Below are 134,693 nucleotides of genomic sequence, written 5' to 3'. Positions count from 1 at the left end.
AAGATTTATTTATTTATTATGTATACAGTGTTCTGTCTGCATGTCTGCCTACAGGCCAGAAGAGGGCACCAGATCTCATTACAGATGGTTGAGAGCCACCATGTGGTTGCTGGGAATTGAACTCAGGACCTCTGGAAGAACAGCCAGTGTTCTTAATTGATGAGCCATCTCTCCAGCCCCTAAATAAATCTTTTTTATAAAGAATATTTTTATATCAATAAACAAACAGCCCAAGGGGCAGGACAGGCCCGTTATCTCAGCTACCTACAAGACTGAGGCAGAGAATAGATAGTTCAAGACTAGCATGGACCTCGTCTAAAAAACAATAAGGAAGTAAAAGGGCTAAGGGTATAATTCAGCAGTAGAGCACCTGCCTAGAATCCCCCAGTGAGGGGCTGGGGGTGTGGCTCAGTGGTAGAGCCTCTGCCTAGAATCCCCCAGTGAGGGGCTGGGGGTGTAGCTCAGTGGTGGAGCCCCTGCCTAGAATTCCCCAGTGAGGGGCTGGGGTGTGGCTCAGTGGTAGAGCACCTGCCTAGAATCCCCCAGTGAGGGGTTGGGGTGTAGTTCAGTGGTAGAACACCTGCCTAGGATCCCCCCAGTGATAGCTGGGGTGTAGCCCATCATGTGTAAGGCCTTAGGTTCAATCCCCAATACTATGTTAAAATAAAGAAAATTTGCATCCTGTTTTTAGGATGTCTGAGAGGCAGAAATCCCAACAGGCCTGAGGGATGCTGGGTGACTGAAAAGCAAAGAGGAAGTCTGCACTCGTATTTCAAAACCAGGCATTTGGAGTTAGCTAGTTCTGTGTGCCCAAGTCCCTGCCAGGCCACGGGAGGGCCCAGAGAACAGAAAGGTACAGAAAGGAGGGGTTCTTTCTGTGCTCTTGATAAAGCCACAGGCCAGTTCAGAAAACCAGAGCATCCTGGGAGGAGCCAGTCCATTGCCTGATAGGACAAGGAGTGAAGCAACTTGGAGAAGCTGGAACTCTTGGTAAGGTGCCTGTAGGTGGCAGGTTGGGACTGAGGCCCGGAGTGCAGGAAGGGTTTCCTTATAGCCCAGGCTTGCCCCACTTAAAAAAAGAAAAGATTTGTTTATGGTTATGTGTGTATATGTGCATGTGTGTGTAGTTGCCAGAGGAGGTCAGAAGAGGGCGTCAGATCCCCGGGAGCCAGAGTAACAGGCAGTTGTATGTGGGTGCTGGGAACGGAACTTGGATCCTCTGCAAGAGCAAGCACTCTTAACCACTAAGCCATCTCTCCAGCCCCTCCTCTTTCCCTTCACTGTATTCCCCACTGTGTGAAATGGGACCCAGTTTAATTCCTCCACGGAACCCCCAAATAAGTTCTGGATAATCCCTCCCACCCCAGCCCTTACATTTGTCATCTGTGAAATGGATCCTTCATATCCTTTCCCTCTTTTTTTTTTTAAATTTGTTTTTTGTTTTTGATTTTTGGGACAGGGTCTCTACATAGTCCTGGAACTCACTCTGTAGACCAAGCTGGCCTCCAGCTTAGAGATAGGGCTGGGATCAAAGGCACACACCACCAAAGGCGCGTACCACCACCACCACCACCACCACCACCACCACGGCCCGGCTTTGTCCTTCCCCTTATAAAGGAATGAAAAAGACCCTGCGAGATTTCTAAATCCCAGAACTGCGCAAAACCCCTTAGTGATGATGCTGTTTCTATCCCTCGTGCCCTGTGAATTCACAAGGGGAAACAGAAGCCCAAAGAGCTCAAACACACACACACATGAGTGTTCAATCGCTCTCAACAGGTCCCCGCCTGCATTAGAGTTTTGGAATAAAAGGACCATGTTCTTTGCTTTGCTGAGCCTCCTCCTCCAAGAGTGAGGGGCCCCACTGGAAGAGGGGGTATCTGCTGCCTTCTTTGGTACCTCACAAATGTTAATTGGGGGAAATTATGCAAAGACGAGAGATGCTCATTTGCATGTTAACGAGGTGGCTATATTAAAAATAGCAAGAGGAAAAAATTAAGTTTGGGATTGAAGCGAGCCTGCCAGACATTCTGTGGGAGATCCAGGCTCCTGGGAGCATAAGGTGGAGGTGTAACCTGGTTTGATTGCACAGGGACCCCCACCCCCCAGCTCTAATAGCTTGGGACCTCCGTACAGCCCTGTCCTCTCTAACTCCTGGAGGGTAACCCTTTCACACACTGGACAAAGATTTTAAAAGTCCCTCTGACTGTCTCTCCTCTGCATGTAACCTGCTGAGTCTTCCTGTTGCCCTCAGGATACCTGGTCCGCTAGCCTCCTCTCCTGACACCCCCAGGAAGAGCTACCTTCATCTGGTCACCCAGTTTCACTTTGAGTGTGAGCCTTTCCCTAGAGGCATTCCAGCTGCTGGGACAGCGAGGGGCAGCTGGAATGGTAGGTGTTTTCCACTGAGCCAGCTATATACAGTCTCCCAAGTACCAGGGCATGGGTGCTTTCTTGGGACTCTGGGACTAGCTGAGCTACTCTATCTATCTATCTATCTATCTATCTATCTATCTATCTATCTATCTATCTACATGTCTGTCTATCTATCTATCTACCTGTCTGTCTGTCTATTGTTTTTTTCGAGACAGGATTTCTCTGTGCAGCCCTGACTGTCCTGGAACTTGCTCTGTAGACCAGGCTGGCCTCGAACTCAGAGATCTGCCTGCCTCTGCCTCCCGACTGCTGAGATTAAAAGTGTGCGCCTTGCACCACCGCTGCCTGGATGGCAAGCTTATTATTATTATTATTTTCTTTTTCGAGACAGGGTTTCTCTGTATAGCTTTGGTGCCTGTCCTGGATCTCGCTTTGTAGACCAGGCTGGCCCCGAACTCACAGAGATCCGCCTGGCTCTGCTTCCCGAGTGCTGGGATTTAAAGGTGTGCACCATCACTACCTGGCTACCAAGCTTATTTTTTTTTTTAAGAAACTTATTTATTTAAAATTTATGTGAATGTGCTTGAGTGTATGCATAGAAGTGTGCAGGAGCTTTCGGAGGTCAAAAGAAGGGGTCAGATCCCTTGCAGCTGGAGTTCCAGGCAGTGGTGAGCCTCCCGATGTGGACGTTGGGAACCAAACTCAGGTCCTCTGCAAGAGCAGTGCGTGCTCTAAACTGCTGAACCATCTCTCCAGCCCTGTCAAGCTGCTCCTTTTATGGGTATGGAGACAGGGTCCTGTGTATCCAAGGCTGACCTTCAACTCACTATGTAGCTGAGGATGACCTTGAACTTCTGATCTCTCTGCCTCCACCTCCTGGATACTGGGGTTAGAGGTATGCACAACCATGCTAGGTCTATGCAGTGCTGGATACTGGGGTTCGAGGTATGCACAGCCATGCTAGGTCTATGCAGTGTTGGATACTGGGGTTAGAGGTATGCACAGCCATGCTAGGTCTATGCAGTGCTGGGTGTGGAAGCTAAGGTCTCAAGCATGCCAGCCACGTACTTTATCCAGCAAGCTCCATCCCCACCCTCTGATTATTCTGACTCGGTTTTGTCTCTAATTAACAACTCTTTGGTACTATGAGAACATTCCAGGATCTATAACAGCATACGACTCAGGCTATGACCCTGTGTTCCCATCAGGTGTCCGACCATGTGGAGACGGTCAAACCAAGCACGAGAGACGAGACTCTGGGTCCTTACTCCCATCCAGTCAGTCCTTAAGGACCGCTGAGGGAAGGAAGGAGATAGAGAGGAGGCTGATTATAAATTAGAAAGCAAAACGTATACAGGTCTTCCCTGATCCCAATAAACACCCATTGAGGGTATTAATCACTGGCGATTTACAAGGGTTTGGTTTACTCAGCCGGGCAAGAGTCTCAGTGAGGGCGTAGACTCGGGGTTGAGGATGGCTTGGGGAGGGGCTGCAGGCAGGACCATGAACCTTGGGAGGAGGAAGATGATGGCCACAAAACCACATTCCCCTCCCAGGAAGCCCCTCATTTACACTCCACGATCTATTTTTCCATGGCTTACGTCATCGGGCTCCTAATAGCCTTGTGAGAAAGGTCCTATTTTAATCCATCTTATGACCAGGAACACAGGAGCGCAGAGAGGTTTTGGGATGCTATTGGGTCATACAGGCAACGGATAGCAATCAGTTCTGGGTTGTCCGTGCTTTTTGCTTGATACTTGTTCACAGGAGAGAGTCTGGCCATCCACCTGCATCGGCCTTTACAAGTCTGGAATTAGGGGCTTGCAACACCATAGCTGGCTTTTTTAACCTCCCCTTTTTCTTTTCTTCTTTCTTTCTTTCTTTCTCTCTTTCTTTCTTTCTTTCTTTCTTTCTTTCTCTCTCTCTCTCTCTCTCTCTCTCTTCTTTCTTTCTTTCTTTCTTTCTTTCTTTCTTTCTTTCTTTCTTTCTTTCTTTCTTTGTTTTTGTTTTTCAAAACAGGTTTCTCTGTGTAGCCTCTGCTGTCCTGGAACTCACTCTGTAGACCAGGCTGGCTTCGAACTCACAGAGCTCCGCCTGCCTCTGCCTCCCGAGTGCTGGGATTAAAGGTGTGTGCCACCACCGCCTGGCTACCATGCCTGGCTTTAACCTGTATTTTTTTTTATGTTGTTTTTTTGAGACACGGTCTCATGTACCCCGGGTTGATATCAAACTTGCTGTGTAGCTGAGGATGACCTTGAACTCCTGACCTGCCTGGCTCTTCCTTCCGAGTGCTGGGATTACAGGTCTGTGCTGCCATGCCTGGTTTATAGCCTGTACTCCTTTATTTATCTATTTATTTATTTAGGTTGTTTTTAAATTGAGACAGGGTTTCGTGTAGCTCAGGCTAGTCGGAAACTTGGCTTTGTAGCTAAGGATGGCCCTGAATTTCCGGTCCTCCTGCCTTCACCTGAGTGCTAGGATTACAGGTGTGTCCCACCGTACCTGGTTTATGCCGTGCTGGGGATATAGAATGCAAGGCTTAATACATTCTAGGCAAGCGCTCTGCCGACCGGAGCCAAATTCGCAGCTCGTGACTGCTTCCTGCTTCCTCCACACCATTCTAAGGAGGGAGAGGGTAAAGGAGCCCCAGCGGGGCCAGGATTCCGGGGACCCTGTCCCTTTCCACCTCCACGTCACCTCCCTTTGCTTACTCATCTTCCCCAAAACCTCTGCAGCTCGGCTGGCCCGACATTCCTCCTCCTCCTCCTCCTCCTCCTCCTCCTCCTCCTCGTCCACCCCGAAGGCGGTCGACCTGGGTCCTCAGTAGAATTAAAATAGACCTGACCTAAATTCAAACACAATACAGGCACTGAGAAACAGCCGCTTCAGCCTGGGTAGGAGAAGAAAAGGCACTTGAAGATAAACTTTCAGAGGATCCTGGATCTCCAGGTAGGAGAACAGGCTGACCGGGACCTGGAACACTGACTGTTCCTAAGACATCCCTAAGTGGGGCAGGAACGGAACCGGAGCTCAGCTGGCAAAACGCCTGCCTGGCGTGTGTGAGGTCCCGGGGTTCCATCCCTAGCACTGTCCCAGCTCCTCAGTAAGGTTCAAATGAAGCTGAGCTTGGTAGCGCCGGCCTTTAATGGCAGCGCTCTGGAGGCAGAGGCAGGTGGATCTCTGCGAGTTCAAAGCCAGCCTGGTCTACATAGTGAGTTCCAGGAGAGCCAGGGCTGTGTAGAGAGAGCTTGTCAAAAAAACAAAAACAAAAACAAACAAACAAACAAAAAAAAAAAACGAATGTAAAGCCAGGCAAGACAGTGCACATTTGTAATTCTAGAATCTGAAAGGTTCAAGGTCACCTTTGCCTATACGGTCATTTTGAAGCCAGCCTGGGCTACCTGGTGAGATCCTAACTCAAAACACCAAGAAAATGAAACAAACTCCGGGGCCTGTCAGGGGTAGAAGCACCTGCGTAGCCTGTGAAAGGTGGTGGGTTTTCATCTCCACACCTGTAAAAAAAGAGAAGAAGAGAGGGGCTTTGCTGGGCGCTGGGCTCCCAACAACAGTCCCCGAACGGTCCCACAGCTGGTACCCACAGATGTGCCCCAGGCAGGTCTCCACCCTGACACTTGTGGCTCTGTCAGCTAAGGGAGTCTCTCTGAGCTTCGTGTCCACAAACGTAACATGAGGCTATTGCTTGGTGCGGGGGTGTATGTCTGTCTTCTCAGCCTTGGGAGGCTGATGCAGGAGGATTGCCTGGAGTTCAAGCCTGGGACTCTCCAGGCCAGCATGAGACTGTCTCAACAAACCAACCAACCAACCAACCAACAAACCAGCCCAGGGCTGGAGACACAGTGCGATGGTTAAGCGCACCCGCTGCTCTTGCTTAGAACCTGATTTTGGTTCCCATCACCTACACTGGGTGACCCACAAGCACATATAACTCCAACCTGGGGGCGGGGCGGATTTGACGCCCTGTTCTGGCCTCCAAGGGCACCTGCACTCATGGGCACAAATCCACACACAGAGACACATCATAAAATTAAACCAACCAACCAACCAACCCTGCAGCTTCTCTGGAGCTTGTAGAGAGGGTTCTGGTTGGGAGAAGGGACCGGGATACGCGCCCCATGCCCCCCTTCAGTGACACTCCCATCCCCGGCTGTCCCTCAAGCTCCGGGAAGCAGGGGCCTCACGCTTGGCTCTATCACAATATTTACCAACAGCGTCGCAATTGAGCCAGACAGCTTGGCAATTATAATCACGTTATCATTATTGCTGATAATTTTGATCATAAGCATAAATTATAAACAGGAGCAGGGCCCAGCGGGTGGGGGCCCCCCCGCACCTCTGGGAAGGAGTATGGGGCAGCTTCTCCCACCCTACTCCTCTCCTGGCCAAGGCTGTGGGTGTCTCCTTCCTGAGGCCTGACCTAGAGATGCTGGTGACCCCAGGTGGCTTTTCCAGCCAGGGTCTCCGGGCTGTCCTGACTGTCTCCTACGAAGCCCCACTCTGCCGCACACAAACTATTAAGGTGCAATTACGAAGGGAGCCCGGCGCTCCAAATTGATCTCTCAGAAACGCCACAGCTGCAGCCATGGAGACGGCCGAGTCAATTACGTGCCTGGCTCTGTTCTTCAAAGATTCCAGCGGAGAAGAGGCAACGGAGGCGGGGGAGGGGGGGGACCGGGAGTGGAGAGAGAGACGGAGCCGGGGCTGAGGCGATACCCAGGGACAGAGCTGGAGAAATCACGTAGTCCCAGAGACACCTCAAGAGAGGCAGAGATCCCGAGACAGAGAGAGATCTTGAGACGGAGAGAAGCAACCGGCTTCTCTTGCGTGGGGTGAACACGCAAGACAGTGTTCGCCGCAATCTCAGCACTGGGAAGGCAGAAGCAGGAGGATCACTAGTTTGGGGCCAGCCTGGGATGCATAGCAATTTGAATGCCAGCCTGAGCTACATAGAAATAGACCCTGTTGCAACAACAGCAACAACACAACAATAAAAATAGAGGCGCTGTGGGAGGCTATTTAAAAAGACCGAGCCGGGGGCTGGAGAAATGGTGCCGCAGTTAAAAGCCCTGATTGTTCTTGCAGAGGATCTGAGTTCGGTTCCCGGCACCCATGTTGGGCCAGCACCTACACCCACATATATACTCATTAATAAAAATAAAATTAAAAAAAAAAGATGGAACTACTCATGGTGGCACATGCCTCTGATCTCAAGGCTCTGGAGGTGGAGGCAAGAAAATCGAAAGTTTTAGATGAGGCTGGGGGTCGTGGTTTGCAACTTTAATCCCAGCGCGAAAGCAGAGGCCGGCAGATCTCTGTGAGTTTGAGGCCAGGCTGGAATACAAAAAACCCTGTCTCAAAAAACCCCAATATTTCCATACCTTGAATATTACTTCCTCTTCCCCCCTCTTTTTCTTTCTGGTTTTTTGTTTTTTTTTTTTTTTTTGGACAGGGTTTCTCTGTGTAACAGTCCTGCTTGTCCTGCAGACCAGACTGTCCTCGAACTCACAGAGATCCATCTGCCTTTGCCTCCCGAGTGCTGGGATTAAAGGTGTGTGCCACCGCCACCCAGCAAGAGTTATGTTTTTTTTTAAATTTATTTATTTTTTTTATTTTTATTTTTATTTTTTTTGTTTTTCAAGACAGGGTTTCTCTGTGTAGCTTTGCGCCTTTCCTGGGACTCACTTGGTAGTCCAGGCTGGCCTCGAACTCACAGAGATCCGCCTGGCTCTGCCTCCCGAGTGCTGGGATTAAAGGCGTGCGCCACCACCGCCCGGCTTAATTTATTTATTTTTATTTTATATGCGTTGGTGTTTTGCCTGCATGTATGTCTGTGTGAGGGTCCGATCTTGGAGTTACAGACAGCTATGAGCTGCCATGTGGGTGCTAGGAATTGAACCCGGGTCCTCTGGAAGAGCATGCCAGTGCTCTTAACCACTGAGCCATCTCTCCACCTCTCCCAGTTTGTTTTATGTGTTGTATAAAGAATGAAATCAATGTCTGTGCTGAGGATATGCCCTGCAGTGAGTATGCCCCCCAGCCTTTCACTGAGGGGGCATCTAACCAGGAGCTTTACCACTGAGCCACACCTCAGTCCTCACTGGGGTGGGGGTGGGGGACTCTAGGCAGACACTCTGCTGTTAAGTTACATTCTCAGCCCTTCACCTCATATTTATATGTATTTTATTTATAAAGTATGTTTGTGAGACAGAGTCTCGTGTATCTCAGGTTGGCTTGGGCACACTAGATAGCTAAGAATAACCCAGAATTCCTAATCCTCCTGCCTCCTCCACTCCCCAAGTGCTGGGATTTCAGAAGTGTGCCGCCAAGCATGGTTTATGTGGTGCTGAGGATGGACCCAGGACTTGTTCTTCCTGGGTAAGTCCTTCACCTACGGAACCACATCCCAACTCCTATTTTTTTTGTCTTGTTTTATTGAGATAGAGTCTTACTAGATAGCTCAGGCAGGCTTTGAACTCACAGCCATCCTCCTGTCTCACTCTCTCAACTTCCGGGATTGCAAACTTTTGGCAACAGGCTTGACTAAGCTTCTCTTTTTAATCTTAGAAACATTTGTACATGTATTATTTATTTAGGGGTCGGGGACATGTCACCCAGCACTTGTGGGGGTCAGAGGCGAACATGTGGGAACTGGTTCTCACTCTGTAGCCCAGGCTGGCCTCGAACTCTAGAGATCCTCCTACCTCTGCCTCCCGAGTGCTGGGATTAAAGGCCTGCACCATCACCGCCTGGCTCGATCATCAGTCTTACGTGACAGGTACCTTGACCTGCTGAGCCATCTCTCCGGCCCTTAAGAATATCATTGTTTCTGCTGGGCGGTGGTTTTTTTTTTTTTTTTTTGGTTTTTCAAGACAGGGTTTCTCTGTGTAGCTTTGCGCCTTTCCTGGAACTCACTCGGTAGCCCAGGCTGGTCTCGAACTCACAGAGATCCGCCTGGCTCTGCCTCCCGAGTGCTGGGATTAAAGGCGGGCGCCACCACCGCCCGGCCAATATTATTGTTTCTTAAGGAGAAACAGTAATTATCAGATGAGGTCCCGATCCTGAAGATAACAGGAAAGCCACGGTGGTGGCAGAGATCTAGAGAGTCCAGAGGTTAGCCCTCCTGCTCTCTCCCCGGCTGCTGCAGAACTGCCCCTGCTCCTGTGTCCTGTGCCTTCCAAACCTGTAAGTCCTCGGGGTCCTTGTTCTCACCTTTTGCTTACTTCGAGGTCTCATCCAAAGTCGTCTAGCCTCCGGCTTCCTCCGCAGTTCTCAGATGGGTTACCCGTTCACCTGCCTGTCCCCATTCCACCCTGGCTACTTAGCCCCAGGAAGCAGGGAACAGGGAGAGGTGGTCTAGGATGGCACAGATGGAGACCATATTGGCTTGATGGAGGGCAGAGATCCAGGTCTCAAGGAGGCTAGAGACCGAGTCCCATGGACAGCTGTCCCCGGTGACCAGCGGGGAGAGAACAGATCTTGCCACAGGAGCTCACAGGGTGACCGGGAAGCAGTGTGTCCCAGTACACTCACTTCTACAGCCAGCCAGGTGAGGGCGAGATGTGGCTCAGTTGGTACAGCGCTGGTCCGGCGTGCACAAAGCCCCGGGTACCACCCAGAAAGCCAGCAATCCCAGCACTCAAGAGGTTCATGAGGGTGCCGGGACCATAGCCCAGTGGTAGAGTCCATGCTTAGCATGGATGAGGTCCCGGGTTCAATCCTCAGCACCCACCAAAAAAAAAAAAAAAAAAAAAAAAAGAGAGAGAGAGAGAGAGGTTCGTGAAGGAGAAGCATCCTCAGGCTAGCCTGGGCTATGTGAAATCCAGTCATGAAAAACAGTCCGTTTTATATGTAATGTTCAGGAAGATAAGGGCCAGAGTCTGACTGACATGGCTTGGGGTATACAGCGTCAGTAGAACCCATTAGTAAATCTGTATTGAACCGGGGTCATGGCTCACCTCTTTAATCCCAGCACTCAGGAGGCAGAGGCAAGCGGATCTCTGAGTTCAAGGTCAGCCTGGTCTACAGAGTGAGTTCCAGGACAGCCAGGGCTACACAGAGAAACCCTGTCTCAAATATATATATTTTTTTTCTGTATCACATGCAACTGAATGGAATGTGAAACGTAGCAGGGCAAGGTTTCTGTTGTACCCACTGTTCCCTGCTCTCTGCCTGGAAATGGACAGTGTATGGTTGTTTATTTAGCCTGTCTGGGGGGGGGGGGCAGCGGGAACCCAGAGGCTGGAAGCAGGGACTTGGTACCCACCCTTACTTCTTCCCCCGCAGCCGTGGATTCTGTTGGCAAATGGCAGACAGCAGCGTTCAGCTCCAAGGGTCTTCTGCCCCAACAGGTCTCAGCTCTGTAGGACCCTAAGATCTAGGAGTTAGGGTTGGGGAACTATTTATTCCTTCTAGAAACCAACAACTGTCAGTGGCAGCAGGGATCAGACACAAGTCCATTTTGTCACCCCCAGTAGCATGCAGAATTTCTTTAATCTCCCCCCCCCCCAAGACAGGGTTTCTCTGTGTAGCCCTGCCTGTCCTGGAACTCTGTAGTCCAGGCTGGCCTCCAACTCAGAGACCCGCCTCTTCTGCCTCCAGAGTGCTGGAATTAAAGGCGTGCACCACCACCGCCCCAGCTAGTTCCTTTAATCTTTTATGGACCTCAACTCAGGTAAAACCGGATCCTTGGTTTAAGGAAGAAAAGCATTTTGCTGGTGTGAAGAAGAATTGGAGTTTATTAAAAATAGAAAGAGGCCGAGTGTAGTGATCCACTCTTTTAATCCCAGCACTCGGGAGGCAGAGGCAGGTGAATCTCTGTGAGTTTGCAGCCAGCCTGGGCTACAGAGTGAGTTCCAGGCTAGCCAGGGCTACACAGACCCTGCCAAAAACAAAGAAAGGTGTTTGCTTAGGGAAAGAATAAGTCTGGGTATGGGCTTCTCCTAGAAGGTCACACTTAAGTGTCTTAGGAGTGGACAAATATACCATTTTTTTTTCCATTTTTTTCCATTTTTTTTTTTTTAAGATTTATTTATTATGTATACAGTGCTCTGCTTGCATGAATCCCTGCAGGCCAGAAGAGGGCACCAGATCTCATTACAGATGGCTGTGAGCCACCATGTGGTTGCTGGGAATTGAACTCAGGACCTCTGGAAGAGCAGCCAGTGCTCTTAACCGCTGAGCCATCTCTCCAGTCCCAAATATGCCATTTTAATGGCTCTCAACATCTCTTAATTTTTTTTTTTTTTCCGGAGCTGAGGACGGAACCCAGGGCCTTGTGCTTGCTAGGCAAGCGCTCTACCACTGAGCTAAATCCCCAACCCCATCTCTTAATTTTTTTTAACATTTATTTAGTTATGTAGTTATTTATTTGTTTGTCTGTTTATTTATGTGGGGCCGTTTACATTTGCTGCGGCACCCTAACTCGGTAAGAGGATAAGCAGCTTGGGGGAATTGGTTTTCTCCTTGCGCTGTGTGGGGCCTGGGAATGGAACTCTGGTCAGGTGGCTTGGCGGCAAGTGTCTTTATCTACTAAGCTATCTGGCCACCCATTGCTCTCTGACAATTGGGATTATAAAATGGGGACCTTGGACAGGATGACAGTCTGATAAGGTAACACCAGGAGCCCCGTGGGGTCACACAAGGGCTTTTTCCTGAGATTGACAGGTAATTGCAGGGTTTGAGCTGGAAAGGGCGAGAAAGGCCGCAGGCAGATGTTGACTGGGTTGGATTGCAGATTCTCAGTTGGAGAGAGGCTTCGACCAGAGTCTAGAGGGCTCCTCTCTGTTCCCACACCCTCTTAGTGTGTGTGTGTGTGTGTGTGTGTGTGTGTGTGTGTGTGTGTGTGTGTGTGTTCATGAGTATGTCTACATGTATGTGCATGCAGGTATGTGTGTGTAGGCCAGAAGTCAATGTTAATTGTGTTTCTCTGTTGTTTCCCACCTAGTTAGTGTATGTGTATGCACATGTGTGCTTGTATACACTTTCATGTGTGAGAACGTGGCACACTGTGTACATACATGTGGAGGTCAGAAGACAAGCTTTACCTTCTGGCTTTTTTGTTTTTTGGTTTTTCGAGACAGGGTTTCTCTGTGTAGCTTTGCGCCTTTTCTGGAACTCACTTGGTAGCCCAGGCTGGCCTTGAACTCACAGAGATCCGCCTGGCTCTGCCTCCCGAGTGCTGGGATTAAAGGCGTGCGCCACCACCGCCCGGCTTTTTTTTTTTTTTTTTTTTAAGATGGTGTCTCCTGTGTAGTCCTGGTGGTCCTGGAACTCACTCTGTAGACCAGGCTGGCCTCGAACTCACAGAGATCCACCTGCCTCTGCCTCCCAAGGGCTGGGATCAAAGGCGTGCGCCACCACACGCAGCCCGGCTTGTTTGAGAGAGGGTCTCTCCTCCCGTCTCTTCATAGGAGTCCTGTGATTCCTGACACCTGTACTTCGTTTGGCCGATTGGTTTTGTTTTGAGGAAAGGTCTCAATATGTAGCCATAGGAAACTCCCTCTGTAGCCCAGGCTGGCCCTGAACTCACAGAGATCTGCCTGCCTGCCTTTGCCTCCCGAGTGCTGGGACTAAACTCAGGTGCCACCACCGCCCGGCCCCTTTTATTTCATGGCAATTTCTCACTATGTAGCCTAGGGTGGTTTTAAACTTTTTTTGTATGTACGTATGTATGTATGTATGTATGTATGTATTTGTGTGTGTGTGTGTGTGTGTGTGTGTGTGTGCGTGTGTGTGCGCGCGCGCGCCATGGCACATGTGTAGAGGTCAGAGGGCAACTTGATGGAATCTGTTCTCTCCTTCCACCACATGGGACCCGGGGGATCAAAGTCAGGTCATCTGGCTTGGTGGCAAGTGCCTTTACCCACTTGGCCATCTTGCCAGCCAATGAATTTTCAATCATAGGCATGCGCAAAGTGGCATAGAGATCTTACATGTAACATGACTTTCAGCTAGCAGACGATTAACAAACGATGGCCTTTCTCAGCATTATCCACTGTGGGAGCCAGGCTGTGGTTGGTTGAGAGGCTGTGGGAAGGGGGAAGTGGAAACTCAGACGGGGAACTACCTTACACACACACACACACCCCACACACCACCCCCCCCCCCCTCCCGTCACTTGGGCAGAAACTGGAAGAACCAGGATTTGAACTCACACACTCAGCTGCCAGACCCTTGATATTTGCCCTGACCTTGGTGTCAAAGCAGGGCAGGCACCAGGCAAGTGGGTCAGAGGGGCCATTTAGGTGGCCTCAAGGCATCCTTAGGTCTCCAGGGGCCCATCACCTATGGCCTCATTCCTGATCCCTGGTGCTCTGCCCAACCCCCTGGATGGGCGCAAGGGCCTCTCTGGCCCCTCCTTGGCCTGCTGAGGGGAGGAGCTCTTGGAGAGAGGTTTGTGAACTTGTCCCCAGAGATGGTCATTCAAGGTTAATCGTCACTAGGGTGATGTGTTTGTATGGGGAGGCCTGGAAGGAGACCAGGTAGGCGGTGAGGATCTGTAGATTCTTGTTTGCTTGTTTTTATGAAAGGTTCTCAGGTAGCCCAGGCTGGCCTCAAACTCACTATGTTGCTTCAGATGACCTGGAACTCCTGATCCTCTATCAGATCAGCTGGTTTTATGTGTGGAGCTGAAGGTCAACCCCAGGGCTTCAAGCATGCTAGATAACCGTCCTACTTACTAACTGAACTATATTCCTAACTCACCGTGTGTGTCTGCGTGTCCGTGTGTGTTTTGACCTTTTGAGACAGGATCTCATAGCCGGGTGGACTTCCAACTCTCAGGCCCTGGGATTAGTGAGCCACTAAGCCTAACTCTTAGAAAAAATAAAAGTGAATAGTTTTATTTTAGAATAGGGATTCTGTGTGGCCAGACTGGCCTGGAATTTCCTATGATGCCCAGTCTGATGTGAACCCACAATCCTCCTGCCTCAGCCTCCTGAGTACTGCGAATGCAGGCATGTTCATCCGCCATGTCCTGACTCTGTTAACCTTTGACTTAGAGAACCTGGGGCAGGACCTCCCTGGATGGTTTGGAGACTTGTCTGCTACATGACTCTCCCTCTGCTATACCTACCCCAACGAAGGTGTAGCCAGGGACTCAGGGGGATCACCTGGTTACTAACTCCTAGGTTGGTTGATTTAGGATATATGGCTTTAGGAAGGTTGGGGGGAATGTCCCTCCACTCCACCCCCACACATTCAGTAGCCTACAGAAGGTCGGATGGAAGGTAAAATAGAAGTCTGGGTCTAAAAATTCTGTGTGGTAATGCTCTCTTGTAATCCCAGTATTTGGGAAGTCGAGGCAGGAGAATCAGGAATTGAAGGTCATCCTCAGCTACACAGAGAGTTTGAGGCCAGTGTGGGGTGTGTGAAACTCTGTCCTAAAACAATAATAAGGGCTTTAGGACGTAGCTGTGTTAGCAGAGTGGTTGGTTGCCGGTGGCCTTGCATGCAGAAAGCTCTGGGTTCGAGTCCTCCCTGGTGTAGGTGCAAGGCTGTAATCCCAGCACTTGGGAGGTGGAGCCTGGAGGATCAGGTGTTCAAGGCTTTCCTCAGTTTCAGGTGCTGCTTGTTCAGGACCCTAATCAATTTGACCGCAGCCTGGGCTTCACGAGATCCTGAGATAACTATAAATAAATAAAAAAGGCCTGGGTCAGCCTATCCAAGATGGAAACCTGGGGTCCCTCCCTTCCCGACCTTGGACACTTCGGGATAAGAGTGACCAGCAGGGTAAGCCACCCAGGGATCCTCCAGGCGTCCTCTGGGTGACCTTGAAGTATCCTGGTCTCCCCGGGGAGGGGGTTCTAATCCGCGGCTGGGGGACTCTCAAGGCCCCAAGGTTGTGAGTCCTCCCCCACGGTGGCACGGGGCGGGCCGTGCGGGCTAATCCCGTATGTAAATGACAGCCAATGGAGGGTGGTGTTGCGCGGGGCTGGGATTAGGGCCGGGGCGAATGGCTGGCAATCTTACTGGGATTACAGAACAAAGAGAGAACCTCCCAGAGCCCGGGCTCGGCTTCGCGCTCGCTCCGCGCCCCGCCCTCCGCCGCAGCCCGCGCCGGGGGTGGGGGCCCCGCGCAGCCCCCGGCCGGCCGCCCGCACCGCGTCCGCCCTCCTTCCCTCCCTCCCTCCGCTGATCCTGTCCCCCATTCCCGGATTATTAACTCGGCAACCAGAGGCGACTGGATCCACCGAGTCCTGGCCACCGGGCCGGGGCCGGGGCGCCCGGAGCGCTTGGGGATCCTGCAAGGTAAAAAAGGAGAAAGTTTGACGAGGGGTGGGGTGGGAGTGGGGGCTGGGGTGGAGAATGATGGAGAGGGGGTGCTCAGGAGCTCGCCTTGGCCTTGAGCCCCTGTTTTGTACACCCACCCACCCCCCCCTTCCAGTGTGTTGTGTGCATGGGAGGTCCCTTCCCCTCCCCTCCCCCTCCAGGTGTCTCCGTTCTAAGGCCCGCCTTTTGGGGTGTGTGTGCACGTGATCGGGATTATAATTCGAGTTTGGAGGGGGATGGGTTGGGATGGTCAGCTTCTTCCCTCCGGATACCTGCTGGAATCGGGGAAAGCGGGCACCCCTCTTACCCTCACATTCCCTGGAGGTGGAGAGAGTGGCGCCCCACTGGCCTGGAGCCCAGCAGGCCCGGATACAGTTGGGCGAATGAGGTCAGTGGTGCTGCCCTGCCGTGGGAGGTTGGTGGAAGGGGCGTCGGGAAGAGGCTTTAAAGACCTCCTCCCCACCCCCCCCGGCTTTTTTCCCCTCTCCTGTCTCCCAAAGCGCGAGCCGAGTCCGCACACTGTGCCCCAGAGCGGGTGGTTTCTTTTTAGGGGGAGGGGGTCACCCTGGAAAGGGGCTGGCTGGCGTGGTAGGAGCCGGACCTCTTTGGTTGGTTGGGGGTGACGGTAGTGGCAGACTTAGGGTGGCAGTTAAGAGGGGGCACAGAGGGTGCCAAGGAACAAGTTGGGGGAGCCTGGGCTGTGGGTGGTCTCTGAGTTCTTCAAGAGGAGGGGGAGGGGCCAAAGGGTGCTCCGCGGCTCCCCATCCGGAGTTCAAGAAGTGATCTTGATCGTCGTGACACCCCCCGGCCTTGCCGCCAGGCAGGAGCCGAGAGTGCAACCTTTCCCTGGCCTAGGCCCCGGGGGTTGGAAAGCTGGGGGAACGAGGCTCTGAAGAGTTCTTCTGCCCTGTCGGGAGGCTAGTGGAGCTGTAGCTTTGGCATCTGGTCTGGCGACCCGGCATCCCAGGACTAGTAGACTTGAGGTGGCGGTTCCTGGGTCCCCATCCTGGGGAAGTGAAGGAACTCGGGAGCTGGGCTCACCTACGGAGTGTGTGTATCTGGAATGTGGGGTGCGATGGCCGGGCTCCCGCAGCTCTTTAGAGGAGTGGGGATTTACGAGGGGCTTCTCCTCCGGCTCGGAGTGCAGAGGCAGCGTCCGGGGTGCTCAGTGGTCAGTGCGCCGTGTGTGGTGTTCCTCTGTTGTGGTCCTCCAGTCTCTGGCCTTGGGAGGTGCCTTGATCCGTTCATTTATTTTAGCAGCGTCATTCCCAGAGGGAAAGGGCACCGGCATCGATTATTTATTCTATTTGGAGCAAGAGGAAGTGGTAGGAGACTGGTGGCTGGCAGCTGGGAGGGGCTGGGTAGTGAGTGGGGCATCAAAATGGGGTGCCCCTACCGTCCGGTATCTCGACATCGTAAGTCACCTGTTTAGGGCTTCAGGAGTGGGTGAGATTGACTTTGGTCTCTTTAGAGACGCTATTGGCAGACCTAGAAACAGGCCTAGCCTGGAGGTGAGGGGGGGCAGGGGTGTCGGAACCCCCTAGCCTGTTTCTGTGTTATGGAAAGCTCACACTGTATCTCATTCTATAGCCAGTTCTGAGGATGACCTAGAAATTGCCGGTTCCGACTCCAAGGGTCCCAGTGGATCCCAGACAGGGAAACAGGGAAAGGATTGGGTCTATGCATTGGACACAAGAGTTTGGTCTTGGGGACAGTATCTCGAGGGGCATGCCCGACTTATTAAATCATCTAGATTCGGGGGAGAAGGGTCATTTATTTACATACTAATGACATTTTTGTTATCATTTAAGGCAGGCTCCCCGGAGCCCAGCCGGCCCCAGCAGTCTAGTGCCTGGTACTTGGAAATAGTCCGAAAGGCAGACATAATAATAGAGGTCTCGGAGGCAGCTGCTCAGTTGCTGCATGTGCAAAGATCGGGGCGTGTACAGTTGGGTAATAGCTGGGTTGTTGGGGACCCGAGCTGAGCTTCCCTGGTGGGAAGGCTTGGGGTATTCATCGTGGTTTGAGTGTGACCTCGGGACCACAGACAGCATCCCCTGGTTTTCCTCACCTTGGCCCACCTGCGAGGACACCCTGGAAGGGCTCAGGGGATACTTCTGTGGGCCCGGCTAAGGGAGGGTGTGTAATCATGTAGAATTTTCCTCTTTTCTTTCAAACTTCAAGACTTGCCTGGTTACACTTTGTCCCCAGAGCCTACCACATCTGGCCTGGCTTTCTTCCGTCTCTATCTTGCTTAGCTGTTCAAGTGTGTCCCCTTGATTGCACTCGGTGTAAGTGGGGATGGGCTCTTGCTGTTCACTTGTTGAGTGGCTACATGTTGGACTGAACGACTGAAACCCCCTGTTAATTTTCTCTTTGTGTGTGTGTGTGTGTGTGTGTGTGTGTGTGTGTGTGTGTGTGTGTGTGTACTCATGCTGTGAAGCAGTAGGCTAATTAGGTAGTTACTTTATAGCTCAGGCTGACCTGTAACTCAGGACAATCCTCCTCCTTCAGTCTCCCAAATGCTGGGATCACAGGCATGTCCTAGTGTTTTTCTAGGACATCCTGGTTCCCAAGGGACACCCTGTCAAGTTATTCCAACCTATGTATTCCCCCAAACACAGACCTGGCACTGTGTTCTCCAGTCTGATCCTTTCTGCATCTCTCTCTGGGTTCAGTGTGCGTGTGTGTGTGCGCGCGCGCGCGCGTGTGTGTGTGTGTGTGTGTGTGTGTGTGTGTGTGTGTGCGCGCGCGCGCGGCAAGCGGCCAGTGACACAAGCCAGGTTCTTTGGGACAAGCCAGCTGCCTGGAGCCTGCAGAAACCTTGACAGACTCTTGAAAAGCAAGATTTGTGGGGGTTAATTCAGAAGCCCCAGGGGACAGAGCAGGATCCCCACCTCACACTGAGTTGGTTTTGTGTTTATTTTATTGATTGACTTACTATTTAAAACAGGGTCTCACTATGTAGCCCAGGTTGTCCTTGAACTCATGATCTTCCTGCTTCAGCCCTCCCAAGTATTAGGATTGCCGGCACCACGCTTGGCGTGGCTCGGGGTGCTCGAAGGCACTCCTGGATGAGGAGAGGTGGAGACATGGACCCTTCAGAGAGCAGAGAAGTCCCAGCAGAGACTTACAGTGGAGGCGAGGGGGCTGGAAGAAGATGGATTTCTGGCCTTAGGAGTGGAATAGCATAGAGGAGCGGGGGAGCCCTTGGTCAGCACGCCTGTCTGTGGTCTAACAACCCCGATGGGAGCTGGGGAAATAGGTAGAGTGCTTGGCACCTGATCCTGAGGATGTACGTCAATCCTAGCACCCATATAAAGAGCCAGACATGGTTGTGATCATTTGTTAATACAGTACTGGGGACAAGGGGACAAATGGACCCCTGGGGCTTGCTGGCCAGCCCATCTATCTAGCCTATTTGGTGAGTGTCAGGTCCCAGCGATAGGCCTGGTCTTAAAACAACACAACGAGGTAGTTGAAAGTAATGGTACAGGCATTTGGGGAGGTGGAGGCAGGTGGATGGATCTCTGTGAGTTCGAGGCCTGCCAAGTCTACATATGAGTTCCAGGCCAGCTGGGGTACGTCGTATTGAGACCCTGTCTCAAAAACAAAACAAGGTGGGCGACCCTCCAGAGGATCAGCCTACCCCCCTTCTGCGTGTGCTTGTATATACACACACACTAGAGTGTTGCAGGATATTTGATCACACTGTGAACCCCCAGAGATTGCGTGCCTTACTGGAAAAACCTGTTTCGAGTTGTGGTGTGGCTCAGCCCTAGCACACACCTGTAATCCAAGAGTTTTCTGCTTGAATGTTAACAACCAGGATTAAGTCGGCCATAGGTCGGGAGGTGGAGCCAGCAACCCGTTGACAGGAAGTGAACGTAGGATTATTAAGGAAAAAAACCATAGAGAGTAAGGGGGAGTCAGGAGGATGGACAGAGATGCGCAGGAAGTAGAAGGGAGGGCCATGGAGTTTGAGAGACATGTTTGAGATGGTAGGAGAGAGGAGAGGCTTATGGGATGTCGGAGGAGGAGGAGGAAGGTCAGCTGGGTGCTGTCTCTGCCTCTCTGAGCTAGCAGGCTCTCACCCCAGCATCTGGCTCCCGATCCTTTGTTGTTAAAATTGAACGATTGAGATTTTGTTAAAAACAACACTAAATAAAGAACAGAAAACTAATGTGACCCTGACTCTACCTCCCCATGGGCAGATCGTCGTGGCTGGCTTGAAGTCTTCCTTCTTTCTAATCTTCCTGTTTTGATGGTCACTTAGGTTCAGCGGCTTCTTGAGGGTGCACAGGGTGGTGGGAAGCTGGGCAGCCTGGGTTCTCTGGCAGTTCACCCCCCCCCCCGCCTTGCCCTCTGACCCAAGAGGGACCTTTGCAGCCGCACCTACCTTGGGTCATCTCTCTAGAAGGACCTAGCTGGCGCGGGCTGTGATTGGATGCCTTGTCAGTTTCAGACGCAGTGCCCCAGGGGATGGTTATGGACAGGAAGAGGCTCCGAGCGCCGACTCGGTGGAGACGAGCTTTCCTTCGGTGGATGGACTTTATCCATCTATGGGTGTGGGATGATCCATGGAATGTTCTGGACAGGGAGTGTGTAGGACTCTCATTCCAGACACCTTTCTTCTTGACCCTGAGTGGAGAGCCTGGGTGACCTGGAGCTATTTGCAGGCTCACCTGTCTGCCTCCTTCAGGACCACCTGCTGCTGAAGTCTAGATTTAGCTAATAGAAATAAGGGCGGCTGGTTAAATTTGGACTGCCGCAGATAAGTTAGAGATGACGCAGTTCAACCAACGACTACTGTTCATTTATAGAGCACCCTGAACCGGAGCTCTTGGGGTTTATCTGCTAGCCTTATAGTTCTGTCTTGCAGGGGACTGAGGGGATGGGGGCAGAGGAGGGAGGGCCTTGGGGTCAGGGCTCACCTTAAGGGACAGAGCAAGTTGGCCTGATGTATAGTTCTCTTAACTTTTTTTGTGTGTGGGTGATGTGTGTATACATGTGTGTATACATGTGTGTATGTATATGTGAGTGTGTGTGTTTTTTTACCTTGGTTTTGTTTGTTTAGATTTGTTTTATTTTTAATTGTGTGTGTATGTGTGTGTGTGTGTGTGTGTGTGTGTGTGCACATGCTTGTGTTGGCATATGGAAGCCAGAGGTGGCTGATCTCCTGGAGCTGGAGTTACAGGTGGCTATGAGCCTCCTGATATGGGTGCTGGGAGCCAGACTGGGGTCCTCTGCAAGGACAGTCCACGCTCTGACCCACTAAGCCATTTCTGCAACCTCTCCGCCTTGAGTTTTGAGAAAGGGTCTCTCATTGGCCTAGAGCTTGCCATGTAAGCTTGGCTGACTATCCAGAGACAACCCCCACCCCCACCCCCTGCTCAGGGATCTGCCTATATCTGCCTCTCCAGTGCTGGGATTACAGGCGCTACCACGCCCAGCTTTAATTATCGTTGTGTGTGTATCACGTGCATGTGCACCAAGGTACATAGTTCAGAGGATAGTTTTCAGGAATTGGTTCTGTCTTTCCACTACATGGGTCCTGGGGACTGAACGCAGGCCGGTCAGGTTTGGTGGTTCTCACCTTAACCACTGAGCCATCTCACTGCCGCTTTGATTTTCTCTATGGATTCTGGGGATGTTTGTGCTGCAAGCAGTTTACCAACTAAACCATCTGCCCAGCTCCCCTTCTTTTAACTTTTTTTTTTTAAGGTTTATTTTTATATGCGTTGGTGTTTTGCCTGCGTGTCTGTCTGTATGAGGGTGTCAGATCCCCTGGAACTGGAGTTACAGACAGTTGTGAGCTGCCATGTGGGTGCTGGGAATTGAACCCGGGTCCTCTGGAAGAGCAGCCAGTGCTCTGAACCCCTGAATCATCTCTCAGCCCCACTTCTTTTAACTTTAAAAAAAAATAGGATTTATTCTAAAAAATTTTTATTGTGTGTGTGTGTCTGTACGTACATGCATGTGTGCATGCCATAGCATGCATGTAGAGGTGAGAGGAGAAGGGTGTGTGTGTGTGTGTGTGTGTGTGTGTGTGTGTGTGTGTGTGTGTACCACAGCATGCATGTGGAGGACAGAGGAGAAGGATCAGTGTGTGTGTATGTGTGTGTGTGTGTGTGTGTGTGTGTGCGCACGTGCATGCATACCACAGCATGTATGTGGAGGTCAGAGGTCAGGTTCCCTCCTCCCACCATGTGGGTTATAAGATTGAATTTGGTTGGACATCAGCCTAGTGGCAAATGCTTTACCCAGAGTCATCACGCCTGGTGTCTTGAAGTTCTTTATTTGTTTGTTTTTCTAGACAGGGTTTCTCTGTGTAACAACTCTGGCTGTCCTGGAACTTGCTCTGTAGACCAGGCTGGCCTCGAACCACTGCCTGGTTTGTCTTTGACTTCTTTAGTGGAGTTTATACTTTATTTCACTGGGGCCTAAGGTCCCCTATCTGCAGAGAGGTCTGGGTGGCATGAAGACTTAGGGTTCTCAGATTCCAAGTACGAGAACCTCTTTGTTTTGGGGTCTATTTTTGGGAGGCAGAAGCAGGCAGATCTCTGTGAGTTCAAGGCCCAGACTGGTCTACGTCATGAGATCTAGGTCAGCCAGGCCTACAAAGTGAGACCCTGTCTTAATTTGTAAAGCCGTCTGGGCAGTGGTGGCACACACTTAATCCCCGCACTCGGGAGGCAGAGCCAGGCGGATCTCTGTGAGTTCGAGGCCAGCCTGGTCTACAAAGCGAGTTCCAGGACAGGCACCAAAGCTACACAGAGAAACCCTGTCTCGAAAAACCAAAAAAAAAAAAAAAAAAAAAAAATGTGAGTCGGCATTTCTTCCTATGCTGGTCACAGGCTGGGGAGAAGGGCTGCCAAAAGCGGGGGGAGGGACACGATGACGATGACACATGAAATGAACACGTGTCTCGGCCTATTTACTGTGGCTATAACTGAATGCTGCTGGCTGGGTAAGAGCTCATAGGTGGAGATTTATGGTTCTTAGGGTACAAGATTAAGGAGCCCACACCTGGTGAGGATTCATTTATTTATTTGAACTTTTTGGAGACAGGGTATGTATGTATCACTGTTTAGCTCTGTCTAGCCAGGAGCTTGCTGTGTAGACCAGGCTAGCACTGAACTCACAGAGCTCTGTCCACCTCTGTCTCCCAAGTGCTGTGATTCACCACACCCCACTGGGAGGACCACCATGACGGTGTTGAGGTGTTGAGGGTCATACGGAACACGTTGCTAGCTTGAGTCTCTCTTCATCCTTAAAAAAGTTTTTATTTATTGATTATTATTATTTTATTTTTTGTGTATGAGTGTTTTGCACTCATGTTTATCTGTGTATTAACTGCATGCCCGGTGCCCAGGGAGTTCAGAAGAGGGCATCAGATCCCCTGGAACTGGAGTTTCAGACGGTTTCAAGCCATCATGTAGGTGCCGGGAATCGAACCCTGGTCCTCTAGTGCAAGGTCTCGTGCTTACCACGGTGCCATCTTTCTAACCCCAAGATTTCATTTTTTAGTTATTATGTGTATACGTGTTTGAGTGTGGGTTTGTGCGCATGTGCGGAGGTGCCTGTGGCGGTCAGAAGAGGCATCAGAGCCCCTGGAGCTGGTGTTAAGGGAGTTGTGAGCTGCCGGACGGACGTGGGTGCTGGGAACCAAACTCAGGTCCTGTGCAAGAGCAGTGAGTGCTTTTAACCACTGCGCTCTCTGCCTTTACCAATGACGACATGGTGACTTCATCCTCGTGACCTCATCTAACTAACTCAGTGCTTCCTTTGGGTCCTATCTCCTACCCTCTTCAATGAGGGTAAATTAATCCTTGCTCTCTCTTTCTCTCTCTCTCTTTCCTTCCTTTTTCTTTCTTTGAGACAGGGTTTCTCCATGTAGCCCTGGCTGTTCTGGAACTCACTCTGTAGAACCGGCTAGCCTCGTCAACTATGTGGACAATTTGCTTCTTATAAAGTGTAGATAAGACTGGAGAGATGGCTCAGTGGTTAGACACTCTCTCTCTCTCTCTCTCTCTCTCTCTCTCTCTCTCTCTCTCTCTCTCTCTCTCTCTCTCTGTCCAAGCCTGATGACCTGAATTTAAACCTTGGGACCCACACTGTGGAAAGGAGAGAACCGACTCCTGCAAGTTGCCCTCTGACCTCCACATATGTGCCATGGTACATGCATGCCCAACACATACATTCTACACAAACACACACACACACACACACACACACACACACCAACAATAACAATAAAAACCATTTAAAATGTAGGTAGTGCTTCTGATCTTTTCGTTGGCAGAACGACCCTGAGGGGGAGTCGGGTTGCGTGCTGTGGCATTGACCTGTAATTTGGAAGACCGAGGCAGGAAGATTACGAGTTTGAGACCAAGCCTGGGCTACATATCAAAACTGTCTCCAAAACCAAACAACCCTTTGGGATTGTGGCTGGAGAGACGGCTCGGCTGTTAAAAGCGCTTGCTGCTCTTGCAGAGGACCTGGGTCTGGTTCTCCGTCAACTCACAAACACCTGAAACTCTAGTCCCGGGTCTCTGGTGCTCTTTTCTGGCCTCTTGCACACACGGGATGCACATCAACTCGTGTTAGCACATACACATTTAATAAATAAATAAATATTAAATTTTAAAAAAGGATTGAAAATAAGGGGCGTCTTCATTTTTCCATCCATCTGCTGGCCATTCCGCCAGCCAATGGGAAACGTGCAGCACACTTGCCCTTAGTTAATCTCTGGAGAGCACCTATGAGAGCCTCCCACCAACCACGGCTGTGTATATTCTGGCTGGCTGGCCGGAGGACAGCTGGTGACAAGCCTGTGCCATCACAGGTCTGTTTTGGCGCACATGCCAACGTGATCCCACCTTTACCCGAGCAAGAGACAGTCCTTCCGTCTCTGTCCCATCGTCAGCCCCCATCCCTGACAGTTCCCGATCAGTGTTCCGTCTCTAATCTTACGCTTCTAGAGTGTCACATAGATGGGATGACAGAGAATGTGGCCTTGGAGACTGGCTTCTTCCACTCAGGACTGCCCTTGGCGTAGCGCGGACCAGGAGTAACTCCTTTTGGATCTCTTCCTTCTCAACCCCATTGAGCCAATGGCCTTGCATTTGCTAGGCAGGCACTTTGCTGCTTACTCACACCCCAGTGCCTCCCTGGGGGATTCTAGGCCAGTACTCCACTGCTGAGCCAGGCCCCCTGCACCTCACTGGGGGATTCTAGGCAGGTACTCCATTGCTGAGCCATGGCTCCTGCACCTCAGAGGGAGATTCTAGATAGGCATTGTACAACACAGCTAAATCAGTAATCTCTCTATTTGAGACAGGGTTGGCCTAGGACTCATTTTGTAGAATAAGTCTCAAACTCTGAGATCCTCCTGCATCGGTCACCCAAATCCTGGGATTATGGGCATTCCACACCAGGCCTGGCTCCTGTCAGTCACTTGGATAGGACACTGTGTTGTGGTTGTGCCACAAACACACACACACATCCCTTGCTACATCTCAGGGGCAATCCAGGCATTCCCAAAAAACTCGTGTGCTCAGTTTGGAACTATCCAAAATGGGGGAGCCTGTTCCTCTTTTTACAGGAGCACCTTCCCTGCCCCCTTTGGGAGCTGACCCTGGGCCAGGAATGCACCCACCTCCAGTCTCAGGAGCTGGAATTTCATCCGGCGTTTCTGGTGACTCACACAGCGAGCCCCTGAGATGAAATTACACCTTCCTGCCGCTGCCGCCGCTGCCCTTAGGGCCTCTAGTCCTGGATCCTCCGCAGCCCAGGTGGGCTCTGGAACAATCTATGCTGTAGGGCCAGGAGAGCTAGGGTTTGGGATGGTGCCAGGCAGGGGAGCCGTCTGCTGAGTGATGTCATGTCCATCTCTTATGTTTCCCTTGCTCTGGGAGTCAGCTGGGGGTTGGAGGGTCCCCGGTTATGTGTCAACAGCTGTAGCCGCGTTGTGTGGTGTGGAAATTCCAAGTTTCTTTTGTGGGTAGGGAAGCAGGATGGGTAGGCCCTCACATGTGGCCCTCACAGCCGTGACTTATGTGAGACAGAGCAGAGCTGTATTGCTTTGGGAGGGGGTCTGTCTGTCTGTCATCTGTCTTTGTATGATGGCCTCCCCCCTTCTCTCCTCTTCCTTCCCCTTTCTTGAGACAGGATCTCAGGTTGTTCTCTAACTCAGTATTTAGCCAAGGATGACCTTGAACTTCTTACCCTCCTGCCTCCACGTCTCAAGTGCTGGGATTACAGACTTGGATCCCCATGCCTAGTTTATGACGTGCTGGGAATTGAAGGGTGTTTTGTGTGTGCCAGGCAGGCACTCTACCACTGAGCCCCGTCTCTATTTTTTTTTTGTTTTTTCGAGACAGGGTTTCTCTGTGTAGCTTTGCGCCTCTCCTGGAACTCACTTGGTAGCCCAGGCTGGCCTCGAACTCACAGAGATCCACCTGGTTCTGCCTCCCGAGTGCTGGGATTAAAGGCGTGCGCCACCACCGCCCGGCTTCTATTTTTTTTTTAACTATTTATTTATTAATAGTGTGCATGCATGTGCCATGGCGCACATTTGGAGATCTGCAATTTGCAGGACTCTGTTCTGTCTGTGTGGATTCTGGGGGTCAAACGGGTTGTCAGGTGTGGTGGCACGTGCCCTTACCCGCCATCTTGCTTGCCCTTTTGAGTTTTTTGAGATGACATCTTGCTATATAGAGCTCAGGTTGGTCTTGAACTCTTCTTGGTCCTTCGGTCTCAGCTTCCTGAGAGCTGGGGGTCACAAGCGTACACTACCACTCCTGGCTCAGATGTGGGGTTTTTTTTTTGGTGGGTTTTCTTTCTTCTCATATTCTTCCTTTTTTCCTCCCTCCCTCCCTCCCTCCCTCTCCTCCTTATTGTGGCTAAAACCCAGAACCTCATACGTGCTAGGCAAAGCTTTCTGCAATTAAGCTACCACCCCAGCCATGAGCTTGGAGGTTTAATACCTTTGTGTGTGTGTGTATGGTTATCCTAGCCTTCCCCTGACAAGTTTTGCCAACCTCAGCACCCTACCCCCACCCCATGACTTCCCTGCATCCATCCCTCCCATGTCTTCTGAAGTCCATAATGGTTGGACCCTTGGGGCCAGCACTCAGTGAGAGACTCTAGGAAACTCTGGCCCAGTCGCTGGTGCGGCTGGGACCTGGGATACTCCCAGGTGGCCCATCAGTAGAGCAGAACCCCTGCCAGCCCACCCATCTCCAGGGTGGTCCTGGCGGCTTCTGGGGGGTTCTTGTGACTGGGCCAGGTTGGTCTCTTGTGTTTATCTAGGAGCTGGTTTTTCAGGAATAACTGCTTCTAGCAACAAGGCCCAGGCTGGGGGTGAGTGAGGCCCTGCAAGGGAGGTGACTCCCCTCTTCCCTCATGCACCCCGGCTTCCAGGTGCCAACACAGCACCCGAAAGAAACGCCCGCCCTGCTCCCAGGCAGGTGGGCAAACCGCATCCTCCTCTTTGATCCAGATCCATTGCCCGCCCACCCAGGGCCAGCCACAGCCTGAGACTCTGGTCTCAGCATCTCCCAGCTGAAATGCTCTTTGGTCTTCCTGAGTGAGAGGCCATGGCACCGCCTCAGGGCATCCCTAGCTCACAGTGGAGTGCAGTGCAAACATCAGGGCCTTTGAAGCCAGGCAGGAGTGGGTTCCAGTTCCAGCTTGACCACTGACCTGCCAAGTAGCCTCAGGCACGTGACTTCGTCTCTCTGAGCATTATGGGAATAAAGAAGAACCTTAGGGGGAAATATTTCTTGTGTGTATGTATGGTGCACATGTGGAGTGGATTTGGGGGACATTTCTCTCCTACCATGTGGATCCCAGGGATTGAACTTGGGCCATCAGGCTTGGCAGCAAGCGCCTTTACCTGCTGAGCCTACCCCACCTCTCTCTCTCTCTCTCTCTCTCTCTCTTTTGAAACAGGGTTTCTCTGTGTAGCTTTGCACCTTTCCTGGATCTCGCTCTGTAGACCAGGCTGGCCTCGAACTCACAGAGATCCGCCTGCCTCTGCTTCCCGAGTGCTGGGATTAAAGGTGTGCGCCACCACCGCCCGGCTCCCACCTCTCTTTTTGAGACAGGGTCTTATGTTAGCCCCTGATGGCCTTCAACTCAATGCATAGGTGAGGATGACTTTGAATTTCTGTTTCTTTTTCTTTCTTTTTTTCTTTTTGTTTTTTCAAGACAGGCTTTCTCTGTGTAGCCATGGCTGTCCTGGAACTTGCTCTGTAGACCAGGCTGGCCTTGAACTCAGAGAACCTCCTGCCTCTGCCTTCTGAGTACTACGATTAAAGGTGTGTGCCACCACGCCCGGCTATAAAGAATGTTTTTACATTACTGGTCTGTTTCCTGGGCCCAGGAACTGCTTGCAGGTCTCAGCTTGGAAGACCTTTTTTTGTGGCGAGTGTCCTTGATCCTCTCCGCTTCTCCAAGCTTGTGTTATGAGTCCCTCCTCTGAGTCCTGCCGCTGGAGCCTTGAGGCCCAGCCACAAACGAGAGACCTGCCCTTCTGTGTTGTGTTCAGGACTGTCTTCAGTTTCCAGCAAAGTCAGTCTGGACGCAACTAGTCTAGTTTACAGTCACATCCCTGAGCACCGTACCTCATACTTAGGAGGATCCAGGACATACTTGCAAAGGGACGTAGATGCCAGCCCTGGATCACAAGTTGAAGGCAAGTCTGCACAACTCAGTGAGACCCTGGGTCAAAAAATAAAGTAAGCTGGGTATGGTGGCATGCACTTTTAGTCCTAGTACTTGGGAAGCAAAGGCAGGTGGAGCTCAGAGTTCCAGACCAGCCTGGTCTGCATAAAGAACTTCAGGGCAGCCAGGGCTTCATAGTGAGACTCTATCTCAAACAAAATACAAACAAACAAACAAAAAAAGGAAGTAAAGCTAGACATGGGTGGTGAACACCTGGAACCCTAGCAATCAGGATGTGGAAGCAGGAGAATCAGGAGTTCAAGGTCAGCCTCAGTTGTATAGCAAGTTCAAAGCCAGCCTGGGCTACTTGAGATCCTTTTCATGCCCCTGAGCCCCCTGTAGTTACTGCAGGAGGTTGGGCGACTACTTGATGGTTTTGAATCTCCTGGAAGGCTGTGGGTCTAATCCTGGCAAGCAGGATCTAGACTGGCCAGGGCATGATCTAAAACACCCACTGGAGGAAAAGAAAACAGGCAGCTGTAATGCCTGGGAGAGCTTGGTTGTGGTCCATGGTGGGGAGAGACACTGGGTTTCACTCTTCAGAACCCCTGGTCTTCCCTGGAGGAACTCTTAAGTCTCCTTATGTCCATGTGAGCCCCAGAGAACACAGTGTTTACAGTTTGATAGTTGGGGTTCTAACAACCAAGACAAGCTTCCTCCAGGAGGGACCTCAGGAGACTCTGATAATGGGGGCAGATGGGGGTCTCTCAGATGTTGCCCCATCCTGGGATGGATGCACGCAGTCTTGGACATGCAAGCTCTGGGTTTGATTCTGTTTGACCTTAAACTCAGGATCCTCCCCTACCTTGATCCCCCAAAGGAGGAATCATGGGTATGAGTCACACACCCAGCTGCCTGGGGTTTATTCTGGTGTAGGTGTTATGTCTCCAGTTGATGGGCTGGCTGCATCTATCCTCTTAAGGTTCCCAGGAGCTCTGAAGACTTCTGAGCATAGGTAGGAGGATGAAAGGTGAGCAGGGCAGCAAGTCAGAGGGCAGGGGTGTGCGTGGCTCAGCGGTAGAGCACCTGCCTAGAATCCCCCAGTGAGGGGCTGGGGTTGTAGCTCAGTGGTAGAACACCTGCCTAGAATCCCCCAGTGAGGGGCTGGGGTGTGGCTCAGTGGTAGAGCACCTGCCTAGAATCCCCCAGTGAGGGGCTGGGGTGTGGCTCAGTGGTAGAGCCCCTGCCTAGAATCCCCCAGTGAGGGGCTGGGGTGTGGTTCAACTGGGAGAGTGCTTGTATACCGTGCACGAGGTCCTGGGTTCTCTCCGCAGCATCGCATAACCTGGGCATGGTGGTGCATGCCTATAACCCCAGCGCTTGGGGAAAGGCGGCTAGAAAAATCAGAAGTTCAAGGTCAACCTCCGTTACAAAGGGAGTTTGAACTCAGTCTAGGCTACACAAGACTCTGTTTTCAGAAAATAAAAACTTAATCTCTTCTCTTCTGACCTAGGAATTGTAGCCAGCTCACAAGGCGTGGATTTCTATCCAGTTAATCAGAGTTACACAGCATTAGGTAGATGAAGGTGGGCTGGTGTGGGCCCGAGACCGGCGTCAGGGAGGGCTGCTGTGGTATCCATAAAGAGAACCTTTTCACATGATTCGGTCTAGGGGGTAGAGGGAGATTAGATGGGATAGGAGCTGGAGAGCGATCGGGTAGAGGCAGGGGCGGGGGTCAGCAGGACACGGGGTTGGGGGGGCGGGTGTGTGTGTGTCGAATGACTACAGAGATTGTTGTCAAGGGGATTTGGATCGTGGAAGAGAACAGACTGAGGGAGAAGAGGTTGTCGTCCGTCCTGCTGCGGCGGAGGAGGAGGCCACGAGAGCCCTCAGATAACTAACTCATAGTTTAAGTTCTGTTTGCAGATAGGGAAACTGAGGCCGTGGTGGGTAGGTGCCTAGACGATGCCTAGATTCCCGTGTGAAGTTGGAGTGTCCTGATTTGCCCAGAACAGCCTTTCCTGGGGCTCTGCTCTCACCCTATTGGTTCAGAGGGTAGAGGGCAGCCGGCAGTGGGAGGGGCAGCCGGCTCAGAAGGGAGAGTTCTCACCCCCCCACACCCCCTATCCCCCACCCCACACCCAGCCAGCGCCCAGGGTTAGATCATCCCGGAGCCTTTGGCTGTTTTCCATTCAGCCTTCATTTCCCGACATGAAAGGACCTGATGCTCCTTCACCTCCTCTATCTTCTCAGAAGGCGTGTTTACGTCTGGCAGTGGGGGTCTCCAGAGACACCATCCGGGGCCTCCCACCACAGCCTCGCCTCTGGGGCTGGCACTGCCCCAGCTCTGCCTTCTTCTCTGCACGGCATCCTGACATCCATCTTGTCCTGGAATAAATGCATTGGTATACTGGTGTGGAGAAGCATGCGTCTGCCGCTGGGAGCCAGGGGCCCCTGGGCTCCCAACTGAAGGATAGATAGGCTTACATGTCCCACTCCGTGTCCCCCTGTGTGTAGCAGAGGGCAGAGGCGACAGGGAGAGTTGATGTCAGAGCGATGGGGGGCGGGGCTTCCCTTGGTAATCACAGTAACCAGCGCTCAGGGTTGCCTAGCCTGATGTCAGCCGCTGTCCACGTGGCCTTCCCCAGAGCCACACCCCAGCCCCTCATTGTGGGATTTTAGACAGGTTCTCTATAGCTGAGCCATGCCCCTAGCCCCTCACTGGGGGATGCTAGGTAATTGCTGGTGTCTGCAGGAGGGTTTTATGTGCCAGTGTTGGCACCCTCGGTTTCCTAGTCTGCCAACTGTTCAGTCACCCAGATCCAACCATTTAAGTTGTGTTATGATGACCCCATAAGAGTATCTGGCCTAGGCCGGGCGGTGGTGGCGCACGCCTTTAATCCCAGCACTCGGGAGGCAGAGCCAGGCGGATCTCTGTGAGTTCGAGGCCAGCCTGGGCTACCAAGTGAGTCCCAGGAAAGGCGCAAAGCTACACAGAGAAACCCTGTCTCGAAAAACCAAAAAAAAAAAAAAAAAAAAAAAAGAGTATCTGGCCTAGAGCTGGGCCTGCAGGTCCATTGATAGGGTGCTTGTCTTACATGCAGGGAACCTGGATTCCATTCCCAGCACTACATGAGCCAGCTGTGGTATCATACACCCGTGATCCCAGCCCTGGTAAGGGGGAGGCGGGAGGATCAGGAATTCAAGGTCATCTTTAGCTGCATCAAAAGTTGGGGGAGCTAGCCGGGCAGCGGTGTTGCACGCTTTTAATCCCAGCACCCAGGAGGCGGAGCCAGGCGGATCTCTGTGAGTTCGAGGCCAGCCTGGTCTACAGAACAGGCACCAAAACAACACAGAGAAACCCTGTCTCGAAAAACAAAAAACAAACAAACAAACAAAAAGTTAGGGGGCCAACCTGGGCTCCTTAAAGCCCTGTCTCAAACAAGCAAACGAAGTTAACTGACGTAGTGCCCTCAACGTGCGTCTTAGTTTGATGATGCGTACCTTGGGTGTGCACATAACACAGGCATTGGCCAACAGTGCTTTTCTCCCAGTGTTTTGTGGTTGCTCCTGAGTGTGTGACTGCTTATAGAGCACCTGTTGTATACCAGACACTGTCGTTGGCCTCCTCTGTCAGCGGTGGACAGGACCCAAAGGGAGGTGGGTGGGGCCACCACCTCCCACTATATCAAGCTTTTGGGTCTGACCCCCACACTGGCTTCCTACCAGATGGAACATACCAGAAACTGGCCATAGGGCGGGGATCCTTTATTGTCCTTTGAGACGGTCATCTGAGTTCCTAACCAGTGTCTGGGCCCGTGGAAAGGGTGTGGAGTCTGGGTGTCCCACTGTGTGTGGATCTTCAACTCCGTGTGTATGAGGGGTTGGGAAGCATGATCCTGGAGTAGTGCGTGTGTTCATTCAATCTGCTTTCCTTCCTAAAGAAGGAAGCTAATTGGAGCCCATTCTGTGTCTCTTTCTTTTCTTTTTTTCCTGGAACTCACTCTGTAGTCCAGGCTGGCCTCAAATTTACAGAGATCTACCTCCCTCTGCCTCCTGAGTGCTGGGATTAAAGGCATGTGCCACCACTGCCCAGCCCTTTATTTTTTTTTTATTTTTTATTTTTTTGGTTTTTTCGAGACAGGGTTTCTCTGTGTAGCTTTGCACCTTTCCTGAAACTCACTTGGTAGCCCAGGCTGGCCTCGAACTCACAGAGATCCGCCTGGCTCTGCCTCCCGAGTGCTGGGATTAAAGGCGTGCGCCACCACCGCCCGACTTTATTTTTTTTTTTTTTTAATTAAAAAATTTTTTTTATATGCATTGGTGTTTGACCTGCATGTATGTCTGTTATGAGGGAGTCAGATCCACTGGAACTTGAATTACAGACAGTTGTGAGCTGCCATGTGGATGGTGCTGGGAATTGAACCCATGTCCTCTGGAAGAGCAGCTGAGCCGTCTTCCCAGCTCTCTGTGTCCCTTTCTTACCAGACTTCCCCAGCCTCCACTTTCCACTCCATCAGCTTCTCAACCCCCCGCCACCACCACCCCGCCGCCACCACCCCTCACCCCGCTTGGTGTCCTTCCTGACTTTTGACCTGCCCTCCCCCTAGGGTGTCCAATGACCAGTCTTCTTCAACCTCCCTAATTCCACCTTCCCTGTCCGTTCGTCTCTCTCCTTTGTCTCTGTGGCTTGCTCTTCCTCCTCTGGTCATCTACCTGAGGTCTTCACTGTACCCCACCTGTCTGTCTCTCGGGTCCTGAGGTCTTCACTGTACCCCACCTGTCTCTCGGGTCCTGAGGTCTTCACTGTACCCCACCTGTCTGTCTCTCGGGTCCTGAGGTCGTCTTCACTGTACCCCACCTGTCTCTCGGGTCCTGAGGTCGTCTTCACTGTACCCCACCTGTCTCTCAGGTCTTGTCTCTCCAGTCCAGGGACCCAGCCCCACAGCCCCTTAACCTACATGGGCCTTGGGCAGCCTTCACCCAGAGAGGCTCAGCTCCTTTTTTTCTTCCTTTCCCAGGGTATCGGCATCCATGTGAACATCTGAGTTGGACGTCGGGGATTAGTCTCGATGGCTCCTCCTCAGGACTCTGTGTCCCCAAATCACTGCTTTGATATTTTCCTGTCTGCTGTAGGCTGGGCATAATCCCCATTTCTCAAACTCCAGCCTTGACTCCCCCTACCCGGTGGGGGTGGGGGTGGGGGCAGCTTTACATCTGCCATAACCCTCACCCTTCGGGCACCGCACCTGCTTTGAGCCCTTCTATGTGTGTGACTCCTGTTGCCTTGAACGTCCCCGGTCCCAGGGCCTTAAGGCCCGTCGTGGTGCCTTCCCCCACCACTTCCTGCTCTCCTCTCCTCAGCCCTGCAACCCTGATCCCCACCTCACCCACTTGCCCAGCCTCCAGCCAAGGCCACTGTCCTGCTCAGCCCTGACCGCGACACGTGGGCGGCCCAGGCTGGCGGCTGGGTTTCCTGGGCATCCAGTCATTTGGCAAGCCTTCAAAGTCTGCTCGGCTCTGTGGCCCGGGAGGTGGGTACTTTGGGCTGGGGTGGGGCAGGCGTCCCCCTTGATGACTGCATTGCTGAGGTCAGCTCTGGCATCACCTCCTTTGGGGAGCCACTCCCCCCACCCCCACCCCCACCTGTTGCCTCCCGTCATTTTGTGCTGCTTGTTTGTCCCTAGTTTTACCTTTTGAGGGTACCTGTTTGTTTTGATTTTTGTTTTATTTTCGAGGTAAGGTCTTACGTAGCTCAGGCTGGCTTCAGGCAGGCCCGGTTTGTGTATTATTGCTGGTGATGGAGTCCAGGGCTTTGTGGATGCTGGGAAGTAGTCTGCCAGCTGAGCTATTATATTCCTACTCCGTATCTCTGCCTCCGATATAAGGGACAAATGTTGCTGGTGCACTCCGGTAATCCCAGGATTGGGGAAACTGAGGCAGGAAAATCAAGAGTTCAAAGTCATCCTCAGCTACATAGCAACTTTGTGGCCAGCCCGGAACGACGTGAGATGTTACAGCTGGGGTTCAGTTTGGTAGAGTGCTTGCCCCCGGTCCCATCTTTTGCACTCCATAAGTTAGTGTGGCGACACATGACTGTACTCTTGCATTTGTGGGGTTGAAGTGGGAGGGCCAGGATTCAGGGTCATCTTCAGCTACCTCTAGAATTAGAGGTCAGCCTGGGCTGATTGAGTCCCTGCCTAAAAAAAAAAAAAAAAAAAACCCAAACAAACAATTACACACAAACAAACAAAACAAAACAAAACTGGTTGTAATTCCAGTGGTCTATTTTCTTGTCATCAAATATCCCTTCCCAACTTGAAGCTAAGTATACCGGGGTGGTGTGTGTGTCATGTCCCTGTGTGTGTGACCAGTCCCATCTGTGTGTGTGTGTGTGTGTGTGTGTGTGTGTGTGTGTGTGTGTGTCTGTGTCTGTGTCTGTGTCTCTGTGTGCACTTTGGTGGGAGTTCGAAGAGACTGTGGCTGTGACAGAAGTCCTGTATCTGGGCACCTGGGCAGATGTCCCCTCTGCCAGGCTAGGGGCTTGTCCCATCCCCCAGCCGGAGGCTGCCCTGTGGGGAACTGTAACCCGCCCCAGGAGAGGCCCCTGCTGCCTGGAGATTAGTCTCCAAGGCCACGCTGCCAGTTGCCATAGGCACTCAGGTCCCAGATAGCGCTGTGATTTCTCATCCTGGTCACGCAGGCGGCTGCCAGTGTCGCCTGCCAGGAGCCAGGCTTTAAATAACCGGCGGAAACCTGACCCTCCAAAGAAACTGTCTACCCGGGCCTGGCCTACCCTCCTGGGGGCAGACTCAGGGCAGCGGCACCCGCTCCACACCCCATTGTCACCAGGGCCCCTCCCGGGGGCTTGGAGCGACATGACAGGTTTCCTCTGGGGAAGCTAAGCCTCAGTACACAGAAGGGGACTCAGGTCCCTGCCCTGAGACCCTGACCCCTTGCACTAGAGGACTGTGTAGCACACTCCTCAGGATTCTGGGCTTCTGAGGAGGAGGGACTTCTAAACATGTCCTTGTCCCCCAGCTCCACTGCCCTAGTATTACTAGAAAGTGGCATGAGTCCTGGACCGGAAACCTGGTGCCTGCTTCCTGGCCTTGGCCTTGCCTGGGGCCCCCTTTCCTGCCCTGAGACAGCTCTGCTGGATGTTTGGGTTTCCTTTGTTGTTGTTGTTGTTTTTAATTTTTAAATATTTACATTTTAAAAACTGCTTTTATCTATTTTTGTGTCTATGTATATATGTGGAGGTCAAAGGGCAGCTTTCAGGAGTGAGGTCCTCTTCCTTCTCCCATGTCGGTCCTGGGGATTGTCATCAGGCTTTGGTCATTTACAACGGGAGGATCAGGTCATCCTCATCAAGTTAGAGACCATCCCCGCTATAGGAGACCGGGGGTGGGGTGGGGTGGGGTGGGGTGGCGAGGGGTGGCGAGGGTGGAGCTCCATTGGTCAAACGCTCACCCTCACAAAGCCCCGCCTTGGGTTCCATTCCCAGCACCACGTAAACTGTGTGGTGACAAGCAATCCTAGTGCTTTGGCTCTGAAGGATGAGAGTTCAAGGCCATCCTTAGCTACATACTGAGTTTGAGGCTAGCCCCAGCTACATGGGATTCTGTCTCACAGGGGTGGGGGTGGGGGAGAAAAACCTGGGCAAGCCATGGTGGCATGTGCCTGCTACCAAGCAGGTACTTCACAAGTTCAAGGTTTGCCCGGGTGGCTTAACAAGATCCAGTCTAAAATTAAAGGAAAAGGAAAAGGAAAAACATTTATTTATTACAAGTGATGACCGTAACCATATAGTGTGTTTTGTGTTGTTGTTGTTGTTTTGTTTGTTTGTTTTTGTTTTGAGACAGGGTTTCTCTGTGTAGTCCTGACTGTCCTGTACCAGGCTGGCCGCCGCCACCACCACCACCACCCAGCAATAGCAATATTTTTTTTTTTTTACAAAGCAGACCTGTTTTACCAACTCCCTGGTTGCCTGCTGTCTCCAGCCCTCTACCCTTTAGACACCACTGTTTGACGGTTCCTTCTTTTCATGTGTGTCATGTGGTTATGTGTGTTATAGGTTTGTTCACACGTGTGGGTGTGCACGTGGGTGGAGACCCAAGTCGATGCTGGAAACCTTTCATTTCTCTTCCACCTTGTACGTTGAGGCAGAGTCTGTCAGTCAAACCCAGAGCTCGCTGACATGGCTTCGTCTTTATATAACAAGGGTGGATCCCTTGTCTCTCTTCCTTCTCTGGCTGCAATTACAGGTGGGCCACCATGCCCTTCGGCATCTACATGGGTTTTAGGGATTCCCATCTCTGGTCTTCTTGCTGGTAGAGCAAGCGCTATGACCACTGAGCCATCTCCCTAAACATTTAACTTGTAAAATACCCGATGCGCACATGTTTGTGTGTGTGCATGTGTGGGTGGAGGGAAACTACGGTGTCATCCTCGGCCACAGGCCACCTTGGTGTGTGTGTGTGTGTGTGTGTGTGTGTGTGTGTGTGTGTGTGTGTGTGTGCCTGTGCGCGCCTTGGCACCAGTGTGAAGGTCAGAGGACAGTCTCGTGGATTGGTCCTCCGTTCCGCTTTGTTTTGAAGCAGGGTCTCTTTGTTAATTTACTGCTGTGTTCTCCAGGCTAGCTGCCCTGTAGTTTCCAAGGATTCTCTTGTCTCTTCTGCCCGTCTGTCCCGTCTCTCCACCTGCGTACTGGGATTACAGGCAGGCACGTGCTACTGCGTGCGGCTTTTTCACGTCCTCCCAGGATTCGGTGTCGGGCTTGTGGGGCGAGAACTTGTCCCCATCTCCTCGTTCTCTGAGACACTAGCCCGGGGCTCCCGTTCTCACTGGCCGGGGACTCATCAGTTAGGCTAGGCTGGCCGTCCGTGCGGCGAACCCCAGGAATCCTCCTAGCTCTGCCTCCTCAACGCGGAGGCACCACCACACCTCGCTCGTGTTCGCGTGGGTGCTGGAGACGAAACGCAGATCCGCGTACGGCAAGCACTTGGTCGGCTGAGACATCTCGCCGTCTCCCTCCCTGGCTGTCTGACTCCGGAAGCCAGGCTGTGACCTGGCTTTGAACTCTGGATAGCGTGAACTTTCGCACCTGGACTCTTTCTTCATCATTTCGACATCCAGCCCTGGTGTTGCGTGAGGCGGAGGTAGGGCTGCCTATCTGATGTGTTTTCCAGTAGACAGGGCTCCAGGGAACAGACGAGGAGGAGTGCCCAAATCACAATCTCGAAGGTTTGTTTCTCTAAAAGACCTCGCCTGCTTGAATACCAAAGGATGTCGCTGTGTGTGTGTGTGTGTGTGTGTGTGTGTGTGTGTGTGTGTGTGTGTGTGCGCGCGCGCGCGCGCGGTGGGGCAAACCTGGGATCCCAGCCCTTGGGATGCTGAGGCAGGGGGATTGTAAATTCAAGGCTAAGTCTGGGCTGCATAGTGAGACCCTGTCTCAAGAATCTGTAGGCCGTGGGGTTGATTAGATGGCTCAGTCTAATAATGGTGTATGCCACTAAGCCTGATGAACTGAGTTCGACCCACATGGTGGAAGGAGAGATCAGCCCCTGAAAGTTGTCCTGTGACCTCCATGTACTTGATGTGGCACCCCCCCTCCCCCAATAGATTGATAAATGTAAAAGCAAAATTAAAAAACAGCCATAGCCTGAAGCAGAAATTGCCATAAGGCGGAGACTAGCCTGGGTTACACTGGCAGATATTGTCTCAAAAACAGCCATGTTATAGGTGTAGTGCAGTGGTAGGGTGCACGCCTAGACTCCCCAAGTGAGGGACTCAGGATGTAGCTCAGTAGTGCACACTGGCCCGTTAAGAACCGGTCCTGGATTCTTTCTCTAGTATCAGAGGAAAAAAAGAAAAAAGAAATTCCAGAATTTGCATTGCAAGTGGCATAAGAGTTATACTATAGTACCTTAAAAAAAAAAAAAAAAGGCCGGGCGGTGGTGGCGCACGCCTTTAATCCCAGCACTCGGGAGGCAGAGGCAGGTGGATCTTTGTGAGTTCGAGGCCAGCCTGGTCTACAGAGCGAGATCCAGGACAGGAACCAAAAATTACGCAAAGAAACCCTGTCTTGAAAAACAACAACAACAAAAAAAGAGTTATGCTTATGGGAGAGACTGTAGAGTCCTGGTGTGACTCTGGGTAAGGATGCAGAGGACTTGGGACATAGTCTGTCCCTGCTGGACCTTCATGGAAGTGGTTGGATAAGGGGTCCATCTGGCCCTGAGCAGAAGGACCCTGTGCGAACATACTTAGCGGTACTGGGAGATGGTTTTCTTTCTTTCTTAAATTATTTTATTATTTGTTTGTTTTATTTGAAAGAGAGAGTGTGTGTGCGTGTGTGTGTGTGACAGAGGTCAGAAGACAGCCTCCAGGAATCCATTCTCTCCTACGTGTGAGTCTCATCAGGAGTTGAACTCGGGGCATCAGGCTTCATGGCACATGCCATTTCTCACAGCCATGTCACTGGCCCCAGAGGTGGTTCTCTCCTCCTCCTCTTTTTCCTCCTTCTCCCCCGCCTTCTCCTCCTTCAGTTTTGAAATGGGGAAGACTGTAGTCCACACTGCCCTAGAATTCGCTGTGTCATGGAGGATGACCTTGAACTCCCGATCATCCTCGCTCTGTCTCCTGAAGTACCTGTGTTACCAGCTTGCAGCAGCACACTTGAATAAGAGGTGTTTTTCTAAATCGGTTGAAATATTCTTTTTGTGTCTTCTTTACCGACTTGGCTCACTAATGAGAGGAAATGTGAGCTATTGTGACCTTGGCCATGTTTTTCCTGAGCTAGGCTACATATAAATGGGGCCAGGCTCTCCTTGTGCTTATTTTAATTTTTTATATTTTAATTTTGGTGTGTGTGTGTGTGTGTGTGTGTGTATGTGTGTGCCATGCATGCACATAGAAGCCAGAGTACTACTTGGGAGAGGCAATTCTCTCCTACCATCTGGGTCCCAGAGATCAAATACAAATCGTTAGGCTTGGTAGCATGTACCTTCATCCACTGAACCATCTCACGAGCCCTGGTTGGTTGGTTTTACAAGGAATGGTCTTTCTCACTGTGTAGTTTAGGCCGGTCTGGAACTTATGATCCTTCTCCATCCTCCAGCTCCAGGGATGATAAATGTATGTGCCACCTGAGAGATCCTGTTTAGAAGGCCCCTGGTAAACGAGTCCCTCAGAAATAGAAGTGGATGTCAGTGGGGTGATCCAACACAGGCTACTTCCCCAGAACATCAGGGGTTCCTTGGACTACGGGAATGCTGCTGGCATCTCCAGTAATTCTCTCAGCGTGGTTTGTGTGAACTCGGAACCTCAGGAGCCAGAAATCCTGGACTCGGTTGGGGAGACAGTGAGTAGGTCTCTGCAGACCCAGATGTTGGCAGTGGGATGTATTTAAGAGGTATTTGCAGATAAAAGTGCACCGTAAATGTTCGAGCTCATATCTACATTGTGTTCCTCAGCTGTGGTTAGGTGACTGTCTTTATCTTGTAGAACTGAAATGCTAAAGCCAGACGTGGTGGTGCACACCTCTGATCCCTCTCCCTTGGGAAGCCGAGGCTGGTGGAATGGGAGGGAGTTCAGGGGCATTCTAGGAGACTTAGTGAGATCTTACCTCGTCCCTGGCCATACTGTACTGGACATGCCTGAAGCTAAGCAGGGTTAGACCCGGTTAATACTTGGATGGGAGACCCTATCTTCAAAGAAATCTTTGTGTACGTGCACATGCAGGTGTCCATGGAGTCCAGAAGAGGGTGTCAGATGCCATGGCCCTGGAGGTACAGGTGGCTTCGAGTCACCCAACAAAGCTTCTGGGACCCGAATCTGGGTCCACTGTAAGAACAAGTGTCTTAGCTGCCAAGCCACCTCTCCAGCCCCCCTCACCTCATTGTTTTTAGAGACAGAGTCTATTCCTAGGACCTGGGACTCACCAGTTAGTCTAGACTGGCTGGGATCGACCTATCTCAGAGCCTCCGCAGTGCTGAGATTGGCAACCACCAACCCCAGCCTTTTTTACAGGCAGGAGTGCTGTAGGATGAGCTCCAGCCTGTATACAAACGCTTTGCCGGCTAACCCATCCCCCCATCCCCTCAAAAAATACCTTAAATGATAAGCCAGACAAGGACCGGCAAGATGGCTCCGTGGGTAAAGGCGCTTGCTGCCGAACCTGACAGACAGCCTGAGTTGGATCCCTAGAATCCACCTCGTGGAAGGAGAGCATGAGTGACCTGCACGTTGTGCCCTGGACCCCTACAGGTGCGCCGTGGGTATGTTTGTGTGCACATACAAAATAAATGCAATTAAAAAAAAAAATCTCAAAACAAACCAAAACAAGCTGGGTGTGTTGGCTTTGAAGAAAAAGAAATGGTGCCGAGCACCAGCATCCACCTGTCCAGCTGTGGATGCCGTGTGACCAGCTGCCTCACGCTCCTGGTGCCATGATGGACTGTATTCCTTCAAACTCTGTGTCCAAATTACCTCTTCCTTCAGTTGCTTCTTCTATGGTATTTTAATTATTTTTGTTTGTTTGGTTGGTTTTTTTTTTTTTTTTTGAGACAGGGTTTCTCTGTGTAGTTTTGGTGCCTGTCCTGGATCTCCCTCTGTAGACCAGGCTGGCCTCGAACTCACAGTGATCCACCTGGCTCTGCCTCCCCGAAGTTCTGGGATTAAAGGCGTGCGTCACCACTGCCGGCTTTAATTAATTTTTGAAGCATGCTCTCACTATGTAGCCCTGGCTGCCCTTGAACTTCCATTCTAGACCAGGCTAGCCTTGAAGTCAGAGACCCACCTGCCCTTGCCTCCCAGTGCTGGGATTAAAGGCGTGGGCCACCTCACTCACATTATCTGGTATTTTATCAAAGCCGGAAAAGTAATAAGATATCTGAGCCACCATGGTCTAATCACCACCATTGGGTCTTTTGGAGGTTGCCTCAGATTCAAACAGTAACAGGTCTGTGTGTGTGTGTGTGTGTGTGTGTGTGTGTTGGGGGTAATGGCTATGTAGCCCAAGCTAGGCAGTAATTCTTAGTATATATTAGGCTACAGTGGGATTTGCTGCCCAAGCTGGCCTGGAGCTTGCTGCAGTCCTTCTGCCTCTGTTTCTTGAGTGTTAGGATAACCAGTGTTAGGCATCCTGCCTTGAGACATTGTCCATGTAACTCCTTTAAAAAAAAGTATTCATTTCAATTTATGTGTGTTTTGCCTACATGGATGTATACACACCATGTGTGTGCCTGGTGCCTTCAGTGGGCAAAAGAAGGTATCAGACCCCTTGGAACTGGAGTTACGGATGGTTACGAACCACCATGGGGGTGCCGGGAACCGAACCCAGGTCTTTGCAAGAGCAACAAGTGCTTTTGACCATTGAGCCATGCATGCGAAACTATCCATCCTGGTTATCTGACTTGTCCCCCCGCCCCACCTCCCTTTAGGCTCGTGTGAACAGGGCTGCAGTGGATAGAAGTGTGTAGGTCTCTTTGTGACTGTTATTAGCTTACTATAACGTAGTGTTATGAATTTGCTAATGGGGAACCCCCAGCTAGCGAGGTCAGGGTTTCCCACTCGTGAAGGAAGACATGCTGGGCAGATGCAGCAGGGACATGTGGAAAGTCACTCACAACCAGGCGCTGCATCCACATGGGGAGTTTATTATCATAGAGAGATGAAGAGAAAGATAGGAAAGAGGGAGACAGGAAGAAAGAGAAGGGAGAGCAAGCGGAGGTGTGTACACCTGTGGGAATGGAGAGAGAGCGAGAGGGAGAGAGACAGAGAAAGAGACAGAGACAGAGAAGGAAGAGGAGGAGGAGGAAAGGGAGGAGTTTTTCCTTAAAATGAGGCATTTACGTCAGGATGCAGGGCTGGCCCCAAGGGCCGGGATTTCAAGGGGTGGGTCAGAATAGCAATCAGGAAGGGTTGTAAGCCTGGTGTGGACCCAAGAAAATGCCCACCGGCCCTTTGTCTTTGTTTGGCATCTGAGCATGTTGGTGGAGGTCCACAGATAGGGATCTGTGCTTTGTGCATACTGTAGAAACCAGTACACCGGAAGACCTGCCCTCCTTCTCAGGTCTTAAATTGTCATGGGCAGCTCGCAAAACAGGGTTCAAGCGCTCTGGCTACCAACCAGAAATGGGACTACCTGTCCACTGCGAAATGAACCAGGGCACAGACTTGTGGTGCTGCGTGCGACGCACAGCAACTCAAATTCAGGAGCTCGTGAATGCTAGACAAATGTTCTACCACCAAGCCACATCTCTGCAATCTTCCTAATGTTTGAAACGGAACGATTTGAGGCATGAGCCTTGGTATGAGCCCAGGCTGATCCAGAAACTTGCTATGTAGCTGAGGATAACCATGAACTTCTTTTTTTTTTTTTTTTTTTTTTTTTTTTTTTGGTTTTTCGAGACAGGGTTTCTCTGTGTAGCTTTGCACCTTTCCTGGGACTCACTTGGTAGCCCAGGCTGGCCTCGAACTCACAGAGATCCACCTGGCTCTGCCTCCCAAGTGCTGGGATTAAAGGCATGCGCCACCACCGCCCGGCGTACCATGAACTTCTTAATCCTCCTGCCTCCACCCGTGGACGGCTAGAATTTTAGGCACGTGCCGCCACATCTGGTTTATGGGGTGCTGCTGAGGATGGAACTCGGGGTGTTGTGCATAGGCAAACACTACTCACCATGCCCTGACCTGCTCCCCCACCCCCACCCCAACCCCCGAATTGCTGATTGTAAGATACCTCAGGCAATGCAGCCTGGAGTCAGACCTGAGCAGACAGGAACGGAGGCCGGCTGTGGACAGGCTGTGGACCGCAACATTCTCCCAGCTATGGGTGGAGGAGCACAGACAGGGATCTGAAAGGCAGGGCCCTGGGCAATTCCCTCGCCTCTGGGCAGCCCATCGGACAGGAAATGGAGACTGGTGCGTTGCTGGGAGAAGACAACACTCTTCCCCCAGCCGGGGATGGTAGACGCTGCCTTTTGCTTGTTCTCTCAGGCTTCTTTTTGGAGAAACACAAGCATATGGTGGCGGCTGGTGCGGAGGCTGTGTTTGGGTGGCGTGTGTGCTTGACTTTGCCTTTTGCGTGCTCGCCTGGGAGCTCTCTTCCCCGCACTGGCTCCCACCGCCTGCTCAGCCGGTCCCCGGGACAGTGACACTGAGTCAGAGAACTTTTCTCAGGGTCCAGAAACATCTAGATCTCTCCAGGAGCTCTTGTGGGGTTTCCAATGGGGAAGAGATAAGGAATTTAGTCACAGACCCAGATCTTCGATTGGTGGAGCTCTGAGCTGCTGGGGGACCCATGTGTCTGTCCTGGGGCCTGAGCGTGTGGTGTGGTTCTGGTGAGAGGGATGGAACAGTGCCTGAACCTCTAGGATGGTCCTGAGGCTGCAGCAGGAAGGCCAAGGCAAACCCTTGGGACCACAGGCATCTCAGATTTGGAATTTCCTTGGATTTTGGAGATATTCGTGTCTAATCATGAAATACCTTGGGGATGGGAGTTGGGTCTGAACAAGAAATTGGTTCCTGTTTTGTACCTCTCTACCTTATGCACACAGCCTGAAGGTAATTCGATTTGATTTTGAATTTCATTTTTATTATTTTTTAATTATGTGTATATGCATGTGTGGGTGTGATGTGCACATGCGTGCAGGTGCCTCGGTAAACCGGAAGCTTAGAATTAAAGGTGGTTGTGAGCCACCCAGTGTGGGTCTTGGGAACTGAACTTGGGTCCTTTGAAAGACCAGTACCTGCTCTTAAATCACTGAGCTACCTCTCCAGCCCCACGATTTAAAAACAGGTTTTTTTCCCTTTATTACATTTTTACTTATTTCAGGGTGGGTGGGGGAGGGGTAAGCATGTGCCATGGACAGACAGCTTGCAGGAGGTGACTTTCGATTTCCATCATGGGGGTCCCAAGGATTGAACTCGGGTTGGCAGAAATGGTGTCGGTGGCTTTTACCTGCTGAGCTACCTCACGAGCCCGTAATTAGATTTTGTATTCTTATTTTTATTTATTTATTTAATTTCCTTCTTTTCGGTGTTACTTCTCAGACAGGGTCTTATGTAGTCTCTACTGGCCTTGAACATGCTATGACTGGTTTTGAAGTGTGTGTGTGTGTGTGTGTGTGTGTGTAGATGTGTAGAGTCCAGAGGTTGATGTTATGATGTCTTCTCCAGCTGTTTCTCCCCCTTTTTTGAGTTTTGAGACAGGGTCTCTCACTGAACCTGGAGCTTGCTGGGTTTTTGTTGTTGTTGTTTGTTTGTTTTTTCTTCATTTGGCTGGCAGTGAGCCTCCTGGGATCTGCCAGTCTCTGTCTGCCAGAACTGGGTTACAGGTGTATGCTGCCTTACCGGGCTTTTATGTGGATGCTGGGGATCAAAACTCAGATCTTATGTTTGCACAGCCTGCAATTTGCCCATTGAGCTGGTTTTGAACTCTTGATCTTCCTAAGTGCTATGGTTACAGTAGTATTCCACTCTACCCAGCTAGATTGATCGGTTGCTTGGTTGGTATTTTTGAGACAGAAATGTTACATAGCCTTGGCTAGCACTGAACTTGCTGTGTACCTAAGGCTGCCCTTGAACTCCTGATTTCCCTGTTTCTACCTCCTAAATGCTGGATATCAGGCAGGCCCAGCCATGCCTAGCAATTTTTTGTTTGTTGAGAGACAGTGTCTTGTTATATAGCCATGGATGGTCTAGAACTCACACTGTAGACCAAGCTGGCTTCATGCTTAGGGTGATCCTCAAGACTCTGCCTTCTGAATGCTAAGACATCATGGCCATCTTGAAGGTAATTTTGTATGATTCTTTTCCCATGTCTCCGTAATGTTACAACAGGTCAGGGGTGGAATTTTCCTCTTGTGGCATCCTGTCAGCACTTTGGAAAATAGAGCACTTTGGATTTCGGGTTTTCAGATTAGGGAGGTTCAACCTATAAACATGGTACCTCCAGACAACAGAATCTGTGTCACCACCCTTGAGGAGGCCAAAAGTTCAAACTCATTGCATTGGCAGGGCCGGCTCCCTCTGGTGGGTCAGGGAGACTCACTCCTTGCCCTCGCCAACCTTTGGTGGTGGTGGTGGCGTGCCTTGGCTTGGGACCATGTGTTAACCAGTTGTTCGATACTGTGACAAAGCTCTTGAGAAATTATTTAAGTTGTGGACAGATTTATTTTGACAGACAGTTTCTAAGGTTTCAGTCCATGGTCAGCTGGCTCCTTTGACTTAGACCTGAGGTGAGGCAGAGCTTTGTGCTCCTGGGAGCATGAGGTGGGGATGAGGGAGGAGGAGGCTGCTTACCTTATGGCATCCAGGAAGCAGGGAAGGGGGTGGGAGTTGCAGGGAGGAGAGAGAGAGAGGAAAAGAAAAGAAACAAGATACACCCATCAAGTCCAGTCCCCAGTGACCCATTTCCTCCAGCTAAGCCCCACCTCCTACTAGCCCGGTCAACAGTGACTCCTAATGAGTCATCCATGTACTGCCCTCATGACCCAATCATTTTTCAATAGCATCACCAGCTAGGGACCAAGCGTCCAACAGTCAAGCTTCTAGGGAGACACATCACCTCTAAGTCATAAAACCATGTCATTCTATTCCTCAAAGCTACTTCCCTCCTTTTTTTCCCCCCCTGAGGAAAGGTCTCACTGTGTAGCCCTACGTGTCCTGGAACTCACTGTGTAGACCAGGCTGGCCGCAGACTCACAAGGATCTGTCTGCTTCTGCCTCCTGAGTGCTGGGATTAAAGGCGTTGAGTGTCACTAGGCTTGGTTTGCAAAAGTTATTAGTGACCATGCGACAGGTACCTGGGTTTAGCTAATCCAGCACTTGGGAAAGAGCCGGAGGCTGAGATTTCCTCTCTCTCCCTCCCTCCCTTCTGCTGGCTAGTTCTTATGTGCTGTGCCGGCCAGTGCAGACAGAGCAGGGTGAGCCCCGGGGCCGTCTGCCAAGACTGTACTTCTCTGCCATCAACTGTCTCTGCTTTGGGCCCGTTGGGTGCCCTCTGTTCTGTGGCTCCACCCCTGATCTCTGTGCATATCCTTCTGTTCTTTTCTAGTTGGGATGTACTTTGTATTTTCATTTTACTGTATTTATTTGTGTGTGTGTGTGTGTGTGTGTGTGTGTGTGTGTGTGTGTGTGTTGCACCAGCCCAGGCATGTACTTTATATAATTTTTTGTTTGTTTTTTTTTTTGAGACAGGGTTTCTCTGTGCAGTTTTTTGGTGCCTGTCCTGGGTCTCGCTCTGTAGACCAGGCTGGCCTTGAACTCACAGAGATCCGCCTGGCTCTGCCTCCCGAGTGCTGGGATTGAAGGCGTGTGCCACTGCCACCCGGCGTACTTTATATTTTAATTTTACTGTTTTTATGTTTATTTGGTGTGTGTGTGTGTGTGTGTGTGTGTGATGCACCAGCCCAGGCACACACATGCAGAAGTCAAGCAGGGCATCAAGTGTCTTCATTAATCTTGAGACAGGGTCTCTCACCGGACCGGAAGCTAGCCATTTTGTCTAGGCATGCGGACCAGCGAGCGCTTGGAATCTGTCTCAATTTTCTAAGGCTGGCGTCACAGGCATGTGCAGCCATGCTCAGCTTTTTACGTAGGTGCTGGGGATTTGAACTCTGGGGATTTGCATCCAGGAAGCAGGGGAGGGGGTGGGAATTGCAGGGAGGAGAGAGAGAGGGAAAGAAAAGAAACAAGATACACCCACCCAGTCCAGTCCCCAGTGACCCATGCTTACAAAGTGGGCGTTCTTACTCACTGAGTCATCCCCCCAGCCCTGCAAGTTGCGATGTGGCCAAGGGTGACCATGAACTTCTGATCTTGCTGTCTTCACCTCTCAGGTTCTGGGATTACAGGCATGCTCCTTCATGCCCACTTTATGTAAGCTTAGGATCGAACCCAGAGCTCCATGCATGTTAGGAAAGCGCTCTACCAACTGAGCCACAGCTCCACCTTTTTTTTTTTTTTTTTTTTTTTTAAATTTCGACACCGACTCAAGGATGACCCTGAACTCCTGGTAATCTTCCTGTCTTAGCTTCCTGAGTGCTGTGGTTACAGGTGCAGGTTTGTACTACCACAAATCGCTTCCAAGTTGCAACGTTTATTTATTTTTTTAAATTTAATTAAAATTTATTTATATAATTTTCCCCCTTCCCTTTCCTCCCTCCAGCCCCTCTCAGGTCCTCTCCCTCCAGTGCCCCCCTCACTCCCTCTCAAATGCATAGCCACTTTTTTAAAAAATTGTTATTGTTACGTACATATATAAACCCATAAATAAAATCCACGGCAACTTTTTCCTTTGATTGTTATTGTTACAGACACATATAAACGTATAAATACGTGCGCCCAACCTCCTAAGTCCATTTCATGGTGTTTGTGTGTATATGATTTCGGGGCTGACCACTTGGTGTTGGATGATCAACTTGAGGGCTCATCCTTGGGAAAGACGAGTCCTCCCCTCCCTCAACATTCATTAATTACCTGTAGGTCTTTGTCTAGGGTGGGGGATGGTGAGATTTTCCTCTTTCAATATTGCATGTCTGTTGGTGTGGTCATTGTTTGGGTCTTGTTTAGGCAACAGATTGTTCAGGTATCATGGGTGTGGCTTCCCTGTCAATTCTAGGAGATGTGATCCCGGGAAGACTTCATGGTCCTCTGGCTCTTAGAATCTTTCCGCCCCCTCTTCCGCCATGTTTCCTGAGCCTTAGGCACAGGAGTTGTGTTGCCACTGTATCTGTTGGGGCTGGGTAGCCCAGGATCTGCTGCTGTCTCTGCATGTTGACTAGTTACGGTTTTCTGGAGCGGTTTCTAACTTTTTCTTGTAATTTAAAAAAAAAAAAAAATCCTGCCTATGTCTGTATCTGTGCCAATGTCCCACGTGTGGAGGTGCCTGCGGAGGCCAGAAGAGGGTGTTGCATCTCCTGAGTGCTAGGATTACAGGCATAAGCCACCTCACTGGGCTTCCAGAGCTCTTCTGGTGTCCTGCTGTCATTGCTTTGGGTTGGGGCCTCTCTTCTACTGGTCCCCTCCCCTCCCCTCCCCTCCCCTGGGGCCTTAACTGCTCATCAGACTTGGTGTTCCCTGTTTTCCTTCCCTTAACGTAACACTAAGTAAAAATCAATGTTTTACTCTACCTGCTTGGTGTATTGATGAAAAATCAATTTTTACTTAGTGTTCGGTTCGCGTGCTCACGCGCATGCACATCCGAGGCTCATGCATATGGAGGTCAGAGGACAACTTGGAGGAGTTGGTTGTCTCCTTCCATCATGCAAATCCAGGAGATCAAACTCGGCAGGCTTGGTGGCATGTGCCTTTACCCACTGAGCCATCCTGCCAGCCCTCCTTTTCCCTTTCAGGGCCCTGCTTGTAGTAACGAATATTACACTTACATGCTCCTAGCATCCCTGGGCCTGGGGCTTCTCTTGGCTCCTACAGAGCACAGGCACCTTCCTAAGTGCCTCACTTGGACTCTCTTGGAGACGGAGGATCCTGTAAGTCCAGCTCGCTGGGACCAGGATTTAGGATAGTCCACACCTCAGCTCCCTTCCATCTCCTTATTCCTCTGGCTCCGAGTCCCCGGTTCTCTCCTAAGTAGATTGGGACCTTGGCCAGAAGGAGTCAGGGCAGTCTGGAGCGAGCTGGAGGTCAAGAGTGCCAACTGCTGCTGCCTGCCTGGCCCTGATTTGATTTGGGTCTGGGCAGCTGAGCGGCTGACGACCCAGAGTTTTTCTGGGAATGGCCCAAGGGCTCAAAGGAGTCGCTGGCAGCATGTCTGAAGGGCTGTCTGTGCAGGAAGCCTCAGGCTCCCAGGCAGGCAGACGTCCTGGCTAGGGATTTGATAGTACAGTTATACAGTAGACCCTTCCTATACCCGCACCAGGGTGACCTAGGGCCACAGAATGGCCAAGACAAAGAGCTACCAGCAGCCTCTCTTTCAATGTATCCTGTCCATGGCCTGTCTTCCATATCCTTGAGTGACTGTTCTGATGTACACTCCATGTCTCTCTCTCTCTCTTTTTCTGTTTCTTCTACTTTTTTTCTCTCCTCTCTGTGTAACAGCTCTGGCTGTCCTGGAACTCTCTTTGTAGACCAGGCTGGAATTGAACTCACAGAGATCCGCCTACGCCTGCCTCTGCCTCCCGAGTGCTGGGATTAATGGCGTGTACCATTATACCTGGCTGTTTTTTATTTTCTTTGCTACTTGTTTTGAGATAGGGTCTCCTATAACCAGGCTGGTTCAAACTCACCATGTAGCCAGTGATGTCTTTGAATTCCCGGTCATCCTGCCTCTGTTTTCTGTATGCCTGGAATTACAGGTGTGCACCGCCTCGCTTGGTTTATTTATTATTAACTTATCTTTGTGGTTCTGGGGATGGAATTCAAGGTCTTGAACTTGCTAGGCAGACACTCTAATGTGGAAGTATGCCTCCCAGCCCCTCACTGGGGGATTCTAGGCAGGTGCTCTTCCACTGAGTCACACCCCAGCCCCTCACTGGGGGATTCTAGGCAGGTGCTCTTCCACTGAGCCACACTTCAGCCCCTCCCTGGGGGATTCTAGGCAGGGGCTCTACCACTGAGCCACATCCCCAGCCCCTCACTGGGGGGTTCTAGGCAGGTGCTCTACCACTGAACCACACTCCAGCCCCTCTCACTGGGGGATTCTAGGCAGGTGCTCTACTGCTGAGCTATATACACAGCCCTCTTATAATCATTTTTTTGTTGTTGTTAGTGGAGACAGACTTTCACTAAGTTTCCCAGGGTGGCTTGAACTCACTCTGTAGCCGAGGCTGTCCTTGAACTTGAGATGCTCCTGCTTTGGTCTTCTGAGTAGCTGAGATAACGGGGTGGGCCAGTAGGCCCTGCTCAAACCATTTGTTTTATGTTTTTTCCCCCTGCATTCTTATTTATTTTGGTATGTGTACATGTATGTCTCTGTGTGCACACGCCACCACATGCCTGTGGAGGTCAGAGGACAACTTGCAAGAGTCAGTTTTGTCCTTCTACTATGTGGGTCCCAGGGGATCCACTCAGGGCCTTAGCAAGGACCTTTACTCTCTGAACCATTTCACTGGCCCTCAGACCAGTGTTTTCCTGTAGCCCAAGAGCGGAGCTGAGCCAGTACTGGGCCCAGAGCTGGGTTCTGTTCTCTATTCTGTTTTAATGGTCTGGTGTTGGCTATTGGTGTGGCGTCTTCATACCCACCTATGACACCTGCTGCTGTTGTGAGGTTCCCATGCCATCCCACTGCAGCCAGGTTGGGGGTGTGTGTGTGTGTCTGGGATTCTGTGCCTGGTCCGTTGAACGCATCGGACAGTGAATTGGACCCCGAGGGTCAGCCATGGAGGACAGACACAGATTGACCCTTGCGGAGTTTACAGTCTGGGAGTCGGTTGTCGTGGCCGCAGACATCCTGGGCTTGGTGCCCTTTTAGGCTGTGGGCCTGGAGGCCCTGCCACCTGGCTTTTCCCCACCCCACCCAGTGAGCGTCTAGAAGCTCTGTTGACAGGTGGCAAACAGGGTGTGGAATCTGTAGATCTATCCATGGATGACACACCCAGCCAGAGAGTGTCCTGCCCCTGCTCCTGCCCCTTACCTCCTTTTGTTTGGTCTAGTGAGGGGCTGGTGCTCTCAGAGGCAGCATGTAGGGACCCCACCCCACCCCACGCACACAGCTAGGAACAGCTCTGGAAGAACAGGATGAAGCCAGCCACCAGCAATCAGCAGCCTTGTCTTTGGATTTAGGGTTGAGCAAGCCAAAGAGGCTTTTAAAGGAGGAGCCGTGTGGAGCCCCAGTAAGCTGGGACAAAGTCCTTTTCTGGGGAATCCCTAGTTTGAGGAAGTGGCCTGTGCCCTGTTGTGGCTGTCCGGACCTGCTCCAAGTCCATGTCCCAAATCCAGGAAATAGACTCCGGCTTCAAGGCAGTGGCCTTGATCTGGGAACGTGTGACCAAGCCCAGAGGTGTGTACAGAGTGTAGAGAGGGCAATGCCCAGCCTCGCCATGGATGAGGCAGTCAGGTGCTTTTCCAACAGGGTTGGTTAGAGGGATGTGGACGCAGGCCAGTAATTCCAGTCAGTACTTAATAGGTAGAAGAAAGGAAGATTAAGAGTTCAAGCAGCCCAAGCTGCAAAGTAAGGAAGGCCTTGTCAACCAACATGTGTGGGCCATCGGAAGCCACCAAGGAGGGTGTGCGAGCAGGCGAGGGATGTGACTAGAGTTACATCCATGGAAAACGCTGGTAGTTAGAACCTATCTGGTAGACTAGTATCATGGTAATGGGCTCGCTTGGGTTATGAATTGAACTCTCAGCTTTGTTGCTGTTGTGTGTCTTTTCATGGAGAGATGCCACCAAATGTCTGCCCCCGGAGGGCACTGACCACAGACTGAAGAAAGCATTCCATCCAAGGCTAGCTTGGTGAATGAGTGAGTGAGTGAGTTTTGGTTACTTAGAAGATGTCTTCGTTATTGCTATGAGGAGACACATGGCCAAGACAACTTGTAGGAAAAAAAGCATTTGAGAGAGGGCTTGCTTACCGTTTTAGAGGCTTTAGTTAGCTCACAGTCGTCATGGCAGGAAGCAGACAGGCATGGCCCTGGAACGGTAGCTGAGAGCTTTATATCCTGATCCACAGGCAGCAGGCGGAGGGAGAACTTTTGAAACATCAAAGCCCACCCCCAGCGACACACTTCCTGCAGTAAGGCCACACCTACTCCAAAGACCACACCTCCTAATCCTTCTCAAACAGTTCTCCAAGAGGGGGGAGGCTGGCTAAAGTACTCAGATGTATGAGCTGATAGGAGCCATTCTCATTCAAACCACCACAGTGGGTGAGGGGCTACTTGCTGTTATGGGGGTGACTCAAGTCAGTTGCATCACCAAAGAGCCCACCTCAACCTGGTTGATGCCACTCACAAAGAGTTGCCTCTCTGGAACTCTTCATGAGCTACAGACAGCTCTACAGAAGAGTATCCTGTATCTCTGCTCCAGCCCCTCACACACTGTTGCTCTCTGCATTTATAAACTTTGAGGGGGGCCTTGTGAATCTTACAACATTCTCAGCTTCCTAAGCTTCGTGAGCTTCTGAGTTTCCTGGGTCTTGTAAGTTTCCTGAGCTTTATGAATTTCCTGGGCTTCTTGAGCCCTTATGAGTTTCCTGAGCTTCCTGAGCCTTATAAGTTTCCCGAGCTTCCTGAGCCTTATGAGTTTCCTGAGCTTTCTGAGCCTTATAAGTTTCCCGAGCTTCCTGAGCCTCCTGAGCCTTATAAGTTTCCCGAGCTTCCTGATCCTTATGAGTTTCCTGAACTTCCTGAGTTATGTATGTTGCTTTGTCCTTGAGTTTCAAGAGCCTCCCTTTAGGAGGGAATGTTTAAATTCTCAGAAAATGTTTCAAATGGGAGAAAATAGTTGTACATTATTCACTTAGATCTCTGCAGGTTTCTGCAGTAGCTGCTGTCTCCTGTCATACCTTTGAGGTCCTTTAAGGAAGTCCAGCTGGCAGTCTTTCCCACTTGCGAAGTCCAGGTGACCCTGGGAGCCAGGTGTGCCTACCTTGTGTCTACTACCCTCTGTGTCCTCACTGTTTTCTCTAGGTGACCATGGCCTTGCTGGGGAAGCACTGTGACATCCCCACCAACGGCTGCGGGTCTGAGCGCTGGAACTCCACCTTCACACGCAAAGACGAGCTCATCAACAGCCTGGTGTCCGCCTTAGATTCCATGGTGAGTCTCTGGTCAGGTGGGAAGAGGGCCCGAGATCAAAGGTGGGAGACCTCCGAGAGGGTATGCCCATCAAAATCTCTGTATCTCTGGGGAGTGGGGAGAGAGCTCAAGTGGTAAAGCGCTTGCCTTGCAACCATAAGGTCCTGAGTTCAATCCCCCCAGAATCCAGATAAAAAAGCCAGGCCTGGGGGCACACACTTGTAATCCCAGTGTTAAGGAGGCCTGCTAGGCAGAGTTCCAAGTCAGTAAATGACCCCTTCTTAAACACAAATAAGCAAACAAACAAACAAATAAATAGAAAAGCAATTATGAATGGTGTCTGAGGAACAGCAGCTAAGTTTGTCCTCTGGCCTCCACACACATGCAAACTTGTGTGTAGACACCAAGATACATACGTATGTATGATTGTACTGAAGTATGTTTGGGCATACATGTCCCTGGAATCCCACAGCCGGGAGGTTGCAATAGGAAGATCTTGATTTTGAGACCATCCTGGGCTACAGAGTGAAACCCTGAAAGGACAAGACTGAGCTTAAACACATGGAGGAGGGCTCTGGGTTCGAATCCCAGCACCACATACACACACACACACAAAACCTGCGAAAACAAAGTGTAGAGCATCCGTTGGCATTTTCTGATGATAAAGTGGAAACTCAGAGAAGGCAGCATCTTGCTTGAGGTCACACAGTGAGGCACTGGTTTCCTGAGCATAGGGGACCTCATTTCTAGGTAGTTCTTCCTATAGGCTGCTCAAGGTCATATTTAATGCCCGAGGTGGGAGACACCCTCAGAAACTAGCTGGGTGCTAGCTCTTTCTCTACACCGGCCACCACTGTGTCTGGAACCTCATCCACCTGTCGGATGGTGGGTATGCAGTCTCCCCTTCAGCCATGCTTCGCTTCTGAGATTAGATGAGGCCAGGCACATTCAGGGGGGGTAGCCGTAGACCATATTGTTTTAGTTTTGAGACCAGATCTCACACTGGCCTGAACTCATCAAGTAAACTAGATTGGCTGGCCAGAATTGATTCTCCTGTCTCATGGATTCTCCTGTCTCAATTTCCCCAGTGCCGGAATTACAAGTGTGTGCCACCATACTTGGCTGTGTGTGAGATGTGCTTGCACCTGGAGCAGACAGCAACCGGAGCAATCTAGAAAGGAGGCTCTCTATGCTCAGAAGACCAGTGACTCTACTTGGTTGTGCTGTGTGTGGAGGCCAGAGGTTGACGTCCAGAGTCTTCCCGCCCCCAGCCTCACTCCCAGCCCTTTTCACACGAGTGCTGGGAATCGAACTCAGGTCTTTGTGCTTAGAAGACAAGCAGTTTACCCACTGAGCCATCCTGCCAGGCCTGCTTAGAGAGATCTTTTTCCTATGACGATTCTATTGAAATTCTACTGCCATGTTCTCCAGGCTGCATGGTGCCCGGTTTTCACTGTTTAGAGAAGGCTGTTAAAGTGGGCTGGAGGGCTCATCTCTCACTGATAGTCCCGTCTCTGTGGTTAGGGCTAGCCTCAAACTCTTCATTGTCCTCCCGGGTGCTGGATTACAGGCACAACATACAGCCGTGCTGGGTTCCAGGCTGGTCTTGATTTTAGCTCACACACCTTGCCCCTCCCCCACAGTGCTCGGCGCTCTCCAAGCTGAACACGGAGGTGGCCTGTGTGGCGGTGCACAATGAGAGCGTCTTCGTGATGGGCACCGAGAAGGGACGGATGTTTCTGAACACCCGGAAGGAGCTACAGTCAGACTTCCTCAGGTTCTGCCGTGAGTACCCCACGTCCTCCATGCCCAGGGCCCTGCTGTGTCTAAAGGACAAGGGTCCTGGCCCATCTCTCTGTGTCCCCTGCTTTGTCCAGTCCGCAGAGCCTGTTGGAGGGATGAACTGGACACAAGTTTGTTCCAAATGGAGCCTGTTAGAACTACCTAGCAACACCTATCACTGAAGCCTACCACTAGTCATGTCCATATGCCCATTTTTAGAGGGGAACACTGAGGCCCAGAGCGGTCACCTGATTCTACTCTATTTGTTAATGGTGCTGGGCATTGAACCTGGACCCTCATGCCTATTAAGCAAGAGCACTGTTACTGAGCCATACCCTCAGCTAGTGTTCTACCTATTTTTTTTTATTTTTATTTTTATTTTTCCTGTTTATTCTATTTATATTGTGTGCAAGTGTGTGGGCATGCACATGCTATGGCATGAATATAGACATCAGAAGACTTGCTAGAGTCAGTTTTCTTTTCCACCATGTGGGTCCTAGGATTTGAACTCAGGTCTTCAGGCATGGGCGAAAGCTTCTTGACCTGCTGGGCCCTCTTGCTGACTCCCTGCTGTGTTAAGACAGGTTCTCCTGTAGCCCAGGCTGGCCTTGAATTCCTGGTTCTCTGGCCTTCACCTGCCCAGGAGGGGAAGGCACTCACCACCCCTTCTGGTGTCTAGGGTGCTGGTGTGGAACTCAGGGTTTGGTGCATGTTAAGTGAGCATTCTGCCAAAGGAGCCACTTTTTTTTTTTTTTTTAAAGATTTATTTATTATGTATACAGTGCTCTGCCTGCATGTATGCCTGCGGGTCAGAAGAGGGAACCAGATCTCATTACGGATGGCTGTGAGCCACCATGTAGTTGCTGGGAACTGAACTCAGGACCTCTGGAAGAACAACCAGTGTTCTTAACCTTTGAGCCATCTCTCCAGCTCCCAGTTCTACCTCTTGACTGAGTCTATTTGAGGTTAGGGACCAGCCGTTGTCCAGCTAAGATATTTAGCTCGTGTGAGTGTAGGACACGTTTTTTGTTTCGTTAGTTTTTGTTTTTCGAGACAGGGTTTCTCTGTGTAGCTTTGCGCCTCTCCTGGAACTCACTTGGTAGCCCAGGCTGGCCTCGAACTCACAGAGATCCGCCTGGCTCTGCCTCCCAAGTGCTGGGATTAAAGGCGTGCGCCGCCACCACCGCCCGGCGAGCGTATGACACTTGATGATGCAAGGTCACTTATTCTGACCTCTGAGGCCCTTGTGGGGCGACAACTGTTTTTGTTGTTTGTTTTGGGGTAAGAAGTGCTCAGTTTGCGTGGGCTGTGAGTGATGGACAGCCCTTGGTCGGGTGGGCCTCCAAGGTAGAGTGCCGACTTACAGTCCCCCAGGAGGGTCGCTTGGCTGCAGAGTGCTTTACTTAGCGTTCCTCAGGCCCTCGGTTCCATCCCCAGCGACACCAGACTCAAACAACACTTCATGCGGGGCCATTGGCCCGAAACCTCATTACCTTTCCCAGAGGGTCATGAAAATGTTACCCATGGTGTACAGATGGGAAACTGAGGCACGGTGGGCAAATTCCCCCTACTGCCGTAGCCCAGGATGGAAGGTGTGTGTAGTAGTCAGGGTTCTCTAGAGAAACAGAACTTACAGGAGGGGAATTTTTCTTACACACACACATACATATGGTTTATTAGAGTAGCTTACAGGCTGTGGTCCAGCTAGTCCAACAATGGCTGCCTATCAACAGAAAGTCCAAGAATCCAATAGTTGTGAAGTATCCACTGGGCAGTAGTGGTGGCGCACGCCTTTAATCCCAGAACTTGGGGAGGCAGAGGCAGGTGGATCTCTGTGAGTTCTAGGCCAGCCTGGTCTACAGAGCGAGTTCCAGGACAGCCAAGGCTACATAGAGAAAACCCTGTCTTGAAAAACAAAACAAACAAGAACAACAAAAATTCAGTAATTGTCAACTCCACGAGACTGGATGTCTCAGCTGGTCTTCAGGATACACTAGGGTCCTGAAGAAGGAGGTTCTAATGCCAGTGAGGGAGTGGACTTGCCAGCAAGAATGAGGGCAAGCAGGCAAAGAGTGTGCCAGCCTCCTTCTTCTGTGACCTTTATTTAGGCTGCCAGCTGAAGGTGTGGCCCAGATTAAAGGTGGATCTTCCTACCTCAAGAGATCTGGGTTAAAGGTTTATCTTCCCACCCCAAAGATCCGGATTAGAAGTGATGGGCCTTCCCACTTCAAATAATTTAATTAAGAAAAAAAAAAATCCCTCACAGGTGTGCCCAGTCTTTGGGATTGTCGTTAATTCCAGGTTTAGTCAGTTTCACAACTGTCTTAGTCTATGAAGTGACACACATACACCGTGACCACAGCAATTCTTATCAGCAAACTACGTAACTGGGGCTGGCTGACAGTTCAGAGGTTTAGTCCATTCTCATCACGATGGGAAGCATGGCGGCATGCAGGCAGACATGGTGCTGGAGAGGTAGCTGAGAGTTCTACATCCAGGTCCACAGGCAGCAGATCCTAGGCTTGGCATAGATAGGCTTTTGAAACCTCAAAGCTCCTCCCCAGTGACACACCCCCTCCAGCAAAGCCACACCTCCTAATCCTTTCAAATAACACCACTCCCTAGTGACCCCAGGCATTCAAATCTAAGAGTCTGTGGGGGCCATCCTTAGTCAAATCACCACAACAACCAAGAATAGCCATCCCAGGGAGCATGATTCAAGGCCAGGACTCCTCTTCTCAGACCCTTGCTCTTTCTCCCTAATCCCTTCAAAGTCAAGGATAGAACTTGTCTCGCTTTCTCCTATCTCATATCCCTGGGGTTGAGGGGGGTGCCAGGGATCTCCGTGGACACCCAGGTACCAGCTGTTGATAGTTTTGTTAGTAGTTTTTATGGTCTCCTGGGCCTTATCCCTAGGATTAGCCGCCCCAGATCGATCCAGCACTGCATGTATCATTCGTGGGGTACATAGCTGGAGCATATAGCTGTTTCCCCAGGAGCCCGAGACTCCACCTACTCTGCTCTCCCAGCCTGTTCTGTCTCTAAGGTTGGGTGGAGCTGGCTTCGAGGAGTGGGTGTAGTGGGGTCCTGTAGCCCCTCCCAGCCTCCTGGGGACAGTGTGCCTTATTTTCCACAGCCAGAAAGAGTGGCTATTTATAGCCCTCAGAATCAGGATAGTTTATTTCAAGCCTGGATGGTTGCCAAGGAGAGCCAGCTCCAAGCTGGAAGGGATCACAAGACCCTGCTCATCCTCTGTTCTGTTGTAGCTTCAAGCACGCCTTTAATCCCAGTACTTGGGAGACAGAGGCAGGCGGATCTCTGTGAGTTCGAGGACACCCTGGTCCACATAGAGAGACCCTATCCTGTAGCTAGAGTTTTCCTGCCTGGCCCACAGTCAGGACAAATCTCTCTCACCTGCCAGTCCCACAGCCACTCAGACCCGACCAAGTAAACACAGAGACTTATATTGGTTACAAACTGTATGGCCGTGGCAGGCTTCTTGCTAACTGTTCTTACAGCTTAAATTAATCCATTTCCATTAATCTATACCTTGCCACATGACTCGTGGCTTACCGGCATCTTCACATGCTGTTTGTCATCATGGCGGCTGGCAGTGTCTCTCTGACTCAGCCTTCCACTTCCCAGCTTTATTCTCCTCCTTGTCCCGCCTACACTTCCTGCCTAGCCAATGGCCAATCAGTGTTTTATTTACTGACTAATCAGCAACACATTTGACATACAGAACATCTCACAGCACTATCCCAAAGAACTAAAATATTTCATAAAGATTCCCTAACAGCCCCCCCCCAAAAAAAACCCAAAAACAACCGAGGGGGAAAGGGTTTATTTTGCTAAATGATTCTAGGTTGCCGTCTTATTTCAGAGAAGTCAAGGCAGGAACTCAAGCAGCTAATCACATCCCATTCACAGTCAAGAGCAGGGAGCTTGTTCTCATCTAGCTTTTTCCTGTTTCATATACCTTAGAGCCCCATTGCCTAGAGAGTAGTGCTGCCCACGATGGGCTGGGTCAATTAGCATTCAAGACGATTCCCCACTTAGATGTCTGTGCCCATAGGCCATTCGATCTAGCTCAGTGGTTCTCAGCCTGTGACCCTTTAATACAGTTCCTCATGTTGTGGTGACCCCCCCCACCATAAAAATAATTTTCGTTGCTACTTCATAACTGTCATTTTGCTACTGCTATGAATTCTACTGTAAATATCTGTGTTTTCCAATGGTCTTAGACAACTGTAGTAGAATATTATTTTAAGGTGTGTTACTTTTGTTTATGTTGCATTTGTTTTAACTCTGTGAAGCTGTGTTACTGTGCCTGTGTAAAACACCTGATGGTCTAATAAAGAACTGAATGGCCAATAGCAAGGCAGGAGAAAGAATAGGTGGGGCTGGCAGGCAGAAAGAATATACAGAGGGAGAAATCCAGGAAGAGGGATTGGAGAGCTAGGAGCCAGAGAAGGAGGAGGACCCCAGGGGCCAGCCACCCAGCTGCACAGCCAGCTAGCCACAGAGTAAGAGTAAGATTTACAGAAGTAAGAGAACAGGAAAAGCCCAGAGGCAAAAGGTAAATGGGATGAGTTAAGTTAAACAAAGCTGGAAAGAAACAAGCCAAGCTAAGGCCGGGCATTCATCATTAAGAATAAGCCTCCATGTGTATTTATTTGCGAGCTGGATGACGGCCCCCCAAAAAAGACCAAAGACCAACCAACAACAGACAATCCCTATGGAAGGGTTGTTTGATGCCTTCCCAAGGGATCATGGCGCACAGGTTGGGAACCACTAATCTAGATAATTCACGGGAGGCGTCCTTCTCAGATTGTGGCAAACTGACATTTAAAACTAACCATCGCCGTATCTCCATTGTTTTCCATGTGGGCCGAGCAGGAAAAGTAGGGCTTAGGTGGGTTGAAAGAGAGCGGGTTAGTATGAATATAGAATGTGGTCTGTGAAACAGATGCTCATGGAGTCCCAGTTCTGAGCCAGACTCCTTGGGCTTCTTTGAACGATCGCGAACTGAGGCTCAGAGAGTGAAGGAACAACCCTGAACAATCCTTTCAGGCTCTCAGCAGGGTGTGCATTCATTCATTCAGTCAGTCACTTGTTCCTCTGATTCCCGGGGCTTAACACCAACCAACCTACGGCTCGTGTGCTCTTGTCCCACAGGTGGACCCCTATGGAAGGATCCAGAAGCAGGACACCCTAAAAAGGTGCAACGCTGTGAGGGTGGTGGCCGGAGCATCCCGCGGTCCTCGCTGGAGCAGTGCTCGGATGTATACCTGCTGCAGAAGATGGTAGAGGAAGTGTTTGATGTTCTTTATAGTAAGATCCTTCCTCATTCCATTCCGGAAAGGGGCGGGTGGGAGACCAGCCTACCCACACCTACCTGCCTTATCTAGGTTCAGTCCCTTCCAGACCAGCCCCGCCCACCTCAGCCCAGCCCCGCCCACCTCAGCCCAGCCTCACTCCACCCAGCTAGATCCCACTCCATTCCATCCTGCCTTGCTCCGCCCACTGGTGTCTGACCCAGCCTCTCCTCCTAATCCAATCCCACCATATCCAAGTCAGCCCAGCCATGCCTTCCCAGTATAACCACATCCACCTTGACCCGACCTCATCCAGCCATACTTCAATCCTGGCCTCACCTGCTCTGCCAGTCTCGGCCCAGCCTTAGCTGATTTAGCTCCACCCACCCCAGCGGGGCGCGGGGGGGGGGGGGGGGGGGGGGGGGGAACTTACCCAGTCCTGCTCAGCCCTATTCATCCACTTCAGCCCAGGGCTTCCCTGCCAAATCCAATTTAGCCCCACCTGTCTCACACCAGCTCTGCCCCACCCCGCCCCACCCAACTCAACCTACTCCTGTCTGGCCCTGCCCTACCAAGCTCAACCCTGCAGCCTTGCCCACCTCAGCCTAGCCCTGCCCAGCAACCACGTCAGCACTGCCCTATCCGCCTCCAGCCTAGACCCCACCCACTTCTGCCCAGCTGTGTGGAGCTGTGCCTCACCCAGCCACACTCCACCAAGACCAGTCCAAATCCACACTGCTTACTTAGCCTTACCTACCCATAACCCACTCCTACTCAGCTGTGCCCTACCTACCTTAGCCCCGCCCACCTCAACCCCGCCCCACCCAGCCATATTCTAATCCAATCCCCACCTACCTTAGCCCCGCCCACATCAACCTAGCTCCACCCAGCTATATTCTAATCCAATCCCGTTCATGTTCATTCTGTCTCATCGGCAGCTTGCCTACTCTCTATCTAGCCCTGCTTAGCTTTGCCCTACCCACTTTAGCCCAGTTCTATCTCGCCCAGCCCGCCCAGTATAGTTGCTCAGCAATGCCCTACCCAGGTCAGCCCTGCCCTTACCCCACCCAGCCCCCAGCCTAGCCCTGCTCACTTCTGCCCAGCTCTACCCAGTTGTTCCCTACCCACCCCATCCTGGTCCCACACAGCCTGGGGAGGCCCCCATCTCACCCAGTAGAGCAGACCCGTTCTGCGCTGTAGGACCCCTGAGCAAAACAAGACCCCAGGACAGGGCTTTCTCTACCATCTCCAAACTCCCAGGCACCTTTCCTGTATAGCCACCTCTTACCACCTCCCCACCCCCACTGACATGGTCTTCCAGTAGACCCTCCCTCCTGTCTCCTGGTTATTCCAGAGACCAAGGCTTTCTTCCCAGAAGATAAGCCTGAGGTTAAAATTCCGTGTACCATCACCGGCCAAGTTCAACCTACCAACTTGGCATAAGGGCTTTCCTGCCTCCTCTATCCAGCCCTCAGACATACACAGTAGAGTTCTGTCTACAGGCTGGTGTTCTTCATTCTGTACCGCGTCTACAGCAATGAGGGACCCAGAGCCCCTCTCCCAGGGGGGAGTCACCACACATTGCCTGGCTTCCAGTGTGTCTATCCAAGCCCCCGTCAGTACTGAGCCTCACTGTTTACTCTTTGACAGGTGAGGCTATGGGCAGGGCCAGCGTGGTACCTTTGCCCTATGAGAGGCTGCTCAGGGAGCCGGGGCTACTGGCTGTACAGGGACTGCCCGAGGGCCTGGCCTTCCGGAGGCCATCAGAGTATGACCCCAAGGCGCTCATGGCCATTTTGGAGCACAGCCACCGAATACGTTTTAAGCTCAGGAGGTAAGTAAGCCCCTGTCCTAATTTTATTTCCTTTTGCTGGGTTAAAAATACCAACAAAAGCCCATTATGGGAGAAAGGGCTTATTTGGCTCACAATCACCAAGTTACAGTCCATCACTGTAGGGAGGGAGATCAAGTCAACAGGAATTGGAAGCTGCTCATCACATTACATCCACAGTCAAGAGCCAAAAGCAATGAATTCAGGCATGCAGGCCAGCTCAGCTTGCTTTCTCTACTCTTAGACAGTTCCGAATCCCTTGCCTAGAGAGTAATGCCGCCCACGGTGGGCTGGGCTGTCCCACCTCAGTGTAATCAAGACAGTCTCCTCACAGGCGTGTCCACAGCCTAGTCTAAACCCCTCTTCGAGACTCTCTTTCCAAGTGGTTGTAGATAATGTCAAGTTGACAGTTAAAACTTTCAGGATGTGGAGGTGCACAGCTTAATCTTGGCACTTGTGAGGAAGAGGCAGGTGGATATCTGAGTTTGACCCACCCTGGCAGATTCCAAGGCAACCTGGGCTATGTAGCGAGATTGTCCCCCCCCCCCCCCCAAAAAAAAAAAACAACCCAAAAGACAGACAAATCTGTTACACCCCATACCCAGCCAGAGGGCAGAAAGCTGGAGACACCCTGAGGGAACTCATTAGGAAAGCTTTGGGTCTCATGGAGGAAACAAAGCTAAGACCCAGTCATACAGTGTAATCTGAGTCAGGGCATGACTATGGGAGTTTCCCAAGGGAATTCTGTGTCACAGCGTCCGGGAGAATTCTGGCTTAGGAAAGAGCCACACCAAAGGCTTTGCAGAGGTCATGGACAAAGGATGATGGTGGGTAGAGTTGAGATTGTCATGTAGGGATGTATGCCTATAATCTAAGCCCTTTGGGGAAGTAGAGGTCAGAGGGCCAAGAGTTCAAGGCCATCTTCAACTACATAGTGAGGCTACCTTGGCTCCATGAGACCCTGTCTCAGAAACATGAATTCATTTTAAAAACCTTGAGCTGGGAGAGCCGCCTGGCCTGGATGTGAGCTTGGGCTGTGAATGAGATTCATAAAAGACACACGAGAGGAGAGGTCAAGCCTGGGCTAAGGTGGATACCATGGGCTCAGCAGAGTTGGGGTCTTCATGTTGCATATAGCTGCTAAATCTTATGGGATGGGAAGAAGCCAAGTGGAGGATGGGATTGGTGGCTTGGAGATCTGAGGCAGCTTGGTGCAGGCCTGGGTCTGACAGTAGTTGCCACCTAGTATCGGGTGCATGATGCCCACGCTGCCAGGCTTGCATCCCTACCTATAATGTAGGGCCTGGCTCCCATCCCAAACCATTGGAATACCTGTAGTAACCCAGGTCTGTTATATTCTGTAGAGTGTGTTACATGGGCTGTGAAGGGAGAGATTGACAGGCAAGAGTAGGTATTCAAAGCGGTCACTGTCTCCTCTCCTTCACCCAGGCCTCCTGATGATGGTGGGCGGGACTCAAAGGCGCTGGTGGAGATGAACGGTATCTCCCTGCTACCCAAGGGGTCCCGAGACTGCGGTCTGCATGGCCAGGCCTCCAAGGTCACTCCCCAGGACCTGCCCCCCACCGCCACCCCATCCTCCATGGCCAACTTCCTGTACAGCACTTCGATGCCCAACCACACCATCCGGGAACTCAAGCAGGAGGCGCCCACCTGCCCGTTGACCCCCAGCGACCTGGGCTTGGGCTGGCCTGTGCCTGAGCCCCAGGTCCCCAGTGCCCAAGATTTCTCCGACTGCTGTGGTAAATGCTGCAGTGGGGACCTGCATGTCTCTCTGGGTGGTTGCCTCGAAGGAGGAGGCAGTTCTGGGCAGGGGTGGGTCTTGCCACTTGCATTCTTTTGAGACCCAGTTAAACTGGGGCCTCCACTTGACCTTCTGAACAGACCTTGAATGGGACCAAAAGGCATCTTCACCCCCAGGAGGCTGTGAAGAGCATAAATGAACTAATCAGGGATGATGAGATGGTCCAGCAGGTAAAGGTGCTTGCCAACCAGCTTGATGACCTGAGTTCAATCTGAGACTCATGTAGCGGAAGGAGAAAATTGAGTCCCACAAGTTGTCCTCTGACCTCCACGCATGCGCACACCCACAAGAGATGAACGTAATTAAAAAGGGAATAAAATGCCCATATGCACTTAATGAGCACCTACTGCATACCCTGCTTGGATTCAAGATTTAGGGGCCTAAGAGAAGGAGCAGCGGGGGGTGACGAAGATGTGGGCTCTATCCTGGCTGTGTATGCCAGGGCAAGTCTCAATCTCACTGAACCTCAGTTTCTTCGTTTGTAAAGTGGAATGCTTATGGAGTATCCCTTATCTAAGATACTTGGGATCAAGATTCCTAAAGCAGCCGGGCAGTGTTGGTACACGCCTTTAATCCCAGCACTTGGGAGGCAGAGGCAGGCACAGCTCTGTGAGTTCGAGACCAGCCTGGTCTACATGGTGAGTTCCCAGATAGCCAGAGCTAGTACACAGAGAAAGCCTGTCTGGGGGGAAAAAAAAAAGGTCCTAAAGTGGACATTTCAGACTTGGGTGTTGGACGATATGGCTCAGTTGATCGAGTGCTTGCCTAGCCAAAGACATTTGTCATCAAGCCCAGTGACCTCAGTTTAATTCCTGGGACCCACATAGTAAGTGAGAACTGCCTTCCACAAGTTGTCATTTGATCTTTATAGATAAATGAATACATGCGATTAAAAGAATGAGAAAGGGAAGGGGAGCCTGGCATCCTGCTCTTGTGGTACCTGCCTCTGGATAGCCAAGTCTGGTTTAGAGCAACTGAGATTTGTAGTTAGGGATCTAGCCTGGAGCCTCCTGATCGCCAGGCTCCGTTCTAGTTTCTCTGAGGTATGTGGGACCCCTCCAAAATGGATGCCTCTCTTTCCCCCTTGTTCAGGACAGAAGCCCGCAGGACCTGCTGGGCCTCTCATCCAGAATGTCCATGCTTCCAAGCGCATCCTCTTCTCCATTGTCCATGACAAGTCAGGTAGGCCGGCGCCCTTGGCAGTGACCTGGCCAGAGTGGTTTTCTTTGATGACAATGGGTCCATCAGATATGGATGAGAGAAGACAGGGGCAGTTTTTGCCCAAGGGGCTGAGAGTCAAACCTAGGTGTGCCAGCCATGGGTGTCACAAATATCCCCAAGCTACAGCTTAAAACAAGCATTTGTTACTACGTAGTTTCTGTGTGTGTATTAGTTTTCTCATTGCCATGGAGTTACTTTTCTCTTTGCTGTGGTAAGAGAGCCAACAAAAAGCAATGAGGGGGAAAGACTTGGTTGGAGCTCACAGTTCGAGGGGTTACAGTCCGTCACGGTGGGGAGAACATGGTGATTGGCGCATGAGGTGGCTGGTCACACAATCAGAGCCGGGAAGAGGTGAATGCTGGTGTTGTTTGGTTTCTTCTTTCTATATAATCGGGGATCTCAGCGATGGGATGGTACTGCCCGCAGTTAGCGTGAGTCTTCCCACCTTTGTGAACTCAGTCTAGAAACTCCCTCACAAACATACCCAGAGGCTAGTTCGCATGGTGATTCTGAATCCTGTCAAGTTGACAGGCAAACCTGATTATCACAGCCGATAAGGAAGTAGTTTGTGGTGAAGGGTCTCTCACAAGCTTGTCGGCATGCTGTCAGCCAGGCTGCAGTCTAATCCGAAGGCTTGAAAGCTGGAGAGCCATGTGTAAGGTCACCCTTGCAGGCATAGGCCAGAGACTTAAGTTCTAAACCAGCTGGGCTGCTTTACATCAGGTCAGGTGAGCAGGCTCACAAAATGGCGGCTGGTGTTCTCAGACTTAGAGGTAAAAGACAGAGGAAGGAAGGAAGCCGGTTTTTTCATGACCTCATTTCAGAAATGACTATCATTTCTGCCCCCATTCTATCCATGAGAAAGCCCAGAATGTTCCAGTCAGTGAGGGAAGAGAAGATATATCAAAAAAGTTAGTTAGGTGTGTGCCTTTCACTCAGCACTCAGGAAGCAGAGGCAGGAGGATCTCTGTGAGTTTGAGGTCTTTACATAAAAAGTACCAGGCCTGCCAGAGCTGAGACAGGAAGCTGTCCTTTGAGACTAACCTGGGCTATGCAGTAAGGCCCTGTCTCTAAAGAAAAGACAAAAAAGCCGGGGGGGGGGGTGGGGGGGGGGGTTGTGGCGGCGCACGGCTTTAATCCCAGCACTCGGGAGGCAGAGCCAGGCAGATCTCTGTGAGTTCGAGGCCAGCCTGGTCTACAGAGTGAGATCCAGGAAAGGTGCCAAAGCTACACAGAGAAACTCTGTCTCAAAAAAACAAAACAAAATAGACAAAAGAAAGGAAAAGAATGTATGTGGGGGCTGAGAATGTGGTTGAACAGTCATGAATTGTTTATAATTTCCCCCAGTGAGTGGCAGGGGGTGTGCCTCCTCGGCACTAGAGCGCCTCCCTAGAATGTCTCAGTGAGGCCCCGGGAGCTTGGCTCGACAATAGATCACTTCTCTAGCATGTATAGGGTCCTAGGTCCCGGCACTAGTACTGCCTAATTCCTTAGGCATAGTGACACATACTGTCACCCCAGCACTCAAGAGGCTGAGGCAGGAGGATTTCAAATCCAGTCTAGCCTGGTCTTACATAGTAAGACCCTCCTTCCTCAAGAGATGTGGCTTTCCCGGGCTTTTGCCTACCTGGGGTAGGGTGGTCTGGGGAGAGACAGATCTCAGTCTACACAGCTCTTTGGGAGATACGGAAGGGACACGGGCTGGTGAGGGAGCCGAGGGGACACTGAGCACCCTAAATTGCATAGGGACCGAGGTGACAATGGTTAGGGGGGCTGTGTGCTTTAGAGTGGCACCCTAGGCTTGTGGAGGGCGAGTGGTAGGAACTGGGGACCCTGACAGGAGGCGGCAGCCCCCACTTTGGGGACCAGCCCTCACTGGGCCTTCTGTGTTTTGATAGAGAAGTGGGACGTCTTCATCAAGGAGATGGAGGACATCAACACACTGCGGGAGTGCGTGCAGATCCTGTTTAACAGCAGATACGGTGAGTGGGCGGCAGCAGCCCACCGGGTGAGCATCTCATTATGTGTGGCAGTCGCTTGTGTTCCCCCAACATAACAGCAGGAGCCATATGCTGGCGCTCCGCGCAGCGTCAGCGCGGATGGCATCCGGCGTGGGCTCTCCCCTGTGTGGGGAGAGGTGGTTGTGTCAATATTTCCCTTGCAGATTCTTTGTGGGGGTGGGATGATGGCAGATCCCCAGACCTTGAGTCACCTGTGGGAAGATGGGCAGGGGTACTCTGCATGGCTCTCCGCTGGCTTGTACTGTGCCCACAGCTCCATATTGTACTCTATTTTTGTTGTGTGTGCATGCATATATGTGTGTACTTGCATACGTGTGTGTATGTGTGTGTTGAGGCCAGAGGACAACCTCAGGTATCATTTTTAGGCTTCATCCACCTTTTATTGTGTGCTGTTGCTCAGACAGTCTCATGTAGCCCAGGCCAGTGGTGAAATTGCTGTGTCAATGACAATGACCTTGAACTTTTTTTTTTTTTTTTTTTTTTTGATCATCCTTCCTCTACTTCCTGAGTGCTGGGATTACAGGTGTACACCACCATAGCCAGTATTACGTGGTGCTGGAGATGAAACCTAGGGTTACATAAAATGTTCTGTTCCAGCTGGAGAGGTACAAAGTGAGGCCCTGTCTTTTAAAAAGAAAAAAAAAGTTATGGCCGGGCAGTGATCCCACACTGCCTTTGATCCCAACACTTGGGAAGCTGAGGCCGGTGGATCTCTGAGTTTGAGGCCAGCCTGATCTACAGAGCGAGTTCCAGGACAGCCAAGGGTACACAGAGAAACCCTATCTTGAAAAAATTCAAAAAACCAAACCAAAACAAAACAAAAAATGTTATTAAATACTTATTTATTTGTGTGTGTGTGTGTGTATACATGCCACAGTGCAAGTGTAGAGGTCAAAAGATGACTTGTAGGAGTTGGTTCTCTCCTTCCACTGTGTGGGTTCCAGATATCAAGCTTGGGTTTGTCAGGCTTGGCAACAAGGCTTTTAGCCCCTGAACCATTGTCTTGGGATCCTGTTGCTGTGATGAATCACCATGACCAGAATCACCCTGGACAGGAAAGGGTTTGTTTCAGCTTACAACTCTCAGGTCACACTCCGTGACTAAAGCAGGACAGCGCAGGAATTCAAGGCAGGCACCCGGAGGCAGGAACTGAAGCAGAGGCCATGGAGGAACACTGCTCATTGGTTTGCTCTCATGGCCTGCCCAGCCTGCTTTTCTTATAGCACCCAGAACCAGCAACCCAGGTGGGACACTGCCCACAGTGACCTTGGCCCTCCTGCATCTATCATCAATCCAGAAAATGCACCCAGGCTTGCCCATAGGGCAGTCTAGTGGGGGCATTTTCTCAATGGAGGTTCCCTCTTCCCAAATGACTCTACCTTATGTCAGGTTGACAAAACTAGCCAACACAGCCATCTTTCTGGCCTGGCTATCCCCATTCCTGTGTCCTGGTCTCTTTTTTATTTATTTATTTTTTTGGAGACCCTTACTGGCTTAGTCCTTACTGGCTTGGAACTCACTACGTAGATTAGTGGAGGCTGGCTAATCAGCCTCAGGGCCCCATTTGTTTCCAATGTTGAGGTTTATAAGTGCAAACAAGCTACCAACTCCTGGCTTTTTTGCATTAGCTCTGGGCATCAAAATTGGATCCGTGTATCTGTATGACAGGCGCTTTATCAACTGAGCTAAAACTTTTTGATTACATACAATTGTGTGTGTGTGTATGTGTGTGTGTGTGTGTATCCCCATCATATGCACATGCAGGTCAGAGGACAGATTTGGGGATCTGTTGTCCCCATCCATCGTTTGGGTACCGGGGATTGAACTCAGGTTGTCAGCCTTGGTGTGGAGTACCTACACCTGGTCAGCTATCATCACTAGCCCTTGTCCTTTTCTTCTGTTTTTGTTGTTGTTTTGGTTGTGTGAGTGTTTTTTTGGTTTTTTTTTTTTCCTTTCTCTCGAGACAGGGTTTCTCTGTGTAGCTCTCTGGGGGCCCTGGAACTCGCTCTGTAGACCAGGCTGACCTCGAACTCACAGGGATCCACCTGCCTCTGCTTCCAGAGTGTGTGAGTGTTTCCCATTTATTTTGTGTGTGTCTGTGTGTAGGCTGGAGTGTGTCATGGCACACATATTTATTTACAGAGGACAGATTTCAGAGGTTGATTCTCCCTTTCTACCATATGGGTTCCAGGGATCCGGTTCAGTTTGTTGGGCTGTAAAGTGCCATTACCCAGCAAACCATCTCTCCTCCCCTCTTCCGGATTTTGGAGACAGGCTCTTACTCCATAGTCTACGTTAGTCTTGAAATCACTATTTAGGCCGACTGGCTCAGCCCACCAAATACAGTGATTGTCTGCATGACCAATTTACCCTGCTTCCTTCCTACTTCTTCCTTTTTTTGGTTTGTTTTTTTTCGAGACAGGGTTTCTCTGTGTAGGCTGTCCTGGAACTCACCCTGTAGACCAGGCTGGCCTCAAACTCCCAGAGATCCTCCTGCCTCTGCCTCCCGAGTGCTAGAATTAAGGGCGTCCACCACCGCCTGACTTTCTTTCTTATTTATATATTTATTTACTTGGGGTTTTTTTTTGTTTTTTGTTTTTTGAGATAGGGTCTCATTTCACCTAGGCTGCCTTTGAACTCCCTGTGTAGCCAAGGATGGCTTTGAACTTCTTTTTTTTTTTTTTTTTTTTGGTTTTTCGAGACAGGGTTTCTCTGTGTAGCTTTGTGCCTTTCCTGGAACTCACTTGGTAGCCCAGGCTGGCCTCGAACTCACAGAGATCCTCCTGGCTCTGCCTCCCGAGTGCGGGGATTAAAGGCGTGTGCCACCACCGCCCGGCAGCTTTGAACTTCTAAGCCTCCTGCCTCTACCTTGTGGGTGTTCCTTTACAGGTATGCGCCACCATGGCCATTTTATTCAATGCTGGGGATGGAATTCAGGGCTCTGTGTGTGCTAGGCACACACTCTCCCAACTGAGTCACATCCCAGCACCTTGATTTGTTTGTTTTTTTCAGATAAGGTTTTGCTCTGTAGTCCAGGCTGGCTCTGAACTCATAGCAGTCCCCCTGCCTCTGTCTCCTCAGTGCTAGAATTCCCAGGTAGGCACCACCTTCTGGCTCTCCTGCTTTATTGGCCTGTTTTATGTTCTCTGTTTAATGGGTCTTTTTCACTTTGGGGAGGTAAACTCTGTAGGGAGATGATCCAAAAACTGAGTTTTGTAAAGTATTTAGGAGTTTGTCTCCAGGACAGTAAAGCCTGAGACATAACACGAGAGACATGAGGTCCTCTGTCCTGGAGGATGATTTTGTGTCCAAGCACCATAGCAGCTAATGCCTGAAGGGCACATGTATGCAGACATGCAGCAGTGGGTGCTTACATGCAGATACATACAGCAGTGGGTGCTTGCATGCAGATACATGCAGCAGTGGGTGCTTGCATGCAGATACATGCAGCAGTGGGTGCTTGCATGCAGACATGCAGCAGTGGATATTTACATGCAGACACATAGCTGTGGATACTTACATGCAGACATACAGCAGTGGATACTTGCATGCAGACATACAGCAGTGGATACTTGCATGCAGACATACAGCAGTGGATACTTGCATGCAGACATACAGCAGTGGATACTTGCATGCAGACATACAGCAGTGGATACTTGCATGCAGACATACAGCAGTGGATACTTGCATGCAGACATACAGCAGTGGATACTTGCATGCAGACATGCAGCAGTGGGTGCTTGCATGCAGATACATTCAGCAGTGGATACTTGCATGCAGACATACAGCAGTGGATACTTGCATGCAGATACATGCAGCAGTGGGTGCTTGCATGCACACCCAAGGGTATTTACATGCAGACACATACACCGGTGACTACTTGCATACAGATAACTACAGGAGGGGGTCCCTGCAGGTGTCAGACAAGGAAGTGAACCCTGCGAGGAGATAAGAATGAAAACTCCGTGCAGATTGACTTTGTCAATCTGGATCATACTTGGGGGTAGGGGTGGGGTCTAAGGCCAGGTGGTTCATTGTCAGCATATTTAAAAGCCAGTACAGCCGGGGCGGGCGGTGGTGGCACACACCTTTAATCCCAGCCCTGGGGAGGCAGAGGCAGGCGGATCTCTGTGAGTTCGAGGCCAGCCTGGGCTACAGAGTGAGTTTCAGGAAAGGCTCAAAGCTACAGAGAAACCCTGTCTCAAAACAAACAAACAAACAAAAAAACAAAAGCCAGTACAATTTGGGAAAAGGTTCCCAGGCAACAATCAGTCCAATTCCAGGTGCACAATAAAGCCTAAGGTGTGACTACATAGAAACTCTTTTACAAAGTACATGTGACCGTGAGGGTGAGTTCTGTGGCCTAGAATGTAGTGTGGTCTCTGACTGATAACATAGAGGTCAGCAGGCCATGAAGTACATGTGACATCTACTATAAGGATGGGTAATGGTCTAGGGAGGGTAGAGTCTCGGATAATCATTCTGGGGAATTTGGGTGGGGTCTGCCTCTCCAGCAAACAGGTGGGTGAGGTCTGCCTCCACAGATAGTAAAAAGATCACCAAGTCATTACCAAAATCCACTCCCAGCCTTCTGGGAGGGAAAAGTTATTTTATCCCCTCCATTGGGAAGAGGGTCCTATGTGTTTAACATTCCTGGTTTCCCTAGTGATCTGTGGGTGCCAAGGACCTTTGTGCCCCCAACAGATACGGACAGTAGTGTGTACTTGTGTGCAAGTGCACGTAGCTATGGGCATTTATGTGAAGATCATACGGTTGTGGACCCTTGTGTGCGAGTGCATACCAGTTGTGACACCTTGAATGTGGTTGTGTGCGGTGGTTGGCATTCGTGTCCAGGAGTCCACGGTGCTTGGTGAGGAAGCCAGGCTGGCTTAGAGGAGGCTAAGGTCTCAGGCTAGAGAATCAGGTGGCTTCCTGAGATGATGCCCTTGCTGGGTGGTCTGGGGCTGGTGGCCTAGACCTCCTGTGCAGGGTCTGGGGTGGCCTAGATGGCCGTCTGCATAGGAGTCTCCTGACATAATCAGGTGAACCCCCTGGGCTGTAGGGGGTGGAAATGGGAGAAGCTCTGGCTACGTGCAAGAGCATGGAGCCTGGGTAAGGACTGGCATCTGCTCAGCTACAGCTCTGGCCCCTGATACTATCTTTCTGGCTACCATACATGCTTGTGATAGGCCAGTGATGGTGCAGGGGGACCACACACACACACACATACACACACACACAAAGAAAAAGTACCTGGGCCGTGGTGGCGCACGCCTTTAATCCCAGCACTTGGGAGGCAGAGGCAGGCAGATCTCTGTGAGTTCGAAGCCAGCCTGGTCTGCAAAATGAGTTCCAGAAGAGAAACTCTTGTCACAGCTGGGGGAAAAAGTACAGAGAGATCAGGCTTGGTGGTATACACTTGTAATCCCAGCATTCTCGAGGCTGAGACAAAAGGCTTTAAGAGCTTCAGGTCTGCCTGGGCTGCTATAAAGGGGAAAACTAAAGGAGGCTGAGAATGTGGCTCAGTTGGTCCAGTGCTTACCTACCATGTGTGAAGAAGCCCTGGGTTCCATCCATCCCCAGCGACATAGAAACCAGGCAGAGTGGTGTATGCTGGTAATCCTAGCTCTTGGGAGATGAAGGCAGCAGGATCATGATTCAAAGAGACCCCCATCTCAGAGAGAAAAAAAAAAAGTCCCTTGAGGCTGACACTGCATGGTCATGAGTTCACATGAACTCGCAAAGAGCGATTGCCCAAACACCGACGGCAGGCAGGCAGGGAGGCTCCCCAGACAGGAGGCGGGGGTGGGGAAGAAATGATTTGACAGCTGCTGAGACTTCAAGGGTTTAATTTGACAGCGAGCAAAGTGTGACTTCACAGTGTAGAGCTCGCTGCCAACGCTGCTGCCACTAGACGGACCCGGGACGTCAACAAGAAAACAATGAGCAGCCCTGGAAGTAGCCCGGACCGTTCTGCCCCGCCCTGACTTGGCCAGTGAGTGGCTTGGAGGCCAGCTCTGAGCTGCAAGGGCACACACAACCCTGAGGGCAACAGGGAAAGCCCAGAGCAAGGACCAGCTTGCCTCAAGAAAATAAGCAATATTTGGTGCTTGGCATCTGGTTGTAAGCCCAACCCTTGGAAGGCTGAGGCAGCAGGATTGCTGTGAATTTGATGCCAGTCTAGGGACTGTAACAGGACCCTGTCACAAGTAGGTGCAGGGGCAGCAGGGAGGTACATGGCTCAATGGGTCAAGGAAGGCTCTTGCAGCCAAGCCTTATGCCCTGAGTTCGATCCCTGGAGCCTACCTGAGGGCAGAAGAGAATTGACTTCTGCAAGTTGTCCTCCGACCTCCACACTCGGGCTGTGGCATGTAGGCAATGCCTCCCAATAAATAAATAGTAAACTTTTTTTAAATGTTAAAAAATGGACTCTGAGCTAGGTGTGTGTGGGGGTGCACTCTATTAATCCCAGCACTCGGGAGGCAGAGGCAGGTGGATCTCTGTGAGTTCGAGGCCAGCCTGGTCTACAGAATGAGTTCCAGGACGGCCAGGGCTACACAGAGCAACCCTGTCTTGAAAAGACCCTAGTCAAGGTGGCACTGTACTTTAATGCCAGCATTTGGGGAGCAGAAGCAGACGGGCCCCTGAACTGGAGGCCAGCCTGGTCTACATAGTGAGTTCTGAGCCAGCCAGGGCTACACAGTGAGACGCTGTCTCAAAAAGTAAAAGAAAAAAAAAAGAGAGAGAGAGAAAGTGGACGCGGTTGTTTCTGTGACGACGCAGCCCATGCAGTGTTAGCTGGGAAGGGACTGTGTGACCCGGGGTCTGAACCATGGTGTCCCATGACTTGTCTCTTGCACTCATCCTTGTTCTTACCCTTCTTCCAGCGGAAGCCCTGGGCCTGGACCACATGGTCCCTGTTCCCTATAGGAAGATTGCCTGTGACCCTGAGGCTGTGGAAATTGTGGGCATCCCGGACAAGATCCCCTTCAAGCGGCCTTGTACTTATGGGGTGCCCAAGCTGAAGCGGATTCTGGAGGAGCGGCACAGCATTCACTTCATAATCAAGAGGTGTGAATTGGCCTGGTTCTGTGAAAAGATACTGGCCTAGAATCCCCTAGTGGGGGGCTGGGGGTGTGGCTCAGTGGTAGAGCACCTGCCTAGAATCCCCCAGTGAGGGGCTGGGGGTGTGGCTCAGTGGTAGAGCACCTGCCTAGAATCCCCCAGTGAGGGGCTGGGGTGTGGCTCAGTGGTAGAGCACCTGCCTAATGCATGAGGCACTGGAGTTTTCTGTCCTCAAAGCCACAAAAGCAAAAAGAGGAGCAGATGATTCTAGAACTTTGGGACCCTAGTCCGTCAAGTGTGCCTTCCAGCCAAGGCTTCCTATGAGGACGTCTGGCCTTTTTCCTCGGCCTCCACATCTCCAAAAATAATGTGAAACCCCTTTAGTCTGACTCTACCTCCCCCAACACAGTATTTCACAAGAAATGGGCCCCTGGTTCATTCTTCAGCTGCGGGGTCAGTGGGTGGGACGGGGAAGGGAAGCTGGGCCCCCCAGACAGGAAGCCAGTTCCACTGGCTTTGCCCTCCGTGGCTGCCTCAGGCCTTGTGGTACCCAGATGTGTGTGAGCTCCCAGAGCTCCGGGAACAGCCGAGAAGCCCCAGTCTCTAAGAAGAGAACAGGAAGTCACGTTCAGAGTTCATACCCTGAGCCTTAACCTAGACACCCAACTCAGTCTACCCTTACTGGCTTTTTTTGTTTGTTTTGTTTTGTTTTGTTTTTTGTTTTTCGAGACAGGGTTTCTCTGTGTAGCTTTGCGCCTTTCCTGGAACTCACTTGGTAGCCCAGGCTGGCCTCGAACTCACAGAGATCCGCCTGTCTCTGCCTCCTGAGTGCTGGGATTAAAGGCGTGCGCCACCACCGCCTGGTGGCTTTTTTTTTTTAATAATTAGTTTTGTTTTTGTTTTTGTTTTTTCAAGACAAGGTCTCTGGCTGTTCTGGAACTCACTCTATAGACCAGGCTGGCCTCAAACTCACAGAGATCTGCCTGTCTCTGCCTCCCAAGTACTGAGATTAAAAGTGTGCACCACTACACTTGGCTAGTTTTTTGTTTGTTTGTTTGATTGCTGTTTATGTTTTTTTAAGCCAGGGTCTTATGTACTGTGAGCAAGTTAATTTAGTCGAATCGTCCAAAATAATAGGTTTCATGACCTTTCCACACAGGCATTCTAATCATAGTCACCCCCCAGTTACATGCCTAGCCTCCTGTCCTGGTTTCATCCTGCTGCTGTGGTAAACACAGTGACCGAAAGCAGCTTTGGGGAGGAAAAAGGATTTATTTCCGATTCCGGGTCACATTCCATCACTGAAGGCCAGGGAAGGTACTGGAGCAGAAACCAGGAAGGAACGCAGTTCACTGACTCAGTCTCTGGCTCACCCTCTGCTCATGCTCTGCTAGCTTTCTTACACAGCCCAGGACCACCTGCCTAGGGAATGGAGCTGCCCAGAGTGGACTGGGCCCTCCTGTATCAATGTACACGGTTCCTCACAGATGTGGTCCACAGGCCAGTCTGATGGGGCGGCTCCTCAGGTGACTCTAGTTTGTATCACTGTTGTTGTTAATCTTTTTGAGACAAGGCTATAATACGTAGCCCATGGCCTCAACCTCAAGATCCTCCTGCCTCACCCTCCCAAATGTTGGGATTATAGCTGAAGTGAGTGCCTCCATTCTTGGCCTGGATGTCAATTGCTGTATCTGTATGACTTGGTTCTTGGACCATCCCTGGGCCCCAGCTTCTTCTCCTCTAATTGGTCCATTAGTGATCTGACCCTGTCACAAGGTTCCAGGGCCCTGTAGGTCCCACGAGGTCGAAGCTCTTGTGTATGAGCATGTTACTACAAGGACCGTGCTTCCAGCCATCATGACACCGTAGTTTCTGCCCTGGCTTGGGGCCCCTGCTTTCTGAGAACACCCCTGAAGGAGCCCTCAGGTCACACCTTCCTTGGCTGTGATCTGTCGTTGGCTCCGAGTTGCTTTTGGCTGAGCCTGGCACTTAGTGAGACACAGGTATAACAGGCCTTAATGAGCAGGTCTAGGGGTGGGAGTGTGGTTCAGTGGGTAGAGTGCCTGCCTGGCATTCACGAAGCCCCGGCTTCCATACGCGGCTCTGCAAAACTGGGCATGGTGTTAGAGGCCTGTAATTCAAGCACATAAGAGGTGAAGGCCAAAGGGTCAGGAGTTCAGGGTCCTCCTTGGCTAAATAGGGAGTTTGAGGTCAGCCTGGGCTGCACGAGACCCTGTCTAAAAAAAAAAAAAAAAAACCCAGACAGGTCTTTCATGGCCAAAATGACAGCGGGACCACAGCTTGAGTTGTTCAGGTTCCCACTGTATTCGTTACTTTTTCTTGTTGCTATGACAAAATTTCCAACCAAAGCAGCTTGAGGAAAGGGTTAGTGTGGCTCACAGTTTGAGGGAACACGGTCTGTCATGGTGAGAAGGTTGGCAGCAGGAGCGTGAGGTGGCTGGTCACAGTGCATCCAGCGTCAGGAAGCGAAGAGGTGAATGCCGACCCCCGTCTGCCTGTCTGTCTTCATTTGATTCAATCCAGGACCCCAGCCCACAGGGTGGCACCACCCATATTTGGGGAGGGGGAGCTTTCCTCTTCCATTCACCCAATCTAAAAACTCCCTTGTAGACATGCCCAGAGATTTGTTTCCGTGGTGATTCTGAGTCCCGTCAGGTTGGCGAGATGAACCATCACTCCCCAACTCTTGCCCACGTGTGTGGCCAACCCCGTGCCCTAGTCCGTGGCTCTAAGAACCACACTGGTGGGATCTGTGGCCATCTCTGAAGGGACCAGCCTCTACCATTCTCACGCTCTCTTTCCTCTCTCCCCAGGATGTTTGATGAACGCATTTTCACAGGTAAGTGGGTACCATCGGGTCTATTTTGGAGTTGGTGTCTCCTTGAACTGACCCTGTAATCTTGAACCCCCTTCTGCATCGTGGGCTTTATGTGTGGTCTTTGGGCTCCCATTGGCTGGCAGACTGGAACCCTGTAGAGTTGAGAGTCTCCTTGGAGGAAATAGTAATACCGTTTGCTAAACATATTAGCCAAGTTCCCTTCGGAACTACCTTGATTTTTGTTTTTGTTGGTGTGTGTGTGTGTGTGTGTGCGTGTGTGTGTGTGTGTGTGTGTGTGTGTGTCCATGTGGAGACCACGATCACTCTCTACCTTCGTTTTGGAGACAGCCTGCTCATTGATCACATCATTGCCTCCCTAATCTGGTTTATGGGTATACGGTCCTGCATCTGGCTTTTTCTGTGGGTGCTGGGTCTCCAGATTCAGGTTTTCATGCCTGCGTGGCAAGCCTGTAGATGAGTCTTCCCCACCCCTGAGGTACCTTGTTTTATTCATTTTATCTTCTTTGATTTAATTCCCCCCATTATCAATCTCTTTTTCAGTGTCTCACCATACAGCCCAGCCTGGCCTCAAATTCTGTAGCCCAGGCTAGCCTTAATTCAAGATCTTTCTGCCTCTGTCTCTTGAGTCCTGAGATTGCAGTCATATGCCACCACCCTTACTGTAATTTTCAGCCATTCTGCAGACAAGGGTCTGATCCCACATCCATATATAGATAAAGCATCTAAAACACTAGGGAAGTGAGGCCTTGGCATTTCCCTGTGATGCTGTGGCCCCAAAGCTTCAGCCATCAAGAGCTACACAGATCCTTGCGGGAATTGATGGACCTTAGTCCCATTAACAGCTCTGCTAACCCGGCAGCCTGGAAACATTGGGCTCTGTCTGTGGCCCCGTTTCCCCATCTCTGACACGGAGATGATAAAGGGGAGCTAGCTGACCGGGTGGTGGTAGCGCACACCTTTAATCCTGGCACCCCGAGGCAGAGGCAGGTGGGTCTCTGTGAGTTCGAGGACAACCTGGTCTACACAGAGAGTTCCAGGAAAGTCAGAGCCATACAGAGAAACCCTGTCTCAAAAACCTAAAAAGGAAAGAAAAAGGAAAAGAGGAGCTAGCTGCCTTCTAGTTTCTGGTTTTATTAAAGGAGAAAATGGCCCTGTGGGACAAAGGGTGGGATTGGGGGCTATGACCTTTCTCCTGAGGTTCTTACATTATTACATCCTGGTAGAAGGTTTCTAGAATGAGGGTAGGATGTAGACAGATGAATTCCTGGCTGTTTCAGACACAGCCCCCAGAGAAGCGGTCAGATGCAGACCCCACCCTCCCAGGAGTGCTTCTAGGAATATCCTATAGAAGCCAGTGCCCGGGTGTCTCTGTCCAACAGGAAAGGCCCTATCTTTGGGAGTTCACGAGATGTTAGGGTTGTAGTCCTCCGACCTTGGGCTCCTGAATGTTGGGGGTGGCAGGTCTGCACCACCACATCTGGCTGAAGAGCCGCCATCTTAAGCCCAACTCTTCCCGCAGGGAACAAGTTTACCAAAGACCCCGTGAAGCTGGAGCCAGCCAGCCCACCAGAAGATACTTCCACAGAGGTCTGTAGGGACGCTATGCTGGACCTGGCTGGGACTGCTTGGTAAGAGGTCCCTCCTCTGCTCCGGGTGAGGCCTGTGTCCTGCACGGTCTAGGAAGGGCCTTGCTGGTTCCCTTCAGCCCCACTTGGACACGTGGTTTCCACACAAGCACCCCGACTGTGAGAGACAGGCCAGTGAGAGACAAAGAGGAGCAAGAGAACAAGGACCAGATAGTTCAGGTGTCTGTTATCTCAGAGACCTTCCTTGGTGGCCCACACTGTTTACCTCTGTGCAACTGACATCCTAGTCACTGGCCCTCACCCCAGCCAAACCCAGGCTGTGAACTGAGGGGGACAAGAACTGGCCATTTGGGCTCCAGGTGTGGTTCAGCAGTAGAGCACTACCCAGAATCCCCCAGTGAGGGGATGTAGGCTTGGCTCACTGGTAAAGCACCTACCCAGTGCGCACAAAACCCTGGATTCCATCTCCATGCTTGTTTAAAAATAAAAAAAAAAAAAAAATGAGAGCAGTCATTTATTGTAGCATCCCCGTGGCCCAGGTCTTGCTCACAAAAATCCTACAGACCCAACTCCCCCACCAAACACCATTTGGTTCCTTTGCTGAGCCTGGAGACTCCTAAATTGGCCGGGTCAGGCCGTGAGCTGTGGAACACTTGCTGGCCAGGAAGATGGAAATGAGAGTGAGCATGACCACGGGAACCAGGGCCCTGGGAAGCTGGTACCTGACACTAATGTAGAGTAGTTAGTCCCGTTCTGCGAAAGCATAGGATGCACGGTGGGGTTTTGTTTGCTTGCTTTGTGGTTTTGTTTTGTTTTTGAGACAGGGTCTCACTCTATCTCTCCGGCTATCCTAGAACTCACTGTGTAGACCAGGCTCTGGATCACAGAGATCCGCCTGCCTCTGCCTCCCGAGTGCTGGAATTAATAGCGTGCGCCATCACGCCTGGTTTAAGATTATTTTTATTTCAGGTATATATGTGTGTGTGCCTGAGTGTATCTATATGCACCATGTGTGTACAGATGCCTACGCATGCCAAAAGAGGGCATTGGGTGCACTAGAACTAGAGTTACAGATGGTTGTGAGCCTCCCCCTCCGCCCATGTGGATGTTGGGAACTGCACTTGGTTTCTCTGTAAGAACAGTAAGCACTCTTAATACTGAGCCAGAGCTCCAGCCCCTTAGCGTGGTTTTTTTCTCAGACAGACTTTTACAGAGTCGGGAGCTCCCAGCAATGCTCCTGTGTGTTTCTCTCAAGCACGGAGGTCATAGACGGGCTCTGCCACGCTCAGATTTGGGGGGTGGTTCTGAAGTGTGGGCAGAGTGACTCAGGACAAGGTCAGCACCGGGTCATTTCCCCGTCTTCCTTTCTCAGGTCAGACAAGAGCAGCGTCTCTGAAGACTGTGGGCCAGGTGAGAAGCCGCACAGCTCCCTTGTGTATAATATTCTGGGGCCATAGAACCAGGGGGGTGGTTACCAGTTCCCTGCTGACAGCCAGGAGGAGACCTGCCCAGGCTGTGAATCCTCAGTACTCTGGCTAGTCCTCTTCCCATGGCCATCCTCAAAGCCTCACCCGGCCAGCAGCAGAGCATGCTGGGAACTCTCTGGAGAGGGGCAGAGAGTAGAAACCAAGGCCTGGCATCAGCACTGCCTTCCTTGGTGTCTGTAGACGGGCAAGCCCATCTTTACACCCCGTGGGTCTGTCCGCTCTGTGCCAGGTTTGGCCTGAGTTTGTCCAAGGGCCGTCTGGTCCTTTCTGATCTGGGCAGGAGCCAAGGGTCCAAAATGGCTTTTCCTAGTTGTTCATTGTCAATGCACAGACCTGAGAATGTTCTGGAAAGACTTGCCTTTATATGGGCATGCCTGACAGGATCCGTCTTCTTCTCTTTGCAGGAACCTCAGGAGAGTTAGGAATGTTGAGGCCCATCAAAATTGAGCCAGAGGAGCTGGACATCATTCAGGTTACTGTCCCAGGTAAGAGACGTGTACATCGAAGGTGCTCCTGTTCCTGAACGGACATGTTGACAGAAGCTGGGCTGCTCTGCTGCCCGGGACCTACTCCATCAGGCCATCCTGATGGATGTATCTGGGTTGATTTTTTTTTTTTTTCCCCTAGTGTTTGAAATAGAGCCTGGGGTCTTTCATGTGCTGAGCAAGTGTTCTGCCACTGAGCCACACCCCAGCCCTCACTGGGGGATTCTAGGCAGGTGCTCTACCACTGAGCCACACCCCAGCCCCTCACTGGGGGATTCTAGGCAGGTGCTCTACCACTGAGCCACACCCCAGCCCTCACTGGGGGATTCTAGGCAGGTGCTCTACCACTGAGCCACACCCCAGCCCCTTACTGGGGATTCTAGGCAGGTGCTCTACCACTGAGTCACACCCCCAGCCCCTCACTGGGGGATTCTAGGCAGGTGCTCTACCCCTAAGCCACAGCCCCCTTTTCCCTTTTTATTTTGAGACAAGAGCTCACTGGGTTGACTGGGCCAGCCCTGAACCCACTCAGTAGTCCAGGGAGGCCTTAAGCTCTCAGTCCTGATGTTTCTCACCTTCCCAAGAACTGAGGTCATCATACCACATCATCTGGCTGCATGGATTTCTTTAACATCTCGGTCTGTCGACCCGCTTGGTCCATTGGGACCTCTGAGGGACCACAATGGGCAGGACATGTAAAAGATGCTCTCATCATTTGGAATTTCCTTTTAGACCCTTCACCAACTTCGGAGGAGGAGATGACCGACTCACTTCCTGGGCATCTGCCCTCGGAGGATTCCGGTTATGGGATGGAAATGCCGGCTGGTAAGAGGTGGGCTGGGGCTGGCCATACTGGGGACCTACCACCCTGGGGAGCTACAGGGAGGACCGGTGGGCCGGGAGACCCCTCAGTTTTTCTTGGAGTTGGGTGCCTTAGTTGGAGAAGACTCAGCACACGAGAGGCATGCCGGATGTGGGTGCAACTTGGGATGTGTTTTGGATTTTGAGATATTTGCACTTGATAAGATGCTTTCAGCGATGGGACCTCGGTCTACGTGTCAGTTCCTTCGTTGGGGTTGAAGCCTGCAGCAGATTGCTGGTGTAGCGCATTTGAGGTCCTGGGTTCCGTGCCTCGCCCCTGCAGGGAATGAAAAAAATGGACAAGTAAAAGTAACTCCCCAAGCCAGGGCGGTGGTGGCGCACGCCCTTAATCCCAGCGCTCGGGAGACAGAGCCAGGCGGATCTCTGTGAGTTCTAGGCCAGCCTGGTCTACAGAGTGAGTTCCAAGACAGGCACCAAAACTACACAGAGAAACCCTGTCTCGGGGGAAAAAAAAAAAAAACCCGCCCCCTCCAAAAAAAAAAGAAGAAAAGAAAAGAAGTCCCCAAACAAGCCAGATGTAGTGGGGCATTAATCACAGCACTTGGGGAAATAGCCAGGCGGTGGTGGCGCACGCCTTTAATCCCAGCACTCGGGAGGCAGAGCCAGGCGGATCTCTGTGAGTTCGAGGCCAGCCTGGGCTACCAAGTGAGTTCCAGGACAGGCGCAAAGCTACACAGAGAAACCCTGTCTCGAAAAAACAAAACAAACAAACAAACAAAAAAAAACAAAAGAAATCAGCACTTGGGGAAATAGAGGCAGGAGGATCAGAAGTTCAAGGTCATCCTTGGCTGCAGAGCAAGTTCTAGGCCACCCTAATCTACCTGAGACCAAAAAGAGGGGCTGGAGATGGTTCAGCAGGTAAAAGCACTTCCTATGGAAGCCTGATGACGTGAGTTGGATCCCTGGGACTCACAGGATGTAATGAGAGAATGGATACCTGCAAGTTGTTCTGTGACCTCCATGTGTCTACTGTGGCATGCATATACCTACACACACACACACGCACACACACACACACACACACACACACACACACACACACACACACACAATAACCGGACTGTGGTGGCGCACACCTTTAATCCCAGCGCTAAGGAGACAGAGGCAGATGGATCTCTGTGAGTTTCCATAAAGTGCTTTTCTTTTTCAGAGGTCAGATGAGGGCCTGGGATCCTCTGGAGCTGGAGTTACGGACAGTTGTGAGCCGCCTGACAGGGGTGCTGGGAACTGAGCTCAGGTCGTCTGTAGGAGCAATAATTGCTCTTCACCACTGAGCCATCCATCTCCCCAGCCCCAGGAAAATTCTTTCTGTCTCACTTGTGTCTTGTACAGATAACCTAAAGGTGTGCTCCATATCAAACCCAAGACCGTGCACGTCCCCGGGAAGCACTCTCCAGCTGAGCTCCATCCCCAGCCCTGTGTGTATGTGTATGTATTTGTATTATGGACATTTTGTAAATGTATTTAATGTATTTTTTTGGTGCTGGGAATGTAACCTAGGGCCCAGTGCGTTCCAGGAAAGTGCACTGCTGCTGAGCTGTGTCCGGGCCCTTGGGGTTTTTTGGGGTTTTTTTTTTTTGAGATATAGTCTCGCTGTGTTGCTCAGGCTGGCCTTGAACTCACAGAGTTCTGCCTGCCTCTGCCTCCTGAGTGCTGGGATTAAAGGGATGTGCCCCCACCACCCAGCACTAACATGGTTTCTTATCATCCTTTGTTTTCTCTTAGACAAAGGCCCCAGTGAGGAGCCATGGCCAGAAGAGAGGCCGGCAGAAGGTGAGACCCTGCCATAATTCCCTCTCTATGTCCACTCCACGCCTGTGAGCAATTCCCCTCCACTCCATCATCTCTCCAACACCCTGCATTTGGGCTGGGAGTCCTGTGTGAGCCATACCAAGTGGGAGAAAGTTCTAGACTATGCTAGAACTGGCAGGCGTCTGTCAGAATAAAGGTTAAGCTTCGGTTTACACACAGTTGCTTTCTGTGAAGGATTCTGAAGTGAATTGTGCCCCTCATCTTCCTGAGCTAGATTATATGGCTTGAATATATAAAACTGGCTTTCTGCATAAAAGATGTTAAAAGAGGAAAAACTGGTTTTTCTCTCTCTGCTGAGAACAAGGCAGGGTGAGTGGGGAGGCCAAGGTAAGAGTGTAATCTTATCAACAATGTGTCTGCCCCTAGAGTAAAACAATGTGTCTGCCCCTAGAGTAAAAAAAAGCCTGGCCCACAGTCAGGACAAATCTCTCTCACCTGCCAGTCCCTCACCTGCCAGTCCCACAGACACTCAGACCCGACCAAGTAAACACACAGAGACTTATATTGGTTACAAACTGTATGGCCGTGGCAGGCTTCTTGCTAACTGTTCTTACAGCTTAAATTAATCATTTCCATTAATCTATACCTTGCCACATGGCTCGTGGCTTACCGGCATCTTCACATGCTGTTTCTCATCATGGCGGCTGGCAGTGTCTCTCTCACTCAGCCTTCCACTTCCCAGCTTTATTCTCCTCCTTGTCCCGCCTACACTTCCTGCCTAGCCAATGGCCAATCAGTGTTTTATTTATTGACTAATCAGCAACACATTTGCCATACAGAACATCCCACAGCAAGGATGTTTCTGCATCCAGGAAACTCAGCACACTGCCTTTGTCTCCCAGAAAGCCCTGGTGATGTGATCCGGCCCTTGCGGAAGCAGGTGGAGATGCTGTTCAACACGAAATATGGTGAGTGGGGAAAGGGATGGGCCTTCAGGGCAGAGACAAAGACAGAGCTGGGACTCATCTTCAGGATGGGAACACTCGAGGGATTGGTCCATATCGCTCACGCATGGCAGAGTCCCACCCTGCTGGCCTGTTGGTCCACATACTCTTCCTCCATATCATTCCCTGGTTCACATGCTTTCAGTCAGCCTCAGCCATGGGCCTTATTGACAGCTACAGGCCTCCCTGGGAACTCAGAACAAGAACTGGCTTTCTCTGGAATCCAGAAAAGTGGGGGGTATGACTCAATGCTACAGGATTTTCTTAGAATCTACCAATGAGGGGCCAGGGGTGTGGCTCAGTGGTAGAGCCCCTGCCTAGAATCCCCCAGTGAGGGGCTGGGGTGTGACTCAGTGGTAGAGCCCCTGCCTAGAATCCCCCAGTGAGGGGCTGGGGTGTGGCTCAGTGGTAGAGCCCCTGCCTAGAATCCCCCAGTGAGGGGCTGGGGTGTGACTCAATGGTAGAGCACCTGCCTAGAATCCCCCAGTGAGGGGCTGGGGTGTGGCTCAGTAGTAGAGCACCTGCCTAGAGTCCCCCAGTGAGGGGCTGAGTAGTAGAGCACCTGCCTAGAGTCCCCCAATGAGGGGGTAGGTGTGTGGCTTAGCTTGTTTAGCATGTATAATGCCCTGGGTTCCATCCACAGCCCTACAATAAAATAACAGAGTCCAGAAAAGAGGAAGCGATTCGCGAACCCTGATCTCTCCCTAGCTCCTGGAGTTTGCCACGTGCTGGCTCCTCACACACTCTCTCATCCCTGCCTCACAATCCTTGTTATATCCTAAGACCCGTTTTACAAATGGGATAATAGGAAGCCTGCTGTGGTGATGAGGCTAGCTCAGGGCACCAGTCTACTCAGGGGCAGAGAGCCTCGGATCAGGCTAACCCTAAATGTGGCATGCCCATTGGCTGTGTGAAGGTTTGGGGTTTTTTGATGGTAGCGGGGTTGGGTGGGGATGAGGGACCCATGGTCGTATCCCAGCAACACTCTGTGGTTCCTCTGCTACATGAGTGAAGAGTGGCCTCTGGGGGTCACATTCCCAGGCTGTATGCCTTCCGCCAAGCTACATCCTCTGAGGACTCTATCCTACCTACAGGCTAGGGTGCTTTTCTCTCATCTTGCAAGTTCATGGGGTTCAACTGAGTGCCACCTCCAAAGCCCTGACATCCCTGCAGCTCCCGCGGAGAGGTGGGGACGGTTTGGGGCTCCCGGTGGCCTTACAGCAGCCATGTCTTCGCAGCCAAAGCCATTGGTACCTCGGAACCAGTCAAGGTGCCCTACTCCAAGTTCCTGATGCACCCTGAGGAGCTGTTCGTCCTGGGACTGCCCGAAGGCATCTCTCTTCGCAGACCCAACTGCTTTGGGATCGCCAAGCTTCGGAAGATTCTGGAAGCTAGCAACAACATCCAGTTTGTCATCAAGAGGTAAGGTCTGAGCCGGGTGTGGCGGCAGGTTTCCAGGCTGACCAAGGCTACTTAGTGAGTTTCTGTCTCAAGAAAGAAAAGAGGGTAGGCTTGAGGGTGGGAGCAGAGAGATGAAATTAAGTTGAAAATATATATATAGAGAGAAGTAAGGACTGGCTAGACGCATGAAGGACACCATCAGACTGGCCCAGTGCCAGACAACTGGCACCTTCCCGTCGTTCAGATTGCAAAATCTTTTTTTGTTTTGTTTTTTTTGTTTTTGTTGTTTTTGTTTTTGGACAGCCCTGACTCTCCTGGAACTCTCTTTGTAGACCAGGCTGGCCTCAAACTCAGAAATCCACCTGCCTCTACCTCCAGAGCTCTGGGATTAAAGGCATGCGCCATCACTGCCCAGCTGTCCTGTACTTTTTTTATTTACTTTGTTTTTTTTTTTTTTATTTTAGTGTATTTGGGTTTTGATTTTGTTGTTGTTGCTGTTTGTGGAGTTTCTTTGGTTTCGTTTTTAAGACGGGATCTTACTTTCTAGCTCAGGCTACTATAGAACTTACTGCATAGCCCAGGCTGACCCAAGTGATCTTCCTGCCTCAGCCTCCCAAGTGCTCTGGGGTTACAGATGCAAGCCTCCATGCCCTGCTGATTCTAAACTAAATTAGAACTGGGTGTGATGGTTCATAACTATATAGCAGCACGTGGGAGGCCGAGGCAAGAAGATGTAGCTCAGCGGTTCTCACCCTCCCTAACACTGCGACCCTGTAGTACAGTTCCTCACGGTGTGCTGATCCCCAAGCATAACATTATGTTCATGACTCCCTCACAACTCTAATGTTGCTACTGTTAGGAACTGTAATGTAAATACCTGTGTTTTCCAATGGTTTTGGGTGACCCTTGTGAAAGGGTCGTTCTACACACACCCACACACCCATGCACCCTCCCTCAAGGAGTCTCGACCCACAGGTTGAGAACCACGGATGTAGAGTTTAGACTATACCACAGTATTTCATCTCAACAAAAAAACAAAACAAGAGAGACGCTTTAGAGGTGGCTCAGTAGAGTGCTTACTATGCAAGCTTGAGGACCTGACCTGAGTTTGATTCCCCAGGACCCAAATATTATCAAAAAAAAAAAAAAAAAAAGACATGATGTTGCAAACCTGTAACCCCAGTGCTGAGTGTGCAGAGATAGGAGGATCCTGGGTGTGGGCTACAGGTTCAGGGAGAGACCCTGTCTGGAAACAGGTGAGAATGCTTGCTGGTTTTGTTTTTTTGTTTTTGTTTTTTTGTTTTGTTTTGTTTTTCGAGACAGGGTTTCTCTGTGTAGTTTTGGTGCCTGTCCTGGATCTCACTCTATAGACCAGGCTGGCCTCGAACTCAGAGAGATCCGCCTGCCTCTGCCTCCCGAGGGCTGGGATTAAAGGTGTGCGACCACTGCCCGGCATGCTTGCTGTTCTTGCAAGGACCAGAGTTTGGTTCCTAGTATCCTGGTTGGGCAGCTCACAGCCATCTGTTAACTCCATCCTCAGTGGTGTTATACACACACAGTCACACCATCACACATGTACACATAATTACAAAATAAAGCCTTACCAAAAAAAAAAAAAAAAAGAAAGAAAGAAAAGGAAAAGGAGAGCAGTTAAGGAAGGTACCAGTTGTTGGCCGCTGGCCTCGACATTGCACCTGTACACATGTGCGTATACAAACACGCACATCATTTCCCCAGCTGTGCGTTTCAATGCTAGGCAGTACGGATTGGATGATGTTCAGAGCAGAGCGCATCAGCCAGCCCAGGACTTGGGAGGAACCTCAGAGCTCAGAGCTGTTGACAGCTCCCATCAACCAACCAGGATGGCTGCCCCAGTGTGGCAAGGACCTTAATTCTGTGTTGGCCAAGACGTCTAGGCAAGCCCATTGCACAGATCTGTAGACTGAAGCTCAGAGGCTGAACAGCCCTAGGACGCTTGGGCAAACCTCACTGATGGCACTGGTTGTGTTTTCTAGACCCGAACTGCTCACCGATGGTGTCAAAGAGCCTGTTATGGATACTCAAGGTACCTGGGCGTGGGCGAGACCCAGGTGGGTGTTGGGGGAGGGGGGCACCAACTCTCTGCCATGCCCCGTCCTGATGCCCCTGTCCTATCCCCTACCCTAGGCATTTCCCCACTGCCCCTGTTGGGTTTGCCCCCTCGATGCCACCTGAGACCCCAGGTGCTCCCTCCTCACCTGCCTTCTCTCCCCACCCCACCCCCAGAGAGGGACTCCTGGGACCGTCTTGTGGACGAGACCCCGAAGAGGCAGGGCCTTCAAGGTAAGTTTAGACCCATATAAATTTAGGCATTCTGGGGTCGTGACCTTGAGTGGCTTTAGACCAGGGGTGGCAGTGGGAGTCGGGGAGAGTCTGGACCCCACCCATGGGCGCTAGGGTGCCCAACTAGCCTGGTATGTCTGAGTTAGAGTCTGGCTGTCAGGAGGGGGACACCCAGGTACAGGACTTCAGAGCTGGCAGAATTCTCTATCTAGGCGGTCGCCATCTACCTTTCTGTAGTCATTCATCAATTCAGCTCTTAGTACTTTGAAATTGAAGGACTGGACGGTGGCCATGGAGAGCCAGAAAAGCAGGCAGGAAGGCAAGCAGTGGGATACAGGAAAATGTTAAAGGATGGCTTGCAGCTGGACAAGGGGAGACTTCTGGCACCCTTTCATGTGAGGCCAGCCAACATCCCTGCTATCGATAGGGATGCATCTGAAAACCTACCACATCCGATGTGTGCGCGGCTTAGAAAACGAATGGGCGTGGCTGGCGTGAGTCCCAGGGTGGCTGTCACCAGGGGCCTCTTCATGGTCACCCTACTACTGAGGAGTTCAGAAAGGCAGCAGCGGCCAACGCTGGAGTTAGGAGACCTTACAGAGGACCGGCTGCTGGTCACCTCAGCGCCTCACTGGAACAGTGAGGGGAGTTTGTGTATCTTACCTCACCCTATGTGCATCCCTATATCTAAGCCCTTAGTGGGCTGAGAATGTCACCAGGAGTACATATAAAGCACCAGAGGTCATTTCCTCCTTCCCCTGCCGTCCATACCCTTTCTCTCCTAAGGCCAGGCCAGGATGTAACCTCCCTGAGGTCAAAAGTACAGTCCTGCTATGCTAGTACATGAGGTTCCTTAGTCAACACTATTTCAGAATGGTAGCCCTTACCTAGAGTACTCCCAACCCTGTGAAGAGCTGGCAGCATGGCTCAGTAGTAGAGCACCTGCCTAGAATCCCCCAGTGAGGGGCTGGGGTGGGCTCAGTGGTAGAGTATTTCTGTACCATCTGTAAGACTCTAGGCTCCATCCCCTGTGCTACCACATAATAAAGAGCCCCAGGTGGACACTCCCATTCTCGTCCCCTGTTTCCCTATGAGCTCTCTGAAGCCTTTGCTCCAACTCCCACCCAGCTGAGGACACAGAAACCCCCTCTCCCTGGTGCCTCACTTCCAGGCTTATTTATTAGTGTGTTGGTTTTCAAATGTCAACAATTATTAACTTAATTTCATCTCATGGCTGTTGTCTCAACAGTGTGAGTCCTTCCAGGAAACACACACACACACACACACACACACACACACACACACACACACACACGTCTCATGAAGACTGGTTTTGAAGGACTCTGAGGGGCCCACTCCAAAAATCTGCTAATTGCCAGAGAAGGAGTTCACTGTAATTAGGAAATCATTTTTCCTGTAAAAGTCACCGAGTGCCTTTTAATGTAACCACCTCTGTCCGTAATTGTACTCACTCTGCAGAAAATTACGACACCAGGCTCTCGCGGATCGACATCGCTAACACGCTTAGGGAACAAGTCCAAGATCTGTTTAACAAGAAATACGGTGAGTTACAGGCAGGGGTCAGGTGGAGGGAGAACCGGGCAGCTCCCTGCCTGTTTGGCAGAGAGGTTGATCTATATTTTAGGTATTTCTTTTCTCTACTTTTTTTTCCTTTTAATTATTTATTTACTGTGTATATGGGTATGTGTGTGGGTGCGCATATACCCCAGCACGAACGTGGTAATCAGACTTGCAGGAATCGGTTGTTTTATTCGACTGTGTGGGTCCTGGGAATCAAACTCAGTCTGCCAGGTTTGGTGGCAACCACCTGTGCGTGCTGAGTCCTCTTACCAGCTCTCATCTATTTCCTTGAGCATCTGCTATATGCCAAACACTGGGGACACGGTGTCACAGAAAACAGACACGGGGTAGGATGGCACACCTGTCATCTCATCCCTTGGGAAGCTGAAGCAGGAGGATTGCTACGAGTTTCATGGCAGCAGGAACTGCAGACTATGGATTTGGTTGAGAGACAGAGAAGGTGTGTGAGCGCTCGCCGGTGAGCTGGCTTACGGGGTAAAAGTGTTGGCTGCCGCCGGGCGGTAGTGGCGCACACCTTTAATCCCAGCACTCAGGAGGCAGAGGCAGGCGGATCTCTGTGAGTTCGAGGCCAGGCTGGGCTACAGAGTGAGATCCAGGACAGGCGCAAAGCTACACAGAGAAACCCTGTCTCGAAAAACAAAAAGTGTTGGTGGCCAATGAGGTGTTTAATTATGAACGATGATTAATGATGACCAGAGTTTGATTCCTGGCACCCGCATAGTGAAAGAAGAGACCCAACCACTGCAAGTGACCCTCTTCCCCTCCACCATGGGATGTGCACACAGGTGCTCACACACACACACACACACACACACATAAATGTAATAGAGACTGGGTGTGGCTCAATGGGCAGACTCATTGCTGAGCGTGTGTGAAGAAGCCCTGGGTTCAGTCCATGGCACTGCATAAACTGGGTATGGTAGCAGACGCTCCTATCATCCCAGCATTTAGGAGGTAGAGGCAGGAGGGTCAGAAGTTCCCAAGTCATCCTCAGTTACATAGAATGTTCCCTGAGTTTACATGAGACCCTAGTTCCAAAAACAAAAAAACCAAACCAACTTTAAAAAGAGATGGTAGGTATGGAGAGATGGCTTTTTTTTTTTTTTTTTTTTTTTAAATGTTTTTGAGACAGGGTTTCTCTGTGTAGCTTTGCGCCTTTCCCGGAACTCACTCTGTAGCCCAGGCTGGCCTCGAACTCACAGAGATCCGCCTGCCTCGGCCTCCCAAGTGCTGGGATTAAAGGCGTGCGCCACCAGCGCCCAGCCTTTTTTTTTTTTTTTTTAAGACAGGGTTTCTCTGTGTAACAGCTTTGGCTGCCCTGGAACTGGATCAATAGATCAATAGATCAGGCACTCAGGAAGCAGGGGCAGGTGGATCTCTGTAAATTTGAGGCTAGCCTGATCTACTGAGTGAGTTTAAGGACAGGCAAGGCTACACAGAGAAACCTTGTCTTGAAAAACTAAAAAGAAAGAAACAGACTTATAACAAGAAAGAGCCCAGAGGTGGTGGCGTATACCTTTAATCCCAGCACTTGGGAGACAGAGGCTGGTGGATCTCTGTTTGAGGCTAGCCTGGTCTACATAGGGAGTCCCAGGGCAGCCAAGGCTACATAATAAGACTCTGTCTAGAAGAAATTGAGAGAAAGAAAGAAGGGAAGGGGCCTGAGAGCGGGTAGACAGTGGTCTCTCATGTCAGGAAAGCATCCTGTCTGGCTTTGTCTACCTTCCTTACTGCTGAGTGGAACATACCCATTCATCCCATGTGGGTCCTGACTGTGACCACCACAGGCTGGGGAAAAGCAGATGTTTCAGAGTTCCCATCCTGGAGGCAGCCAGAGGATGTCTTAGGGTTTTTATAAGAGACACCAGGCTGGAGAGATGGCTCAGTGGTTAAGAGCCCTGGCTGTGCCGGGCGGTGGTGGTGCACACCTTTAATCCCTGTACTCGGGAGGTAGAGGCAGGTGGATCTCTGTGAGTTCGAGGCCAGCCTGGGCTACAGAGAGAGATCCAGGAAAGGTGCAAAGCTACACAGAGAGAAACCCTGTCTCGAAAAGCCAAAAAAAAAAAAAAAAAAAAAAAAAAAAGCATTGGCGCTCTTCCAAAGGTCCTGAGTTCAATGTTCAATTCCCAGCAACCACGTGGTGGCTCACAACCATCTGTAATGAGATCTGAGATCTGGTGTCCCCTTCTGGCCGGCAGGCATACATGCAGGCAGCACTGCCTAGAGTCTGAGAAGTATTAGTGCCGCCAGAGCCAGCACCTGGGACCACACGTTCCTACTCTGCACTCCACCCAGCATGGATTCACACCAGAAACTCCGCGCACAGCACACATGCTAGTCTCCACAGCTTCTCCAGAAGTGGTTCTCAACCTGCGGGTGACAACCCTGTCAGAGGTCCCATCTCAGATACCCTGCATGTCAGATATTTACATTACAGTTCATAACAGTAGCAAGATTACAATTCTGAAGTAGTGTTTTAGTTGGAGTGTACTATTGCTATGAAGAGACACCATGACCACAGCCACTCTTAGAAGGAAAACGTTTCTTGAGGGTGGCTTACAGTTTCAGAGGTTCAGTCCATTATGATCATGGAGCATGGCGGCGTGCAGGCAGATGTGGTGCTGGAGCTGAGAGTCCTACATCTTGACTCAGAGGCAAGAGGAAGTCAACTGATTGTTACACTGAGTGAAGCTTGAGATAAAGACCTCAAAGCCCGTCCCCACAGTAACACACTTCCTCCAAGAAGGCCACACCTAATAGTGACGCTCCCTGTGGGCGTCGTTTTCTTTCAAACCACCACACAGTAGCAATGAAATAATTTTATGGTAGGGGGTTCACTACAACATGAGGAACTGTATTAAAGGGTCGCAACATTAGGAAGGTTGAGAATCACTGGTCTCTACAGTCTTCCACAAAAGGGCCCTGTGCCCACTGGGAGAGACGCTCCCATATTGCACCACACACCCTGTTCCACTGCTTCCTCTTAACTGACACAACTGTCCTTCTCTATCCAGGTGAAGCCTTGGGCATCAAATACCCAGTGCAGGTACCCTACAAACGAATCAAAAGCAATCCGGGCTCAGTCATCATCGAGGGCCTGCCTCCCGGGATCCCATTCCGCAAACCCTGCACCTTTGGCTCCCAGAACCTGGAAAGGATCCTCTCTGTGGCTGACAAGATCAAATTCACAGTCACCAGGTACTTGATGAGGAAGGAGAGGGTTTGAGGCTGGACTGGCTGGGATCGGGAGCCGGCTCCAGAAATTCCTGCAATAGGGGTGTGTCTTAGGGTCCCCCCACCCCACCCCGGAGCTGAGGACCAAACCCAGGGCCTTGTGCTTGCTAGGCAAGCGCTCTACCGCTGAGCTAAATCCCCAACCCCAGGGTTTTTATAAGAGACACCAGGCTGGAGAGGTGGCTCAGTGGTTAAGAGCACTGGCTGCTCTTCCAAAGGTCCTGAGTTCAGTTCCCAGCAACCACATGGTGGCTCAAAACCATCTATAATGAGGGCACCTCTTCTGGCCTGCAGGCATACATGCAGGCAGAACACTGTATACATAATAAATAAGTAAATCTAAAAAAAAAAAAAAAAAAAAGACACCGTGACCACGGCAACTCTTACAAAGAAATACTTTTTTTTAAAGATTTTATTTTTTTATTATGTATACAGCATATATGACAGCAGGCCAGAAGAGGGCACCAGATCTCATTACAGATGGTCATGAGCCACCATGTGGTTGCTGGGAATTGAACTCAGGACCTCTGGAAGAGCAGTCAGTGCTCTTAACCGCTGAGCCATCTCTCCAGCCCATACAAAGAAATATTTAATGGTGGTGGGGACTCATAGTTTCAGAGGTTCAGTCCATGATCATCATGGTGGTGTGCGTAGACAGATGTGGTACTGGAGAGGTACCTGAGAGTCCTACATCTTGCAGGCAACAGGAAGTCAACTGAGACATTGAACAAAGTTTAAGCAAAAGACCTCAAAGCCCACCCCCACAGCGATATACTTCCTCCAACAAGGCCACACCTCCTAATAGTGCCACTCCCTTTGGGGGCCATTTTCTTTCAAACCACCACAGGGTGTTACAGAGGAACTGCAGACCTGACGGGGTTCAGGAGTTTCCACACAGTGGCTGGCCACCCTTCTAACTGTATGCCCTGCAACAGCCCCTTAGGCATACCCAGCCCCCTGAGAAAACACAAATTCTGTGTACACACATGGCCTGGGCATCTTGTTGCAATGTGGATTCTGGGGCTTGGGAGCTGGTGTGGTGGGGAAGTGTTTCCTGAGCAAGCCTGAGGACCTGAGTCTGGACCCTCAGCATCCGTATAAAAATGTGGGCATGCTCCCATGTACCTGTAACCGCAGCACTGGCGTATTAGGAAAAGAGATGAGAAGATTCCAGGGGCTTGCTTGTCTAGCTAGGTGGGAAACCTTTCCTTAAATTAAAAAAAAGAAAAGAAAAGAAAAAAGATACAGAGCCAGGGTGGTGGTGGCGCACGCCTTTAATCCCAGCACTCGGGAGGCACAGCCAGGAGGATCTCTGTGAGTCTGAGGCCAGCCTGGGCTACCAAGTGAGTTCCAGGAAAGGCGCAAAGCTACACAGAGAAACCCTGTCTCGAAAAACCAGAAAAAAAAAAAAACGAAAGAAAGAAAAGAAAAGAAAGAAAGAAAGAAAAAAGATACAGAATGACTGAGGAAGATACTTGAAGTCACCCTCTGGCATGCATGCAAAGGTACCCACCACGCCCACCTCACATACACGAATGGTACAGATCCCAAAACATGCTTCTCATCCCAGCATTCGGGAAGTGGAGCCAAGAGGGCTATGAGTTAAAGTTAGCCCAGGTTATATGAGACCCTTTCTCAAAAAAAGACAGGAAGGAAAGAAAAGAGCAAGGGAGTGGGGCTTGGTTGGTTTCAGGTGTATACAGCGTGCAAGAAGCCCTGACCTCAGCCCCAGCACCACATAAATCAGGCTGAGCGGTGCACCGCTGTAATCTCCGCACTCAGGAGGTAGAGACAGGAGGATCAGAAGTTCCGGGTCCTCCTTGGCTACAACATAGAGAGTTCAAGACTAGCCTGGGATACAAGAGATCCTCTCTGAAAGAATCAAACATTAATATGTGAAATGGGCCCTAGGCATTTGTTACCAATTCCTCGGCAAGCTTGTGTCGTCGTGTATCTGGTGATAGTCTTATCCCCAGTGCCTTTTCCCTGAAACTCCACTTCTGTTTCCCCTGCAGGCCGTTCCAAGGACTCATCCCAAAGCCTGGTAAGTGGTATTCTGTGTGTTTGGGAGGCACTCGGTCCTTGCGCAGTTCTGGGAGCTCAAAGCCAAGTCCATCATGGGCACCACTGCCTGGCTCAGGAGTGGGACCTGGCTCAGGGGGTGTAACTCAGTGGTAGAGCACCTGTCTAGAATCCCCCAGTGAGGGGCTGGGGTGTGGCTCAGTGGTAGAGCCCCTGCCTAGAATCCCCCAGTGAGGGGCTGGGGTGTGGCTCAGTGGTAGAGCCCCTGCCTAGAATCCCCCAGTGAGGGGGTGGGGGTGTGGCTCAGTGGTAGAGCCCCTGCCTAGAATCCCCCAGTGAGGGGCTGGGGTGTGGCTCAGTGGTAGAGCCCCTGCCTAGAATCCCCCAGTGAGGGACTGGGGTGTGGCTCAGTGGTAGAGCCCCTGCCTAGAATCCCCCAGTGAAGGGCTGGGGGTGTGGCTCAGTCAAGTTTGCTAAGATTACACATAATTCACCATGCCTGGTTTACGTGGTGCTGGGGCTGGACCCAGAGCCTTGTGCATGTTAGGCAGGAACCTATGCTATATCCCTACCCCCAAGACCCTATCTTAAAAAGAATTTTAAAACAAAGAAAAACGCCTCTGGCTCTGTTGTCCCCTCTACAGCAGCCCACTGGGAGGACTCTAGGATCCTGTGGGAACCTATGAACACAGAGGGTTGCCTTCCCACCAGTGAGAGGTCCAGAAAGTCCCTTCCTTGGAGCCGACCCTGGCCCAGCCCCATTCTGCTGCGTCCCATAGCAGGCTCCTACCCCACCCCACCCCCCACCTTTGATTCCTGAGTTCATTTGTGAATGCAGGTCTCTTGGCTCCAGGCTGAGTTAAAGTTAGCCCAGGTTATATGAGACCCTTTCTCAAAAAAAGACAGGAAGGAAAGAAAAGAGCAAGGGAGTGGGGCTTGGTTGGTTTCAGGTGTATACAGCGTGCATGAAGCCCTGACCTCATCCCCAGCACCACATAAACCAGGCTGAGCGGTGCACCTAGCCAGTGGCCAGCCCTGACACAAACGACTGCCTGAGCTGATGTCCCTTCCCAGTGGTGCTCCTCCTGGCCCTCAGCGGTCCAGGAAGTGTGGCTGGACCGCTCCAGCCTCCATAGAAACCCAGTGAGCCTGTCTGTCATCCACCCCACCGTAGCCCCCAAGTCTGTCCCTGCCCCCCCATACCCCGCTCGTTTTGGGGGACAGAGTCTTGATATGTATCCTTCACTGGCCTCAAACTCGTGATCCTCCTGCCTCAGCCTCTGGAATGTTGAGGTTATAGCTGTGTGCCGCCACTCTGGGGTTGGTTAGCTTCTCACAGGAGGAAACAGAGTCGGAGAGGTTAAGAAAATTTCTCAAAGTCACGGAGCATTTGCGTAGCCTGGCTGAGATCTGAAAGGAGGTCTTAACCACTTTTGGCAGGATCCAGGTTGAACAAGAGCCCCCTACGCCCATCCACTGTGCCAAATTAAATCTCTGATCCTGCTGGGTGCCTCTTTGTCGCCCCCTCATGGCCACTGTGTGTAATCACATGGGTCCTGTCAACCACCTTTTAAATTCCCAGTTTGAAACTGGTTGACTTGTTGGGGTTTGTTTTTTGGTTCGTGTTAGGATTTTGAGTGTGTGCGTGTATGTGTAGTGTGTGTGTGTATGTGTAGTGTGTGAATGTGTGAGAGTGTTTGTGCGTATAGTGTGTGTAAATGTTCAGTGTGTGTATGGTGTGTGAGTGTAGTGTGTATACTGTATACGTAAAGTGTGTGTGTGTGTATGTGTGTGTGTGTGTGTGTGTGTGTGTGTGTGTGCGCGCGCGCGCGTGTGTGCGCGCATGCACGCGCACGGGGATGGGCATACATACTCAGGTCTTCAGGCTTTGAGGCAAGGGTCTACCTGCTGAGTTATTTGGCTGCCTCCGGGTCCTGCTTGTTACAAAGGCTGTGGGGCTCAAATTCAGGTCTTTGTTTTCAAGATGAGCACTTTACCCGCTGAGCTAATCTCCTCAACTCTGCCTTTTTGTTTGGTGTTGCTGCTGCTGCTGTTATTTTTTTTAATATTTTTTTAGATTTATTTATTTTATGTGTCTGTTTTCCCTGCACCACATGTGTGCCTCGTGTCTGTGGAGGTCAGGGAACTGGGGTTATAGATGGTTGTGAACCACTGTGTGGGTGCTGGGAACCAAACCCTGGTCTTCCGCAAGATCGACCATCACTGTTAACCGCTGGGCCATCTCTTTACACCCCACCCCCAGCCCGTAACGGTTTGTGTTTTAAGGCAGTGTCCTATATAGACCAGGCCAGAAGGAACTTGACGTTTAGCTGAGAATCTTCTTAAACTTAGGATCCCCCTGCCTCCACGTCACAGTGCTGGAATTACAGACATGTACCACTCTGTCAGACTGGTTCACTCTTGTCTGAGGGCTTTTGTTGCTGTGATAAAAACACCTTGGGAGGCCGGGCGGTGGTGGCGCACGCCTTTAATCCCAGCACTCGGGAGGCAGAGCCAGGCGGATCTCTGTGAGTTCGAGGCCAGCCTGGTCTCCAAAGCGAGTTCCAGGAAAGGCGCAAAGCTACACAGAGAAACCCTGTCTCGAAAAACCAAAAAAAAAAAAAAAAAAAAAAAAAAAAACACCTTGGGGAAGAAAGGTTTTATTTCGGCTTAGAACTCACAGTGCTACCGAGGGAAGTCAGAGCAGAAACCTGGAGGCAGGAGCTGAGGCAGAGGCTGTGGGGGAACGCTGTTCACTGGCTTTCCCTCCATGACTTGCTCAGCCTGCTTTCTTATACATCCCACAACTACGTGGCCAGGGGTGGTCCCACCCACAGTGGGTCTGAGCCCTCCCACATCAATCACTGATGTCTTCTTGGGCATCTACAGGCAATCTGATGGAGGCATTTTCTCAGCTGAGTTTAGCTTGCGTCAGGAAAGGTGCTGGGAGCAGGTGCAGTCCCTTCTGTCGGGGAGGGTCCCCCCGGCTGGGGAGCAGAGGTCCCTGCGGGGAAGGACTGTTGGAGGCATAATCCCAGAGGACTGGCCGGAACAATGAGAGTTACTAAGAGAGAGAATAATAAGTGTATTGTGGGGGGAGGGGAGGAAGACGGATCTGTACACACACATGTGAACAGTGAGCACAGCGGAGGTCCTCCACAAATGGGTGCAGATTGGTTTTCACAAATCCAGACAGTGGCCACCTACCAATCACTCACATCTGGAGGGTAGGGTGTAGCTGCCAGCCTGGGAGGTGACATTCTCCAGGTTGGGGTGAGGTGGAAGCCGTGAACCCAGCCTTCCCACTCTTAGGTTTGTGGTGGTGGTGGTGGTGGTGGTGGTTGTTTGAAACAAGGTGTCCCAGGTAACCCAGGCTGGCCTTGAACTTGCTGGCCATCAAGGATGACCTTGAACTCTGACCCTCCAGCCTACACGCTACTTCCGAAGTGCTGGAATTACAGGTCTGTACTCTATACCATGCCGTTTTGTGCAGTTCTGGGGATGCAACCCAGGGCTTCTTGCATGCTAGGCAAGCAGTCTACCAATAGAGTTACATCCCTAGCCAGATTTCTGTCTGCCTGCCTGCCTGCCTACCTGCCTGCTTGTCTGTCTGTCTATCTTTGACAGTATCTCATTATGTAGCCCAGGCTGGCCTTGAATTTACAATCCTCTTCCTCCCAGGTAGCTGGGGTTATACAGGTCCTTGTGTGTGTGTGGGGTGGGGGTGGGGGTGGGGGTGGGTGTGGTTTGGGTTTTATTTTCAGGCATCAGAGTTTTGTTTTCCAAATGATGTCAGATTTGCATTTTCTGGTAGCCATGCTTCCAGCTGGGGCAGGAAGATTGCAGATGGTAAAGCTGGTCCCAGGTGGTGGGCCCAGAGAGAGGAATTAAGATCTAGAAGGGGATGGAGTGGCCGTGAAGAAGGTGGTGAAAGAGAGATGGAAGATGAAGGTGACCTTGTCTAAAAGCATGGATCTGCGGATCTGTGGGGGGCAGGCTTTGGAGGTAATGAACTCCCTGTCACTGGAGGCATTCAAGCCGAGGTTAGGTAGCCAGTCACTTACCAAAGAGAATATTCCCTACAGGGTTTGCTGCAAAGGAGGATGAGAAGAGCTGTTCCCACGTCACAGTACCTGACAGGACCGGTCCCACTTCCCTTTGCTGTCCAGTTATGAGCTTCCAAACAGACAGTCAATTCCTCCTCTACAGGATGTCATGATGGACATCTGTCTGTTATCCTAGCTTCTGGAAGGAGTTCAAGGCCAGCTTCAGTTACATAGGAAGCTTGGGGCTAGCCTGGGCTATAAGAGACCTTGTCTTAAAACTGAATAATAAGGACTTGAGCTATGACTCAGAGGTTACGTGTGTTTGCTGCTTTCCCAGAAGGCTTGAGGTCACTTCTTAGCAACTATATCAGGTGGCTCACAGGTGCCTGTAACTCCAGCACCAAAAGATCCAATGCCCACTTCTGGCCACCGCAGACACCCACGGACACTTGGCGCATGCATATGCACACATACACACATACATGCACACACACACACACACACACACACACACACACACACACACACACACACAAGTATATCATCATTGTTTCCTCTGACCCCAGGTGCAGCTTCAGCACCCTCTCCAGGAAAAAATGGGTGCATTGGGGTCCCCACAGGCAGAGCAGAGCTGCCAGCTTCTTGTGTGACTCCAGCAAGCCAGGTTCAGCTCTTTTGAGCCTCAGTGTCCTTATCTATAAAACAGGAAGAATTTGGCCGGGCGGTGGTGGCGCACGCCTTTAATCCCAGCACTCGGGAGGCAGAGCCAAGCGGATCTCTGTGAGTTCGAGGCCAGCCTGGGCTACCAAGTGAGTTCCAGGACAGGCGCAAAGCTACACAGAGAAACCCTGTCTCGAAAAACCAAAAAAGAAAAAAAAGAAAAAAAAAAAAAAAAAAAAAAAACAGGAAGAATTAGCAGAGCAGTGGTGGTTCACGCCTTTAAATCCCAGCACTCGGGAGGCAAAGGCAGGTGGATCTCTGTGAGTTCAAGGCCAGCCCGGTCTACAGCTCTAGTTCCAGGACAGCAGGAATAAACAGAGAAACCCTGTCTTGGAAAACAAAAACCCAGGAAGGATTGTCTTCTCTCCAACCTGGAGCCCATGGCCAGGGCCATTGGGTCTCAGAGGCTCAGAAAGGCTGGATCTCCAGCCCGGATTAGACCTTGCTGACAGCATGCCTGGGGAGCCTTTGTGTGCTGGGTCCCTGCTGCCCAGAAACCTGAGCACCCCAGGGAGCTAGAGCCAAATTCTCCGCAGCCCCAGTTTAATCTAGGACACCTCACCGTCGACTTCCCAGTTCAGGTTCAATTTCAAGAAATCGTTATGGCAGATTAAGCCCCACCCCACCCCAGTGAGAATTTATTCCAATCATTTGGAGAATAAGAGGGGGAAAAAAATTAAAACTCTTTAATAATAGTGTGCTCCCAAAGAGAAACCCAGAACAGAAATCTCTTGTGGCTTTATGTAGGTTTAAGCTGTTACATCGTATTCTTACGTTCACGTTCATCTCTAAATTGCTTTCCAGTCCGTCCCTGTCCCCATGTTCCCCCACACACACCCCTGGCCCAGTTACACCTTGAGCAATTAAATGTGTTTTATGTTTTACAGAGACAGAAACTGCAAGTTTTGGTCATTTTTTGAACAAATGGGGAGATTTACAATGTAGAAATATTGTCACAGTTATCTCAAGATAGACCAAGGTAGCCTGCTCACCATGGTCACCCAGAATTATGCTTTTCCTGGTGAAAGGCGCATTGTTTACTCAGCGTCTGTCAGCCAGGGTCTTCTCTGAAATGCATAGCCCAAGCAGTACTCCTTTAGCTGAATTTTACTTTGGTATAACTTAATTTTTGCTTTCTTTTTTAAAATTACTTATTTATTTTTATTTTATGTGCGCTGGTGTTTTGCTTGCATGTATGTCTGTGTGAGGGTGCCAGATCTTGGAGTTACAGATAGTTATGAGCTGCCATGTGGGTGCTGGGAATTGAACCCGGGTCCTCTGGAAGAGCAGCCAGTGCTCTTAACTGATGAAACATCTCTCCATTGCTTTTTGTTATTGTTGTTGTGGTGGTGGTGGTTTGAGACAAGGTTTCTCTGTGTAGCCTTGGCTGTCATGGAACTCAGTCTGTAGACCAGGCCGGCCTCAAACTCAGAGATCCACATGCCTCTGCCTCCCGAGTTCACCAGGCCGGCCAACTTAATATTTTCTAGGCAAGTTTATCGGTAAATCTCTTCTAACGTCAGTGTATCAGTGAGGAAAGTGTTTTACCGTTTCTCTAACATCGTCTGAGGCCCAGGTTGAGATGCTCAGCTGTGGAGAAGGGCCTGCCACACACAGGTGGCAGAAGACCCTCTCAGTGCCATCTACTGTCACCTTGAAACTATGGAAAGCTTCGGGGAGAAGGGGACCTGAGACAGGCCTGGGAGCCAGTCTGGGGTTGATCTTGACAAGCGGGGAGTGAGGAGACAGAATGGTCCCGTTTCCCCCTTTAGGAACCAAGTTTGCCATTTCTGAACTACGATCTTCGATTCCGGATAAGTTAACTTATGTCTGTGATCTTACATGAGTTAATTGATTCTGTAGTCTTGGATAAGTTAGCTCACTGTGTATGATCATAGATAAGTTAACTCACTCTCTGTGTTGTTGGATAAGTTAACTGACTTACTCTCTGTGGTCTGGGGTAAGGCACCTGATAATCTACAGTTTGAGGTGGGTTGACTTACTATCTCTAGGCCATTCCTTCAGGGTTCCCTCTGCCCTTTTGTACTTTATTCCCTGAGGCTGGAGGGATATTTTCCTGGCTCCAGCCCTCCTGGCTTCCCCCCTTCCCACCCTTCCAGCTCTGTCTTGGTCTGGAGAGCTGAAATAATACTGTCCTGTCTCGGTATCCCAAGACGCCACAATTCCAGCCCCAGCCACGCTTCCTCCATGTCATTATGCTCTCTGTTAATATGGCTGTAGTAATGACTGCCTACCTTACTGTCTTCCTGGGAAGTGCTGACCGCTGCCAGGGTGGGGCAGAGAGGACTGTGGCCAGATATCCCACTCCTGGGCCCAAATCTGGCCCTATGCTTCCTCCTTTATTCCAAAAGGGGCCATGGAGCCGCAGGGTGTCTGGGAGGCCCTGACCATTTCCTGGTCTATGGAAACTCAGCCAGGGCCACTGTGTCCCACCCTGCACCTGAATGGGTTAAAGATCTCAAGTCCTGCACCCCACGTGTGGCTGGAAAGGAACTTCCTGTGTTCTCGGGTTCATAAATAAGAGGCTCTGCCACTTCATGAAGTTGAGGGAGCCCTGGACCTTTCTATGAGATTCCAGAAACCCTTATGTAAATGTACAAGCAGAGGGGCTGAGGGGATGAGTCATTCAGCAAATCGGCACACCCACAGAGGCCAGCTATGGTGGCATCCACTTAAAATAGTCCCAGCTCTGGGGAGCAGAGGCAAGTAGATCCCTGGTGCTCGCTAGCCCAGCCAGCCTAACCTACTTGGCCAGTTCCAAATGAGAGACTCTCCAAAGATAAGCGTCCCGAGGGAGGGCTCCCCAAAAATTAACTTCTGAAAGACCACTTGAAAGGATGATAAAGGGCGCTGGTGGCGGCACTGGTTACCGCTGAAAGGTCACGGTCACGAAAGAACCCAGTGTTAGTTTTCAGAGCTTTATTAGGAGGGAAAAGGTGGGGAGGGGAGAGAGGAGAGCCAGGCCTGGAGAGAGAGAAAGATGGCGGGGGGGGGGGGGGGGGGGGGGGGAGCAGAGCAGAGAGGGTGTGGGGTCTGCATCCGGCTTTTTTTGTTTTGTTTTGTTTTGTTTTTTTGTTTTTTGAGACAGGGTTTCTCTGTGTAGCATTGCGCCTTTCCTGGATCTCGCTCTGTAGACCAGGCTGGCCTCAAACTCACACAGAGATCCTCCTGCCTCTGCCTCCCAAATGCTGGGATTAAAGGCGTGCGCCACCACCACCACCACCCGGCGCTGCATCCAGCTTTTAAGGTGCAGATTGTGTGACCACGCTGTGTGTACATAGTCGCCAGCACCCATTGATGACCTAAGTAAGACCCCAGGCTCCAAACTGCACGTGTGTAGTCATGTAGCTGGAGTGAGAGCAGAATTCTAACACCACTCACATCGATAAAAGCAGCCAACACCTCTGTTTGAGTTGGTGTGACATCAACCCGGTGTGGCTACCAACCGCATTAGTGGTCTTTGAGCCATCTGAGGACAGTAAGGGTAGGGCATGGGTGGGACTCAGCCCTGTGCTCACTAAATACTCGGTTCTTTGCAGAGTACGGAGGAAAGGTTAGCTGACAAGGTAATTGGGAGGTAGGGATGGGGACACGGCAGCTAGAAAACCCACCAGACCATGGAGGCTGGAACCAGATAGTTGGCAGCTAGGTCAGAAGGATCCCAGGGGTGTCTCTCTTGTGCTCATCACCGTTTTAAACAGTACAAGCTAAGCATGGTGGGACACATCCGCAATCCTCAGTACTGAGGAGTCGGGGCAAAGAAGATCTGGCCCTCTTTCCAGATCATCTTTGGCTGTATACTGAATTTGAGACTCAAGTAGTGTACTACCTGAAACCCTGGCTCAATGAATGAATGAATGAATGAATGAATGGGAGGAAAGAAGGGGATATGGGGAGAAGTGAAGGAAAAAGAAAAAACGCCCCGGGCTTGACAAGAGGGCTCAGCAGCTAAAGGCACATGACTCCAAGCCTGACGACCTGAGTTCGATCCCTGGAACCCACCCGTTACATAGGAGGGAACTGACTCCCACAAGAGGTCCTCTGAGCCAAGCATGGCGGCACACACATTTCATCCAGCACTCAGGAGGCAGAGGCAGGTGGATCTCTGTGAGTTCCAGGCTAGCCTAGTCTTCTACATAGCAAGTTGGAGGACAGCCAGAGTTGCATGGTGAGACTCTGTATCAAAAACACAAAAAAATCAACAAGTTGTCCTTTGACCTCCACTTCCGTTTTGTTTGTTTGTTTGTTTTGATTTTTGAGACAGGGTTTCTCTCTGTGGCCTTGGCTGTCCTGGAACTCACTCTGTAGATCAGGCTGGCCTCGAACTCACAGAGATCCACCTGGCTCTGCCTCCCGAGTGCTGGGATTAAAGGCGTGCGCCACCACTGCCAGCATGACCTCCACTTGAAATGCCATGATCCACGTGTGTTCATATATACACATAAAATGAATTAATTAAAGAAACAAAAACCCTGGGCCTGGAGAGATGGCTCAGGGGTTAGGCACTTGCTGCCAAGCCTGAGGACCTGAGTTCGATCTCCAGGACCCACGTGGTGGTGGAAGGAGAGAACCGACTCCTGCAAGTTGACCTCTGACCTCCACTCGTGCACTTGCTCACACATAAATATGTGTAATTAAAAACAAAAACACAAACCTTCCAGTCCGGGTGTCGTAGGGAACGTGACCAGCACTAAGAAAGCTGAGGCAGGAGGATCATGAGATTGAGGCCCAGCTGAAAAAAGAAAAAACAAAACAAAAGCCAACGGACTTGGATTTGGTGGTGGTTCTTCTGTGTTCCTGTTTTCGGTCTTGTTATCCATAAAAAGGGAGGTAGTAGTGTGCGAGCCACAGGCAGGAGGATACGGCTTTTTGTCCCTCGTAACTTCCTGTCTCTGCACACCACATACTCCTAAGAACGGCCCCTGCTGCCTGCAGGAGGCAGCCTGTTCCGCTCAGGTGGGGAAAGGCCACGGCCAGTCCAGGCCCTTGAACCTCACCCTGAGATGGGGCAACGTAACAGCCCCATCATTGCTGCCAAGCCAGATATCATGGCTTCTACAAGCGTGTGTGTGTGTGTGTGTGTGTGTGTGTGTGTGTGTATGTTTGTGTGTGTATACACACATGTGGTCCTTAAGGCAAATATAGTTAATTTTCAGGCTAACGCAGTGGGTTTGAAAGAGTGCCCCATCACACTGTTTCTGGGGCTATAACTAGTATTCAGTACACTGTTAGCTCCTCTTGGGGTGCTCTATGCCTGGCCTGTGGTAGGGGTGCTGCTTGGAAAATTCAGGTGGATGGAAGGATGAGTGAGTATGTAGATGGATGAATGGGAGGTGGGTGAGTGGGTGTGTGGATGGATGAATGGGAGGTGAGTGGGGTGTGTGTGGATGGGTAAATGAGAGGTGAGTGGGTAGATGTGTAGATGGATGAATGGGAGGTGAGTGGTGGGTGTGTGGATGGGTAAATGAGAGGTAACTGGGTGGGTGTGTGGATGGATGAATGGGAGGTGAGTGGTGGATGTGTGGATGGATGAATGGGAGGTGAGTAGTGGATGTGTGGATGGATGAATGGGAGGTAACTGGGTGGGTGTGTGGATGGATGAATGGGAGGTGAGTGGTGGGTGTGTGGATGGATGAATGGGAGGTGAGTGGTGGGTGTGTGGATGGATGAATGGGAGGTGAGTGGTGGGTGTGTGGATGGATGAATGGGAGGTGAGTGGGTGGATACACTCATGAGACCAAAGCGGTTGCAGTAGAGATGGCAGTCTCTGGAGCGTCTGCCCAGCAGGCCAGGGCCACGCGGGAGAAGCGTGTGCCGGCCCTATAGTCCGATTGTCTCCTTGCAGACGAGGATGACGCCAACAGGCTCGGGGAGAAGGTGATCCTCCGAGAGCAGGTGAAGGAGCTCTTCAATGAGAAATACGGTCAGTGCCCCCAGGTGGCCGGGGTGGGTCCACAGGGCAGCTCGCATGACCACAGTGACGGGTGGCATATGTGTTAGTTACTTTTTTCTAATTGCTGTGACAACATACCCCACTTAAGGAAGGAAGGGTTTATTTGGGGTCACAGATTAAAACTAGTCCATAGGGCAAGGACATGAGGCAATTGGTCACATCTGCAGTTGGGGAGCAGAGAGAGCTGTGTCTGTCTCCTAGGTAATTCTAGAACCTGGGGATGATCAATATGAACTATCATAACATATGCGAATGATCAATATGCTGGCCCTGGGGTGGGATGGCTGTTGAGTTGGGCTGTCAGAGTCACGATCCTCTCCCTAGAGTGTTTCACCTTTTGACATGGGGGCATCTCTCTCTGGTTCTGACCTGCGCTCTCTAGGGGAGGCCCTGGGACTGAATCGGCCTGTGTTGGTCCCTTACAAACTGATCCGGGACAGCCCAGATGCCGTGGAGGTGAAAGGCCTCCCGGATGACATCCCCTTCCGGAACCCCAACACCTACGACATCCATCGGCTGGAGAAGATCCTGAAGGCCAGGGAGCATGTGCGGATGGTTATCATCAACCAGCTCCAGTGAGTGCCGCAGGGCAAGAGCTGTCGGGGAGGAGAGGGTACCACCCTGGCCCAGGACACCATCAGCAGGCTCAGCCAGGAGTCAGACAGAGAGATCTGAGTCAGAAAACCAACTCCAATTTGTTGTTGTTGTTGTTGTTTTGAGACAGAGTCTCATGTAGCCCAGGCTGGCCTGGAACACACTATGTAGTTGAGGCTGACCTTGAACTCCTAATATTCCTGCTTCCACCTCCTGGCTGCTGGGATTACAGGCCTGAGCTAATTTACCCAGCCCACAATTTAGAATTTCTTGAGTATCCTCTCTGTACTCAAGACGTTTTAGGACAGGGCTGAAGAGATGGCTCAGCAGTTTAGAGTACTTGTTGCTCTTGCAGAGGACCCAGGCTCGATTCTAGAAATCCACGTGGTAGCTCAAACCATCCCTAATAACACTTCCAAGGGATCCAATACCTTCCTCTGACTTCCTTGGGCATTGTGCACGGACATGGTACACATACACATGTGCATGCAGAAACTCATACAATAAAATAAAAAAATAAAATAAATCATCTTTAAAGTTTGAGGTAGGAGCTGGGGAGAAGTCACAATTAGTACAAAATGTTTGTCAAACGAGCATGAAGACCTAAGTTCAGGTCTCCAGGACCCACAGCATGCACCTGTAATCCCACCACCGGGAAGGTAAAAGCAGGGAGGATTCCTGGGGCACATTGGCCCTCCAGGCTGGCCAAATCAGTGAGAAATTCTGCCTAAAAATATAACACGGAGGCTACAGAGATAACTCAGCAGGTCGAAATGTTTGCTCCATAATCACGAGAGCTGGAGCTTAGATTTCAGTGCCCACGTAACACGTGGGGCTTCTCGTGCATGCCTGTGGCCCCACGAGTAGGGTTGAGACAGGATGGTCTCTGGAGTTTGCTGGCTTCAGGCCTAGTGAGCAAAACTAGTGCCAGCTTCAGGGAGAGACTCTGCCTCAAAGGAATAGGTGGAGAACGGTAAAGAGAGACACCCAGTACTCTCTCTTCTGGCCTCCTCCTGTGCACACAGGCTTGCACATCTGTATACACACATGTAAGTAAATAAATAAATAAATTTTGGTGGGGGGTTTTTGTTTTTTGGTTTTTTTGGTTTTTTTTTTTTTTTTTTTTTTTTTTGGTTTTTTTGAGACAAGGTTTCTCTGTGTCGTTTTGGTGCCTGTCCTGGAGACCAGGCTGTAGACCAGGCTGTCCTTGAACTCACAGAGATCCGCCTGCCTCTGCCTCCCAAGTGCTGGGATTAAAGGCGTGGGCCACTGCCACCACCACCTGGATAAATGAATAATTCTTTAGAATAAAAATAATGTGGAAGGTAACTGAGAAAGATACCTAGCATTGATCTATGCCCTCCACACTCATGCATACCATCATACGAGCGCGCACACACACGCACACACACACACACACACGCACAAGTGCACGCACACACACACACACAGAGGCACACACACACATTCACACAGCAGGTAAAGGTGCTTGCCACCAAGCCTGACAATCTCAGTCAGGTTTCCTGGGACTCACATCATAAAAGGAGTGGACTGACTCAACTCCCACAAGTTGTCCTCTGACCTCTGCTGGACACACATGTACACATACATGCACCAATTAAATAAATGTAATGAAAAAAATTTAAACAATAAGAGAAAAAAATGTTTGAGGGACAATGGTGTGCCAACGTTTTCCTATAATCCCAGTAACTGAGAGGCAGCAGGAGGAGGATGAGCCAGCCTTGGCTACAGAGCAAGGCCCTGTCTCAAAAGGAAAAGAATTTCAGAGTTTTTGTGCCCTGGTCACCTGAGCCTGTTTTTGGTAGGAGCATATGCATGGTGGAAGGTGCTGCTCACCTCCCGAGAGCCAGGGAGCAGAGAGAGAGGAGGAAGCCAGGGTACCAGGATCCCCACTGAAGACATGACCACAAGGACCTATCCCACCCACTAGGCCCCACCTCGTCAAGGTCTAGTGTGCAGACACACATTTAACACATTGGGCAACACTCAGGGTGTAAAACCATAGCGGGGACTGACCCGGCTGCAGCCACAACCGCTACATCTCAGCTATGTAGAGTCGGTGTCCCGAATCCCAAGGAGCGCGTGAGGAGATGGAACCACCTAACTGTGGCCTTGCTTCTCTCTTTTTCAGACCTTTTGCAGAAGTCTGCAATGATGCCAAGGGGCCAGGTGAGTCAGAGGCCGGGGAGGCCAGCCTTCTGCCTCCTGGGGACCAGTCTGTTGCCTTCAAAGATAAAAAGGCACAGGCAGGCACAGGCCTTGGGTGGCTCAGGGGATAAAGGTGCTTGCTGCTAAACCTGACGACCTGAGTTCAATCCCCAGACCCCACATGATGGAGAAACTGAGGCAACTCCTTCAAGTTGGCCTCTGACCTCCATTCATGTGCCACACACACATACATAAATAAATGATTCTTAAAAAAATATTAATAATAATAATAGGTAAGGCTGGGTGTGGATCAGTTGGGAGAGTATGCACCAAGTCCCGTTATGATTTCCCTAGCACTACATAAATCGGGTATAGTGGCACACACCTTTAATCCCGGGACTGGGACTGAGGGGAGGGGGGTGGAGGCAGGAGGATCAGGCATCAAGGCCAAGTTCAGCTACACAGTGACTTGGAGGCCAGCCTAGACTACGGAAGACCCTGTCTCAACAAACCAAACCAAAACACTTTGGTATAGGAGGTGGGTAGAGGAGCTTAGGGCTTTTGAAGGTCATAGGAAGATAGCCCTACTGAAGATGGAATGATCTGGGTGAGCCAGATCCCTGACTGAGCCTGTTGGGTAGGTGAGGGGATATTTTTACCAGCAAAGCAGGCAGGTGAATAGGAACCAGAAGTGGGACACCTGGTCCTTAGACCTGCTTGGGGAATGAGGCTAGACAAGTGAGCCCCAGCCGCTTGGTGGGGAGAGAGAGTCACGGAGCCTGGGATGCTGTGACAGGCTGTAGCTTTAGCTCAGAGGAACAGCACCTGCCTAGAATCCCCCAGTAAGGGCCTAGGAGTATGGTTCAACCTACACAAAGCTCTGGGTTCCATTCCCAGGACATTAAAAAAAAAAAAAAAAAGAAACCACTAAAAATCTAAAAGCAAGGGCTTTCTCCAGGGAGTTCAGGAGGCCGACACAGAATGGCCCCCAGCATCCGGCCTCAGCAACTGTTTCTTCCACCAGCCAAAGACATTCCCAAGCGCAAGAGAAAGCGGGTCTCGGAAGGCAACTCGGTCTCCTCCTCTTCCTCTTCTTCATCCTCGTCCTCTAACCCAGAGTCTGTGGCATCCACCAACCAGATCTCCCTCGTGGTAAAGTCACGCAGATCCGAACTTCACCCCAATTCTGTGTGGCCTGTGCCCCACCCTCGGGCAGGGCCGCCCACAGCTCCAGGAACTGGGAGGCACTGGGCTCTGAGAGGGACTCCGCCAACCTCAGAGGTGCAGGCGCACCCACTTGCTTTGCCCACAAGATAGACTGAGGGGTCTGTGCGATCCATCGGCACAGGGCTTGAAGTGTGGGTGTGACCAGCGATGTGTGTAACTGAGGACAGCAGGAGCCAGAGGGTAGATGGTCACATGACAGAACTCAACCTCCATCATCTGTCCGCCATGTTACTGAGTTTGGCCCTTTGCCTGATTCAAAGGAAAACCTATGTAAAGAATTGGGTGTGGTGGCGTATGCCTATAGTCCCAGTAGTGGAGATGGGGAGGATCAGAGGTTCAAGGCCAGCTTGGGCGATAGGAAACTCCATCTCAAAGAAAACTGCTAACCAGGCAGGGGGCTGGGGTTGTGGTTCAGTCAGCAGAATGCTTGCCTTACGTGCATGAAGCCCTGGGCTAGATCCCCAGCATCAATCACATAAACTGGACCTGACGGCATACGTCTGTAATCCCAGCACTGGAGAGGTAGAAGCAGGGGGATCAGAAGTCAAGGTCAGCCTCAGGACATGAGAAATTTGAGGCTAGCCTGGGTTACATGAGACTGTCTCAACAGAAAAGAAGGGAGGCTGATTTTAGGATTTCTAGATCCTTTGTGTGCCCCTTCAACTCCATTCTGGATACTTTTGGTTTTTCTTTTCTTTTTTTTTTTTTTTTTTTTTTTTTTTTTTTTTTTATTTATTTATTATGTATACAGAAGAAGGTACCAGCTCTCATTACAGATGGTTGTGAGCCACCATGTGGTTGCTGGGAATTGAACTCAGGACCTCTGGAAGAGCAGTCAGTGCTCTTAACCTCTGAGCCATCTCTCCAGCCCCTTTTTTGGTTTTTCAAGACAAGGTTTCTCTGTAGCTTTGGAGCCTGTCCTGGACTAGCTCTGTAGACCAGGCGGGCCTCGAACTCACAGAGATCCACCTGCCTCTGCCTCCCGAGTGCTGGGATTACAGGCATGCGCCACCACCACCACCACCTGGCCTGGGTGCTTCCGAAAGCCCAGAATTTGCATTTTCTCCTACCGTCATTTTTATCATTGAGTTCTCCTTCCTTTTACCCCGAGAGGTGGGACAGTGTCTGTAGGGTGAAGCTGGTATATGGTGTTTACTGCGCCTGCTCACTCATCCCTCGCTGGTGTCTAATCCACATGTTGAACCCCTGGAACACAGGTGGGGGACAGTCCCCCCAAGCTGTACCTGTGTGACCTCAGAGAGGTCTCTTGCCCTCCCTGGGCCTCAGTGGCTGCATAAGTAACATTGGAGTTCGCCCTCAAGGAAAGCGAGCTAGTTTATTCTGGGAGTTCCTTCATATCACCTGCAGTCCTAACCTGGTCCCTCTGTCCCCCTCTCTCTAGCAGTGGCCAGTGTACATGGTGGACTATTCCGGACTAAACGCGCACCTTCCAGGTCCCCTTGATTATTAAACCTCAGAGCCGAATCAGGACCTCAACTCAGAAAGACTAAAGGAAATGTAATTTATGTACAAAGTATATTCGAATATGTATCGATGCCTTTTAGTTTTTCCAATGATTTTTACACTATATTCCTGCCGCCAAGGCCTTTTTAAATAAGTAAAAAAAAGAAAAAAGAAAAAAAAAGTGTTACCTTTATTTTACTTTATTTTTCTGGCTATACGTACGCTTTTGGTGGTGTGGCCCCAGCAGCCACCCAGGGACCGAGTCAGACAAGACACCAAGCAGCTCAGGTGCCCCATGCCATACTCTGGAGTCTCGAGTTTCTGAACACTAGATTGGTGGTGTCCGGGGACAGGACTTATTTTCTTTACTGCAGCCCCAGGAGGAGCCACAGAGAGCTTGCCCAGCCTCCACAAAGCCATGGGTTCCACCCCAGCACTGCCCATCCTGGGTATGGTGGTGCACACCTGTGACCCCAGCACTCAGGAGGTTCAGGAGTTTCCATTTGGGGCTGGGGAGATGGTGCGGTGGGTAAAGTGTACCTTCCTTTGCAAGCATGACAGCCTGACTTCAGAACCCCAGTATCTGGGTAAAAAGCTGTGCACGGTGGCGGCGACATCCTCCTGTAACCCCGGCGATGGGAGGCTGGAAACGAGGATCCCTGGAGCTTGCTTTTGCTGGTCCACTAGCCTAACTTAACTGCGTTAGTGAGCTCTGGGTTCAGAGAAGAAGCCTGTCTCCAAAAATAAGATGGAAAGGGATGGAAAGATGGCTTAGCGGGTGAAAGGTTCATGCCCTCAAGCCTGACATCCTGAGTTCAATCCCAGACCGACTCCTACACATGACCCTCTGACCTCTGCACATACGCTGTCATGTGGGAACACACGTACATTGAGTGTGATTTTTAAATTACATATATGTATTTAAATGTATAACTGAAGTAATCAAAACCATATGTTCTTTTTTGTTGTTACTTTGTTTTGTTTTTGAGACAGGGTTTCTCTACGGATGTTCCTGGAACTCTCTCTCTGTAGACCAGGCTGGCCTTGAACTCACGGAGATCCGCCTGCTTCTGCCTCCTTGAGGTCTTCCTGTGGGCGGCTCCCAACGCTGGGGTCACGCTCAGCATTCGCTGTCACACCCAGCCCTCTTTCTCTTCGAGACGCCATCATAAATCACCATCCTTTTTACAGAAACTGCCTCTTCCAGTGGAGATGGCTGGCCCTGTGGTGCACCTATAACACACACACACACACACACACACACACACACGCTTAGAAGGCTGAGGCAGGAGGATCTGGAGTTGAGGACCAGACCAAGAGGCACACTCACCTTGAAAGCCTGATGAGTTGTTCAATATGAGACCCTGTCTCAAATTACGTCGAGTAAATATGATAGCACACACCTGTCGCCCAGCATTTAGGAAATGAGACAAGAAGATCAGTTCAAGGACATTCTCCTTTACATAGCAAATCGGGAGGTCAGCCTGGACGACTACATATAAGACCCTTTCTAAAAAAAACAAAACCAAACCATAATCTGGGCCTGGTGAACCTCTGAGGCCAGCCTGGTCTACAGAGAGAGTTCCAGGGCAGCCAGGGCTACACAGAGAAACCTTATGTTGGAAAAAAAAACAAAAACGAAAACCTTAGGGTTGGCGAAACAGTCCAGCCGTTCGGAGTGTACCCTGCTTTTACAGAGATGCCAGCTTAATTCCCAGCACCCATGTCCAGTGGCCCACAGCCGCCGATACCTTCAGCTCCAGAAGTGAATGGCCCGTACGTGTCTACACACATACACATAATTTAGAGTAATAAAAATAAATCCCTTTTGGTTTTGTGTCAAGACAGGCTTTCTCTGTGTAACCCTGGCTGGGCTGGAACTAGCTCTGTCTGTAGACCAGGCTGGCCTCAAACTCAGAGACTGGAAGACTAAAGGCATGTGCCACCATTACCGGCCAATTTTTTTTTTTTTTTTAAATGTAAAAAAACCCTTAGATCAACTCCAGAGGCAGGAGCAGGAGCAGGCAAAATCTCTGGGAGTCTGAGGCCAGACTGATCTACATAGTGAGACCCTGTCTCAAATAAATCCCTTAGATCAGGTCACCCACCCCGGCCGCCGCCGCCGCCGCCGCCGCCACCCCCGTGAGGGGCTGCGGGCGTAGCTCCGTGGTGGGGCACCCACATATCACATGAAGCCTGGGATTTTTCTCCCCATTATACTAAGCGCTAACTTCTTGGCACGCCGTTCCAGCGCTCCCCTCCCCCAGCCAGTCTTGTAGCTCAGCCTCACAAGCCACCCTTTAGCCATGGCTGGAACCTGGCTTTAGTCTAGATAGGGCCTTGGGTACCTGGCGCCCTTATTCTGGGAGCAACCACTGGCGCCTGTCTGTGGTCTAGACACGCCCCCACCATGACCCAAAGCAACCAGATCAGAGCCGGTGGTTGGAGCTCCTGGGTGGGGCCGGCGCTGGGAAACCGGATCCCGAAGGCAATAAATACAGAGCCAGCCGCACCTTCCCCTCAGCAGGTCCTTGCAGTTCAGTGGGCCTGGGCTATGGAGACCCTGTCTCAAAACAAAACGGGCTGGGAGAATGTAGCTCAGCTAGTAGAGTGCTTGTCTAGCATGCAACAGGCCCTGGATTCCATCCTAGCAGCTGCATAAACCTGGGCACAGTGGGTGGGTCACGTCTATAACCCCAATCCTGGAGAGGGCAGGAGGGTCAAAGTGGGAGAACGGTTTGAGCTACGTGAGACCCTGTCTCAAAGCAAAATTCCAAAATTAAAAGTAACACCCACAAAAAAAAAAAATGAATTAAGGGTACCCCTCCAAAGCAGTCTTTGCTGTTGTTTGAGACAGGATCCTGGGTTACCCAGGCTGGTCTCAAACTCATTATGTTGCAGAGGACGGCCTTGAACTTTGGATCCACCTTGCTTCCACCTCCCAAGTGCTGGGATTACAGGTCTGTCTCCACACCTGACTTCATCTAAGAATTAGCCTGTTTCCCCCTGTCCTGGTCTCATGTCTCACCCCCCACCCCACTTCCTGAGTGTGGCCCATCAGAGGTCAACCCCCACAGACACGCCCCTTGCTTCCTGCGCTCCCAGATCGCCCCGGAAAACCTTCCTGGGTTCCTCCTCTGCAGAGGCTTCCAGATGCTGTTTATGCAAGCCCTCGAGAATCTGAGCAGGCCGCGCTTTGTAAAGCGATTTGAGTCAAAGCGCTCATTCTTTAATTAAACTTCATTTAACCGCCATCTGTCTCCGTTCAAAACGGCATCGTGTTTTGCAACTCGAAATGCGAATTGTTGTTGGTTTGGTAAACACATCCCCCCCCCCACCCCTCCCAAAAGGAAAAATCACAAAACACTTTCCAAAGTAATAAACGAGGGATGTGAATTGCTGCTGCGCTGCATTTCAAACGTTCTAATTGCCTGGGGATGTGTGCTGGTGGGTGTCTAATCATCCTATATACAAATTCTTTGTATGAAGATCTAGTATCAATGAAAGGATCGAGATGATAGAAAAATGCTAGAATTAGAGCTGACTGAAAACAGTAATAAAGCAATCATCCGCCAGAAACAAGGCCAGGGTGAGGCTGGAGGAAAGAAGCCCAGCGGCTTTGCCACACCTGTTCTTCAGACCACACCTGCTTCTCTGGGGAGTCTGCTCTCCCTGCCCAGGTGCACCCTGGGTACTAGGCAGATGAGGGTGGGCTTGTATTCTTGGGGGCAGGAGCTTCCCAACAGTTACAACTCTGTAAAATTCTCTGTGTCTCTGTCTCTGCCACCTCCCTCTTCGTGTTTTCCCTGTCCCTGTTTTATCTTTGTCTACACACACACACACACACACACACACACACACACACACTCATATATTCATTCCTTAGCCCAGCGCTGTAGAAGGCTGTCCTCCGAACATAACAGCAGACGTCTTTATCAGGGTAGCTTCGACGACTTCCGAGTCGTCTCCAAGATGGAATTTATTGTTCCGAGGACCGCTAGAATTCTCATTGATACAAAGAGGGGGTGCTGAGGATCCATGGCCCCTGGCTTGATCTCACACACTTCCTCCTGCACCTCCCAATGTGCAGAGGATGGTATACCATTCTACCCTGATGGCTTGTGGCCCTGATAGTCTGGGGAAGTCCTGGGAGACCATGGAAAGCTACCTGAAGCTGGGACTCCATCAATGCAGCTGAGTGGAGGTTGTCATCCTCTCCGTCCATGCTGGGGCGAGACTTCAGTATTGTGGCGGCTTTGGACCCCCTCCCCTGCTGTCAGTACCCCCCTCATCAGGCTCTGTAGGTGAGCCCAATAAACCCATTGGCTTGGGTTAGAATAGTCCTTTGCCATTCTATGTCCAAGCTGCATAAAGGGGTAGACGTGTCTCGGAGTGTCCACAACACCCAGGCTGACCTCAGTTTCATGACCCTTCTGCCTCAGCCTCCTGAGTTGCTAGGATTTAAGACCTGTGCCACCTCCTGCTTACGGAATCAAGGCTTCCTTGAGGATGTTTAGTGAGTCCCAGGGAGTCGGGCTTTTATTGTATGAATTACATTTCTCATCGCTACAACAAAAGGCACCACCCCACCCCCCCCACCCCCACCCCCCCAAAGCCAAGTTAAGGGAAACTCTCCTTTGGCTCACAGTTTGAAGGCATGCCCCATCATGGAGAGGAAGGGATGATGGGAGGAGCCTAAGGCAGCTGGTCACATGGCATCCACCGTCACCCAGAGATGAATGCTGGTTAGTGCTCAACTCAATTTCTCATTTTAATGCAGTCCAGGACTCCAGCCCATGGGATGGTGCCACCTAAATTAGAGGAGGTCTTCCCGCCCCGGCTAACCAATCCAGACAGACATGGCGATTCTCTATCCCATCAAGTTGATGGGAATAAACGTCCCACTTGCCTTCCACCTGAATCAAGTAATGGGGAAAAAAATGAAGGGGGTCAGGAGCCCCCTCTTTTATTTTATTTTTAATTTTTATTGTATGTGTGTGGGTGTTTTGCCTGCATGTGTGTCTGTGTACCGGGTACCTGCCGGGTGCATGGACAACCAGAAGAGGGCATCTGATCTCAGGAACTGGAGTTACAGGCAGTTGTGAGCTGCCACATGGGTGCTGGGAATTGAATCAGTACTCTTGATCCATCTCTCCACGCACCCCCCTTTAAATACTTATTTATTTTTATTTTTATTTATTATTTAATTAACTGAATTAATTAATTTTTTATCGTATGTGTATGGGTGTCTTTACCTGCATATATGTCTGTGCAGTTCATGTGTGTCTGGTACCTGCAGAGGCCAGAAGAGACCTGCCAGATCCCCTGGAATTGGAGTTACAGACGGTTGTGAGCTGCCATGTGGGTGCTGGGTACGAAACCTGGGTCCTCTGAAGAAGCAGCCAGAGTTCTTCACCCTCCCCTGGAAGCCCCTCCCCTTTGAAAGTATCCATGGCCTGACTCCATGAGAGGAGAATGGGCCTGAGGAAAATAATGCTCATGGTTAGCCGTTGGAGGGACACTGAGGCTTGGTGGCCAAGAGCTTGATTGAAGTACAAGGTCAGTAGAGAAGCTGGGCAGGAGTCACAGCTGCAGAGGAGGAGAATCTTAGGATTCACTGATCTTGTAGAAGTTGATGTGTGGCTTAAAACAAGACACCAGGGGGCTGGAGCAAGCACTGACTGCTCTTCCAAAGGGCATGGGTTCAATTCCCAGCAACCACATGGTGGCTCACAACTGTCTATAACTCCAGTTCTAGGGGATCTAGACCCTCACACAGACATACATGCAGGTAAAACATCAATACACATAAAATTATTTAAAAAAAAAAAAGGCCGGGCAGTGGTGGCACACACCCTTGATCCCAGCACTCAGGAGGCAGAGGCAGGCGGATCAGGACAGCCAGGGCAGCTACACAGAGAAACTTTGTCCTCCTCCCCCTAAAAAAACCCAGTGAATACATTAAAAAATATGTAAATATATAAAAATGTAAAAGCTGGGCACTATAGCACATATCTGTAGTTCCTGCACTCAGGAGGCAGAAGCCAGAAAGAGGAGTACAAGGTCAAGGCTTGGTCTACATAGCATCTTCCAGCCCAGACAGAGCTATTTAGTGAGAACCTGACTCATTAAAAAACACCTTCTGGGGCTAGAGGGATGGCTCAGCGGTTAAGAAGACTGGGTACTGGTCCAGAGGACCTGAGTTCAATTCCCAGCACCCACACAGTAGCTCACAACCATCTGTAACTCCAGTTCCAAGGGATCTGCTCTTCTCTTCTGGCCTCTGCAGGCACCAATCTGGTGCACAGATGTGCATACAGACAGAACACCATACACATAAAAATAAAACCTAGGCCGGGCGGCGGTGGCACATGCCTTTAATCCCAGCACTCGGGAGGCAGAGCCAGGCCGATGTCTGTGAGTTCGAGCCTGGTCTACAGAGCGAGATCCAGGACAGGCACCAAAACTACACAGAGAAACCCTGTCTCGAAAAACCAAAATAAATAAAAACAATTCCTAATTTAAAAATTAAAAAAAGCGCCGGGCGGTGGTGGCGCACGCCTTTAATCCCAGCACTCGGGAGGCAGAGCCAGGCAGATCTCTGTGAGTTCGAGGCCAGCCTGGTCTCCAAAGCGAGTTCCAGGAAAGGCGCAAAGCTACACAGAGAAACCCTGTCTCGAAAAAAACCAAAAAAAAAAAAAAAAATTAAAAAAAGCAAGCAACTGGGCTGTGGTGGCACACGCTTTTAAACCCAGAAGCAGAGGCAGGCCAATCTCTGAATTTGAGGCCAGCCTGGCCTACAGAGTGAGTTCTTGGATAGCCAGGCTACACAGAGAAACTCTATCTGGAGAACATAAACAAGCACCGCCCCCCCCAGAAAAAAAAAAAAAAGAAAAGAAAACAGAGCCGGGCAGCGGTGGCTCGTGCCTTTGATCCCAGCACTCGGGAGGCAGAGTCAGGTGGATTTCTGTGAGTTTGAGGCCAGCCTGGTCTACAGAACGAGATCCAGGACAGGCACCAAAACTACACGGAGAAGCCCTGTCTCGAAAAACTAAAAACAAAAAGAAAAGAAAAGAAAACAGGACCTGGGGAGATGGCTTTGTGGATAAAGTGCTCATAGTGCAAGCCTGAGGACCCCAGTTCAGATGCCCAGCATCCATGTAAAAGCGGGGTGGGCAAGGCAATCCTGCTGTATTCCAAGCACTCGGGAGGCAGAGACAGGTCATCTCTGGGATAAGCTAGCTAGCTAGATTAACCAGAATTGGCCAGCTCTGGGTTCAGCAAAAATCTTTGCCTAGGTAAATAAAGTAAGGAGAGATGAAGGAAGACACCATTCATCAATTTCAGGCCTCCACAAGCACACATGGACACACACACACACACACAGAGTAATGTTGTGGACTATTAGTTTAAGATATGTTACATAAGCTGGGCAGTGGTGGCACACACATTTAATCCCAGCACTCAGGAGGCAGAGCCAGGCGGATCTTTGTGAGTTCAAGGCCAGCCTGGTCTACAAAGCGAGTTCCAAGAAAGGCACAAAGCTACACAGAGAAACCCTGTCTCAAAAAAAACCAAAATGTGTTACATTTGTTATGCTGTGGAACATTTGTTTTAATGATGCAAAGATGTATTCCATTCTTTATATTGCATTTGTTTAACTCTGTAAAGCTGTGTTACTTTGCCCGTCTAAAACACCTGATTGGTCTAATAAAGAGCTGAACGGTCAATAGCAAGGCAGGAGAGGGATAGGCAGGGCTGCCAGGCAGAGAGAATAAATAGGAGAAATCTAGGCTTGAGAGCAAAGAGAAAGGAGCGAGAAAAGGAAGAGAGAGGAAGCCAGGGGCCGGCCACACAGCCAGCCATGGGGTAAGAAGGAAAGAAACAATATATCAAATAAAGAAAGGTAAAAAGCCCAGAATTAAAACATTGTTAAAGAGAAACAGGATAATTTAAGTTAGAAAAGCAGGATAGAGACAAGCCAAGCTACGGCCAGGTATTCATAAGTAAGAATAAGTCTCTGTGTATTTATTTGGGAGCTGGGTGGTGGGCCCCCAAAGAATTAAAAAACAAAAACAAAAACAAAAACAAAAACTCACAGTCACTTAAAGTGCTCCTGTTTCTGATGACAGTACCACCCACCACCGGGTAGAGACATGTCACCAGCAGTGCCACCTGTTGGCAGCCTGTGTCCTAAGCAGTGGCTGGCACAGGATAGGAGCCAGATGCCAGGCTCTGTAGTAAAAGTGGAGGCCAGAGCCTGGAGAGATGGCTCAGACCTAAGAACCCTTGCTGCTCTTCTAGAGGACCTGGGTTCCATTCTCAGTCCACAAATACCATCTCCAGGGGACCCAACACCTCCTTCTGGTCTCCTCCAACACCTGCCCACATGTACACATACGCAGTCGGACATAGGCACATGAATAAAAACAATTTTAAAAAAAGAAAAGAGGGGCTGAGAGGTGGCTCAAGAGGTTAAGAGCACTGACTGCTCTTCCACAGGTCCTGAGTTCAATTCCCAGCAACTACATGGTGACTCACAACCATCTATAATGAGATCTGGTGCCCTCTTCTGGCATTTAGGCATAGATGCAGGCAGAACACTGTATATGTATATATAAAATGAATAAATAAATAAATAAATAAGTCTTTAAAAAAAGAAAAAGAAAAAGAAAAGAGCTGGGGGGGAGGGGGGTGGCGGCGCGCGGCTGCGGCGGCAGCGCACACCTTTAATCCCAGTACTTGGGAGGCAGAGCCAGGCAGATCTCTGTGAGTTCGAGGCCAGCCTGGTCTACAGAGTGAGTTCCAGGACAGGCTTCAAAGCTACACAGAGAAACCCTGTCTCAAAAAACAAAAACAAAAAAACAAAAAAAAAAAAAAGAAAGAAAGAAAGAAAGAAGAGAAAAGAAAACCAGGTGGTAGTGGCGGCGCAGGCCTTCAATCCCAACACTTGGGAGACAGAGCCCAAGCAGATCACTGTGAGTTCGAGGCCAGCCTGGTCTATAGAGGTAAGTTCCAGGACAGGCACCAAAACTACACAGAGAAACCCTGTCTCAAAAAAAACAGAGAGAGAGAGAGAAAGAAGAGGCCAAATTCTGCCTCTCTGGATGGTGGAGATATGTTGACAGGTTTACATCTCCCACAAGCCCGCTGCTTACCAGCTCAGGGATGAAGCAGTCTTAGCCCCTCCCAGGGCTTGGACCAGGCATCCCCAAGGAGTTGCTAGAGCTTCAAGGCAGTGACATGTGACTGCCATCCCAGCACTGGAAAGGGAGAAGCAAGAGAAGTGTGGATGAAAGACCAGCTTCGGGTACATATGGAGTTTGAGGCTAGCCTGGGCTACCTGAGACCTGTCTTAAAAAGCAAAACAAAAATAAACACAATACAGACCTGTGACACCAGGCCTGGCTAACAAGTCATTCTTGGCAGGAATTGCGATCCATGCAAAATATATTGATTTAGGCTGGGCATAGTGGCTCAGGACTATAACCCCAGAACTCTGGAGGTAGAGGCAGGTAGAGCTCTGTGAGTTTAGGGCCAGACAAGACTCCATAGTAAGACCCTGGCTCAAAAACAAAATAAAAGCCGGGGGTGGGGGTGGGGGTGGGGGGGGCACACCATTAATCCCAGCAAGGAGGCAGAGGCAGGCAGATCTTGGTGAGCTCAAGGCTAGCCTGGTCTACACAGCAAGTTCCAGGATATCCAGAGCTGTTACATAGAGAAACCCTGTCTCCAAAAAAAAAAAAAAAAAAATGTCTTTTTAATTAATTATGGGCTGTGGTGGCACACACCTTTAGTCCCAGCACTCAGGAAGCAGAGGCAGGCAGATCTCTGAGTTCGAGGCCAGTCTGGTCTACAGAGTTCCAGGACAGCCAGGGCTACACAGAGAAACCCTGTCTCTTCGCCCCCCTCAAAAAAAAATTAAATTAAAAATAATGAATGGCTCATTGGATAAAAGCACTAGCTGCAGGCCATGGCGACAATCTGAGTTTGATCCCTGGGACCCACGAGGTGGAAGGAGAGAACTGACTCTTGCAAATTGTCCTCTGATATTCACAAATACACAAGCAAGTGTGTATGTCCTCATTTAAGCATGCAAGTCCCCCCCACAACGTTTCTTTTTTTTGTTTGTTTTTCGAGACAGGGTTTCTCTGTATAACAGCCCTGGCTGTCATGGACCTAGCTCTGTAGACCAGACTAGCCTCGAACTCACAGAGATCTGCCTGCCACTTCCTCCTGAGTGCTGGGATTTAAGGCGGATGCCACCACCGCCCGGCTCCACACACACACTTCTAATAAATAATTTCAATGAGGAGGGTGGGAAGAAGGAGGAGGAAGAGGAGGAGGAAATCCCCCCACCTCTGACTGGTGAGGGGAAGAAGCAGAAGAAAGCCAGATGGAATTCTGAAAAACGTCCCCTCCTAGTCCCCCAGAACCTTGCTTGGTGTCTAAAGATTGCCTGTTACCTTGCCTCCGAACCCTCAAAGTGCCATGCCCTGTGCCCTGCCCCAGCCAAAGGGAAGCCATTCAGGCACCTGCTGTGAGACACTAAGTGATGACTGAGGAAGCCACTCAGACAGTCGGCAGACAGGGAAGCTCGGGCTGCAGAAGAGGAAACAGAAACAGGGAGGCAGGAACGTGAGAGGACATTGTCACCCCGTCCCAGACTGCCCATGAAGGGGAGCTGGTGCCAAGATGGCGCTGAGGAGCCAAGATCTGTTGACTGAAGTGAGAAGCTCAGTGTATTGTCAGCTACACTGTGGGTGTGGGATATATGCCTGTATACGTGTGTATGTGTGCGTGTAGGGGTGTGCTCCTGGGTGTACATATGTGGATGTGGGGGTCAGAGGTCATCCTTTGGCATCCTTCCTCAGGAGCCATCTATCTTGTTTGGTAGATTTTCTTTTTAGATTTATGTTGACTATTTATTTGTGCGTTTGTGTGTGCGCCCAAGCTCTCGAATGTGCACTGGTACCCAGCGAGATCAGAGGAGAGCTTTGGCTCCTCAGTTGTCAGAGTTATAGGCAGTTGTGAGCCATCTGATGTGAGCTCTGGGCTCTGCAAGAGCAGCAAGTGTTTTTAATCACTGATTCGTCTCTCCCGACCATGTTTTAGTTTTTGATCGGGGTGTTTCAGTGCCCTGGGACTGGCCAAGTAAACTAGGCTTGCTGGCCAAGGAGTCCAATGGACAGTACCACCTTCACCTTCCCAGCACTGGGATTACAACCACACGACACCTCTCCTAGGTTTTTTTTTTTTTTTTTTTTTTTCGGTTTTTTGAGACATGGTTTCTCTGCGTAGTTTTGGTGCCTGTCCTGGATCTCACTCTGTAGACCAGGCTGGCCTTGAACTCACAGAGATCAACCTGGCTCTGCCTCCCAAGTGCTGGGATTAAAGGCAAGTGCCACCACCACCCATCTTGTTTCTTTATTTTTAGTTAAAAAAAATTATTTGTGGGGCTGGAGAGATGGCTCAGCAGTTAAGAGCACTGACTGTTCTTCCAGAGGACCCAGGTTCAATTCCTAGCACCCACATGGTAACTAACAACTGCCTGAAACTCCAAGATCTGACACCCTCACACAGATATATACATGCAGGCAAAACACCAATGCACATAAAATAAAGATTTTTTTTTTTTTTTTTTTTTTTTTGGTTTTTCGAGACAGGGTTTCTCTGTGCAGCTTTGTGCCTTTCCTGGAACTTGCTTTGGAGACCAGGCTGGCCTTGAACTCACAGAGATCTGCCTGGCTCTGCCTCCCGAGTGCTGGGATTAAAGGCGTGCGCCACCACCACCCGGCAAAATAAAGATTTTAAAAATTAAAAAATAAATTATTTGTGGCTGGGCGAGGTGGTTCACACCTTTAATCCCAGCACTCAGGAGGCAAAGGCAGGGGGATCTCTTGAGTTCGAGGCCAGCCTGGTCTACAGAGCAAGTTCCAGGACAGCCAGGGCTACACAGAGAAACCCTGTCTCAAAAAACAAAAACAAAACAAAGAAAAATTATTTGTGGAGCTGGAGAGAGGGCTCAACAGTTAAGAGCACTGGCTGCTATTCCAGAGGACCCAGGTTCAATTCCCAGCAACCGATGGCAGCTCACAACTCTCTGTAACTCCAGTTCCAGGAGATCTGACACCCTCACTCAGTCCTCTTACTGAAGAACCAGTTTTGGTTCCCAGCGTCTATATCATCACTCCCGTTCCAGGGGATCTACATTACTGTTTGAATTAGAGGCATCTGTCACTAGGAAAGTGAGCCTGAAGTCGGAGTTTATACAGAATCTCCATAAGATGGCAGCAATTCTTCACAGACATGTGAAAAATGCTCTTACTTGAAATTTTAATTATTTTTACTGGCAACTGAGATTGGTTTTTAGGGACTTCAACTTTGCCTGCCTTGAACTAAAATGTATAATTTAAAAATACTGAAATTGGACCAGGTATGGTGGTGTATGTCTGTAACCCCAATACTTCAGAGGTCAAGGGTCTGAAGTTCAGGGCCAGTCAGGGCTACAGGAAACCCTGTCTAAAGATGACACAGATGGGCTGCCGAGATGGCTGGGTGGGTAAATGTGCTTGCTGCCAAGCCTCACGAGCTGGGTTAGATCTCTGTGAGCCACGTGGTAGGAAGAAAGAACCAACTCCCATGAGCTGTCCTCTGACCTCCATATGAGCACATGGCACACGTGCACCCCCATGCACAAATACACAAATAGATTAAAAAAAAGAAAAGATGGAGGATGGTTAAGGAAGACATGGGGTGAGAGGTGGCGCACGCCTTTAATCCCAGCACTCGGGAGGCAGAGGCAGGCGGATCTCTGTGAGTTCGAGACCAGCCTGGACTACAGAGCTAGTTTCAGGACAACCAGGGCTGTTACACAGAGAAACCCTGTCTCTAAAATAAAACAAAAAACCCAAACAAAAAGACACGGGACATTGAGCTCTATGCACATACACACACACACACACACACACACACACACACACACACACACACACACACACTCCACAAATCTCTGAGTTGGAGGCCAGCCTGATCTACAGAGTGAGTTCCAGGACAGCAGGGCTATACACAGAAAAGACCAAAAAAAAAAAAAAAAAAGAAAGAAAGAAAAGAAAATAGCTCCATTTGTGCATTTGTGTGAGTGCACCTGAGGGCATGCATGTATGGGCACATGAGTACCATGGCATGTGTAGGTCAGAGGACTACCTGACTGGAGTTGGTTTTCTCCTTCTCAAATGGGGGTCCTGTAGATCAACTCAGGTCATCTGGTTTTGTGGTGAGTCCCTGAACCCTCTGAGCTGTCTTTTTGTTTTTGTTGTTGTTTTTTGGTTTTTCCAGACAGGGTTTCTCTGTGGAGCTTTGGAGCCTGTCCTGGATCTCGCTCTGTAGACCAGGCTGGGATCCAAAGTATGTGCCACCACCACCTGGCTTTCCCAGGTAATTTCTAAATTAAAAATTCATTTCCTAACAAGTGGAAACAGTATTTGTTGCCCCGTTGAATAAAATGAAGCAAGCTGTGAGTGATTTTTATCCATGGAAGTGTCTCATGCTTTGGAACCGATGGAGTCTGTCTGGTTTTCCTTCCTCAAGCAGGCTGCCCTGTTTGTTTCTTTTTCTTTTCTCTCTCTCTCTCTCTATTTGTTTTGTTTTGTTTTGTTTTGCTTTTCAGGACAGGGTTTCTCTGTGTAGTCTTGGCTGTCCTGGAACTCACTCTGTAGACCAGGCTGGCCTCGAACTCACCTGCCTCTGCCTCCCTAGTGCTGGGATGACAGGCCTGTACCACCACTGCCCGGTCTCTTTTTCCTTCAAAATTAACTTATGTATCAGCCGAAGTACATTATTTAGTAGTGTGTGTAGCCACTGGCATGCCCTTGTGTCTGTGCATGTCATGTGGCATGCATGTGGAGGTCAGAACTGGTTCTCTTCTCCCACCGTGCGGATTCCAGGATCACCAGGGGCTCGACCTAAGGTCACCAGGCTTGGCCGCCAGCGCCTTTACCCGCTGGGCCACCTCTCCTGCTTTTGTGTCTGTGTCCTCCAGACTGATACTCTTCTCAGTTTACACGGGGAGGAAACCAGTCAACAAATGGCCAGCCCTACCAGATTGTGACTGAGAACAGAACACAGACGGGGCAGTCCTGACCCAAGAGAAGGGCTGCAGCCTGGGAGCCCACGGCTGGGAAGACAGAGCATCTGAGCCCCCGCTCCCCCTCCCCTTTGGACTCGCTCAGCAGTTTTGTTTTTGACAAGATCTTCTAGAGCCTAGAATGACCTTGAACTTCTGAGCCTCCTGCATCTGTCTCCTGAGTGCTGGGAAGACAGAATTGTACAACCAAGCCTAGCTCTGCTTTTTAATGGTGTGTGTGTGTGTGTGTGTGTGTGTGTGTGTGTGTGTGTGTGTGTCTTCACATATTTGAAGTGAAGATCAAAGGAGTCATTTGCAAGAGTCAATTTTTGCCTATGGTGGGCTCTAAGCTCAAACTCATATTTCAGGCTTTTATGGCAAGCACCTTCACTGGATGAACCATCTCACCTGCTTTGGATTGCTGTTTTTGGGGGTTTTGTTTGTTTGTTTGTTTGTTTTGTTTTGTTTTTTTGTTTTTTGTTTTTTGTTTTTCGAGACAGGGTTTCTCTGTGTAGCTTTGCACCTTTCCTGGAACTCACTTGGTAGCCCAGGCTGGCCTTGAACTCACAGAGATCCGCCTGGCTCTGCCTCCCAAGTGCTGGGATTAAAGGCGTGCACCACCACCGCCCGGCTTGTTTTTTGTTTTTTAAAGACATTTTCTTTTCTTTTCTTTTTAAAGATTTATTTGTTTAGAAGAAGGCATCAGATCTCATTACAGATGGTTGTGAGCCACCACATAGGTGCTGGGAATTGAACTCAGGACCTCCGAAAGAGCAGCCAGTTCTTAACCTCTGAACTATCTCTCCAGCTCCTGAATTGCTGTTTGAGACCATATTACACTGTAGCCCAGGCTAGTCTGGGATTCACTGTGTATCCCAGACTGGCCTTAAACACCTGCAATCCTCTTACCTCAACCTCCTGGCTGCTGGGTTTCGTTAAGATTCCATAGAGGCTGATTGGTGGTGGCGCATGCCTTTAATCCCAGCATTCAGGAGACAGAGGCAGGAGGAGGATCTCTGTGAATTCAAGGCCAGTCTGGTCTACCGCCAAAGCTACACTTAGTAACTCTGTCTCGAAAAACCAAAAAGAAAAAAAAAGATTCCATAGCAAATTTTCATTCTTTGAAATGACATTGTTTTGTTGGGGGGAGGTCCACATCCACGGGTGTTGGAGGTCAGAGGACAACGTGTAGGAAATCATTTTCTTTTTCCACCACGTGGGGTGTGGGGCTTGAACTTGGGTCCTCGGCCTTGGCAGCAAGCACTTTTACCAGTTGAGCCTTCTCACTGGCCCCAGAGCAGCACTTTAACCACCCTTTTTGCAGAATGACTCAGCATTGAAAGGGGTTTGCTGGTGACCTGTAATTTGCTAGATCTTTAATTTAATATAATTATGGCACTCCTGAAATTCGTGCCTCTCTGACTGAAGCCATTGACGTGATCCTTAAGGATGTCACTGCTTTCCTGCCATGGACCCCTTGGTGTCTCTTTCCTAAAATGGTGCCTAAAATAAGATTGCATTCAGGGTAGTTGTTGTTTTACTTCATTATTATTATTGTTGTCGTTGTTGTTATTGTTTTGTTTTCCAGACAGGGTTTCTCTGTGTAGCCCTGGCTGTCCTGGAACTCACTTAGTAGCCCAGGCTGGACTCGAACTCACAGAGATCCACCTGCCTCTGCCTCCTGAGTGCTGAGATTAGAGGCGTGCCCCATGACTGCCAGGCCACTTAACTGTTCTTACAGAGGACCTAGGTTTAGTTTCTCGTACCTATATGACTGTTCACAGCCATCTGTCACACTAGTTCCAGGGAATCTGATGTCCTCCTCTGGCCCCTAAGGACACTAGGCATGCATGTGGTGCAGGGGCAAACATTCTTACACATTTTGAAAAAATAAAAATAAACCCAAATAGAGCAGGTGAGGGAGGGCCTTGCTGCCAAACCCAGCTGGAATTCTATCCCTAGGGCTTAAATGGTAGAAAGAGAGAACAAACTCCTGAAAATCATCCTCTGACACAGACACACACACAGACACACACACACACACACACATACACACACTCACACAAACACATACAGATACTCACACAAAGACATACACACAGAGAAAGACACAGACAGACATACACATAGTCATGCACACACACAAACACACAGATGCACACAGACACAAACACATACACTCACACACAAAGACACAGGCACACATTCACACACAAACAGACACAAACACACATACACTCATCACACAGAAAGACACAGACACAGTCACACACACACTCACACACTCACAGAGACAGATGTACATACTCAGACACACACAGTTGCACACTCACACATTCTCACACACACAGACACACACACAATGTAATTTTTAAAAATCAAAATAAATAAATGTCTCTTGGTTTGAACTGGTGCATACCCACAGAGAGATTTCTCACAACACAATGTCAAGCTGAAACCGGACACGAAACCAGACATAAAAGAGCAGAGCGGGGGAGCTGGGGTGGGGCTTAACAGTGTGCTTGCCGAGCACACACAAGCTTGAGGTACATCCCCAGGGCTGCAAAACAAAACAAAGAAAGCCCAGCATTTTGGAGATCAAAACCGGAGTGCAGGTGTGGGAGGAGGCCCCGGGGCTCAGTGCTGGGGCCTGGGAAACTCACAAAGAAAATTCTGGTTCTGCCGGTTTACCTAAGAGGGGTTTGTCTCAGCCCGCCTCTCTAATGCTGTCCTCCCCTGCCAAGTTGGCAAACGGTCAAGAAAGGTTAGATCTGGAAGGAACCAGGGAGAAGTGCCCTTGAGAACAGCAACAGAAACCAGCTAAAAGTTCTATACACGTTCCGTGTCAGAGACCATTATGGTTTTCTTTCTTCTCCTTTTTTTTTTTTTTGTTTTGTTTTGTTTTGTTTTGTTTTTTGAGACAGGGTTTCTCTGTGAAGTTCTGGTTGTCCTGGATCTCACTCTGTAGACCAGGCTGGCCCTAAACTCACAGAGATCCACCTACCTCTACCTCCTGAGTGCTGGAATTCAAGGTGTGCACCACCATGCCAGGCCATCATTTTTTTTTTTTTTGAAGATAGGGTCTCATGTAGCCCGGGTTAGCCTCGAATTCAAACTTGCTATGTAGCCAGAGATGACCTTGAATTCCTGAGCCTCCTACTTCCACTTCCTGAGTCCTGGCATTACAGGCATGCATCACCACATCTGTTTTTTGCAGTGCTGGGATTTGAACTCAGTACTTCTGTACTTCTTCCATGGTAGGACAGAACTCTACCAACTGATCTACTACGTGCCCGGCCCCCTCTGTGTTCTTGTTCTAGACATTTGAAAACTGTTTTTACTCAAAAGCTAACCACTCAAGGAATGTCTGTCTAAAACAAAAAACAAAACAGGAATGCCTAGGGACAGTGATGAGATGGCTCAGTAGGTTAAGGTGCTTGCTGACAAGCCTGAGGATCTGAGTTCAATCCCCGGAGCTCACACAGTGGAAGAAAAGAACCAGCCCTTCCAAGTTGTCCTCTGACGGTCACACACAAGCTGTGGCATGTGTATGCCCACACACATTAAATATATAAATGTAATAATAATAATAAAAAACAAACAACACAGTGGCACCTAACCATCTCACCCTCCTTTAAAACTAAAGTCACAAAGGTGAGTGTTTGACGTAGCTTGCTGTCCGCTTTTTTATTCTTTTTGAGAAAAGGTTTTACTGTGCAGCTAAGGCTGGCCTCCGACTTTGCATCGGTCTTTGCCTCCTGGCGCTGGCACACCTCCACGCCTAACCACTGACTCTCCACGCTTACAACATCTGTGTTCAGAACCCCCAAAGGCATGCGAGAAGCCCCAGTTGCCTGGGGTCCCAGGAACAGCAAAACCTCACTGAGAGCTCACGCTGTGATGAAATCACCTCCGAGAAGAAGCAGTTACTTTGTGGGAACAAGCTTGTCCCCTCAAGCAACGGAGACATCTTCAGAAACCTTGCAGAATGAGAGCTGAGACATCAATCATGCAGACCTCAGCTTGACCATGCCCGCTTAATTACACAGAGCTCTTGAACCAGCCCCCATGCTTCCACTGTTTAAACCTAGAGCTCCTGTCAGTACCCCCAAAGATGGATTTGGGGGCTGGTCTAGACTTTTTTTTTGGTTTTTCGAGACAGGGTTTCTCTGTGTAGCTTTGCGCCTCTCCTGGAACTCACTTTGGAGACCAGGCTGGCCTCGAACTCACAGAGATCCGCCTGGCTCTGCCTCCCGAGTGCTGGGATTAAAGGCGTGCGCCGGGCTGGAGAGATGGCTCAGAGGTTAACAACACTGACTGTTCTTCCAGAGGTCCTGAGTTCAATTCCCAGCACCCACATGGTGGCTCACAACCATCTGTAATGAGATCTGGCTCCCTCTTCTGGCCTGCAGGGATACATGCTGTATACATAATAAATAAATAAATCAAAAAAAAAAAAAAAAAAAAAAAAAAAGGCGTGCGCCGCCTCCGCCGCCGCCACCGCCGCCGCCGCCGCCGCCGCCACCCGGCTAGACTTTTTAATATGGAGTCTCTTTTCTATGATTTTCACAATTGTTCCTACTCTTCCTCCTCCATTATCTTCTATATTTTCCCCTTTATTTTGTATGTATATGTATGTGCACACAGGTACCATAGTGCTTGTGTGGCACTCAGAGAACAACGAGCAGGAGTTACTTCTCTCCTACCATGTGGGTGCCAGGGGTTAAACGCAAGCTGTCCATCTTGACAGCAAGCACCTTTACTCACTGAACCAACTTGACAGCTCTTGTTTTTATTTTTGAGACAGGGTTTCCCGTAGCCCAGGATAGCCTAGAACTTATGGCTGAGGATGAACCTTGAATTTTTTTTTCTTTTTTATTTATTTATTTATTTTTTTTTCGGTTTTTTGAGACAGGGTTTCTCTGTGTAGCTTTGCCCCTTTCCTGAAACTCACTTGGTAGTCCAGGCTGGCCTCGAACTCACAGAGATCCGCCTGGCTCTGCCTCCCGAGTGCTGGGATTAAAGGCGTGCGCCACCACCGCCCGGCCTGAATTTTTTTTTTTTAAAGATTTATTTATTTGCTGGGTGGTGGTGGCCCACGCCTTTAATCCTCAGCACTCAGGAGACAGAGCCAGGTGGATCATTGTGAGTTCGAGCCCAGCCTGGTCTACAGAGTGAGTTCCAGGACAGGCTACAAAGCTACACAGAGAAACCCTGTCTCGAAAAACAAACAACGAAAACAACAAAAATGTATTTATTTAATGCACATTGGGGTTTTGCCTGCATGTATCTCTGTATGGGGGTGTCAGATCCCCTGGAACTAGAGTCACAGACAGTTGTGTGTAGGAGTTTTCTGTCCCTCCAGCTGCTCCCCAAATAAACACACAGAGACTTAATATTAATTATAAATGATCAGCTGATAGCTTAGGATTATTTTTTAGCTAGCTTTTAGAAATTAAATTAACCCATTTCTTTCTTTTTCTTTTCTTTTCTTTCTTTTTTTTTTTTTTTTTTTTTGGTTTTTTGAGACAGGGTTTCTCTGTGTAGCTTTGGCACCTTTCCTGAAACTCACTTTGTAGCCCAGGCTAGCCTCAAACTCACAGAGATCTGCCTGCCTCTGCCTCCCAAGTGCTAGGATTAAAGGTATGCGCCACACCGCCCGGCTTAAATTAACCCATTTCTATTCATCTATGTGCTGCCCTGTGAGGGGTCCCTGAACCTAAGTCCCAGTTCAGGGCACCATCTGTGGGAGGACAGCTCCCACTTTTTCCAAGGTTCCTATGCAGAGGAGAGAGGGATAAGAAATATCAGGTAGAGAGAGAGCTAGATGAGGAGAAGAAAGACAGAAACACAGGATATCTTCCAGGAGGACCTGGATCAAAATCCACTGGCCCAGAACTTTATTCAAAAGGGTTTTTTATAGCAATGCCAAGGGGAGAAGCAAAAGACCTCCCCCTTGCTAGAAACAGCCAAGTGTAGGCCCTTTCAAACACCTGCTAAACACACCCATGGGTAAATCATCCCCATATGCAGCCCTGCTGGGTAAAGCAAGCTCAGATTATCTGATCCTGAGTAATTTGGACCTCCACAAATTCCCTCTTCTTAATAATATAAATCTCAGTCAGGCAGTGGTGGCGCACGTCTTTAATCCCAGCACTTGGGAAGCAGAGCCAGGTGAATCTCTGTGAGTTCAAGACCTGTCTGTTCTACATAGTGAGTTCCAGGACAGGCTCCAAAGCTACACAGAGAAACTCTGTCTCAAAAAAACAAAAACAAGCCGGGCAGTGGTGGCATGCACCTTTAATCCCAGCACTTGGGAGGCAGAGGCTGGCAGATCTCTGTGAGTTCGAGGCCAGCCTGGGCTACAGAGTGAGTTCCAGGACAGGCTCCAAAGCTACACAGAGAAACCCTGTCTTGAAAACACCCCCCCCCCAAAAAAAACCAACAAAAACATAATAACATAAATCTCAAGTGAGGGTACAGAACTTATTTCTATGCAGCTCTGAATCCACTAAGAGCTTGCAAGTATCTGGAATAATTATAGCAATACACCTGCTCCTTATGGCTGTTATGCCTCCTAGCAAAGGAGTAGAGGATGATATAGATGGAATGGCCTTTTTGAATGGGTCTAAGATGTAGTCTTAGCTGTACCAAGCTCTTCTTTAAATCAACAAACTCCTGATGCAACCACATCAAATAAATCAGTAAACTCCTAATGCATTCGCATCAAACCTAAATCTCCCTTAGCTTCACCAAACCATGGGTCATCAATATCAACAGGTTAACATAATTCTAGCATGAATATTACTCTACACAATTACAATTCTTTTTTCTTTTTAATTTTTTTTTGTTTTTTGTTTGTTTGTTTGTTTGAGACAGGGTTTCTCTGTGTAGTTTTGCACCTTTCCTGGAACTCACTCTGTAGTCTAGGCTGGCCTTGAACTTACAAAGATCTGCCTACCTCTGCCTCCCCAGTGCTGGGATTAAAGGCATGTGCCACCACAGCCTGGCTTCTTTATGATTTTTTTAAACTTCACCTTGAGCCTAGTTAGAAAAAAAACCAAACTTCTACATTTTTATCCAAAACAGTTCATGAGTCATCACAGTTAATAAAGCATATATGCACACAAAACAGTTCCACAAAACAGTTCATAAGTCACCACAGTTAATAGAGTCTGTAAGTGAACTCAAAATTCCATTGCAATTGAATCACTCCTGTCTGTCCCATTTCTCAAGTCTGAAAAGTTTAAAAGGACAGTTTTGGTACCAGTTTTAAACGTTCAAAATCAGAGCATGGCTCGTCAGCCACCCCCAAGTCTTTGTACAGTTGTCAGAGTCATAATGACTCTAAAGCAAACAGCTCCAAAAATGAGGAGTCCCATAACCAAAACGTTTTTTGTTTTCAGTTCAAGCAAGACTCTCTGAAACTTTCACTCTCTGCTACAGCTGTGCTTTGCAGTCTGTAGCCTTCCTCTAAGGCCATTTTTGCTCCAGGGCAAAAGCTATTAGCTGGTTGGGACAGTCCTTTCAAAAGAGACTTTTTTTTTAAAATTATACTCATGATATTAATTACATTTGTGGTATTCATTGATTACATTCACAATATTCATTCAATAATTATATTCATGATATTCATTAATTACATTAATTGTATTGATTTATTGCATTCATGATATTATGTCCTTATACTACTGTCCATTTGTGGGGTTTTTCCATCACACAAAAGAGAGATTCTGTACTTAGGAAATCATTGCTCTATATTCCTTTCTTCTCCATCTTGAGATAATGTCTAATCTTCCTGTCTCTATGAATTTGCATATTCTATATTTTTCATGTAATATAGTTCTATAATATTTGTCCTCCTTTTTTTGAATGTAAAAACGTCTTATGTACAACTGCAGGAGAAATAATACACAGATAGCTTGAACATAAAAACAGGTTATAATTCAAAAGTCCAGGGTTATTTGAAACTGGAAAATATTTTCTCTGTAGAAAATAGTAAAAATGGTAACATTTCCCAATAAGCCAAAAGAGACCTTCTTACAGCCAGCAAACAAAGTGCATGACTTTTTGCTCCTGGCTCTCACCCACTCTGTCTGTGACTCTGTAACCAGCATATCTGCCAAGGACCTCCATGTCCTGAGGCTAGAGGGCTTTCAGTCACCTCGTGCCACATGGGCTCAAGATTCCTCCCACTGCTACAAGCCCCAGCTTTTATTCAGCAGCCCTGGCTCTGGGAGGAAACTCAGCCATGGCCAGTCAAGCCACAGCATTACCCACTCCTCTGGTGGTCCTCATGTCCTGTGCTCTGCCTCTTTTGCATGTCCAAACGCCGATGCCAAGCGCACGGCTCTGCTTTACCCTGTCACTGGGTACTCGGGCTAGCCTAGGTTTCAGAGTCCCGAAGCACAGCTCTGCCTCACCCCAGCAGTTCCCTGGGCTCCAGTGATTCTCAGCTGCTCGTCTGGACAATGACATTGCTGCTCCACCCGGGGCGGCAGCCTTGTCTGCCATCTCTGCTGCTCACCAGGGATCACTGTTCACCTTTCCCGGGGTGTGGCATCTCTTCTGGGCCCTTTAAGTCACTGCCTAACACTTGCCTCTCTCGATTCATGGCATCTCTGCTGCACTCCTCATCGAGGCTTTCTCTCAGCAGAAAGCTTGCTTACCCTGGCTGTTCCAGCTGCCTCTCGGGCATCTGCCGCCAGCACTGTGCTGATGCCTCTCAGGTCTCAGCTGCTGCTGCCTGGCTGCTGCTTCATCTGGCTCTGGCGTCCCCCATTGTTGACGGCTTCTGGAGCTTCTGAAGCCACTCAGACTGCCAAATTCTCAGTCTGCTATGGACACTGCTTTCTGCGCCCCAGGTTCTGCTCATACTTGGGGAAAACCTACTCTGCTCTAAATTACTGTTTTGTTAAACCTTTACCATGTCCCTAGACTTAAAGCTTATATTCCCCAAACTTTAAAAAAACTTTAAAAAAATTTTTTAAATTATTTATTTTTATTCTATGTGCACTGGTGTTTTTGCCATGAGTGTTGGGTCCCCTGGAACTGGAATTACAGGTAGTTATGAGCTACTATGTGGGTGCTGGGAATTGAACCCAGGTCTTCTGGTAGATTAGTCGGTGCTCTTAACCACTGAACCATCTCTCCAGGCCCTAGTATACAAAACTTTTTACAGCTTTAGAGAGAGAAACATAGAAACATAGAGACAGAGACAGATACTCGATGCAGCCTAACTTTTACTACTCTGTTTTATATTTATAATTACTCCCAAAGATTAAAATACTACTGCCTCAACTTAATTTACTACCAGGCATGGCCCCCTTTTCTGTGGTGGCCCCTACTCTCCTTTTGCCAAGTCCCTAGTTCTTGCCATCTGTGAGGGTCCTTGAACCTAAGTTCCTGTTCAGGGCACCATCTGTGGGAGGACAGCTCCCACTTTTTCCAAGGTTCCTATGCAAAGGAGAGAGGGATAAGAAATATCAGGTAGAGAGAGAACTAGACAAGGAGAAGAAAGACAGAAACACAGGATATCTTTGGGAGGACCTAGATCAAAATCCACTGGCCCAGAACTTTATTCAAAAGGGTTTTTTATAGCAATGCCAAGGGGTGAGGCAAAAGACCTCCCCCTTGCT

General features: G+C 50.3%; 1 protein-coding gene across 18 annotated transcripts; it reads left to right on the top strand.

Moving 5' to 3' along the window:
* Nucleotides 1–15,431: 15,431 nt before the first annotated feature.
* Gtf2ird1 (GTF2I repeat domain containing 1) lies at nucleotides 15,432–112,844 on the top strand. 18 transcript variants are annotated; one of them, XM_052753925.1, is made up of 27 exons: nucleotides 15,432–15,642; nucleotides 52,932–53,060; nucleotides 54,683–54,824; nucleotides 60,000–60,155; nucleotides 61,790–61,973; nucleotides 63,420–63,730; nucleotides 64,885–64,974; nucleotides 66,912–66,995; nucleotides 73,922–74,105; nucleotides 76,934–76,959; nucleotides 78,479–78,587; nucleotides 79,918–79,955; nucleotides 80,437–80,517; nucleotides 81,250–81,342; nucleotides 82,732–82,827; nucleotides 83,125–83,172; nucleotides 84,054–84,119; nucleotides 85,394–85,577; nucleotides 87,572–87,621; nucleotides 87,723–87,878; nucleotides 89,358–89,441; nucleotides 92,495–92,678; nucleotides 94,730–94,758; nucleotides 105,369–105,446; nucleotides 105,859–106,051; nucleotides 108,223–108,260; nucleotides 109,198–110,174. In XM_052753925.1, exons 2-27 carry the CDS (start codon nucleotides 52,938–52,940, stop codon nucleotides 109,554–109,556), a joined length of 3,186 nt encoding a protein of 1,061 aa, XP_052609885.1. In that variant the 5' UTR covers nucleotides 15,432–15,642; nucleotides 52,932–52,937; the 3' UTR covers nucleotides 109,557–110,174. The 18 variants fall into 18 exon arrangements, with proteins under 18 accessions (XP_052609885.1, XP_052609886.1, XP_052609887.1 ...); XM_052753926.1 differs by lacking the exon at nucleotides 15,432–15,642 and adding an exon at nucleotides 15,883–16,051; XM_052753927.1 differs by lacking the exon at nucleotides 15,432–15,642 and adding an exon at nucleotides 36,888–37,581 and having other exon boundaries at nucleotides 109,198–110,175.
* The last annotated feature ends 21,849 nt before the right edge of the window (nucleotides 112,845–134,693 follow it).

The sequence above is a fragment of the Peromyscus californicus genome, unplaced genomic scaffold (assembly GCF_007827085.1).
Source record: "Peromyscus californicus insignis strain IS unplaced genomic scaffold, ASM782708v3 Scaffold_2__1_contigs__length_46816999, whole genome shotgun sequence".
Taxonomy (NCBI): domain Eukaryota; kingdom Metazoa; phylum Chordata; class Mammalia; order Rodentia; family Cricetidae; genus Peromyscus; species Peromyscus californicus.
Note: the sequence above shows the minus strand (reverse complement) of the source record. Positions and strands in the feature narration are given on the sequence as shown.

Bases quoted from the DNA above. Each gene is read 5' to 3' on its own strand.
- Gtf2ird1 (XM_052753927.1), top strand. From the start codon at position 52,938: ATGGCCTTGCTGGGGAAGCACTGTGACATCCCCACCAACGGCTGCGGG. The intron at 80,518-81,249 runs GTAAGAGACGTG...ATTTCCTTTTAG, and splicing joins CATTCAGGTTACTGTCCCAG to ACCCTTCACCAACTTCGGAG. The intron at 89,442-92,494 runs GTGAGTTACAGG...TTCTCTATCCAG, and splicing joins TCTGTTTAACAAGAAATACG to GTGAAGCCTTGGGCATCAAA.